A 144,179-nucleotide genomic window follows, 5' to 3' on the forward strand; every position below is an offset into this window, starting at 1 on the left:
TATTTGAAAAATAATCGAAATTTCATCGGATAATGGATGGATAATGCCGACCACTACACTCACGGTCTGGTAAAGTCGAGGAAGGCGGCAGATCCGGAAGAACTACGGAAGGTCGAACTACAGATTTCGAAAGGCCGTAGTGGTTGTTTAAGCTTTCAAATAATTTTCCGCACTGAGAGCAAGGCAATATAACAACTTGCGAAGACATGGCGCGGATACAAGGGAAAAACTAAAAAAACTATGTCTTAACATTTCACGAAAAAAACTTACTAAAAAAAGATTAAACTAAACTAAATAAAGAAACCAGAAAATTTAAAACGCTTAAAATTGAAAACGTAAAAGGCACTAGCAAATTATGAGACCACGCTGCACGATAAAAATTTATAAGATTATTTTAAAATGAACTTATTTGAATATTATATGATGAAAATAATAGTTACTTGTTCAGTTACTTATAAATTAAGAAAATTAATTGCGTACACCAATTTGAACAATTATATTTAATGAAAAAAATTTGTTGATTAGACGCTTCGAAGCCATTACAATTCTGTAGCCATTAGCAAAAATTGCCCAGCTATGCTTACGCTACTTTATCGAGCGCACCCTTAAATTTGGTAATACGTCCACAGCGCTAACTTTATAAAGAGGTAGTATAAGATAGAGGGTGTTGGTCCATTTGATCGAAAAATATGTGATCAACAGTCGATGATTATACGTTGCAATTGATCGAAATTCCATTTGATCGAATAACATTTGTCATTTGTTTCATAAGATTGAACCTTCAAATGATCGAATACTATTTGATCGAATTCAAAAGTATTTATAGTACCAGTTGGTATGTTTTTATTTTACCGAATGTCAATATGAATAATGATGGAATAATTCATGGCTTAAGTGCAGAAGGAATAATGATGGAATAATTCATTGCTTTAACTGTATTAAGCCACAAAGATGAAGAGATTTTTACTTTATACACTATAAGATGGAATTTTTTATGACATCGACGATAACGGCCCGTTGTTTTTGATATATATAAATAGGGTCAGGTTAGGTTAGGTTAGGTTAGGTTGATGTACGTGCGCCGTAGGCGCGTATGCACCGTTGTATACGAGGGGTCTGACAACGTTGCTAAAAATTAGGTACAGAGTTCGTTTTTTTAATAGGTCTTTCTATTAATTATGTCCGAGAGAATATTATGTTTTCTACGTCACTGCGCTCAGGTTTTTTTTTTCTCTGTATTAGAGTCTACTGTATCTCATTCTGACTAGATGTTGCCTTTTCGATTTACTCCCAAAAACTAGTAGTTTTACCCTACAGTAGCTTTCGATCAAATTTCGTTCGATCAAATGCCATTCGATCAAATGGGACCCGTTCGATCATTTGGGAATCGATCAAATAGACTCAAACCAGTGAGATGATATAGCTTATCGTTTATCTACAAAATTGGAAATTAAGTAAAAAATAAAATCAATACCTTAAATGGTACGAAATTAATATTCCAATTTCTTAAAGATCAAAACATTATAATTCTACCGTATAAAGCCTACCCAAACTATCCAAAAAATAGGTCATATTTTCAGTAACAATAGAATAGTGCCAATTTTAAAACCAATAGAAAAAATAAACTAAATTCTAAAAACACGTAAAGATACGATTGATATTTGAGAGAAAATAACTAAATGGTATTTGTAAATTGGTTTACATAGGCCAAGTCAAGTTAGAAGAAACCACCCATGGACTGTGAGAAGGATGATAAAATACGTGAAAAGGTAGATATATGTCCATAATTAAAAGGGATAATACAGCTTAATCCTAAACAAATTTGAAGAAATTAAAAAAAACTTACTAAAAACTCGGATCAAATAGATCTTCGAGCAAAAAACGCGAATCTCGGATCAAATAGATCTTCGAGTAATAAACTACATAAAAACTTAATAAAATAGCCAGAAATTCCAACGGTAGACCGGTTTCGTTCTATTAGGAACTCATCAGTACCGTGCGGGAAATCTGGCTGGTGACTGCCAAATCTAAAGGAGAAACTAAGCCTAAACAATAAAAATTTCAAAATAAGTTGCATATAGCAACGGAAAGCCGAAAAGGGGGGAGAGTGGTGGAAAATAGTATATACGATAAGTCAAGTTAGAAGAAACCACCTATGGACTGTGAGAAGGATGATAAAATACGTGAAAAGGTAGATATGTCCATAATTAAAAGGGATAATACAGCTAAATCCTAAACATATTTGAAGAAATTAAAAAACTTACTAATAACTCGGATCAAATAGATCTTCGAGCAAAAAATGCGAAACTCGGATCAAATAGATCTTCGAGTAATAAATATAGCCAGAAATTCCAACGGTAGACCGGTTTCGTTCTATTGGGAACTCATCAGTACCGTGCGGGAAATCTGGCTGGCGACTGTCAAATCTAAAGGAGAAACTAAGACTAAACATTAAAAATTTCAAAACGCGTTGCATATAGCAACGGAAAGCCGAAAATGGGGGACAGTGGTGGAGAATAGTATATACGATAAGTCTGGCTAAAAATATAAAAGGCGATATTATAAAGTCAGATATGCTTGCTCAACTTGTTAAAATGGGATGACGAAATAGTACAGTTAAAGCCTACGGATGAATTCATAGGCTCCTTGGTGGTAACGCTAATGGAAGCATAGTGGAAGGTGGCCTTTCCCATCAAAACAAGAAGGCCACGTTACTTTATTATATCGCCTATTCCAGACACTCTAGATGGGAGCTATTTCAGAGTGAAATAATACAGAAGAATAAGTTCCGTCAATTGCTAAAACAAAATTCTATACCGAAGGTCAAAGAGATTAGTATATCGAATAGCCCAAAAAATCGCCCAACAGCCCAACGATAAATTTATCGTGAATGACTGTTGAAAAAGGCCAATTGGGCTGGAAAACCGCCCAACTGGCAGCCCTGCTTAGGAAAGAGCTGAAATTTCATATTTGTTAAAAAAGAAGCAGTAGGACTAATGACGCATTTTTAATTATTTTTAATAGTTAGTCTCTTATTCTATCATTTATGTTACTATCTCACCAAGCACGATTTCTTTGTTCCCAACGATGAGTAAAAAGGGTGGGGTTGTCTATACGTGAAGTTTGCGCGGCCGTTAGAAGGTTTTGCAACTGCAAACTCTAATTACCCTTCATCGAACCCTTAACTAGGTAGATATGAAAACCAAATGGCTTCTTATCATGGATTAGACTCACGGGAAAACACAATCATTACATAACACCGTGCGAAATTCTCCATAAATAAAAATGTCGGCCGAAATAGCCAGCAGTAATCTGGTAGCTTTCTTCACTCAAAGTTTCAATATTTATCCACTGTTAGCGAAAACTTCTGGATGTTAATGCGGCTGAAATGTTCCTCGATAAGTTCCACTCCTTTTATCGAAAGCTGGACCGGTTGCCAAAAGTTTTACTTTACATGTACAACTATAATAAAAGAAATCTATGGTGTTAGCTCAGATTATCAAAGCCAACGATAGCGTCTTATAAATCTGCTACTACTGACTTGGATATCAACAATCTCCCGACCAGTTTGGAAGGAAACATTTACACAAGTTGTCGAAAACGATCCAATTTCACAAAGATAAAAACCATCAGAAAATTGTTTATTACTAATCTAATTTTCGAATGCCTTGCGAAGAATAAGAACGGTTTTTAGTCTATCTTTTGTTCAATTGAAAGCACAACTTTTGGCTTTCCAATGTGCTGCCAAATCTGTTACAATGTTTCCACAACATGTCTTTGAAGAGTTTTGCAACAGCACACTATGGGTAAGGAATAAAAAGAATTTTATATCCTAATAAAATTACAAATCCTATTATACTAATTTTTATTAAGACACATAAATAATAGCGATTTTTAAACAATTTCTATTTAAATTTGATTTATGATACATTATAAATTATTATTATTATAAATGTTCTGCGATACGAATAAATAACCTGATTTTACAAAATATGTGATTCAAAGAAGAGACCGTTTGGAGTTATCACAACGCGGTACACAAATATATTGTAGTAGTAAAAACTGCGAGCTGTTCCTAGCAATGTCGTATTGGTGACTAGTCGCGGAACACGCTATGTTCTCCTAGTTTAAAAACTATTCGGTCTTGTTTTAAACAGTTTTAAAATGACAAACGTTCTGCAACACATCTGTAATTCGAGTTTTTGGGTAAGATTGCGTATTTAAACTTTTTATTTTAGTGTCTAAGAAACAACTTAGAATTTTATCAAAATATTTTTATAAATTAACACAGACTACTTTATTCAAACGAAGTATCTCGCGTAAATAAGGATTTTTTTCAAAAATTATTGTTGATATAAATATGTTAGCTTACTTAGATAAAGACTTTAAACTATAGTTGATATTTTACATCGATATTTTAATTTAAACGCTTAAGAAGATATTAAATAATTTCACTACATGCGTTAAGCATTCTTAAACACTGGTATCCGTGTCGTATAAACATCCCACAAACTAGACTAACGTGTTGTTTCTAAAAACCTATTTCCATTAAAATGTAAAGTAAATTTGTTAAGAGAATGTGCAATTTTTTGGCAAGCGCTTTTTAATATTATGTTTGAAATTGGCACAACAGAAGATTATAAAAAGTGCATCCCTAAACTGCTTACTTTGTGAAACGTGGAACTTTGCTTTCTCTGATTTTTCAAATACGTTTTGTAAGAAAAATTTGTGCTAGGTGAAATATATCATAAAGTTGTGTGTTACTTTGACAGTGGGATAAAATGGTTTATTACTCTGCAAATACAACTACGCAGTTTTATCTCTACATTTTCCCCGTACTTCGAAGTAGTAACGCCATGATGACATGTGCACACCCAAGGCTAGGCGGCGCATTCGCTCCCATTGAAACGGGCCCCGTTGATGTCTCAAAGGAAACCTATCCACTAAGAGACACATTTAAATATATATAAAAATAAGAACATTGGCGTAGCCAGGAATTCGTAAAGGGGGGGGGGGTCGAAGTAGGTGAATGTTAAGAGGGGGTGGAAATTTAGTACAGTCAAAGGTAGGCCCAAGGGATGGTTTGGGCACAGAAACCCCCCCTTGTCTACGCTGTTATCGTAATTACTTACATCTATTTGAATTTTCAAAACAAGATAGGTACGAAACGGCAGGATTTTCATTTGCATTATGTTGTGTAATTATCATTACTTGAAACACAGTTTCTTTATTGACCTTGAATATTTTTCTGCCTGAAGTCAATAATAATAATAATACTAATAATCAGCTAGACTAATACCCAAGGCACCACTAAAGGCCTAACTAATCAAGCGAATTTTAAAGCCCTTAATTCAGGTGGCCGGGTTACTATGCGTAGGAGGGTGGTAGCAAGCCTTTCATTCCACTATTACCACTCAACTCAACAAATTTTATGGAAGGGGAAACAGAAGAGCTCCGGGGAAATCCCCTTAAATCAATGGATGGGGAGATAACTTGAAAACTCAACGCGGAAGGAGTTGTTTTGAGTTTTCACCCAGAGCCACAAGCTGGGATCAAACCCGGCTCCTCTTGCTGCGAGGCGAAAGTACTAACCACTCCGCCACCCCACAGAATACATTACGTGAAAACTCACGATAAATCTTAATTTTCAGGATTCCAATTTAACATGGTACACCAACAATCCAGATTTCACGCCGTGTTTTCAAAGCACCGTGTTGGCTTGGGTTCCTTGTTTTTTTCTATGGCTGTTTCTCTTTTTCGAAGTTCTGTCATTCAAGAAGTCAAGTAGAAGGGACATACCTTGGTCCTACCTTAATCTTTCCAAAATGGTAAGCCTAAACGTATTAATCATTTTCAAATATATGTATTAGTATTTTTAGTATTCGACATTGTTTGTTATTCGGAATTGGAATCTCATTTAGCAATTAAAAATTTATAACATGTTTCATTCATCATATAACATATAACATATACATATAATAATTTATAAAGTTAAACTTACGTTAGATATGATTTTGGTTTTACATATAGTGTAGATATTAGAACTGGCAGAAATATTAGTCAAATGCTGTCGCCGTACCAAGCGGCTGATCCTTTTACGCAGTAAGATAACGCGAAGCATTCAGATTACGCCCGAGAAGCGTGTTCGCCGATTGCTCAGTGATCAGCTCTCGTAACCATGTAAATTAAAATAATAGTAACTAATGTATTAATGGACTTAACTATAAAAATCTTCATTAATTTTCCATAAAATGTAAAAAATTGCGTTATCTCATAATAAAACGTGCTAACAAATTATTTTTAAATTAAAATTCAATTCTTTGCTTTGCCAGCTTGAATTCCCAGAAACCATTGCCCAAAACGCTTTTGTATGCAAACGCAAATAGATTCGGAAATGGCTGTTTCGCCCTCAATTTGTTTTTTCTGGCCAAACTGACTTTTTTGGCCAGAAACGTTTGAGTAACATTTTTTTTCTGTTACTTGGTTTATATTAGGTGGAAAATGTAATACTGGGTGTCCACTAAAAAATGAAACAAGGCGAATATCTCAAAATTTGTTTTAGGTACGATTTGGAAATTTTCACGTCATATACAAGATATAGGGGGAAACCTACTGCGAAAATGCTGATGACCTTGAACCATGTCTTCAAGGTCATCCAAAAACTAACTCTAGAACCGTAAGGGTTAGAAATTTGGTTCCAATTAGACACGTGTTCCACGTGACTTTTGAAGTACAAATAGCTTTGACCTGATCAGATTTGACCAATAGGAAGCCGAGAAATGCTTGATGAAAAACAAGAAGGTCGTTAAGTTGATAACGTACGTGTCGAAAGCGAGGTTCGAGAGCTGATAACTCTAACGATACTCGTGTTAGAGTACTGAAATTTGCTACACATCCTCATTAGGATTGAGGGTCTTTAGTTTAGAAATTTCAATGACCTTGAACCATGTCTTCAAGGTCATACAAAAATAACGCGAGAACCGTAAGTGTTAGAAAAATTGCCGCTGCTAAGGGCCTCCCATTTTCATAAAAGAAGCGAACCATTTCGCCCTTTTCTCGAATAGTATACTTTATTATTTCTAAAGAAACAACTAACTTTGTACTTACAAAAATAAACTTCGAATGAATATTAAGCTTAGCGTAAAATAAAATGATATTTGAAAATATTTTTAAATGTTGTTGTCATGACGACCATCATAATGAGTTTCGAGTTATGTGCGTTTTTTTTAAATTTTCATTTTAACGACCTTTGTGATTTTGAAAAACAGTTCATCGACTTCCTATTGGTCAAATTCGATCTAATCATAACTCATTAGACCTACAATGTGACGTGGAACACCTTTCTAATTGGAATCAACTTTCTAACACTTACGGTTCTCGCGTTAGTTTTTGGATGACCTTGAAGACATGGGTCAAGGTCATTGAAATTTCTAAACTTAAGACCCTCAATCCTAATGAGGATGCCGAGGGGCTGATCACTCCGCGTAATCGGTGTACAGAGCCGTACCTTTGACTGTACTAATGGGATTACGCGTAATCTTTGAAGTCCCTGCCTTTGGCAGCGCTAATCTAAGCGTAACCCGGTGTACAGACTTTCTAAGAGTGGTTAGCCCCTTGGAGGATGCGTAGCAAATTTCAGTACTCTAACACGAGTATCTTTAGTGTTATCAGCTCCCGAACCTCGCTTTCGACACGTTATCAACTTAACGACCTTCTTGTTTTTCATCAAGCATTTCTCGGCTTCCTATTGGTCAAATACGATCAGATCAAAGCTATTTGTACTTAAAAAGTCACGTGGAACACGTGTCTAACTGGAACCAAATTTCTAACCCTTACGGTTCTCGAGTTAGATTTTAGATGACCTTGAAGACATGTCTCAAGGTCATCGACATTTTCGCAGTTGGTTTCCCCCTACATCTTGTATACGACTTGAAATCGTACCTAAAACAGATTTTTAAATATTCGCCCTGGTTAATTTTTTAGTGGACACCCTGTATAAGCTTCTGGATTTACGCTTTAAGTGGCAGAGTTTTAGAGGTTATCTATGTATAGCATTTTTAAAACAATAAACCCCTGAGATTGTTTCGGTGATAATTTGGCTTAGATACACCAAAAAATAGGATTGAAATGACTGTAGTACGTAATATCCTTCAGAAACTTGTTACATCTCATTTATTCTCAATTTCTCTCATTGTACTCCGTGACAGTAGAGTAAAATTGGTTCTTGAAACTCTTTGGCACTCTCACCGTTTTAAATTCTCATTTTTATTGTTTTAGGGAATAACAACTGTCCTTATAGCTTTCAGTGTTTTAAAAATAGCGTTCAAGATACGCCTTGAAAAGATATCATCGGAAGTTTTGGCGGAATTAGTTAAATGCCCTACATATGTAAGTACAAATTTAAATTTTATATCGTTGTAATACTTCCATCTAAAATCTTTAATTTTGTTTCTCGTTTGTCGGAAAAACAATTAACTAAAATAATGAAATTCATAAAAGTTTGCAACGCTTAAACTAACAAGGACTTACAAGAAATTTTAAAATTTAAGATATAAATGTAGGGTATAATTTGAATTCATTTTGCCAAGCGTTTGATTTGAAAATAATATGTTTTAAGCTTTCCACTTTGAAAAATGTTCGTTGTATTGGAAATAAATTGTGTTAAATTTTATAAATCTCAGAAAATTGGTGTAATTTTGGTTAAAATCGAATACCTAATGACATTTCAATGAAGAGTCAAGTGAAGTCTCGCCTGTAAAATAAATAGAGAACATAATAGGAAAACACCAGTCTGTGCACAGTTAGTTTAAGGGACTTTCAAGAGAGATGTGAGGGGTCAACTATTATTTTTATCTTCAATAGTCATCTTATAGGTTAAAATTATTTGTGTATCCCTGTTTATTCGACTATCCGCTTAAGCGATAAGATAAATCAGATGAAGAAAAAAATTTGATCAGTCGAGATAATCGTTTTGGTGTGACAGATAGACGTGCAAAAGTAATCAAGGTCAAGACAACCCTTAGCGGTTAACCCGCGACTTGATTTCATTGTTTAACCCTTTTTGGCACTTCTAGATATTTGACCATCTACAGCTATTCCAAAGCAAGTGACAGATCAGTTTGTTCTTGAAAAGTACGAAACAATATGAAAAAGCCAAACTGATACTTCAGCTTCTGAAAATCTCAGAGCTCAATTTTGAATGTGCACCATATATAAATGTTGTGTTTAAAATTGTAATAGCTGTGGTATGAACCAAACCTATTTTGAGTTTCCCTAGTTTTTGAAGTTCTCAAATAATAAGATCAGATTTACTATTTTATTACAAATAAACTTTTAATGTTTAAGAAATAATTTACATTGAATGTTTGAATTTTTTTTAACACATGATATGATTTTGTAGAGAGATAATGATAGGAAACTGTTTAAGTATACTTTTCCAATTATACACGAAAGTGCATTTCATAGCTTTCGTGTACGAATTTTTTTAATTAAGATCAACATTAATAGTGATTGTTTGTACTCCCAAATAAGGCTTTTGAAACAACAAGGTAGAGTTGGAATAAAATAAAGAAATCCCTATGTTTGAAAATAAAGGTTAAAATATTTCCACAACCTCGCGGAAAATTTTAAATATATTGATAAATTTATGAAAAATCCCTGACGAAGAATAATTTCCAAAATATTATTTTAAATTAATTAAATTGTTAATTTAGAATGCATTTTGGAAATTTAAAATATATTGGTGCACCTTCATGTATTTTAATGAAATAAATAAATTTTGTATTTTTAATATTTAAGACTGAAATATTAATATATAATATTTCGTACTTCGTATCACACGTCACACGTCCCACGTCACATTTAATATTTTTGTGGAATTCACCAGATTAATAGCATTTCACAAGACCATTGCTCATTTACAAAAGATATTCATATATGTTTAATTTATGACATAATTTACTAATGGTATTTGATGTTTTATTTTTTATTATTCCCTTCTGTTTTCTAAATACAAATTAGTTAAAAATGCTGAAAATGGCGGCGACGCAAGCGTCTGACAGTTGGGTACTATGATCATATTTCTGTCATGGACTAATGTCATGTTAATTAGTCCCTGTTTATGTTAAGCCAAAACATCCCTCACCTCAGTGCCAATTTTCAGCTTATTAGACAATATGTGGGATTCAAACTTTAAAGTTCCTGACACTAGACCCATAAAGAACTTAAGTACCATTTAAATAAAAGGGTTGGAAAATCAATTTCAATCGCCATGGGAAAACAAAGCACAAACATTGCCCTTTTTAATATTTGATCGTTGTATGAAGCCCTACCATATCTCGGTCGAGCTTCAACAAGCGCGATAAAAGTCACCTTGGAATATCAGTTAAGCGATGATAAGAAAGAATTGAACAGGAACGCGATATAAATGCAAAACGAGGGAGCATGGTGAAACAGCGCACACATTTTGAAACCGTCCATGAGAGTTAAAATTTATAAGTATCCTATTGTTTATATTGGAATCACGATAATTTATAGTTTTGTGAAAATATTTTATTTATAATATTGCTTAAAATTGAAACCTGGACCGTTTTACTAGTAATCGACTCGTTAAAACATGTTTTACTTTTCAGGTTTTGGTGTTGATATTGCATTTTTTGGGAAAGAAATATGGCATTCGACGTTCAGGAATTCAAATTACATTTTGGTGTTTTTCATTAATATCAGTACTCATCACGTTAAGATCTTTCATGATGACACACGACTACGTGGTAAGTAGCGGTACTTGTCCATGTAAATAGTTTTAAACACATTCAGTATTAGACTCATATTTATTGCAATTGTTTTTATTAGGCCATGTGCAGCCTGTGATAAATCTATTAGGTCTTGAACAGTTGTTTAGATTGAAATTGACCATGATCTTTGCTTTCCTGGTATCTGGGTGTACACTCTGTTTAAAAAGTCTTCGACACGTGAAATTTTTGCCATCTTTTTAATTCTGCTAGAAAACTATAATAGATAGATCGATGAAACCAATTGCAACTATTATTTATTTTCCAATATCTTACGTTATTAATCGGTTTCGTCCGCCAAAAATTAATAGATTGGCGGGAACCGTCAAAACTCATTTTTGACAACTTTTTAAATATTGGTTCTACGGCACTGACTCGCGCGTTTTTGAATTCACAGTGGTCGGTTCACAATAAGAAAGCGGAAAAATTATCCTTTTATAACCAACGGTTGAGAAGTTATCGCGTTACCAAACTTTCGTCGAAACTAGGAAACACCTAAAATGCATCAAGCGATTATTTATAACGCAACTTCGACAGCGATCCAACAACATATATTTAATTAAAGGCTGGTTTGAAATTGTGGTAACAATTATTATAAACAATTTATAACGGAAATAGCTTTTTAAAAGCTTTAGCGTATATAAAAAGATATTCTTAAAACCACTTGCCAAGTTGTCCTAGGAATTTGTTTTTTTTAAACCGGCCTTTAATTAAATATATTTTAAAATATAAAATTACAAATATATTTGTATTTAATTAATAATTCAAACTTACCTATCCAGTTGGGTTGGATTTAGTATGTTATCCACGATTGAAGTTGGGAATTTTTTTTCCTTTACAGCCAAATATTACACCAAACATTGAACTTGAAAGTCTACCGATTTTAATTATTTTCCACAAATAACTATCAGACTGATTAACAGTAGCCCTTTCAATATAATCTACAACAGCTTGTATAGTGCGTTGGTTTTGGAAAAATGCCTCCCGCCAAGATTCATCAACCTCTTCATATGTCAAAGCTGTTTAAAGTATGAAAATTATATTCGTACTCTGTCCATGTTCAGGGTTCGTACAAAAATTTCCCTTTCTTTTCACCGATCTTTTTCTACGAGACTAAAGAGAGACTAAGTTCTATACACAAGAACTTATGTTTTTCAATCAGTATTATCCTAAGGTTATCCAGGTCGTGTGCGAACCCTGATGTTAAAAGTATATGCTGTTTTCACTTACAAGGTTTATAAACTAATTTCATAGCTGTAGTCCACATAACATCTGTTTCATTCACTAGAGCATTGTCTTGAATGTCAATAAAAGCTGCGGGTATAGGAGTTGAAATTTCAAGAGTTCCATGACAGCTTTTTTGATGAAATTTTTATCTGGTGAACTATCATCTGGATGTCTCGGATCAAATTTTGCGTAGTCTAGATCATTAGTCTTCGAACATTGTTTTTTTACACTGGATAACTTGGGCTTATTCCAGAAAATTTCTGACAAGGGCTTACAATCAACCTTTCTCAGCTTAGGAGCACTCCACGAGCATGGCATAGACGTGTAAGATATAGCAAAACTATCATTTTCTACATCCGTGTATTTTACCAAAAAAGGAGAAGTGCACCTATACGGGACTACATGTTCCAGATTTGCTGAAAAATTATTTATATTTATATTATAGGATATTTAGTGTTTGGAGCAAGAGATAGATCAACATACCCAATAATATTATAAATATTTTCTTTTATTACCATGGTTGACTAAATTTAATAATTATTTAAAACAAAAGATCTGCTACTTCATGGTTATTTTCATTTAAAATCACTCGGGAGCTTTCGGACCGAGGTCCTTCTTCAGCCGCGTCTTATACCCAATAATACATTCACAAGCTCCTCCACAGATATGTCCATCAACCGAATCAAGAACTATAACAACTTTATAGCTTTCTGATTTCATAGAGGGATAGCAGCTGAATTTTACATATAGAAATTGATCACAGACCTGTGGAAAAAAATTCATAATGGGAAATTTTTGAAACATCCAATCTTACTTACGAGACTAGTCTCAATCCCATTGATTATATACTTAGCGACTAGATGAGCCACATATTTTTTAAAACCCTTAAATTGTTTGTTGCTGACATTGTCAATTAATGACTTCCTCTGTATTAGGTAATAGTATACTTCGATCACGGTTGCTTTGGGAATAGTCTATGGGATTGGACATTTCCTTCAATTGACCACACTGTCAGGCTGTGGAGCATTTTGACCACATATATTTGTAAGGAAACACCATCAAATTTCAAAAAGAAGTGAAATTTATAAACTAAGTTTAAGATAAAACAATTAAACGGAAATAACACACCCTGGAAGAACTTGTCTGTTCCCAAACTAAGAGAAACCTGCCCTTTTTTCTTTTTGTTTTTAGTAGAGATTGGCGTGGAGGTTTTTGGCAATTAATTGTTTTTATAAAGACAGGTACATTCCGAAAAACCGCATGTTATACAGAACGTCTCATGTTTATCAACAGAAAACGTTTTATCTCCATTTGAATCTGCAATTTGTGTATCGAACCAGGCCTTACTTAGTTTCACTTGCTACATTTTCTTAGTGACTGTTTTGCTCTAATTTCTTTTTAATTTCTTCAATTTCTTCAATATATTCTCTTTTCTTACATTTAGTTTTAAAATTTTCGCATAATACTTTTAATTTGGGGATACTTAAACGCTTAAGCAAATCTCCTTGCATTTCGGCTTGCATGTTGAGAGTCGTCTGCTACGTAGAATCCAAACGCGTGGTAGCGTATGCGCGAGTTTTCAATCGATATGGAGTATTACAGCTTAGGCAAAAACGTTCGGTTTGGTGTTGTGAGTCAAATTTTTTCCTTCGCTTAGGCTAAATCGTCAAGCTTTACGCAAATCAAAGTGTATCAGTACCATTCCGTGTCTTCAACAGTTCCCCCAAGACTCGTTTTTCGCTCTCGTATGCAGGGCTGCCGAGAGCGGGTTCGGGCCCCGGTAACATATTAGTTCTGGGTCCCAAAAGAACCGTTTTAATTGGACATTCACCTCGTACAAGTTGCGTATTTACGACTGGTCGGTCATGTTTAACAGTGTCGATTTAACTCGATGCTTTGAAATACTGTACTTTGACATTTATAAACTCCTTGTAGGATTTAGCACAGTTTATTAATGATCTTCTGGCATTTTTTATTGTGTTTATTGCTTCACTGTTAAAATCAAATTAATAATAAATAGAAGCAATAAAATTCAAGGTAGAATACCGAACTCTACATAACTGGCAATTACTTTGTTTTGGGGCCGGGTATTGGTGGGCCCAAAACTCTAAAACAAAGGACTTTTTGACTCATTATCATCCAAAGAACACACCCTTAAATATATGATAAGCTCATACTCATCCGTAACACCCTGTTTAGTTTAAATAAATGCTGTGATATGAGAATTGACCCTCCTCTTCATTTTATTAATACAATTTTATTATTATTATTTTACAATAGATAAATTAAATCGATAAAAATGTTTATTTATCTTAATACATACATGTATTTATTTACACTTACGGAGAATGAGTTTGTTGAGACGATCCATCATGGCTAATTTTCCCACCGACCTGAAAGGGGGAAGGAAACTTAAGCTTTAGGGAACCCAAGAAAAAATGGTCTGATATTTTTAGGATAAAGAAGCCTACTCTTCCAGCATGAATGGGTTTCAATCAACGCTTAAAGTGGACTTCACATTATTCCTGGCTATAAAATATACATTTGTTTAAGAGAAATGAGCTTTAGTTAGAGTAGATTATTTCACTAAAGCTCGTTTTACCCGATGACAAATATTTTATGAAATTTAGTAATTTGAGACGATTTAAATAATAAATCTTAAGATAATTAATATAAAGTTTACCGAACTAGTTTTTTAAATTTATTTTAAGTGAACGATGTTAACTTCTATTTAAAGAGCTTTCTTGCAATTTATTTGAGAAGGGGATCTTTGGGATTAGGTCACTACTTTTGAATAGTTATCAAAAACGCATTTAGACATTTCAACACTATCAAATTATCGTCGCAGGAAGATGAACGAGCACCGCTACAAAGTATATTGATTAGGTCCTGTCGATATCAGTATACGATATTGGACAGACAAACAGATAATCATCTTGTTCGAAAGTAAAATCTTAGCGTTGTTGAGAACGACCGGTGATCTATGTAGAGCGCGTATAGATAAAATATATACGGTCAAGAAGGGGCATATGTTTCAGAGGTTCGGTTTTTAGAATTTAATAAGGAACAGATAAAAAACTAAGTCAGTTTTATAAGGAGAAATATATTTCTCGAAATGTAGTGTAAAAGAAAAATTGTGATTATATTTTGAAATAAGTTTTTAACAATGGAAACTGGTAGCGATAGTCATGTGATTTCAAATGAAATTCCATTCTTTTCTAGGATTTTACGGATGAGCCATTTGATTTAATATTTCACATTGTTCAACTTTCATCTATAGTTCTTCTCTTCTTTTTATCATTACTTAACGATAAAGAAGCCAAGTATTTAAAGCCCATCGAGCAGGATGGAACCTCTCTTCAACCTAAGGTATTGATTTTCTTCAGTCCTAAATGTGAATTCAAATGTTTCAATTAACATGTTTTATATATAAATGTTAAAAGGGGTTTTAAACAAAAACTACTGCGTATTCAGGAACGAAATATGATACTTTGAGTTGCTTGTGCCAGGTGAAATAATGTTTAATAAAGCATTTAAAAAATTTAAATTTAAAACAATTCCTACCATGAAATTTAATGGAAACGAATAAGATGGCAAAAAATTATTGCTTTGTGGCTTAATATTTATTGAATTTATCGCTTTGTAATTAAGATGAACTGGAGAGTTTAGAATAAGGGTCTAGGTAAAACTTTCATCAATTTCCTCTTATCCAAATCTACTTAAAATAATCTTTCTATCCAATAATTAAATTTTTAGCATATTTCAGCAGGGTAGTGTGGACACCAGAATAAAACTCTCCTGAAAAGCAGTTGAAATGTAAAATTTGGGGGTGCACTATACATTTGCCTTAAATTAAACCTCATAGATGATACTTCAGATAGGTGGCTGCCGCAAGCTTAGGCTAGATAAGGTACCGATCGAGATTCGCTGTTTGACTGCATGATGACTTCATGACATATCTAGCTCCAACAGATCCAATAATTAACTGTTGATGAATATTTGTTACTAGAAAAAACACATTCTAAGTAACGATTTTTCACTATAAAAACCACCGAGTGCCTTTACTCCTAACAAAGACGTAAAATCCATTCTGGCCAGAAAAATGATACTTTATTTTCTGTTAGGAATCTTTTATTAATGTTGCACTGTGACAAAATGTGTCATACTTATTTAAATTGTTTTACTCGCGGTGTTGTTAAATAGTACTTTTATTTTTATTTTATTCTCAATTTACAGAATGCACCTTTATTTAAAGACATTCATTTTATGTCACAAATAACCTATACTTGGATAAATAGGTAAATGTATTTTCCTTTTTCTTATATTTAAATTAAATTTTAGTCTATTACGTTTTAATTTCTATATTTTAATGTTTTCAAATTTTATTTTTTTAAAAAGAGTTTATTTTAAAACACGTCGACAAGAGATCTCATAAAAATAATGAATAATTGGCAAAAATGGTGGAAACCATTATTTGGCCGCTGAGGATAGTGAAATAAATATTTTCCAGCAAAATAACTGTACTCCTCAAAGCGTGCGCCCTTGTTTAAATATTAATTAATTAATGCAAATTCTGCTTTAATATAAAACCTTCATTTTAATCACAATACCAAAGTAGTTTTTAATAATCTTTTGTGAAAATATAAAAATGTTTTTATTTGTTTGAATTTGTTAAAGAAAAGTGTTAGAAAAAAAATAAACAACTATTGTTATTTCCTAGAAACAAATATTGTCGCGTAAGCCAAGATATCAGATTAAGACTTTCTAAAAATATTTTCTTTGGAAAAGAATGGTTTGTGAAGAATGAAATATCCAAAAGAAATATCTATGTTCCAATGACCGCTTTATGATTTTATCCGTGATATGGTGAATGCTTCCGTGGTTTGGAGGAAAAATGCCTTTCCTTCAAAACCACCTCCAGCCTGCGAAGATATATATACATTATTTATTTCATTTTTAGTTGCAAATCCAAATATTTTTCAACCGAATGGTAGTTGAAGTAATTATATGAAGAGTAGTTAGGTTTTTTTAATAATCGTTTAAAGTAAAAAAATATGTTTTGCGCTAGTGCCTTAGCGAAAGTTCCACAGGAAATGGTTAATATTTTAGGGTCTGTTTTTGGTTGTTAATTTTGGTAAGCAAAAGTATCTTACAGCCATATTGCACAAAACAGTGAAGTTGTTGATTTTTTGCCTCCTGGTATTTGTGTAAGGTAAATCTTTGTAGCCGTTTTCGACTTCAGCCGTAATGGCGGGCCACTTTGAGTAGTATCGGTCACCTGTAATTTTTCGTGAGTGCCCGAGCGAAATGCTGATATTTTGGGGCCATCCTAGAAATTGCTCATTAGGTTAAAGGCACTTCAATAGATAGGAAATTAACATTTATCCCGATCTTGATGACTGTTTGGGCCCTGGGGTGGGCCGTTAATTAGGGCCCTTAGATTCTCAGAAACCACTGAGGTGACAAATAAGCTACGTTCACACGTTAGCGGTATAAAACGGTTTAAATGGGCTTAAAAGATTGAGCCTGGTTTACACAACTCCTTAGAAACGTTTTGATTTGATTTGAATCGATAACAAAGCAAAGTGTGAACGACGCTATATAAACGATAGAAAAATAAATGATTGAATGAAATTTTTCTTGCTCGCTTAACGTTTTTCGGACCCTAAGTTTCCCTTAAATTTGGCTCCTGACTTCTCAGCAGCGCTTAGGTGACCAGTATAAACGATACGTGGATACACGGGGTAGGAACTTCTTTCTCAAAAGTGATACCCGTTTTAAAATTTCATATCTCGGAAAAAGTAAAGGGAAAAACTATAAACGATCATCAATAAATAGGAAAAGAAAATGATTCGTAGTCGCAATTTCAATTTGTCAAATAGGGACCGAGATATTTGGCCATTGACTACACATACAACGATGCGGAACTAATATTCGGGCTTTTTTGATTTGTTATGTCGTAGATGCACAATTTTCTCGTTAGAGATTTATTCTATATTTCTGATTAAAAATATTTAAAACGCGCACACTGATCTGCAAATAGAACCAGTGCTTCGTGCGCCTGTAACGGAAAATTTGAAAATTATTTTTAGAAAAGCTTTTCTAAGATACGTTTTTAATCTTATCATCCATTTTATATTAAAGCTTTTCATCAGCCGTAAATTGTGTTTTCAAATGAATAACATAAAAATATATATGTATGTATATTCCCAATAGTTTATTGAAGAAGGGATTTAGAAAGCAACTTAGCATTTCTGATTTGACAATTTTGAAAGCGGATCTAAAGGCAGAACGAACCACTTCGCTTCTCGAGAAATATCTCTATCCAACTTCTCTCTCCAGAGAGAATAATAAGTAAGTATATGTTTATTTATTTGAAAAAATTATCTCTTATGATGTTTTCTGAAGTCTACATAGTCAGTTATATTATCATTATAAAAGGTGGCAATTACTCGCTAAAGACTAATTTGAGATTATCAAAACCATTAATCTCAAGGCAAGCGCCACAATTATTCAAACTGATTAATTATTATTTGAAAGGGCTGTAATATAATTTTTTGTTAAATAATGTATTTAAGGGATGAGATAAAGTATAGTTTGATTAGTAGTTTTCACGCCTCACGACAAATACTTTTGGTTAATCGATTCTTGAAACTGTCGATTTAAAATTTGCCATCAGCGATTGTCCCAACAAAGATAGCCCAAGTAGAATATGTTTATGATTTTGTAGAATTCTCACTTGCTGGCCCTTGATAACACAACAGGCTAGTTGATTTTTGGCCCGCTATCATTGTCTCGGCATATTCCTCTAAATGAAGCTGGAATCCGTGGCCAATGGAAATTGCATATTTTTCTGACAAATACAAATGGGCCTTTGGTCTTACTCCTAAACATTGTCGAGCCAACTTCTTATGAAATCTCTTTTCCAACTCAAAAATGATTTCACTTGTTTTTACAAGCAGGCTTCTTTATATAAATAAGTCATCTTGAAAATCTAGCTCTTAGCAATTAAAATTATAATTTTGCCTCTTTTAATTTTCATATTTAAATAGGGAAAATTTAGCTATTAAACTTGATCTTCCCAAAACAGAATAGGTTTATACGTGAAAAATGGTCCTAATGAATTTGTTAATAATATCAATTTAAATAAGATAATATTTTAAAATAACTCATTTTTTATTAGATATATATATGCTACTTAATTAATTACAGTTGACCTTGAATGTTAAACATTTATTGATGATCAATTTTTGCGCACATCTGAAGTGCACAGTGTTCTAAACAGCACAAAAATTAAAAAATAGTCTGTTACAAATAATATTTACATTTTTATATTAAAGAAATAAAGGAGTGTGACGCAGCACCAAACGTTTTTAGATGTGACTCCTAGCGGTGAAGTTACTATCCATAAAGGAGCACAGGGTTTTCGTTGGTGTCATTCGATAGATCTTAGCTAATTGAAAAAGTGGAAAACAATTCACAGTCATAAGTTTTGTCAAACAATAGTTACAACAAAGCGAAAATTTGGCTAGAAATAATTGAAGCAGAATAGCCCTACCGTTGCGCAAATTATTGTTATTTCTTGATAAAGTTCATTTGCAGACATTTCATATAAGAATCAATTTTAACTTTATTTAATCGCTAGAACTCATAAAAATATTTAATTATCAGATACATACCGAGAGGCTGATAACATCCCGAAATAGGTGAATTAGCCTTATCTTTTATTTTATATAACTTTTACTATTTATTTGTATTATTTGTTAACTTTTTGGCGTTGTTTCTTGTGGGGCCTACAAGTCGCTTGATGACAGAGCCCCGTTGTATAATTGTAATTTTCACTGTAAATTTCTGGTTGGCTAAATTAAAGTTGAAATTGAAAATGAAAAAAAAATGTAACGGATTACAGAATTAGCAATGTGTAATCGCAGAAGTAAATGAATCGAAGTTATCGAAATAGCGCTCAGAATCGGAGGGCGCATTCCTTATGAAAATGATGAGAAAATCGAGTCAAATAAAAGATAATTTTTATCTCCGTCTTTAGACGCAATAAATTGCACTTGGAAATTGTGAGTATAGGTCTATGTATAAAAATGGTTATATAAAAACAGAAACGTTTTTGTCGGCCTAGGAGCGCGCCAAATTTCAAATTCGAGGTCAAAATATAACTTCATAAGGAAAACGCCTGATAATTTCGGTCCATTTACTTTTGGTAATCGGTGCATAAAATTTTGGGAAGTGGTTAGCCCCTCCATAAATAATGAATCCAGTTTAAAACGGTGTATAATAGCAACTGTCGAATCTATCATTGCTACCTGTTTATGAAAAGACCCCCTGATATTAGAGATGTCCGTGAATCTATCCGACTTTTTTAATGAGTTTTTATTCGAGAGCGTGGTGCCATAGCTTTATGGCAAAGGAAGCTAAAATTCAAAATAGCCAGATGATAACGTCGTTAGAGAGCCATTGTAGAGAATTATATTTAGACAACTTTTACTTTATTTTGTGGACGAATGTTAAGAATAACTTTATAAGGTTATTGACCAATATACAAACGATCTAACGAATGCGAGGGGTACTTATAAAAAACGCCTTTTGATTTCGACGCAAGCGACAGCCATTGAAAAAATAGTAACTTAAGGTCGAGGCGACACTTACTTTAAAAACTTTCGAAGGAGAACCGATTTATTAAAAGTTTTTCATTAAAAAGATTAAATAAGTTTAAAATATTGAAATCTTTTTCTGAAAAAAGTTACTTTTTTCTTTCGGAAAACTTTTACTTTTTATTTCCATCTGTAAGTTAGTTTAACCCAATGCACTGTTAAAAATAAAGGTCTTATTTTAGACCTCTAAAGTGCTTTAAACATTTTCCAATATTTAAGACCATTCAGGGTTTTGTCATACAACATATTTAAACCTTCTGCTCCCCAAATTCAGTTCTTTCGTGGAGTGTTTCAGTACTTATTTTACACTCTTTTATCCATTTTACTTCATAAACAGTAAGAAGTTAATCCTTTTTAACTTTATTTTCAGTCCTTTATAGGCCCTTATTTAATACTTTTGTTTTTATTATTATTCAATACGACTCAATAGATTAACCATTAACATGGCCAGATTAGGCTGGTTATCGCTAGGGGGAAATAGTCGTTTAACGAACGGAGTTGATCACGAAAAGTACCATTTAATACTTTCAGTTTTAGATAAACACATAGTAAGAATTCTTTGGTGCTGATATTTGGGTTATCATAGTTTGACGCCATAATCAATATCCCCTATATTTAAATCTGTAATCAAATTTTTAAAGACTTAACCTTAGTTAAATATTCCTGGTGATTGGAATTTCTTCGCATTATGTTATTTTAAAGAAACTATTCAAAAATGAAATAACGTGGTATTCAAATACTAGTCTCGAAATTGGTCCATATCATTTTTTCTTCGTTTAAGGGAATTAAATGGGTATTCAAAAGGACTAAATGTTAGAGCATAACTTTTTTATACCTTTACCACCAGGACTGGAAAAGGTTTATTCTTAGGGCTCATTCCCTTTCAATGCCCCAAAAGGTATTGTATTAAACATGAAAGAGTAAAATGGGTCTAAAATAATTGATTAGACCTTTTTCAGTAACCAAATGGTTTGAAATAAATTAAAAGTCCAATTTTGGTCTTTTTATAAACCTTTATTTTTAACAGTGTGTATTAAACATTCCTTTCATTACCGGATAATTTAATTTATAGCCATATTTGGCTGTTTTAGCCTAGCTTTTACATAATATTATCTCAATTTTAAAACTCAACTTTCGCTATAAGTTGCGAGGGGAAATTAAAAAATATATTAAAAGGACTAATTGTTACGTTTACTAATAAACGTTGGAAAATTTTAAGCTCTCCACACGCGTCTCTCGGTATAAATAGTGAGAGCGCATGGTTACAAAATATACCCGAATTGTTCGAAATTGGTATACAGCTTTGAAAATTAATATACACTATACTCTCGACTACCTTAATTTTAATTTTCAAAAAAACCGACTGGAAAAACTTTTATAAGCAAAAAACGACCTTGATGCCGAGGACTCGCGCATCTTAGTTTATATGTGTTTTTAAAATATACTCTCTTAGTTGCACCGCATCTCGGCAACTTTAGGAATAAAAAATGTTAAATCGTGTGTAGCTCGCGTGGTAAAGGTGGTAAAGTTATGAATTTTTTTATGGTAATACGTGTCACAGTGCTACTTAAAACCTGATATGGAACCACATCGAGGTATTTTTTTTACTTGACGTTTTTTAACATTTTTCAATTTTCTCCATAGGGAAAAATGGTAAATCGCGTGTATCTCGGGTGGTAAAGGTGGAAAAGTTATGAAATTTTTTATGGTGATACGTCTTAAAACCTGATATGGAACCACATCGATATATTTTTTTTACTTGACGTTTTTAAAGATTTTGCGTTTTTCTCCATACGGAAAAATGGCATATCAGGTTTTAAGTAGTACTATGACACGTATCACCATAAAAAATTTCATACACGCGATTTAACATTTTCCCCTACGGAGAAAAATGAAAAATGGAAAAAAACGTCCAGTAAAAAATACCTCGATGTGGTTCCATATCAGGTTTTAAGTAGCACTGTGACAAGTATTACCATAAAAAAGTTCATAACTTTACCACCTTTACCACGTGAGCTACACGGGAATTACCATTTTTTAATCCTAAAGTTGCGGAGATTCGGTGCAACGTAGACAATAGGATTTTAAAAGAAATGTAAACTAAGATGCGCGCGTCCTCGGCAAAAAGGGCGTTTTTTGCTTATAAAGGTTTTTCCAGTCGGTTTTTTTGAAAAATAAAATTTAGGTATAGTTCAAGGCACGCGTATATTTATTTTCGGAGCTGTATACCAATTTCGAACAATTTATCACCATGCGCTCTCACTAAAATCGCGTTTTAATATGCTCCAAAATGGCTTTTTCAACTCTTAAACTAGTTGTAACTATTGTTTGAAATAACAAATGACTGTGAATGTTTTTCCACGTTTTAAATCAGCTAAGATCAATCTTATGACACCAACGAAAACCCTGTGCTCCTTCATGTAAAGTAACTTCGCCGCTAGGGGTCACAGCCAAAAACCTTTGGTGCTGTGTCATTCTCCATTATTGCCTTAATATAAAAATGTGCATATTGCCTTAATTTAAAAATGTGCATATTATATGTGGCGGACCATTTTTTAATTTTTGCCAAACACTGTGAAGTTTTCGAAGCTCGGTTTAAATCTCGCAGGTTTAACAGTCTCTAGCTCTATAGAAGTGAAGAGAAGCACATTGTGAAAAACTAAATTAAAAGAGACTTAAAACGGTTTTAAAATTCACAATTTATTTATTTAAAATATCAACGTTTCGGAGGAACTCTTTCTCCTTCTTCAGGGATTTTTACAAGTCTGACAATATAATGGTAAAACTTTGGGACGAAAAAACATTTTTGCACTTTATACATATAGTGGCTACTGTTCTATAGCAGCGAGCGTTTTTTCCCGAAGGCGAGCCGACCGTTGAAGGGTTATAGGAGCAACGGGCTCGATATCTTCGTTCGCGCGCGAGGCTACCATTGTCGGAATGGGGGATTCTCCGAGAGGAGGAATTGGTTTGTGGGAGAGGGTGAGGACCATATAAACATTTAAAAAGTGCAGAGAACGTGGATAAGTTAAAGGGACCATCGTCACGGTTTAAACATTGCGCAGATTTATTTTTTTAAATTTCGATGGATTCGCGTACATTAAAATGGGTTTTATGTAATTTTGGTTGAGCTAGTATGTCTATTGAGTCCCACCTAGCATTATGGCCAAAAACACGAAGGTGTTTGCTAAGGGGATAATTATTGTACCGGTTGTTCTTTAAGCCTTTGATGAAATGGGCGACGGCATTGCCCAATGTAATAATCACCACATTCACAGGAGATTTTATAAATGATGGCCTTATCGAGGAGGGCAGTTGGTTCTTTGTTATTACATAATAAAGCTGACAATTTGGGTGGTGGGAGATAAATAAGATCGAGACCTACTGATTTAAGATTTTTGGCTAGTTTTTGAGAGAAGCTAGGATAAAAGGGGATACATGCTGGGATGAAAGATTTTTTACGTTCTGAAACTACAGGAGCTAGAGTTGTTTGGAAACTGACGGTATTAGAGAATTTTTTGGATATTTTTATTATTATGTGATCTATTTGGGATTCCGAAAAGGAATGATTTTAAGCTGTTGATTTAACTAATTTTAATTCGGAGGAGAGGAAGGAAGAATTTGAAGAAATGGTGAAAGCGCGGTGAATTAATGTTGATAGAGCACTTATTTTTTGGGAAGGATGGTGGCATGATTTCGAGTGTAAATAAGATAAGGCATTGCATGGCTTACGATAAGCTGATGTTTCAAATTTTAGGGTGGCCTGGTTGTTATGTATAGCTCTATAACTATTTTTTATCGAAGCGTACACCTTTGATTTCCCGATTATGTTTCTTAAGCGCAATTGGACTCTCAAATATAGTTGGATAGAATGAAGTTCATAAATGGTCCGACTATATTTTTGACTAGAAATTTACAGGTTTAATAAAATAAATTCGAATTATAATTTCAAAATAAAAGTATTTAACCTTCAGGTTTGAACTTTTAATAACTTTATTCTATTTAAAAGAAAACATAAGAATAAGGCTAAAATCCCAAGATGTCGTAATTGCAAATTGCTCTGTCAATTTTTAAGAGTCGGTTAGTTGAGAGATCTATGTAGCTATTTAAGTACTGTAATTTTCAATTTTGACCTCGAAAATGGAAGACCGACTGACCAGTTAATGAACCTGATGAGTATTCTGACCACTTAAGAATTCGTAGGTAATATCGATTAATAGCTCATGAGGAAATGTATATTATTTCCGTAGTTTATAAAATCTACCCTTCTTTATAATTACTACAATTTTATATAATTTGAAACAAACCTTCCAATAGATTTATTTTAAGTATCACCATTTTATTTATTTTTTAGAAAATTTAAACCAGAAGAGCCAATCAATTTTCTTAAAGAGGCGCCTCAAGGGAAAGTTGATGTACAACCTGCGCTCATAAAGGCTTTTGGGTTGGGGTTGATTTTGCGGCTTATGTCTCAAGCTGTTGCGAGCTTACTAACTTTCGTATCTCCATTCCTTATCAAGTACGTATTTTTGAAGAAATGTATTTGTATAGAAAAAATTATCATACAAATTTGATTTAATTTTAAAAATGTTTAAATTTCAATAAAATTACCCACTAAATAGCCAAAGTATATATTGTAATATAGAGGGATGCGTGAGACCCTATATTTTGTCATGTCATTTACTATTTTAATCGCAACAGTTAATGAGTTATGTCCAATACGTCGCTGTAGTATTTCTGGATCATTTGTAAATTCTACTGCTTGATATACTCGCGTGAGTTTGACAGATTCAAAAAATTTCATTGTTTTAGATAATTTTTAAAAACTTATATTTAAGGATTCTGATTGAGTTTTCATCGAACGATGATCCACTTTGGAAAGGCGTGCTGTATGCTTTCGTTCTCTTTGCCGTTGAGATAATAATAGTGTTAATTCAAGAATATCGATTTATAAGCACACTTAATGCTACCACTCGCCTTCGAACATCACTGTCAACGATTCTTTACAAAAAAGTGCGTATTACATTAATTATAATTTTATATTATAATTAGATTATTTAAATCTCAAATGCCACACTTTCATACAATTAGTAATAATAATAAAAAAATAAGACCAAAAGCACCTCCTTAGGCCTAAGTCATCCAGCTACTTTTAAAGCCCATAATTCAGGTGGCCCGGTTACAATGCGTAGCAGGGGATTGACGTCAGCTAACAGTTCCTACAGTAATTGATTTTGTCTATATTTTTGGATAAATATAAAAAATAATTAATTGAAGGAAATTTAGAAAAGTTTGACTAATATGAAAGATATTGGAATGGCTAAAATTAAAATATCCAATAAAAACTACCTATTGGATTCACTTTAGTATACGATTGAACCGAATCTGGGAAAAACAAAACTCAAGAAGGAGATATTGGAATGGCTAAAATTAAAATATCTTATAAAAACCTCCTATTGGATTCACTTTAGTGTACGATTGGACCGAATCTGGGTAAAACAGAACTCAAGAAGAAGATATTGGAATGGCTAAAATTAAAATATCCCATAAAAACCTCCTATTGGATTCACTTTAGTATACGATTGAACCGAATCTGGGTAAAACAGAACTCACGAAGAATTTTTAATTTTTGGTTAGGCAGTAATACCGCGAAATGGAATAACGCTTTTTTGTGATGTACTTTTAAGAGAACGATTAATTTGAAGTTCTAAGTAAACAAAACACTGGCTTACACTGCTGTCTCACTTTATTTAGCTATAATTTTTTGGTTCGGTGCGTTGCTTAATTCCGAGTGCTTATTACTTAAATTATTTCTTAAAATGAAAATGCAGTTTTTGGCCAATACTTGTTACGATTTTTGAGCTCGTCTTAAAGCAATTCGTCACAAAATTGGAGAGTCTGAGTCGTCAGCTACCGAAATATCTGTGATACTTAATTTTAAAAAAGGTTCTTGCAATTTCTGAACAAATTGTTCACAGGTTGAAAACATGGAAGCCGAAAACAATTATGATAATAAAAATAGTAAATTAAATTAAAGAAAATCTGATTAATAAGTTGTTGTGTGCTGGTGTCTAAGGCCTTGGGTCGACACCGATGTGTGGATATCAATAAAAAAACGTGAGAAGTGAAGACGCGGAAAGTGCTTTGTTCTTTTTATGATGTCGTATTTTTCGGATTTAACATATAAAACTTTGTTTAACAATGAACCAAATAAAAATTACGAATTCAGAATAACTTCAGGTATGTTTTTATATATATTATTATATTTGTTATTTGTATCACTAATTTCTTATTGTTACAGATGAGGATGAATTATTCCATGATATAAGTGACAATGATTTTATAGTTAAAACTTCATCATCTCAAAAACTACTGGAATAGAATTATAATTCGATTTGTAAGTTTTTATTTCTAGAATAATGAACTGGGCTAACTTCATTATTTTCTTTCAGAAATATTCATAAAGCTAGTGTTCCTAGTAAGAATAAAAACCAAAAAGAGTTTCAGTACGTTCCTAAAAATGTTGTTGATGGCAGAAATTGTCGTAAAATATATAAATTATCTCCTATTTCAAAATCCAACTACGATAACTTGTTTGAGATCATCTGGAGAGAGGTAACAGCGTTAGTTGGGAAGTTTATCGAATTTCCTTGTGAGGTGGAAACAAAGATTTTAAAATGGACATCAGAGTTGCAATCCAGTGGAGTAATTTTTGAAGTGTGTAAAACTCAAATGAAGCCGCTATTTACAAAAACTACGGAAGAAAAACTTTACAGAGCATTTAAAGTTATCTTTAAAAAATTTGACTTATCTACATTTAAAATAAGAATTAACCAATTTAAATCCAATTTAAAAAATATATATATTTATTCTTATTATTTATAGGATGATAAACTACCTAAGGATGATACGGCAAAAAGTACAAACTATCTCCTTCGGGAACTTTTAAAATGCAGTAAAATTAAAACCCTCCAAAACCATTTAACGGAAATTTTCAAACCCACAAGGCTTAAAAATGAGCACTTTTATGATTATAAATGGAACCATTAGAAACCCTTTAAAAACTTCCTAGGGTTTGCAACAAACCCCCCCGTGTATTTATAGATTACATTAAAATTAAATAATTTAATTTACGGCTTGATAACCAACTTTGGCGATTGCAACGGGCGCGTTTCGAACCCAAGCCCTCTAGCACGACAGGCGGGCGTTTTACCACAGAACCACTGAAGGATGTATGATTGCAACGGTGTTTAGAGAAACCATTTTGGGGAAAGTCCGTCTTCCTTTACGTTTTACGAAATTTTTGAACGGCTTCATATCAAATTTTGAAAAGGGTTTTAAAAAGTGATAAGTTATTATTTTTTTCTATAGGTTCTGAAATTGGAATCCTAAGGGTTTTCCATTGACCTATAGGGGTTTCCGTTAAACATTTAAACCCTTTTCAAACCATGCAAGTTGCCAAAACAAACCTTAAGGGTTTATAATTTTTTCCTAAACCTTTTTTAAACCCAAAGCAAACCCTGATAAAACCCATGGAAACCATTTTTTCTAACTGTGTGGAGACTGTTGAAAACAAAGACACCTTTTATTATGTAATTGGCTGCGTTTTACATAAATTGGTGTCTCCAAAAAGTTCCGAAGATCAATAGGGTGGGCTTTGATTGAAAAACATTTAGAAAATATTCCTGTAAATCTCAAGAGGTGGACGTCAATTCAAAATAGAGGACTGAAATATCCGAACATGGAAGCATTAAACATTTTCCGAAAATTGCAGACCTATGTTGGTAAATTCTACGGAAAAGTATTTTATGTAAATAAACGTAAACTAGTTGTTGAAGCAGTCGAAGGTGAAATGTATACAGCGAAGTACGTGTGTGCAAAGAAATTGCAGATGAGGTCATGAAAATGTTTTTGGTTAAATATTGCAATACAAATGGAAAGGGTCATACAAACCAATTAAGACACGATTTTAAAACCATCTAATACAAGAAACAAATGGTAACTAAAGATAATTGTCAAGTAAAAAAAGAAAGTAATGGAAGAAGTTAAACAAGAATTTGCTCAAAATAAAATGATAGTTTAATGTTAACTAATGATTATGTCAGTTCTGTGATTTCAAGAGTACAAATTTTAAATTGCAATAAATTTTAGAAAGTGTTACCATTTTTGATTTTCAAATTGATGTTTCTGTCATTTAATCTTTTACGTTTCATGGCATTTCGACAATACTGGTTTAATGTGGGTTGCGATCCAGCCATACACGCTTGCCTTTGCTTACTGAAGAGTTGTTCAAGTGGGTCCTGATTTCGATGGTCGGTTAATATAAATTGAGCCCCTTTATAATGAGATCAGTTCCATAATGCATTTTGATATTGAATAGAGTAAAATAGATATATAATTATATATACACTAGAAATCTATTTAAATTCACCTTTTACTTGTTTGCCTTAACCCCGATAAAGTCTCTTGCGTTAGCATCATCTTTTTCTTATCCGAATTTTTAACAGGTAGATAATTTACATAGTTTTCCCACTCATCAAAATAGGGCAAAAAATCTCTTGAAGCCACTATTAAATATAATACAGCACATTATTAAAAATAATTGAAAATTGATCAAAAATCAACCATTAATCAACAATCATTTTTGGAACGCAACGGATAAAAATTACTGTTACGAGTGTGATGTACAATAATTACTACATAAAACCACTTGTTGAAAATTTCTAGAAATCGAACCATTTTAGGGTATTCATTTGGAAACTGCCTTCAAGGCATTCGATACTGATTGACATAGTACTTGTGTAGCATACCTAAAATAATTAACACTTATCATAATTTATAACTGGTGTGCAAATTAGCATACTGAACTTTCATCTTGTTCTGCAAATTAATATGCTCGGAGGTTAATTTATGTAACTTTTTTAAGGAACTATTAGAATTTTAGCCTTTATTATAAATACATCGAATAACATTTCACTTTAGTCCTCCATTAATTTGCATGCGTCTATATTTGCAATCAGAGGAACTATTATATAAACAATTCCTACCTGTTTTGATGAGATGGAGAGCCTCAAACAGGAAATAGATTGTTCTCTCTACTATACCAGAGTGTGAGTTGTGGAATCTGTATTCACGTTAATACACTTAATTTGTTGTTGCCCCATCCCCTACAAGGTTACAACACACATAATTTTAAAACCACATATTTCTAGTTTTTGAATGGCCTCCCTGAGAAAGCTGTCTAGTGCTTCTGCTGTTAGACTCTTGGTTGGGAAATACGCAAAAGGAAATTTGAATCAAGATGTCATTGATCTTATATTATGACCTGTTTCCGTTCGATATACCAAATCCTCTTCAATTTTAATTTCATCAAGTACCAAACAAAAATACTCTTAATGAACGCACTTTAAGAAAAGGTTCTTAAAGTACGTTCATTAAGAGTATTTTTGTTTAGTCTTTTTTAATTTTTTTTAAACACCTCAGGATGAAATCCCGTTATTTCATCACGTTTGATGAATGGCGCCGTAGAGTTGACCTAGAATGCCATTGAAGAACACCTGACTCCTCTAACACATTGTAGAGAGCGGCAGATTTTTCGTACATGAAGATGCACCACTGCAAAACTACTGGATGCCACCTTTTAGTTTTTATGTTTTCATTTTCAAATTTGTTTACTGCGTTTCTAAAAACAATTTCCCAAAGTTTTCATTATTCATATTACGTGAGTCACCAATATTTTTTTTCCAATTTGTCAAGGAAAAATAATGTGGGTATTTTTCCAAATCATTCGCTTTGCTTGTTATTATCTTCTCAATTTTTCTGTTTAGTCTTCACACCTTCGCTTTTAATTTTAATTCATTGTTCTTTTATTAATTTAATCTTGATATCAGTTTTTTTGGAAAGGTTTTTAAACGGTGTTACACTGTAAGTAGTCTTCTCTTCTTTCTACATACGATACCTTTTAAGCTATCTCTTTACTTTATACAGTTAAAACAATATCCGTGACTTTCTGTGTGTTTGTCTGTGTTACAAACGCGCTACCGGGGCTATGTCGAAAAACCATGTTTGAAGTTTAAAGGTTGGCAAAACCACCGCGTGACGGTGAGCGTTAACGGATAAATTTGCGGTTGGGTTGGGTAGCGTTTGGTATTTTTTCGTTAACGGTTGCAACTCACAAGGAGGTGGTTATCTCCGATTTGGTTCAAACTCGGGTGGTAAGTAGACCTTCATGTAACTTGAAAATCCCTAATAGGGTGGACAAGAATGGACTTTCGTTTGGCCATGGCAACCAAAAATATTTTTCACAACTTAAAAACTGATTTTCTCTATGAAAATTAATATGGCAAAACGAAAGCCCATTCTTGTCCACCCTTTTAGGGATTTTCAAGTTACATGAAGGTCAAAAGTCGCTTGATGACTTAGGCCTAAGGTGGTGCCAAGGGTATTAGCCTAGCTGATTATTATTATATTTATTATTATTATTATTATTACTTACCACCCGAGTTTGAACCAAATCGGAGATAACCACCTCGGGTAGTCTCCTTGTCAGTTTTATTGAAAATTTGTTACTGTTTAGGTGTAGTGTGGGAATGATGAGTTTGTTTTCTGGCGGGTGTTCAGTTGGTTGTGTTTGCCTTTTCTATGTATGAGTATTTTATCTCCAACTTCTTCTTGTTGACTTTTGGGACGGACCGAGTGCTGAGCGTTACGATAAACGTCTCAGCGTCCAAATGGCAAGGTTTCCACCAATTTAGTTAGTTTTAATGTAATTTATTTACGGGTTTCTTATCGACTTAGATTTAGTTGTATTAATGCAGTGGCGTTGTTTTAACCATGAACATTAAATTAAGAGGACAGGTTTTCGATACCATTCAACGGTGCATTTTATATCTCCCCTCGTATCAATCATCTCTAGAGACTCCGAGGGAGTCTTGCAAGTCGTTTGTACCACGTGATCTTAAAATTTCAAAATGACAATCTCATGCGGTTGATATTGTTACGTAATTTTTTGCGCTTTATATTTTAGTAATTTTTAATTTTGGTGTTTTAATTCAATAAAACCTATCAACTGATATTTAGTATATCATATTTAATCTATAAAAATGTGAAAAATTACCTTTTGGCGTAAAAATGTACTTCGTGTTCATCTTTTTTCTTTTTTTCGAACAGTATCGTCCACTCTTAGCGATACTTGTTTTTTTTTCAAATAACCTTGGCTGACTCCCTTAGTGTGATTGGTTTACGGGGGCTAAAAACAGGCTTTTAACCGATCCTCTAAAATCTACTATCCATGGTTTAACGTTTATTGATATACGAGCTGTCGTTTAGTCAAGTGGCTTTCTGTGCTTTATTAATGGTAAGGTTTTTACCTCTCCGAGGGGACAAAGTCCCCTAGGAGGGGTTATACAACGACCGTGTCTGTCTGTGGGTGGGTCTGTGGGTGGGTCTGTGGGTGGGTCTGTGGGTAGGTCTGTGGGTGTGTCTGTCTGTCAGGACTGCGAACGCGTTCGCATTTTCGGTGCAAAGTGTAATCACTGCGTACGCAGTTTCTCAAAGGGTTGGCAAAACCACCGTGTGACGGTGAGCGTTAACGGATGCATTTGCGGTTTGGTTTGGATGGTGTTTTTTCGCTCACCGTCGTGACGGTTTGGTGTATTACGGTTTTTGTAATGTTTATGCGTAGGTTGTGAGTGTTGAATTTGTTGTGTTTGTGTTCTGATGGATGTGCATGTTGTGTTGTGCATGTTGAGTCTGTTGTGTTTATATGGGCGTTTTCTCTCCAACTTCTTCTTAATGACTTTGGGACGGACCGAGTGCTGAGTGTAATGCTACCTCTCAACGTCCAATGGCAGGGTTTCCACCAGTTGTACACGGTATTCGTCTTAGTATCAATTTGCGATCGCATCGGGCGGGATTTGAACCCGAGACCTCCTGATTGACAGGCGGACGTTCTACCACAGAACCACCGACACTTGTTACGCCTTTTTGAAAATTAGACCTTCAGCTTTATCGGAAGCGTATTTAATAGAGTACGAAATTTTGGTTTAATTGAAATAGAATTGAAATTGAAATTATTGCATCGAAGAAATTCTACTTTAGCGTTTCTCTATTGATTAAAAATAAATGCGCCACCCAGGTTTCGAACCCAGACCATTCGGCTTGGCAGTCGAGCGCTCTACCACAGAACCACCGATAGCTCCTTAGATTCACTGAAATTAAGACAGGCATCGTAAGCATAATAGGTAATAAAGTCTTTTTTTATTAATGAATTTATGAAGGCCTAATCTGGTATTTTTTAAAGGTTAAATCTTGTTTTAGCGCAGTCAGCCGAGATTAGAGGGTTAAAGGGTAGACCCTGTGGGTGGTCCACTTTTTTAACGACCTATATATAGTTCTGTTAATTCAAAGGAGATAATTTAACGTTAATTGCTTTAAGAGCTGGCGGTTCGTCAAGTGGCTCTCTGTGCTTTGTTGATGGTAAGGTTTTTGCTTCTTGTAAATACATTTGGTGTGGATATTTGGATATCTACGATTTCTAACGCAGTCAATGATTTCTTGGGTGTGCGAGTCATTATATGATATTGGAAATTGGACGGCATTGGTCTTTTTCATGTGGTATGCGTCACAACGTCAACAGGAAGTGAACGAGTCGTCCACTACCAGATATCTACGGTATCTTCATCAAGGGCGAGTGTTGAAATAAAATGAGCGTTAAAGATGCGGCAAGTATTTCGTAAGCGAGTAATTCCAAAAAGCCTCTGTAGATATTTCATTAAAATTTGCTTCGTATTATATTTAACTGATAAACTTGTTCTGTAAAAGGGTTTAATTCAATTGTGCATTGTTATAGTACGTCTAACTTACTGTTGTAACTACTTAACTTATGATATTCTGAATAAATTAAAATTGGTCGTTTCGTCTCAATTATTTTAATTATAATTAAAATTTTATACCGGGCGGGATAGAAATGGGTTAATATTTTTAACAAATAACTCTAAATTGCGGAGATATATCTTTAAGGGTTATCTCGAGAAATTAATACCACTAGGGACAATTCTTCCGAGGAGAGGTATATTTTGGCTTGCCAACTTGTTTCTTCTTGTTAATACATTTGGTGTGATTGATTTCCTGGGAAATTGGACGGCACTTGTCTTTTTTATTCGGTATGTGTCACAACGTCAACAGGAAGTCTACGAGTCGTCCACTACCAGATGTCAAATATAGCTATTCTACGGTATCTTCATCAAGAGCGAGTGTTAATATAAAAAAATGTAAACGAAAAAAGAATACAAATACCCTCTGTAGATATTTATTTCATTAAAATTTGCTTCGTATTGTATTTAACTGATAAACGTGTACTGTAAATAGGGTTAAATTCAATTGTGCATTGTTTTAGTACGTCTAACTCACTGTTGTAACTACTTAATTTATAATATTCCGAATAAATTAAACTCGGTAGTTTCGTCTAAATTATTTTAATTATAATAAAATTTTTATACCGGGCGGGATTGAACCGGGATTACGTTTTTAGTAAATAACTCAGGATTGTGGAGATATATCTTTAAGGTTCATCTCGAGAAATTAATACCACTAGGGACAACTCTTCCGAGGAGAGGTATATTTTGGCTTGCCAACTTTTCAGTACAGTAATTAGTTGCACGGTGACCCATAGCCAACTTTATCACCTTTACGAATGCGCCCGTACTGTACCGTTCCTAAAACGGAAGTTCTGTGCAAGACCTGGATATAAATTAGTTGAACACACGATCTGAGGAAAAATAAATTAAGAAGTTAGTTCATGGTGGTCGCCCGCTCGATTTAATAACAAAATTACATCTTATTGGAAACAATTTTGAAATACTATTTTGTCTTCATGAAACCACATTAAATGTTATCATCATCATTGAATAGAAACCGTGTAAGGTAATTTAAGAGTCGGCAATTAATATATAAGTTGTGATGCGCACCCTGAAAAAGAAAAGTCTAAAAACAGCAGATCTATTTTTAACACGAAACCTTTACAGACACATAAGGTCGTATTTTAGTCGTGGACATGAAACTAACTTTTTTACAACAGTCCGATCCTTAACCAACTCCCGCGTGCTACAGGGTATACGTGAAAGTAAACCATTTATCAAAAAACCGATATACAGATTGTATAACTACTATTTACTAAAATATATATTGGTAAAGCCAAGCCTAGATGCAACTTAAGTATAAATAACATGGAGCAAATGAGCCAAAAGAGCCTGCGCCTTTGGTTTCGCCGACATGTCTTGGCAATGTGCTGTAGAAACCACGACTCTAGCTAGATTTGTAAAATGGCTATCAAAGGATATTGGTTCAAGTATCCAAGTTGTAATACGATATAGTCACATTTAATTGGGTGATTTAAAAGTAATACATTTTGTTGTTTATAAACTTTGACGCGCAAAATTTGCAGTAATTATATTGAATAGAGGTTGTATGTGCTTAATTGATTATTCACATTAGCACTACTTTTATCAAATGAACGGATTTAATAAAGTTCGATAACCTGAAGTGATGCGATTTTGTTTATTTCTAGATATTTCGACTATCTTTCGCGGGAAAACAGCATCTTTCAACTGGCACAATGCTAAATTGCCTTTCAATCGACGTGCAACAACTTAAAAATTTAATCATAAATTCTTTTACGATCATAACAGCACCTGTGGTGATAGCAATGGGAAGTTATCTTTTGTGGAATTTATTAGGAATATCGGCTTTAATTGGTGTTCTATTAATTACGATTTCACTTCCGCTTAACATCTTTTTAACCAAGATATATAAAAAATACCAGGTGATTTATTTTTTAATGTTTTTCATAAATTTGATGTTCTTTAACGTTCGTGTTAGAAAAGTAGCCGTGTAAACTCATTTTAAATTGTGTTTTTTAGCAAGAACTTATGAAATGGAAGGATACACGCCTGAAAATAATGAACGAAATATTGACTGGAATGAGAGTTCTTAAATTTTACGCGTGGGAAAATTCATATCAGTCTTTAGTGGAAAATCTAAGGAATCAAGAGGCGCTGCTTCTAAAAAAATTGGCATTTATCCAAGCGATCAACTCTTCATTATGGCAAATCATTCCCGCATTGGTAATTTTTATTTAAACTTATATTTTTGATAATTGAGAGGTAAAGTACGGCACTTTAAGGAATTAACTGCGCTTGGCCGATAATGATTTCTCAATATCATTTGGGATATCTGTTTCTTAATATTGCTTTACAAATATTGTTTCAAACAGATTTGTGTAAGAGAATATAAGGAAACACACAAAATAATTGATTTTTTTAAATTCCTGACCAAATATCTTCTTCACAATGCGGGGCTTTTTCAGTTCCCGAGTAATAAGTGGTATTGGTATTAAATTGAATCTTCGATTAATATATAAATCCTAACGAGCTCCGTGGAGGATTAACCATAAGATTACGTAAGCTTCAATAACACAAGCTACTAAAGGGCACGCGGTCTTTACTCAAGCTCAACGTAGCCTATGGGCGTGGTTGGTTGTTAATCTACCAATAAGCGAGTGCTTTGGTAGGAAAAGGGGTTTAATAGCAATTGTAAAAAAAAATAGGTGTTGAGTTTTAAATTAAGCAAAAGCATAGTCTAAGTAGTCGGCTACCTATTAATTAAAATACTGTACCTGAATGTTACTGATTAATTCTAGTTTTGAGCATCCTGTTGACCTTTGGTTTGAGAAAATATTCCAAAAATTTCCAAGCTTGTTGTTTTCAACTACGACAGATCATATGGTAAGAAAACTTAATGCTAAAAGTTTTCTAGAATAGTCAAATATTAAATTATCTTAGCATTTAACCATAAGTCTTCTATAAAGCAAAAACAATTAACGTTTCTAATTTTATTGATGCCGAAAAAGTGTTTTTAGACAGATTTTGAAAACATATTGAAACTCATTTAAACACTTCAGAATAATATATAAATAATTGGTGTTGCACCGATGTTAATTATAATTATATATTCACAAGCTGTTCCGCTTCAGCTAGCTTTTTTGAATTTATTCTGGTCGGATGTTTCAAAAATTATGAAGGAAAATTTATATAGTCTTTCTAACAGGCGAAATGGTCTATACTCGTGCAATATAAAATGTTGGACGACATCAAGAATTTTACGTGTCAAATGTTGTTTGGTATCAAAATAATATTAATAATAATCAGCTAGGCTAATAATACCCAAGGCAGAAATAATATAGAGACGTTTTATGCTCAATTGCGAAGGAGGGTGATGAAAAGCAGCTCATGCCACGCGAGCCAAGTGAAAAGTGTAAACCGAGGAACTGGGGGACAAACCATCAAACCAGTGAGGATAAAACTTGCAAACTCTACACAGGAGTTTTAGAGTTATCACCGCGTAACTCGGTGGAAAATAGAATTAAAATTAAGCGAAACCATTTTGTGGTTTTTCGAATAAGCCCTATTCACTTTTTATTTTAACTATTTTTCTAACATTTCCCGGTGAATACTTGTAAAATACGAATCTAGGTAAAAAAAGACAAGGTTAAAAAGAAGCCAGTGAAAAACGTCACGAAAATTAAAGAAACCAAATAGGAAAAAAAGCCAATTGATGCTATGGCAAGCGATAGAGACCTCTAGTGGCGGAATTTGGAATCACCGAGTGAGGGGGACAACCTGGTAAAAACATCCTTTCCCATCAGTTTTTCCTAGACGTATTTTTCGGCCGGAAATTTCCGTTTTTCGTGGCGGACGTATATTTTCATTGTTTTATTTCCGACCGATTTTTAGGTGCGAAGACGAAAGAAAATTTATCCCGGTAGTAGAATAGAATTGATTAGGGCTAATCTAATTGCGTATTATTTGGCCACAATTATATTTGTGACTAATACGTTAAAGAAAAAACAAAAATATAAGAAAAAGTGCTGGGTTCGAGGAATATTTCAGAAAAGGGAAGAACAAGGATTCTTCAGTAATTTAGTTCGGGAAATGAGGTGTGGAGATAGAGAAAGCTATTTTAAGTAAGCCTTGATTAAAAAAATTAATTTATTTTTTCGTAAATATAATTAAACTATTAATATTTACATCTAGCTTCTTTCGAATGTCACCCGAACAGTTTGACCAAATATTAGAGCCTGTTAGGAATATAATTAAAAAGAAAGAAACTCCAAAGCCATTAGACCAAAAGAGAAGCTTGCTGTTACATTTAGGTAATCCAGTTAAAACATTATCTGTTTAACTAACCTAATCAGCTCAATTAAATTTAAATACAATATAATTTTTCCTTTAGATTTCTAGCAATTGACATAATTTTACGAAGGGCCTTTTTAATATTTTGTTAGCTGTTCTGACTGAAACTACGCGAACGTGGTTGTCTTCTCCTCGATGAAGTTGCGTTATTCTTGCCATTTTCCACTCTCCTTAAGCAGCACTTGTTCATCGACGCGTAGATTTGGTTTAGGTGTAGTTCATTTCGGTCTTTGATGAAGGCGCGACCATTATTCACTTCTCCAACGTTTCCAGAAGTGTTGTAGGATTTGTTGGCTCAACTGCCAACGCGAAAGACGATTGACCTTTTCTGAAGTCAAGTCGGGTTCTGGGATGGCGGTAAGCTCATCTCCGATTAAGAAATGTCCGGGTATTAAACGGCGAAGTCAGTTGGGTCCGAGCTTAACGCCGTCAATGGACGCGAATTTAGGCTTGCTTTTATTTGGCATATAAGAGTTTGCATTTCTTCAAAGTTAAGAATTGTAGTGCCAAGAACTCGTTTCAAGTGATACTTCACTCCTGCTTCCCAAAGACCTCCAAAATGGAGAGCGGTAGGTGGGTTGAAGTGCCAGCTCGTACCTTCGTGAGCGAGCCAGCTTGACACTTGTTCGTTGTTGTTCGAGGAGACGATGAATTTGATGAATGCTTTAATCTCTCGGTCCGATCCAACTAATTTTGTTCCGCAGTCGCTGTTGATATCCGAGCATTTCCCTCGTCGAGCGACAAAGAATTTTAAGGCTGCGAGAAATGATTCGGTTGTCATGTTGCTGAGTTATTCCAAATGAATCACCCGCGTGGTAAAGCAGACGAAGATCGCAATGAAGCACTTAAACCGGAGATTTCTTCGTCCTTTCATGAGTTTAAGGATGAATGGGCATGCGTAGTCAACGCCGCACTTCAAAAAGGCTCATTCTGGATTAACCCTGGCCTGTTGTAGATCGCCCATTAGTGTCGCCGTGATGGCCTGTTGGTGAACGCCCGGAATACATCTTCGAATGTGGAAGCGTATGGCATCTCGAAGTCCAACGATCCAAAAATGCTTTTGCAAGGTAGTTGCTATCAACTGAGCACCTCCGTGAAAATGTTTCTCGTGCTCGTGTTGAATTAGGAGGTGGGTCAATTTGCTGTGTCTTGGTAACAATGCTGGGTGCCTTTGCTCATACGATAGGTTGGAGTGACGCAGTCGGCCACCAACACGTAGAATTCCTTTCCTCTTGAGGTACGGTTGTAATGATACAATTATGCTTTTCGTTGTTTTTTCCTGTTTTGTTTGAGGCGGCGTATCTCTTCACCAAAACTGTTGTTTTGAACGACTCTAACGCATCGAAATAAGGCCTTTTCTTTTTTTTTCGCTTAGTAGAGCACCAGAGATTCGTTTTTCTTTCAATTGCCAACAATTGAAAATGAACCGCAGTATGTAAGCGGTGACGTGAAGGAGTTTGCTTAGCGACGAATATTTTGTTAGTAAGGTTGATTTCATTTGACAATGCGTCACCAACGCAACTACTACGTTTTTCGTCCGACAAGCAGTTCATTGGTTCTTGTTGGTTATCGTTCTGGTCTCTTGTTGTTAGAAGATAATCCAAGTCATCAGGTCCATGTCACCACGACTCATGTTGAGCAAGCTCTTTAGCGGAGATTCCTCGTGAGGCACAGTTAGCTGTGTTTTTATGGTGGTACTATCTTCTTTGAATACCGCGTGATGTGGTAAGTAGTACGGTTGATTTGTGTTTTAATTTTTGACATCGTCTGGAATGAGTTCCATGTGTCCAAGAGCCAGGTATTCTCCAAAGAACTTGTGGTACTCATCATAGAGCCATGTGTTGGGTTGTAAACGTCGTTCTGTTTGTAAGAACTGACGAACGGCCATGTGCCTGGATTCCCCAAGAGTTGGCGGGTTCTTCTTCATTGGCAATCGTACGGTGAAACTTCCTGTCGAGTCACGCGTATGCGATTCTTTGAAATGCTGTTCGCATTGAGTTTCAGTCGGTGTTAACATTCTTCGAGGGTGGATGGCTTCCAGCTCCCAAAGATTCTTCAATTCATCTTCCAATTTGCAATGGTGGACCTTTATCGTCGGACTTGTTCCTTTTATGAGTAGTGGACCGGAAATTGCCCATCCGAAACGGGTGTTAAAGGCACCGGGAATATCTTCTTTGCCCTTGCAAATTCCATCTAGCAAAAGACTTAAGTACACGTCCGCACCTAGTAGAATATCCACGTGTCCGGGGATATGAAACGTCGGGTATGCGAGATTCAGCCCGTTAAATGCTCGCAGGTTATCGGGTCGAACGGACTGTTTGGTAGCTTGTCCGTGACCTTGTTCAGAATGATTGCCTCGACCGTCACATCCGATGTGTTTCTGATGTTTGAGCTGATGTTCAATATGACACTGCCTCGAGAGGTGTTCACTTCGGTTGCACCAATTCCATCAACTGAAGCGTGTTCGTTTCAGCTTTAGTTGCTGCGTGAATTGCTCTTTTATGAAAGTGGCTTGCGATCCTAAGTCCAGCAATAATCGGGCTGGAAATAGTTGATCACCAAAACCCGTGACTTGGACCATTGTCGCTGCCAAAATCGCTTGAGAGGTTCCGTTTAGGTCTCGAGAAGGGCATGAAACTATGCCAGAGATGGCCTTCGTTTTTGGGGGTTCCATCTCTTGTACGTCTGGATGTAAAAACGTATTATGTCTGAATTTACACTTTCTAAAATCGCCAGATTTGCATTCGTTGCTTTGATGGTCAGTTCGTAAGCAGTTGAAACACATGGAATTATTCTTGACCATGTTCCAGCGCTCGGTCTAAGGTGCGTTCAGAAATTTTGTACATCGGTAAGTTGAATGGTTTTCGTTACAAAAGTTGCAAGACTCGCTCAGAGTACCATGATGAGCTTTGTACTCGGCCTCTGATGTATTGGAGCCTTGGATTTGGTGATTGCGATATTCGCAGGTGCTGGCGGAGCTGCTGCCAACGCTCTGGCCCGTTGGTCCAGGAATTTTACGAGTTCCTCGAAATTTGACTTTCCGTTCCCCCTCGGTGATAGTTCCCATTGTCGGCGAGATTCTGAATCGAGTTTTTCTTTTAGAAGGTGTAGTATAGGATGGCGTCTCAATGTTGAACTTGTTCTTGTAGAACCTTGAGTGCTCTTATGCATACGGCTGTGGTGTCGATGAGGGTTCTCAAAGCTGACGATGATTCTTGTGCGACGTTAGGTTGATTGAAAAGTCGTCTTACGTGTGCGTCGATGATTTCTCGTTTGTTGTTAAAACGATTGTGCAAGATATCCCAAGCTTCCAAGTAATTCGCGTCAGTTACCGGGATAAATTGAATGAGGAGTGCTGCTTAGTTTCGTAATGAAGACTTCAAGTATTGAAACTTCTGAGCTCCCGTTAGCGATTCATTGTTGTTTACGGTTTTCGCAAAAGGTCGTGGAACGGTAACCAATCAATGAAACTTCCGCTGAAGGTAGGAAGCTCCAACTTCGGTAATCGAACTTCGCTAACTGGCCTGGCTGGCCTAACTGGTGCATTGACTGCCCTTGTGTTGGCTTCAGGGACCAACAAGACATTTAATTGCTCAACCCGAGCGAAAATGGCGTTGTACTCGGTTTAGTGAGGATCGAAGTCACCTGCTGGATCAATGGTTTTAGCTATGCCTTCGTGAGCTTCGTCCAAATCTCTTGAAAACTTATCCACTCCATCCACGTACAGCTTCAATGTGACATCAGATAAATGGTCCGCTGTTTGACCTACTGCATTCTCAATTCTTGTGACTTGTCCCTTGACAGCTGGTCTTTTTCTCACATGAGCATCCATAATGTTGAAACTCCAAAAAATTCGTTATTCACGTTGTTGGTTTTAGAGTGCTTGAAAGGCGAATCCTCACTATTGCCCACGGAAATGTTTTGCCGATTCGACGATTAGTTAACTAGTTCCAAAAAATGTCGTGAATAGCGAAATAATAGACGCGTACCTTGCCAATAAAACAGCAAACCTTTAATTATAACGGAATTTTATGGATAGTAAAAAATCTACACTTCTTATTTGAAAGAAAAACATTTTGTACATTTTAAAAATTAAAAACACTTTTGCCGAAAATACACGCGATTTCATCATCGCATTTTTAAAACGTCCGTGATATAAATGTAAGATCGCGCGGTGGATAAAAATACGAAAACTTGAGGTTCATGTGTTTGGAGATTTTAAAGTTATATATACAATACTAAACATCAGGCTTCTGAAAAAGGTGTTTCACGTTATTCAATATAAGCCGCGTTCACACATACCCTCTGTAACGTTGCGAGTGCTCCCGCAACGTTTGTATCCCGTCGTGTGAACAGTTACCGTTGCGCGTCCCAGCGTTTCAAATTGTTTCGGCTGAAACGCTTAGTTGACCATTTTGGCAGCTATTCGTGACGTCATCGAGTTGATTTTTGCGAACCATGAGCCTTTTTTTTTTTTTACACAAATCGTCAATCGTGAATTTTATTCAGCTTATAAATTTTGTATGCCTTTTTTAGAAGAAAATGTCTCGCAACTTTTGGTCTATTGGTTTAAAAAATACAACAAATTTCTTCTGGGTGGATTAATTTATAATAAGAATGTTTTGAAACGTCATTCAAATGCGTGAGCAGTTGAACTTCAAATTACATTTCTATACAACACTTGCCCAATTTTGTTTAAAACTCATTGGAAATCAAATGTGTGAACAAAAAGATATCCAAACGCTAAGAACCGCAGCGAGATCGAAACAAGGCAAAACGTTTCGGAGGGTACGTGTGAACCTGGCTATAGTTATTAAATTATGAATATTAGCTATTATCGTTTTGAGATAGACGAGTACTTTATTTTTTAAGAAAAAACCGTGGAAAAATATGACGTTGTTTTTTAATTCGCGGCGAGTCGGGCCATATGGTTTTGGAGTTCCTCGTCAGCTGGTTCTGGTAGCTTACAACCAGACTATGATTATGGACTAATCCACTTTTTTGCGTATCGCACAGTCCATAGTTGGTTTCTTCAAACTTAACTTATCGTATATACTATTCTCCACCACACTACCCCTTTTCGGCTTTCCGTTGCCATGCAACGCGTTTTGAAATTTTTAATGTTTAGGCTTAGTTTCTCTTTTAGATGTATAACAGTCGCCAGCCAGATTTCCCGCACGGTACTGATGAGTTCCATATAGAACGAAACCGGTCTACCGTTGGAATTTCTGGCTATTTTATTAAGCTTTTATGTAGTTTATTACTCGAAGATCTATTTGATCCGAGATTCGCGGCCTTTTTGTTTGCTCGAAGAGCTATTGGTACGAGTTATTAGTAAGGTTTTTAATTTCTTCAAATTTGTTTAGGGTTTAGCTATATTATCCCTTTTAATTATGGAATAATCTCCTTTTTTGCGTATTTCATCAGCTTACAGCTGTATGTAAAGGTAAACAACATATATATTACACGCTTTGATAATACATTCCATTTCTGGAAATGGACAGAGCTCAAGCTTGGCTAGTTTATCTGAAGATAATTCCAATGTTTCGAAGTAAGTGTATCAAATTTATTCTTTTTTACTGGTAAAATATTTACTAATATTTATTGTATATTTTCCGTGTTATCTCAGTCTTCTCAATTGAGAACTCCAGTATCCAGTGAAAATCTCAACATTTCAGAGATAGTTCATCAAAATAAAAATCATATTTTACCGGTAAATAATTTACTTATATTTATATCTTGTCAGCGTTTTGTTTTCTCCGTTAAGTACAGTGTCAGAACTGTCTAGTAAAAATCCAACTACGGATGTTGAAGATAGTATATGAAAGTAAGTAAGAGGTGTTTTGTACTTTTTGAAATGTTTAAAAATACATTGGGATGACTGGATGTTTGTATTAATTATATTAATCTTCTTTAAATTAGATAAGAAAGAAAATTGAAGTAACCTGGTGGGTATTCATTTGTTGTGTCTCGGTTGCACTAATTATTCAACTCGACACACAAACATTAGCTTCAAATGTACCCGAAGGACAATCTACTGTGTAAATTATGGCTGGTTTGAATTAACCGTCAAGGTTCAAAGGGAAAGTACATAATGTGAACTCCATCTCCTTATAGGAAAATTTGTGGAGCACTTTTTAAAAGCAGTTGCGTTAAAACCAAGTCAGACAACGTTCCCAAATACTTTACCTGGCAAACTTACGCAGATGAAACCACAGTAGTTTCAACGGTCTCAACCAAAGGAAAATGATAACATAAGACTGGAGATAAAAAGTATAGATTTGTCACTACATCACTTGCGAAGTTGTATTAAACCTAAATATATTTTTATTAGGAAACTTTGTTTAGTTTTTAAATTGAAAATTATTTCATTCCTGAACGTTGAATAAATATTTAAACCAAAAATGTAAATTTAACAAACTGCGAACATTTTTTAAAATCCGCTAATTTTAAATAAAATTGTAGACACAAATTTTGTATTACAGTAACATTTTTTAGAAATAAAGAAATATATTTGCTTATACAGAAAATATACAATAAATATAAATAAATATTTTACCAGAAAAATACGAATTTTTAATAAACTAAAGGTCTTTTCACACGAGCCAACTTTTCAAATCAAAATGCTGAGTCAGCAAAAATGGATCAGTGATCCATTTTTTTCTGGCGTACTTTTTTGGTGGATCAACTCATCGAGCTTTTATTCACACGAACCAACTAGTTTACTCAACTCAAGTTGACTCATCTAGTTGGATCAAAAAGTTGGCTCGTGTGAAAAGGCCTTTACTCCGAAACATTAGAACTATCTTCAGATGAATTAGCCAAAGCTTGAGCACTCGCCATTTCCACAAATATAATGTTTTATCAAAGCGTACGATATGTATTGTTTACTTTAACATACAGCTGTAAGCTACCAGCTGATGCAGGACGCGAAAAAACTATTCGCCGACTCGCCGAGGCTTAAAAATTAACGTCATAATTTTAAACGGTTTTTCGTAGAAATCAAAGTACTCGTGTATCTCAAAACGATAATAGTTTGTTGCGAACCTTTTTGAAGTTATTTTTAAATCAGTTTCTTTGCTAGCATGAACTTTGTGTTTTATTGTCTACATAAAACCATTCATAGAAAACTTTTGAAGTCCTTTCCGGTAGCTAACATGTTTGGTCTCCATGCTTTTTTAAAATATTATTATTTTCAATCTAGGTGTATAAAACAAGAATAATATCTTTTTTCTTGATAAGATTTTTTTCCCTCCTGTTTGATTTTTTCTTCCGAAGAGAACGTTTTAAATTTTGCATTCGAATTTTCATTTACTTCTTCATATTTCTTTTGTCTTTCTTAGGGTCCTTTCGTATCTTTCACAATTTTTTTGTTCAAGTTCAAGTTCAAGTTCAAGTTTTATTAACAATCTGATATATTTTTTATACATAAGGTATTCTAGGGCCAAGTCAATGAGCGACTTATAGCCCTTTTAATTTAAGGTAACAATCTTCTTTTAATTGTAAAAAACCGACAAAACAAAAAAATAAATAAAAAGGGACTTGTAAAAATAGTTCCCTTTTTTGTATAAAAGAGAAAAAAAAAAATCAACGGACACAAAAAGATTAAGTGTTAGAAAGTTAATTTGCAAACCAATTAAGAATTACTAAGTTAATTAAAGAAATAAAATAAAAAAAAAATAAACATAATACATTTATGCAATAGAGCTATCCAAGATATGCTGTCGTTGAATGATGCAACAGATTTAACCCCAGCAACTACTTTTGTGTCTTTGCAATTATTTGCCACTTTCAATAATACTCTTCGAAACATACCTGATCTTTTCAACGCCGCATTTTTGGTATAAATTAAAAACTTTGTATCTTAAAATTACAAAATTATGTGATTTGATATTTTTCCAGAGTCGAGTTTCTGTCTATAGAATTAATAAGGTTTTAAATGCCGAAGAAAGACGTTCATATATAACACTCGATAATGTTAATTCGAAATCAGGTAAGGATACTCAACGTTTAATAATTAAAGCGTTTATGGTCGTTTTTGTTTTGTTATTTTAAAAATAAAGACAACTCACAAAATACCTTAAAATCAAACTTTGCGAAATATATCCAGGCCTGTTTCTAACTTTGTTTTATTTGTACATACTTTAAAGTTTTTAATAGCGCCAAGCTTAGATTGTGACCTAGCAAGACCTTTTCCAGGGTGTTATGGATTAGTTGGTTAAAAACTAAGGGGTGTTTTCTTATGGTCCTAATGAGTATATAATGTCTAATATAACCTTCAAAATATAAAAATTAATCTTTCAATGCTTTGTTTCAGAGATATAGGCCCCCGAAAAACTTCCCCCAACACCGATAAACAACCTTAAAACGTAAGAACGAAATCCTTCCTTCAACCCAATTGTTTGTAAAAAATAAGAAGTTGTGTTTGGGAGCCCATATCTCCGAAACGAATCACTTAAGGATCCCTGTTAATTTGTCACTTTCTACTCATTAGGTCCCATCAAAGACGCCCCGAGTTTTTAACATGCTATAAAGTTATAATCGATTTAATTCATAAAAGCGTATTGAAACTTTTAGAATGCTCACAAGACGTTCTTCCGGCGGCACAATTGCAACGGAAAGTACGAAATATTGAGATGATTATTGTTTGTAGCTGGTCGGAACGAGTTGGTCTTAGCTTATAACAAGGCTTTCACGGTGGGTAATTCTAATACCGATGTCTCGGTTGGGTTATCATATCACAGAGGTAAAAAAGGTCAGCTTGTAAAATATTCATTAAGCGTTAGCTAGTTCCGTTATCACATGATTTCAACGCGAATTGTTTCATTGTACTCAGAATTCGACGTGCTTTGTAACGTATAAATTTGTATTTGGTCGTTGACTCATTGGTAACCAGGTGGCGCTTATAAACCTTTAAAGTTAACCCCTTAGTTTAAACTAATCAAGTGGGTATGCATTTTTAAGCTTTCGTCTTTGGGAATTCGAATATCAATGTCTTTATTGACCTTTCCTAGAAGTGTTTTTTATTTTTTTGTCGATTGTGACGTGTGGGACAATTCAGTCCTCTCGTCCATTTGATTAATCAGGGCGAGATACGTGGGGACATCAGACTATTGTATTTATATACCCCGTACACCGCCTAAGCATTACGTGGGGACATAAGTATATGTATTTGTACCCCGCTGCTCCGCCTTAAGCACTACAGCGGCCACCTTAAACAACCAGCCCTGGACAAAAGTGCGCTTTGCGAAACAACGTTCGGCCAGTGAGACAGCCATTTTGACCGCCTCACATATAGCAAACAAACGCCCTCATCACGGCCCAACAAAAGGCGACACCATGGGCTGCCCGAGACCCACCCTCGCACAGCTGAGGACTAGAGTGGCTTCCTCTTCCACTGCAAACTACCCTCCTTAGTAGGTCACAGAATGACGAGTGTGGAACACCCATGAGGTTCCAGTGACCCAGCGCCCCGATCACATGACCTTGAGAGCCGGGTATGGAGCCCCCCGCAGGCTCCAGTGACCCCATCACACCACTAGATAGGGGACAGGGGTGAGGACACCCGTGGCGGAAGTATTCCGACCACCCGTTGGGGGATTGGTGGTCTTCCTCAAACGGCCATCCACAAACTCTGCCAGACGCTTGGGATTACAGGAGTACGCCACTACTCCCGGCCTATCCTAGATGTATTTAAATATAAATATTCCCCGGGCTTAGTTTGCCATCTAGAGGTATTTTTTTTAATTTGGGTGAATGCCACTAGATCGCGAACTATAGTGTTGTATCAAGACAATTTATGGATTTTCGAAAGAACTGAAAAGTTTCAAAGCCAGTGTAGACATGCCCAATTAAATCTTTAATTCGTGTACGATCCTAAATGTCTATTGTATTTTATTAATAAGCAAGCATGATTGTGACACTTGTAAGATGTGTATTTTACTTAAGCTACGCTGAAGACTTGTATCAAAGATAAGTTCGGAAATGTTATCATTATAGTTTAATTACAGTGATGGTTAGAAATATTCGTATCAAACGCTGGATAAATGTTTGTTGACTACCTCTTCGGCCAGTGAAAAAAACACAAAAGACAGTGAATCTGACTTTGAAAGATAGTGAAGATAACAAGTTGGCAAGCGGGCCAAAATAAACCTCTCCTCGGAAGAATTTGTCCTTGCGTGTATTAAATACTGGACACGGTACTCTATGATAAGCGTCCTCCAAAAATATTATCCCGGTAGTATCCCAACCAGTAGATATTTTTTCTTTTAAATATAAATATTACAAATGTTATTGTATTAAACAAATTTTGCATTATCAATAGAACAAAAAACCAACTTTAGACCAAAACGTTATTATTAAATTATCAAAGCAATTAAATTATAAATATAAAATACAAAATTTAAAATTATTAGAACGCTCACGAAACGTAAATTATACTTGCAATAAACTATTTCACAGAGAAAAACCAACCCATTGTATTATAGGTCTTAAACAATCAAATTTATATTGAAAAACAAAAGTTAAATCGAAAACCAAAACTGTAAGTGGGAGCACTAATAGAAAAACTGCGTGGGTTCATGACAACCCAACGAAGCCGATAAAAATTAATGCAAATAAAATTCGTAGACATGAATTATCCCCCACATTATAAACAAACAAGAACAATAACCAATAGAAAAATATATAATAATAATTCAACGAAGTAACAAGTTAATTAAAATACTTAGGAACCAACAAAATGTAAATCTAAATACTTACAGTAATAAACATTGTATTAACAGAAATATGCAATAAAATAATTAATAATAACCCAATCAAACAACAAGGTAATTCAAATACTTAGAAATCCAGAAAATGTCAATAAATATACCCACGGTAATAAAAATTGTAATAGAAAAAAACCAAAACACCTTACCGTTAAAAATCCCGGCTTATAACGCACACTAAAAAAAACCTTAACTGAATAGTGAAGGCTAAACAACAGCGCATAACTCAAAATATAAAAGCACCGTAACCACATAAATGAAAATGTATCACACTGTAACGTATTCAGTCACCAGATGGCGACTGAGTCCGTTATCCAAATCTCGCACCCGGTTATTATTTTTAATTTCTCCCGCCAAAATAAAGGCGAGTGCACCAGGTGCCGTGCCCGGCTGGTTCAGAACGATTGGCCCATATTGACAGACTGTTCGTTTTAATTTTTTGTCCCAAAAAAAGGAGGGAAGCAATACATAGAGACAATGTCTAATGAAGGTCTAAATTTTATTGTAAGTTTGTTTATTTTTTTAGCCTAAGAGGGAACAATAAATCTTGTTCTTATTTATTTTACCGTGTCCTGATTCTTATTATTAAGCTTTGCATCTAGCGTTACCCACATTTTAACCGTGACCAACTTAACGTGATTTATCTTGATTGAGATAAGTTAAGTCGAACCGGGAACGGTTATAACACATTTAAAACAGATAAGAAAACACGTAAAATAAATTACGAAGTTACAAGTAAAGTAAGCAAAAGGAAAAAGCGCGTTGTATACCACTTGAAATTGTATTCATAAAGGACTCTTAACGGTTCAAAAGTACTGATAGACAAAAAACTAACTAAGTGGACCACCCACGGGGTCTACCCTTTAACCCTCTTATCTCTGCTGACTGCGCTTAAACAAGATTCAACATTTAAAATTTCATACGTTAAAAAATTTAGACTTTAAAAACTATTAATACACTCATCCGATCTCCAAGCTGGACGGCTTTAACATTATGATGAGAAGCAACGTTGAAATTGTTAGATATTCAATTGGCTATATACCTCCTATAAACGCACCGGCGACTGGCTTAAATTACGCCAATAAAATCCTTGATTGGTTGCTAAAGATAATGTCTCAACTTGGAATATAAAATATTGCGTTTTCGAACAAGCCTTATATACACGCTAAACCGATGGAAATTGCCTGGAAACACCCCGAAAAATTGAACCGAATAGTTTTGCGGATGGGTGAGTTTCACTCAAATTTTGTCCTCCCTTCAACAATTGGTAAGAAGTTTAAAGATTCGGGGCTTCGGGAAATATGTGTTTAATCTGGCATTATGGCTAAAGGAGCTGTTAAAAGTGTTTTCGAAGGACGTCAGTACAACCGAGGTGTCCGTCTTAATAAACTAGTTTTGGAAGCTCTAATATGGCTTGACTAAGAAGAATTTGAATTGTGGCTATTACAAAACCACCCAAGAGAAGCTAAGGCCACAAAACTTTTAACAAATAATTTGGACAACAGTACCAATGACACGAAAGATGAAACACTTCAGTGAACAATCCTGGCCAAAGTTTTAATTTTTTTCTAAGAATATCTTAATCGTATGCGCAATGGGTGCAAAGGTATATTGATATGGTTTAAACTATGTTAGACATTTTGAGAGCTTCGAGAGAAGGTATTTGGAATCTACATTTGCACTCGAGTCGAGCTATGATTCCTTGGGTATTTGGCTAAGATAAAGTGAACTATGCGTGATATTTCTCAGCATATTAGGTTAAATGACTAATCTTGAAGAAACGCATCCCAGCGTATTCGAACGTTTCAAGAATGGTGGAAATACGAACATTAATTTGCTAGATTTTCTTTCTTATTCTCTAAGTCCGGTTCCGTGGGTGTTAGCGACAGCGGATGGTTTTTTTTACGGGTAAACAATAAATCTATACTCTCGCTCAGGCTATTGGGAAGTATGCTGACTCAGTAGAATAATTTTCATCTCCAAGTGCAATAATTATAAATGGAATGAAAATGGTTTAACAAATTAAAGGCGAAGAAGAGACTTGTTTTAAAAGAAGACAAAAACCGCGAACGAATACATTGTCTTTGACGTATATGAAGAGCAAACCCTAAAAACATTGGAATGAATCTTGCGAGGATCCGACGGAGGACCTTAGTTTATTAAAATCGCACCGTCTCACAAAGTAAAACACTGAGGAAAGTTCCTAAAAGTTTCTCATTACAAAATGAGCCTTATTACATTTATGGTCGAAGTGCGGCAAAGGCCGGCATTGAGAACGAAACTGAAGGACCAAATAGTTGTTGTGACGCACTAGGACAAGTAGTATTGGAATTAAAATCAACTCAAGAAGAGGCCGATACGATAATATTCCTCCAAAGTCAGGCTTCGAAACAGGACTATAACTCTATCATTTCATCAGCCGGGGACACTGAAATTCTAGTCATTAGCCAGTCGCTTTGCAGTGACATACCTAGTCAGATGTTTAAGAAGGTAAAAAACAAAGTTCGTCGATATCTCCGTGATATATTTTCAAGCAACACAGTGCTCTCGGTCGAGGGGACAACCACTCTTAGAAAATCTGTACACCGGATTACGCTTAGATTAGCACTGCCAAAGGCAGGGACTTCAAAGATTACGCGTAATCCCATAAGTACAGTCAAATGTACAGCTCTGTACACCGATTACGCGGAGTGATCAGCCCCTCGCTCTCGGTGTAATGTTTATTAAGCTTAAGTCGGTTTGTTCGTCTTTAGCGGTTGCGACGCAGTGAGTGCACTCGCCGGTAAAGGCACTCGAAATTTTAAAAAAATAAATGAAATTTTAAGAAACCTTCACAAGACTTGAATAATCTTGGGAACTCCGCAGAGATTTGTTAACATGTCAGTTATACGCTGCCAAAGAAAGTACCTCTGATATTTATGAATGTCTATATTTGTTATTTTGCGACAAAAAAGAAAAGCCACCATCTGCTTAAATGCCTCCTTCGTCAGCATGCAATATGGTCTATGGGATAGATCCTTTTAAGGTTGCTCTGATCTTACCGATCCAACCGAGCACGGTTGAAAGATTGATAGAGAAGGACATATAGACAATGAATGGATGACTGGATCACAAGCTGTTGCTTCTGTCTTGCAATTTATGTAATATAATTGCATCCGAATTTGCAAAGCAGACACGTGCAACTGCATAGGCAATGTCCTAAATTGTACCAAACTGTAAAAGGTTACAACATGTGATAACCAGGAAAAAGCCACGGACGTTTACGAGCGTGAAGAGTCGGACATAGTGGACGACTAGAAAATATTAAATGTGATACGTATTAAAATGATTCAGTATTCAAAATATGTTGCGTTTATTTCTTCCTTAAAGTAAGACTGTGATTTTTTCATTTTCCAATAAATATATTTTAAAATTTTAAAAGTGTTTTTTAAAAGTTTGAACTATAAGCAGTTAAGTTATTAATTTGACCTCTTGATTTTTGTGATAGGATTAACCAAAGTAATTTAATTAAAGACATTTAGGATCTCACATAAACTAAAGATTTTAAAAAAGTTCAAGATTTTGTGCATGTCTACACTGCCTTTGAAACTTTTCAGTTCGCCCGAAAATCCGTTATTTGCCTTTTTACAGTACTATTGTTCACCACCTAGTGGCATACACCTTAATTAATAAAAACTAATAGCGCTAGATGGCAAACTAATTGGAAATTTTTATAATTAAATACATCTTGGAACACGTGATAGGATAACACAAGAGAGACAGCGATATTCAAATTCCCCAAGACGTAAGCTTTAAAATGCGTACCCAAATGAGTATTTTCAACTAGGTGATCAATTCGTCGACGACCAAAAAAATATATATGTGTTAAAAAGCCCGTCGAATTATGAGTACAATGAAATCGGACGTAAACTGAACGAGCTAAGGCCAAATTAATATTTTAAAATTTTACCTTTTGATCTCTGTGACCTGATCAATCAAGGAAATTCGAGTTCAACAGGTTGAAAGCTTTTAAATGCTTATCCTGTTGACTAGTATTCAACTAAGGGTTCAAGTTTAAATGAACTTTAAGTAATATTTGGCCAACATGCGACACATGGCTACCGGTAAGTCGTCGACCAAAAACAAGATATGCGTTTGAAAGCCCGTCGAATTATAAAGCAATGAAAATACTTTGCGTTACAAAATTTGACTGTTTAATTTTTTGAAAATTACAAAGGGGAGGTCCCATATTAACCTTGATTTTCCCTTGCTTCTTTACGTCCAGATAAATTTTAAACTTGATTTGTGAAAAGAAATTTGGTTGCAATGGCAAAACGAAAGGCAAATTGAAATTTTCCTTTAGCAACTTTTAATGTATATGCAGGGTCATATGGAAAGAAATTGGGGAGAAACACCTCGGGATGTCTCTTTGTAAGAGTTGTGAATAACCTTATGTTTTGAAAGAGTTCGGTCAGAAGCATTGATTGATGTTTGTGGTGTTGTAAATTAATTTTTCGTAAATTATGTTTTCTTTCTAACTGTGTATTTCTTTTTCAGCGGTTGAAATAATTGGAGGTTCGTTCAGTTGGGACACTGAGCTCGATCCGGTTCTTAAAAACATAGATTTAAATTTTCCAAAAGGAGTTTTGGCAGCTGTTATTGGAAGCGTTGGCTCAGGAAAATCTTCCCTTTTATCAACTATTCTGGGAGATATGGTGAAAGTTTCGGGAGAAGTTCTTGTTCAGGTAGCTTATTTATCAAATATCAAAATGCATTCCTTTTCGCAGAATTAATTGATGTTGTTAGTTATGTATCGTAATTAGGGAAACAGAATCGAATCAGCTATAAGATCGGTTCGATTCTTTTGAAAATGTGATGCCCAAATTGACGAATCTACAATTTAAAAACTAAAATTTAATTTATTTAGTATATATACATGCTTATCAGACTATTGTTTGTTACATTTAACATAGCAAAGAAAACACACTCACCACATACCATTTAAGATCATCAAATAATTTCTATCAGCCTTATATGCTTTCTTTTAATTACAGTATTATTTTATCCCACATCTATCTTATTAATAAAGTTATGAAGTTTTATTAGTCCATAAGAAAGCTTGTGGCTGTATATAATCATGTATAATTTTTTGGAAATACGTAAAATCTTGCTAAATGTATGTGAACATTGACATTCTCAATGTTTGATCACGCTGTTCTAGAGGTCGGCGTTTGAATAAGAAATTATACGATTGTTTATATTTATCCATAACCGATAATTATTCAGAAATATTCGAAAAAATGATTAATTTTGCATGTTAAATCAGTGCTTAATCGTATAATTTATTCGTATAAAACATATAATACTAATTTTAATGATTAATTGAAATTTTTGCGGTTAATTTATTTGTTTCGCCGACCTCTACGCTGTTCTTAAAATTTAACATGAAATATTTCTGATAACATATAAAAGTTATGCAAAATTTTTAAGGAGTAGTAGGAGGTGAGTTGAGAAGTATGCTAGTTTTTTCCCCATTTCCCTACGATTTTTTAAAAGAGCGCCAGAGAGCTTCAAAATGTGGTCTACTACCTCCGGGAAGTAGGCTGCAACAAGCACAAATCCAAGCAGCAGGGAAATGCGAACATTAAGGTTTGGGTTCCTGAGATAGGTAAAAAAGGACTTAGTAAAAAAATCGAATTAACCAGCATAGAAAAGTAAACTTAAACAGTATTTAAATCCCTGCTGCTGGGTTTTGTGCTTGTTGCAGCCTACTTCGAGGGGCTAGTAAACAAACACTTTGAGCTCTCGGGCGCTCTTTTAACTCATTGTAGGAAAATGAAAAAAGGGCATACTTCTCAACTCACCCCCTACAACTCCTTAACATTTGTGCATTACCATTTTGAAACACTTTTTATAAATTTAGCCTTCCAGGTTATATATGACCAAATATTTTGCCATTTAAGTTGGTGATTTTCAAATGATTGACTTTTTGAAGATGTCAACAAAGCACTCACAAGGAGACATCCCGAAGTGTAACCCACCGATTTGGTTCAAACTCGGGGGCTTGGTAGACCTTCATGTAACTTATTTATTTAATGGGCATCGGTTTTGTCATGGCAACGAAATATGTTGTTGACCACAAAAAAAGGAAATTTTTACATTGAAAATAACATGGGATTCTAACCGATTCTGAAAATGGAAATATTAGATAAAACTTGACGAAAAAAATCTGTTGATCAATTTAAACAAAATGGGTGAATATAAGCCAAAATGGCTAAAATTGGAAATATGTTAGAGAAATTTTTAAAAAGTACTATCATTGAAAACATATTTCGAAATTGTTTGAGCTAAACAACTTCTTTCAATTTTGAAAAAAATATTTATTTTAATTAATTAGATATTTTGTCAATATGAGCATTTTTATTATTTTTTTAAATTTAAATGTTTTTAAAATTTCGATATATTTTTTCCAATTTTGGTCAAGTTTGTCCAAAATAAATTCATTTTTCAAACAACACCATTTATTTTCTCTTAATTCCTTTCAGTTTTGATCGAAACTACTGATTTTGATCAAATTGGTACAAATTTATTCAATTTTATCAATTTTGAAAGGAAATTTTTTATTTCGAACTTTCATAGTCTTTGGCAAAAATAAGTCATTTTTGATATAATTTATAAATAATAATTTTAACCATTTTAATCGAGTAATTTGAATTTTGATGTTTGTTGATCAAATTGACCTTAATATTTTTCAAATACACCAATCTATCTATATATTATTCCGATATTTCACAAATAATCTATTTAAGTCAATTCCTATCAATTAAAATCGATAATTTTTTTAAATTTATAAAATTTTTTCAATTTTGAAAAGATTTATTCCAAACAATTTCGAAATATTTTTTAAATGTTTTTACTTTTTAAAATTTTCTCTCACATTTTTCCAATTTAAGCCATTATGGTTAATTTTCACCCATTTTGTTCAAATTGATCAAAAGTATTTTTTCTATTTTGATAATTTTCAAAATTTTGAAATTTGGTAATTTTTTTTCAGGGGACCCTCGGAATCGGTCAGAATCCCATGTTATTTTCAATGGGAAAATTTCAATTTTTTGTTGTCAAAAAGATTTTTCATGGCCATGGCAAAACGGTTGCCCATTGACTAAATTCCCTTTAGGATTTTTCAAGTTACAGGTCTAACAAATCCCCGAGTTTGAACCAAATCGGTGGGTTACATTTCGGGATGTCTCCTTGTCAGTGAGGTGGCGTACTTTTAGTAATTAGGAAAAAAATAATTTTTGTTACATAAGTAGAAGGAAAGTGAGGGTGTGGCATCGATCCCGGGTTCGGGTTTGGGTTCGGGATCGAAATCCGGGATTTAAGGGATGAAATGGGGGTAAAATCGTCAAAAAGTCAATGTATTTAGGGTATTTCTCGCGACGATTTGTTTTCCCGTATATCAACATATTGTGTCCAGGCCAACTTGTTCATTTATCTACGCTTATCTCGAAAGATACTTGAACGTATATCTTATCAAGTTTTATCGTACGGAATAAGTTGAAATGATGTAAAAATTGATAACCTAGGCGGCGCGTGCGCAGATTACCCCGGGGGACGCGATTAATTTGAATTTAAGAGTTTTTTGACGTCATGGAATATGGGACGCGGTTAACGTGCGCGGATTGGGGCGCGGTTAATTTGAATTTAAAACATAGATTTGAGTGTTTTGACGTCATGGAATATTCGTTGTTAAAATGACGTAGAATGGAAATATTTTTAAACTTAATTTTAATATCATTGTAGTACTTAAATATGCTTGACACTTGAACCTTTCTCACGAGTATTTCAAACGAATATCTAAAGTTTAAGTATGAGAAACGTATCGTTCTCAAGTATTGTAATTGTACACGTGATTCCGTATGAGGACCGGGTAAATTCCTATATACGTAACGCGATACACTTCAAAATGCGTATACGTAGAATGGAATTAATTTTAAACTCCATTTTAAAAAATAAGATATCGAAGATAAATAATTTCAGAGTATAAAAAGGGAAAACCGTATAATAGTAAGACCATATTTAGAAAGTTCACCATCTGAATTGTATTGGAAGTGACTTCGAGGAACCTTAAAATGTAAGTAGGAATACTCAGTGATAATTCTTAACTTTGTCTTAATGTATTTATTTTATAGGAATTGTTCATTTCCTGTGTCTGCTGACAAAGGGTTAATCGTTTATGCAGATGAAACCATCTACTGCGGTCTATTAGATTTAACAAAGGGTATCAAACTAACAGAAGCGGAACTGCAAGAGCTATGGACAAAGAAAGATGCCATTGAAGCTTATTTCAATAACGAAGCTGAAACTTCGTGGGTTTTCACAGGTTCTGAAACTAAACGGTTTTCGGTTCATAGATTTGCCGAACAAAAGGTTTTAGATGTTAGACAAATGTACCATGGTTATGGAGTAAACTATGGAAAACTGTTACCGACTAAAGAGGGGGTAGCTTTCGCTCAATCTTCTTGGTTGAATTTCCTCGACCAGTACAAGTCTATTCAGAAGTGTTTAAAGAAAATCAAGGAAATAAAGGAGGCGATGACTAACGTTGTAATTAAACAATTACACGAAGCTCTTAAGAAAGCGTGCAATGGCTGTCAAATTGATCATCCATCTCAACTCCAGCATGATTGTATCATGACGGATTATTCTAAGCGCGTAGATTTGCATTTTTATGAAATAATTATGTCGGTAGATTGTGAAAATATTATTGAAATGTTTACTATTCGCTGTGAATTGTCGAAAGAAATTTTAAATAATATAATGTCACTAATAATATGCAATGCTAAAAACTTGTTAAAAAGTTAATAAAATTGATTGCACTAATGTTCCGATTCTCATTTACCATTATGGATTTAAGCTTACAACATCCAATGAATGGGCTTGTAGCCGGGTCCACCCAATGCGGAAAGTCATTCCTGGTGGGACGGTTGATTCAATATAAGAAGACCTGTATATCCCCTCCTCCGGAGAGGATAATATGGTGTTATACCGAGTATCAGCCGAAACTATTTCAATCAATATTAGAACACACACCTTCAGTCGAGTTTCACGAAGGGTTACTCGATGTTAATATATTAAACCCGCAAATTAGGAATTTAGTTATTTTAGACGATTTGTTATGCGAGATATCTAATAATAAAGATGTAACTAATTTATTTATTCGTGGATCTCATCACAGAAACACCTCCGTACTAATTTTAATGCAAAACCTTTATTACCCCGGAAAAGAAATAAGAACTTTAAATTTAAATGCTCATTATCTATTTATTTTTAAATCACCACGAGATAAATCAACAATTTATCATCTCGCGAGGCAGATATCTCCAACCAATAGCAAATACGTTATTGATGCGTTTCAACAAGCTACGTCACGGAAATTTGGGTATTTATTAGTTGACTTGAAACCTCACACCCCAGATCAGTATTTACTACGAACAGGTTTAATACCGGGTGAAGAATCGGCTGTCTTTATTCCAAAATGAAGTGTATTATAGAAGGGAATTTTTTTAGGGTTAATCGAGAGTGGATTATTAAAGAATTAGCTTACGTAGTATTAGAAACTGAAGAATCGGAAGTGTTTACTTTCAAATCTCCATGCCCTTTCAAAGAGCTTTCAAACGAAAATAAAAGACAATGCAGATGGATATCTCATAACATTTGTCATCTTCGATGGGATGACGGCGAACGTCCTTACAGAACGAGACGTGACATTTGCAATCAGATAGCGGAAAAAGCTACTTCGTTTTTCACCAAAGGTTTAGAAAAAGCTGCAGTATTATCGACACTCCTCGGTGTTCCAGTAACTAACATCGAAGATACCGGTTGTCCTAAATTATCAGAACTAGAAGACGTTGAATTAAACTGCCCTTTTCATTCCGAAACTGTTCATTGCGCTTTAAGAAAGGCTAAGAAAATCTCTAAATGGATGTCTCAAAACGAGTAAAGGAAAACCTAGACTTTCTACGTTTCCTGACATCCTGTAATCTAAATCAAAGAAAGACAGCTATTAAATACGCTAGCAAGGAAGCTATACTGGCTCTCGTTGAATGTTGTATAAATGTATTACACGGAACAATTGAACTGTCAGAACGTCATCGTAAGCGGTTAAAGAAACATAGCGCGGTTATACGAAACGTGTCGAAGAAGAATCCTATATCAAAACGACGAAAGATACTGGTACAAAAAGGTGGTTTTCTTCCATTTTTATTAGCGCCACTGCTATCTATCGTTAGCTCAGTCGCCGGAAGTGCAATAAGCCGAGCTATAAACCGATGATGGCTCGAAAAATGCTTCTAGTACCTGAAGATGTAATGGAGAGATTAAAAAACACTCCACCTTCCAAAACAGAAGAAACACCTGAACTTCAAAAAGAGAAGACACTCGATGATGAAATGAAATCTATTCTAGATAATCCAGATTTAAACGAATCAGAGAAATTAGCATTATACAATCAAACTCTCCAACGACGGTTAACTTACGTACGTAAAGAGCAAATCTCTCCCGTTATTGAAAACTCTGAACGGCCTAAAACCTGGTTCGCGCAAATATCTTATTCTCTACCTGCAACTTATGTTAGTGATGCGATTTCATTATACCGAGCGACTACGGAAGATCCGAGATATATTAGATGGACTAACTCAGGAGAGCTTTCTATTCGAGGACAAGTGATTGGAGGATCTAATATAATCGATCTTTTGTATGACGCTGTGAGAAAAACGCCTGGAACAGCGATTGATCCTATAGGAGTTACAGAGTTTTACGAGGGCATTCATAAGTCAAATATTTCAAAACGTTTAATTAAAAATCCTGTAAGATTGACACTGTTAAAAACATTCGCTGTATTTCATACACCACCAAGTAGTTCAATGTTATCATCATCTTCACCTAGTCCTCTAAGATCTTGGATACATACTAAATAAAATATATTAACCTGATAATTTTGTTCTCATTTCATAGTATAAGCCTACAATGGAAGGTTGTACAGAAACGGTCTCTTTAGGACTTTTAGCCTATTTATCACAATCATTTTCAAAATCACCGAAAATTATCACAGCTGTATTAATTATCATAGTTATTATAATATTAGAATTATTTAATTTCCTTTTTTGGCGTTACATGCCATTACATCAAAATATTACCCAATATGGAGAAAGAACTTGAGCAGATCTATACTAACCCCGCAGACCCAGGGTCATTCGCTGGAGTTCAAGCGCTCTATAATTCAGCTCGACATAAAGGTTTAAAGGTTTCATTGGAAAAAGTAAAACAATTTCTAATAAAGCAGGATACATATACGCTGCATAAACCTGCTAGAAGACGATTCAAACGAAATCGAACTATTGTTTATGGAATTGACGAACAGTGGCAAGCGGACTTGGCAGATTTTCAGAAGCTGTCTAAATATAATTCAGGATCTCGCTACGTATTATGTATTATCGACATATTTAGCAAATACGCTATGGCTGTAGCGGTTAAAAATAAGAAAGGTGTAACAATTTTAGAAGCGTTACGTAACGTTTTTGAAAAAGGCCGTCAACCGAAAAGAATTCAAAGTGATCATGGAAACGAATTTGTCTGTCAAGAAGTGCAGAGTGAATTAGAAAGAAGGAACATTAAATTTTTCGCTACCCGATCGGAAATGAAAGCGTCCATTATTGAAAGATTCATTAGAAGTTTTAAATCTCGTTTATATCGCTATTTCACGCAGAATAACACCCTTAAATATATCGACGTTTTAGATGATATTATAAACGCTTATAACAATAGTTATCATAGATCAATTAAATGTAAACCCGCGGAAGTTACTCTAGATAACTCTGCTAAAATATGGAAAAATCTTTACGGTTCGGTAAATTTTTCTCCTCCGTTAACATACGCGTTTGAAATTGGAGATATTTGTAGAATAAGTAGAAATTTATCAATTTTCGATAAGAAATATAACCCGAATTTTACTACAGAATTGTTTAAAATAGCTGAGAGACTACCACGTGACCCACCTGTATATAAGCTGATGGATTTAAATTCTAACCCCATTTTAGGAGTATTCTATCGAGAGGAGGTTCAGATTGTTGGTCGAGATTTAAAAGACTGTTACTTCATAATCGAAAAAGTAATAAAAAAGAGGAAAAAATCGGACGGTCGCGTAGAACTGTATGTCAAGTGGCAAGATTACGACCCTACATTTAATTCTTGGATACAAGAAGTGGATTTAAAATGAGTTTTTACGTAACGCTACCTTCAGATTCCTCGTCATTATATTACCAAGATAATAGCGTTGGTAAATTTCGAACGTATTTAGCTGAACCGTTAAGATTTGAGGAACAGTACGAAGTTGGGTTAGCGGAAATAAGCTATCCTCGGACATGGCATAACGTTCGAAAACCTAATCTATTGGTTATTAAAGACCCTCTCGAATATGATAAAATGACTGATAACCCTCTAGTTAAAGACCCTCTCGAATATGATAAAATAATTGAAGTTCCCGCGGGTTTTTATAAAACTCCGGAAGAACTATTACATGTTATGAACGTCCACAACCAAGAAGAAGAACAAGTTACATTCGCTTATTTAAATTATTCTAATCGAATTAAAGTTAAATTGCAACCGAAAATCAGAGCTGTAATTGGCCCCGATCTATCGATTTTACTAGGTTTTAAGGATAGAAGAGATAATGATTTCACCATTTTAAATTCAATGATAACCCCCTACCCAGTTGATATGAACGCTGGGTTACATTCCTTATTCGTTTATTCCGATCTGGTTGAAAATAGCGTTGTTGGGGATAGTTTAGCACCTCTATTAAGAATCATAAGCGTCGAAGAGAAAGCCGAGTCTAATGGGAAAACAACTACAAAAATATTTTCACAACCTCATTACCTACCAGTCGTGTGTAATAATATTAAGACTATAGAGATTAATATAACAGATGATTTAGGTGAGCCAATACAGTTTCATAGTGGAAAAGCTCACGTTGTATTACATTTTAAACCCCGTAAAATGTGGACTTCACTATAAACCTTTAATCATTCAGGACACACCTTCATTCTAGCTTAAGAGAGCGAACAGTTAACATCATGAGGTCTGAATATTCACCTTCAAGAACTGATTATGAAAGTTACTATTTAAACCAGGTTGGTTTCGGTGGAATACCTGTATATAGAGGTTTAGCCGTGCAAAGAGGACATGGACTAGGAAATATATTATCTTCAGCGTTTAGATTCGCGGTACCTTTACTGAAGAAAGGCGCTACTTACTTGGGAAAAAAACTTTTAAGTACCGGAGCGAAAGTAGCGACCGATGTTGTTAGCGGAGTCCCAATTAAAACAGCGCTTAAATCGCATTCTATTAACGCTGGAAGGGAAACTTTAGCTTCAGCAGCTGATGAAGCCATGAGACTAACATCTTCAGCTACGGATCATATTAAAAGAATGACGGGTTCCGGAAATAAAAGGAAACGAACTCAATCGAAAAGCGCCATTTCAACAGCAGGCAGGATAGCGAAAGGACGGTTCCCTAAACGTTCTGATATATTCTCATAATGTCCCTTTTACACCCGCACTCAGTTGAGTGTATAAATTCCGAGCTAGATTTGTTTCAAGTACCTATGACACAATCTTCGATTATTGGTGGAGAATGGGTTGAGTATAATCCAATATCAAATATAGTTGATAACGCATCAATTACATTTTCTATCAACGGTAACTCTGAAACGTATATAGACCTTTCACAAACTTTGCTGCACGTTCGAGTTAAGGTAACTAAAGATAATGGTCAACTACCGCAACCCGCGGTTCCAGGTGTTGCGGGTGGGGCCGCCGGAACTCCAGCCGACAATATCGCCCCCGAGAATTTGTTTCTTCATTCGCTTTTTAGCGACGTCCACGTATTTCTTAATGAAAGATCAGTAACACCTTCCAGTCAAAATTACGCTTATAAAAGTATGATACAAACTTTATTAACGTTCGGAGATTCTGCGAAAAAAAGTTATTTAACGAGTTCACTTTTCTATCGGGATACGCCTGGAAAGTTCGATTCATTTTTCGATAACGATGGTTTCTCTAAACGAGCGAGTTTAGCGCAAAAAGGGGCGATTGACTTGTTAGGCGTAGTCCATACTGATTTATGTCAACAACCACGCTTTTTATTAAATATGGTTGATTTGAAATTTAAATTCGATAAAAATAGAGCAGCTTTTTGCGTTCATTCCGACGTAAAATGTAAAGTGGAGATTTTATCAGCTTCCCTTTATCTGAGGAAAGTTAAAGTGATACCGGAACTATCGCTCGCTCAAGCCAAGGCGTTACAATATGGAACCGCTAAATATCCTGTAACTCGTTCGGAGTGCACCTCATTTTCTATACCCGCTGGACTTATGGCTAGTGTGCAAGATCATTTATTTACCGGACAAGCACCTAAGAAAGTTGTTATCGGGTTTGTGGAACAAAAAGCGTTTCTAGGAGATTTGAAAAAATCCCCGTACAACTTTCAACATTTCGATTTATCAAGCATTGGATTGTACATTGACGGTAGCAGCGTCCCTCATAAGGCGTTATCTCTAAACTTTGAGGAAAATCTATATATTCAAGCGTATTGCAATCTTTTCATTCAAACTAATCAGTGGAACGTAGATGAAGGGAATCAGATAAGTCGGGAAGATTACCCTAACGGAAATTGTTTATTCGCGTACAATTTAACCTCGGATCTTAATAACAACGCTAATCACTTGCATCTTGTAAAAAACAGTAACCTGAGATTAGAATTAAAATTTGCAAAACCGTTACCGGAGACGATTTCCATTCTAATTTACGCCGAGTTTCAAAATTTGATTGAAATTGATAAAAATCGAACCGTGATTTTCGATTACAGTAATTAATGGATTCGCTACAGATAACTAAAATACTTGAAAAAGATTTAAGTACTAAAAGTATATTTCAAGGCGTGTTCGCGGCTGACAAGCTACCTAAATACGTAAAAATATTCCCTTCTCTATTTATTGTAAATACCGATACGAGTGCTGAACCTGGAGAACACTGGGTTCTAATATATTTTTCTAAACATAAAAATTGTGAATTCATGGATTCCTTTGGAAACCCGCCAGATTATTTTAAATTTAATGACTTTATTGAACGAAACAGTAAAACTGTAACTTTTAATTCTAATCAATTACAGAGTAATTCTAGTAATACGTGTGGAGCATTCTGTATCTATTTTGCTATAAACAGGTGTAAAGGAATAGAAATGTATAACATTGTGTCTAGGTTTAAGAAAGATAAATATGTAAACGATAAAATGATTAAAGAGTTTATGTGCAAAATGTATTCAATAAAATAATTTTTTACAATTTATAGCAATAGCAGTTTTTTTTTTATATATACATAAATACAAGCATTCATTATAATTTTTCAATATCTTTATGACCGTGCGCTAATGTACGAACCCCGCAGGGTAGAATGTATCTCTTATCATCATTTGGTGATAAACAAAGTTTTCTAGTATTTATAGTAAATAGTTCATGCTTGAAACTAGCTATACGCATCATCTCGGCTGACATGGTTTCTTGATTAAAAAGACAACGTTCATAGTCTTCGTGGCGGATGACGTTTCTAATAACGTTCATGGCAACGCCCTTACAAACCTTTTTATGGTTTAAAATTGACTCTAAAGATTTCCCCAATCGCAACTCCTTTTCTATCTCTTCAGCGGTCTTAGACTCCCCGTACAATTTAATAGAATAAAGCTTTGGACGAAGTCCTACAAAGCTTTGAATTAACTGCGAATTTGTCTCGTCTTTAAAATAACCGAGAGCTTTTTTATTCTGATTAGAATGAAGGAAATGCGAAGGTGGATAATCAGAGAAGTCAAAGCGGTTTTTATGAACTTCAAAGTCTTTATAAACATCATCCGTCTTAATGTTGTACGTTAAACTGTCTGTAAATATTTTATATATTAGTACTATTTAAATAAAAAATGCATATTAAATTAAATTACCAGTGTCTGTAAATAATAGTGATGCTTTGTCCCCGTACGTATTTTTTATGAATCCATAATGGAACCGATACATGAGCTCCTTGGATAAATCTAGAATGGTGAATCCGGTAAATATAGGCCGGTTAAGAACAATTTTAGCTCTCTTCTTATGAGCGCCGGCTAACTCTTCATTAAAGATGGTAAAGTGTTCAAACTGCGGGGAACTTGTAACTTTTAACATTCTTTCTGGTTTATGAATCAACTCGAAATTTATATGCTTCCGTAAATTTTCCATTGTTTTTCTAAAGAATTAAATGAAGTAAGGGAAAAAACAGCAATAAATTATTTAAATTGATTTACCCGAAAACAGAGTTAACCATTAGTTTCCAGAAATTCTTTTCAAATGAACTCTTGGATAATTTCCTCTGTTCAGTGTTGAATCTAACATATTTTTCTAACCATTTTCCTTGAGTGAAGGTTAGAGCTCGATGAACCTTGGTTATTTTCAAACCTAATTCTACATAATATTTTAAATTGCGGTAATGTACTATGTATTTCTCTTTATTATTTAAATTAGGAAGAAGTTTTGGTAGACTTTGATTCTCCTTAATATTTAATTTTCCTAAGAGATCTTTGGAGTATGGAGATAGCATATCATGTGTAATAACTTTAGATTCCGCCGCTACTGGGAGATCGTTATGTAAGTCATGCAACTCTGGAGGATATTCAAGATCCACCTGCAAAGGAAACAATTCTTTAAAAATATAATTCAATAATTATAACACTTGTTATTTACCTCTAAAATGTATCCGTTTTCAACGTTATTGGGAATACTCAGAATATTTTCACTGAGTGTTTGCAAATCATCCTCCTGAACCCACTGGAAGTCGCCTAGCGGTAGTGGTTCACACATAACAGCACCGTACAAATTATTAGCATCTTCAATTAAGTTAAATTAAGTTAATTAATATAATTAAAATTAAAATAATAAAAATAAAAAAATAAAAATAAAAAAAATTATTTATTTTTTTAAAAATGTAAATTACCTAAATAGCATATATAACTGCTCTCTTTAGACGAATCATATGTGTCGGCCATATATTTGTTATTCGCTTCAGAATAACGAGTTGAGATCATTGAAACACCGCCTCGAATCCCTAAAAATTCAATGTAAATACAATAATATTTAAAATATCACAAAAGCGTTACCCTTTTCAATAAATAAGTGTTGATCTATATCAAGTATGAGATCGAGGCGAACATCGGTCATCTTCAAAGCTGCTTGCCAGGCTAAACCTGGTGCGGTGTAAGCGTGAGCGGGATCTAATTTATAATGGGTTATAGATAATGTTCTAAAATTTTCAAAAACGTCGGCTAAGAGCAACGCATCGCTTTTCACATAGAAGTCGGTGTATTCCCCTACGAAAACCGAGGTTAAGAGATTTGAAATATTTATACTATAGTAATTTTACCTAATGTTTGAATATTAAACGCTGTCCAAACATTTTGGGCGTGTAAATAATCAGATTCTAAAATATTTTGATTTTTCAATGAACTGAAAAACGCTTCTCTAGGTGGCAGCATCGTCTCGTCAAATTTCTTTTCATCGTCCATATACTCGTATGGGTAGACCCCCTTCCGCAAAAGCAGTTGAACTTTCTCACTTTCAAAATATTTCTTAACAATCTGGAATTTACTGGCTCCTTCCAAAACGAGATTAGATACTAGAGCATCGAGGCTATCACTTAGAAATCGATAAGAGTCTAAAAACCGAAATCTCCCTAAAAAACAATAAAATTAATGTTAAGGTTAAATTCATAATTAAATATATTTTACCTAGTTTCAGCGAAATATAATTTTCGCTAGTGGAAGGAATACAGTCAAGTGTCTGTTCCTTAAAATGACCAATCTCCTGACATATAAGATGTAAATCGTATCTATGAAGATTTATTATTATTAGGTTTATTTCCTGGTTAATTAACTTAATAAATTCACCTGCTAAGGTTATGAAGGAAAATAGGGATAAATTCTGGAACTTTCTTTTGAAGATTACAGACGTTATGCGCTGGCCCCCTATATTTGCCGCTGAAATGGCAATGATCTCGAACAGCGGGCATATTTCCCTGATTTAGCTGCTTCTGACAAATGTAGCAATGCGTAGCAGCTTGAAACTGTTCCTCCTCCTCCGGGGTAATAATCATTGGTACATTTGTCTCAATGAGTTCCATCAACTCCTTCTCTAATTCCAGAATAGACTCCAGAAATCTTCGAGTTGCATCTTGTCCTCGATAGCAATCGGTTCGAACAGGTACACCTATAAGTATCCTATTGTAATATATCTAAAAGGGAATTTTGTCAAATAACTTACCGTCAGGTCCAACAAACACCCACGAATACGCGCAGCTGATGTGCATGTTTACTTTGCTGGTATTTATATCGGGATCTAGATCACATCCTTGAACTCTCGGTAGGATTGCTTCAAAATCGGCGTAAAATACATACTGCACCTAATAATTTCATTTCATTAAGAGTTAAATTAAATAATTTTTATTTTTACCTTTTCTGTCCACTCATATTTATCAAAATAAACCGTCTTCTTCTTAGTAGGGAAAACTGTTTTTTGGACGCCGTGAGTGGCGCATTCTTCGATATGCGCATCACGTCGCTGTTCAGCGTTGCTTCCACTGAATCGGTGAAGACACATTCTAATACAGAAAATAATTAGTATATTTCAAACTAATATATTGGAAACTAAATTACCTGCAATAATAACTTGTATTTCTGTGTTTTGTTAGATGCTGTAGCAGTTTTCCTAGGTCTCGTATAAGACAGTAATGTCTATTCCCATCGTCAATATCTTTAGTTTCGTCGGTGATGTATAGCAAATCAACCTCCCTTTCCTTACAACACTTGTTAGCGCTTACGTAAAGGGGGAATATGTCTCCCGAAAAGCCGAACACAGATATTGATAAATTATTCATTAATTCAAATTTTTTAAGTTCCGTAGCGTTTAATTTGAAAGGAAAAGATATATCACTGGTATCAAGTTCATTTTCATAAGGTGTATATTTGGAAACACGATTAGCGTTTTGAGTCCGAGGAACTGGGTGAAGTTTAGCGAGAATTGACCAGAGAAAACATTTCTCGTCATTTTCGTTTCTAATATTAAGAATCGCGTGACGTCGAGATAGTTTTTCAGGTAGTTCCATATACGATGACCCTCGCAACGGTTGGTAAGATGCTACATTTAATTCTACATACAGAACACGGTCAATTACCCAACCCGATCCTATCAAAAATATAATGTTTTAGTTCAAAATATAACTTATAAATTTTAGTACATACCTGTCGCTTCAAAGTTTTCCGCTGCTGACTGTATTGTTTCAAGACATTCATTCAGCTGGCTTTCAATGACATCGGGCGTTAATGTTGTTTGCATAGTGCTCCGGAAATAGGGTCGTACTTCCGCTCTTTGTTCCTCACCCCCTAAAGGTCTCATATAAACAGATCTTACGAGTAGGAACCATTTAATTCCACGTTTACTGGTGAGTCTTTCCATTAGAAATTTACTGAAAGCGGCTCGGTAACGTCCGATAAACATCCCCGCATCAATATCATAGTCTTCAGCATTGTAACGGATAGATGCTAACGTATCATTCAAGGCCTGGACCATACTTGGAGATGCTGGTGGTGTTTCATCAAGTATTGATGAGGCGGGAACAGGTGATGGCGTTGGGTTGTTGGGTAAATCCGCTGTAGATGGTTGGATAGATTCCAGTTGAATTTCTTGAAGCAGACTAGGTGAAGGTGGACGGTATGGCGATGGTGGACGGAAAGATGCTAGCGAACGTTGCATTGGTGACGGTGTGCGAGACAGGTCCATGGGTTCGGAAGGGCCGGGTGCGTTCAAGTCATGAGTTCGTTGATGGCTCTTGAAATGTTCCAATCTAGCAACATTCTTACCACATACTTCACAGACAAACGTATGTCTATCACCGTGTACTTCTCTAACATGCCGATTTAAGGAGGACTTGGTAGTGAAACTTTTCGCGCACGTAGGGCAAATATGTTGGGCTTTAGGCATCTTGAATATAGCTACCGCAGTTAACCGTGGAATGACCTCCTACAACGCTATACAACCTCTTTTATAGTATATTCAAGTATCATTTGAGAACAATACGTTTCTCATACTTAAAATATTCGTTTGAAATACTCGTGAGATAGGTTCAAGTGTTAAGCATATTTAAGTACTACTTACGCGTTAATGCTATTAAAATGAAGTTTAAAAATATTTCCATTCTACTTTAACAACAAATATTCCATGACGTCAAAACACTTCAATTCAAATTAACCGCGCCTCCCGGGGAATCTGCGCACGCGCCGCCTAGGTTATCAATTTTTACATCATTTCAACTTATTCCGTACGATAAAACTTGATAAGATATACGTTCAAGTATCTTTCGAGATAAGCGTAGATAAATGAACAAGTTGGCCTGGACACAATATGTTGATATACGGGAAAACAAATCGTCGCGAGAAATACCCTAAATACATTGACTTTTCGATGATTTTACCCCCATTTCATCCCTTAAATCCCGGATTTCGATCCCGAACCCAAACCCGAACCCGGGATCGATGCCACACCCTCACTTTCCTTCTACTTACATATTTTCTATTTTATCAAGCTAATGGGTGAATAGTTTCGTTGTTTGCTAGTAAATAATATATTTCCACGTATTGCTCTTATTAAAGTTGAATCTGTAATTTTTATTACATCCCGATTCCACCTCACAACGGCGAGCTCATAAAGAACAATTCGGCCAAATCCGTAATAATAGTTCCACATCGATGTAATAAACCTTTAAGTTTTCCATAAGTCCTGTCACGTGTTAAAAGGGTTAAGCATAGCGTCAGACTTCAGCCTCTATATATGTATTCTAAGTATCTCAAATTTCATAGAAAATGATCTATTAATAACGCATTCTCCGGGAAATGTTTTGGGAACTTCCTTACTCTGCGTGAGGCAAAAACTAACATTAGCGGTAATGTGTATAAGGCTAGGCGCCCACTGGCTCTCCGCTTCGTATCCGTCCTGCCTTCCACAAGGCATTGTCTCCGTTACGAAGCAAAGGCTTGTGAAAGCTAGGACGGAGACGTTACGAAGAGCAGTGGGTGCCTGGCCTTACGCGTCGTCCAACGGCCCCTTATTATTCTAGGGCACCGAAACCTGGCACGCCATTAGAGGTAACGTAAATACGTATTTTATTAAAGAAATTAAACTTTTAAGTCTCTCAGTTGGGTAATAACAAGAGTGCATAAATCAACGCCATAATTGGAAATGGGGGAAATTGCACCCCCTATTTATCTGACAGAGCTGAAACGCGCGCACAGTGTAGAGGTTAAGCAGTAATATAGATTAAAAATGAAACGGAATTGGGTTGAGGAAACTTGGTTTGGAGGGTAGAGGAAACTTGGTTTGGAGGGTAGGGGAAACTTGGTTTGGCGGGTAGAGGAAACATGGTTTGGCGGGTAGAGGAAACTTGGTTTGGCGGGTAGAGGAAACTTGGTTTGGCGGGTAGAGGAAACTTGGTTTGGCGGGTAGAGGAAACTTGGTTTGGCGGATAGAGGAAACTTGGTTTGGCGGGTAGAGGAAACTTGGTTTGGCGGGTAGAGGAAACTTGGTTTGGAGGGTAGAGGAAACTTGGTTTGGAGGGTAGAGGAAACTTGGTTTGGAGGGTAGAGGAAACTTGGTTTGGAGGGTAGAGGAAACCCTACTCACGCACTGTTGGGGAAATTTCTCACGAAGATACTAACTAAAGAATAGAGGCAGGTAATATGTCAGGTAAAAATTTCATTTGTACAAGATTCCACTTTGTCTTATTGCCATACCAGATTTAAATTTAGTTAGTAAAATATTTCCATGTAAGATTTTGTTCTTTGTTTAAAACGATTCTTCTCTTTAGGGTTCCGTAGCTTATGTCCCTCAACAAGCGTGGATCCAAAATCAAACACTAAAAAAAAACGTTATTTTTCATGACCACTGTGAGCCTCACAAATACGAAAGAATCATCGAAGCTTGCGCGTTAAAGGACGACATCGACACATTGCCAGCCTTCGACGAAACTGAAATTGGGGAGAAAGTAAATCTTTAAAATTTAAAAATTTCAGTTTTTTTTTGGGTTTATTCGGGTGGGGTGGTGGAGTAGTTAGCACTTTCGCCTCACAGCGAGAGGAGCCGGGTTCGAACCCAGCTTGTGGCACTGGGTGGAAACTCGGAACAACTCCTTCTGAGTTTAGTTTGCAAGTTCTCTCCCCAATGGTTTAAGGGATCTTCCCCCGAGTTCTTCGGTTTCCGCTTCTATAAAAACTTGTGGAGGTTAACGGTAATTTTTAGTGTAGAGAGCTGTTCGCTCGCGTGGCGTGAAGGGCTTGCTACCACCCTCCTACACATTGTTACCCAGCCACCTGAATTAATGGCTTTAAAAGTTGCTTGATGACTTAGGCCTAAGGTGGTGCCTTGGGTATTAGCCTAGCTGATTATTATTATTATTATTAAATACAGTGGGGCTAATTTCTAGAAGACTTATATTTGTTTGGAGGATAAATTTAAACTTCTGTAAATAACACCTTTTCTATTAACTGATTGTTTACGCTTCTGAAGGGCATCAACTTAAGTGGTGGTCAGAAGCAGAGAGTGAGCTTAGCCAGGGCGCTCTACTTGGACAGAGACATTTACCTGTTGGACGACCCTCTCGGCGCTGTGGACTCCCACACGGCAAAGCACATCTTCGCGAATGTGATCGGACCGAACGGATTACTAAAAGATAAGGTAAATTTCAATTGTCAACGAGACCTAAAATATTTTTGATGAAATAAACAAAATGAAGATAAGATAAAATCATATTCAGAAAGAAAACCAGTATTTTTAATCTTAATATCTTGTTCGGGATTACAAGAAACGTTTTCTTTAATTTGATGTGCCCAAACATTAATACATAAAAGTAAAACCGATTTGTTTTGTAAATACATATTTTATCGCTTCTCTTTAATAAGCTAGAATAATTTCACCAAATCAAATTAAAGTTTTTTCATAATTGGATATTCATATAAAAAATTAAAGCACTTTTTTATTCATTTTAATCCTCAATTTACAACCTATTTTTATTTATTCATTGATGAATAAAGCCTTGGTATGTGTTTTAAAAATACTGCTGGATTAAATCGCATAAAATACGTAATCATCTGAAATTCCTTGAAAATATTATTACCTGATCCTATTGTAGGAGTAATTTTATAAAATAAAGAGAAAAATTATAATTTGTATACAATTTTTTCCTCTGATTTTCTTTTAAATTTATCTAAAATAAATCTAAAATTTTATTTATTTAATAAAAAAATAAATCCTTTAAATTTAAATTATGTTGCAAGGAATATTTTTGGCCGTTTAAAATGTGTTTTTCTTTAACATATAATTCTAAATCCAATAAATAATCATTCCGTGCGAATCAATTTAAAAACGTTAATAGCTTTAAAAATATCGTATAACCTTTTTGATAAGCCCTTTTACTTATCTAATATCTTAGCTTTACAGTCGTAGCAACGTTAAATGTTTCTAGCAAAGTGGATACGTCGATACATGATTTTTGGGGTTAATGCATAAAATTGGTATTGTTCTGATATGAGATAGAAAAATTTAGATAACGGACCAATATATTTCCTTGGTCTAGTTCACTTTAGTTTTTTTTGGTTATTGTAATACTTTAATTTAAAAATACAGGAATTAAGTTACAACTGAATACTAACATGCTCAACTATTGGTCAGGTGGTTATACCTACCATTGATTTCTGACCTTTCTATTTTTCGATAAAATAAATTATATCAACAGTGCATCAGATTGCAATTTAGTTATTATTGTTCCCCTTGTTGGTTCTGACCAATTTTTGACACAATCTGTATCAAAAACAAGAGCACAAACCAGATATGTTAAGTTTATACCAATACGTCTAATTACAAATATGATTTACGCAAATAGGTTGTATTTACGTGATACAAAACTTTCATTAGCTTCAAAGATAAAACGATCAGTTCATTTTGAGCTTTCCGTCCCACTGATAAAATATTTGGCGCATTTGACAGAAACGTATGCGGGGCGAGTCATGCATGCCCTTTAACATTCATGTTTTATTAAGAAACATTTGATATTTATTTCACAGACGAGGGTGTTAGTCACTCACAACTTGGAAATTTTACCCTATGTCGATGTAGTTTACGTCATAGAGAATGGAACTGTAGTTGGAAATGGCCCGTCGGAAGTTATATCCAGAAATGAACTGAGCTACACACCTTTGACGGAAAATTGTTCACAATCATCACATGAAAACATTGTTACAACGAATAGTGGAAGATCGGTCAGCAATATTACTGAAGGGTTCGTTTTTGTAATGTTCACTTCACAATCAATAGATTATTTAACTTATTATTTATCGATTATCCGCTTTACTACCGTATATTATTATCATTTTAGTTGAAACGAAAATGTCAAAATTATCTCTATTCACGTTCCTTAAAAGAGCAGATGAGTCGAAGATTGAATAAATATTTAATTTTGGAAAGGTTCGCCAACGAAACACACTTCTATGAAAAAAGCAGTGTTTTTATTCAGAAGTTATTAACAAATGTTATAATGGTGATAATAGTTACAAACATCCCCTTAATAAACGGTGAAACTAGAACATTAAACCCAGTTTAAGTCCGTTTGAATAAATTTTTTCACTCATGAAATTGAAAGAAGCTGACCACGAAACCCAGATTCACGCGATAGTGCGAACGCGGCTTAAAAGACGTGGTAATTCGAGCCTGTAAGGTGACTTAACCTGACCTGGTCTAATCAATATCACCTAATGTACGCGATGAAATTAACCTTTTTAAATACATGCCTTTATAAAGGTTTCAAATTTAAGAGAAGGGATGAGATAGGGAACTTGCGCCTGCGCAGTACACAGAAATGATTCAAACGCTCACCACGATAGATTTCGATGAAGTATTACAAGTCAAAACAGCAAAGCACTACGTCAAACGAAATGATTAAGACGAAGTCAACTTTTAAGTTTAATATATTTTAATTTAAGAACAATATCAAAAAGTTGTAACAGCAATGATTAGAACTGCATACTGAACCAATGGTACTTTTTGGATAAACGTTTTATACCCAAAAAGATTTAATAAAAAAACATAGCACAACGGAAAAAATATACAATTAAAAAATATTACGTCATAAAACATTTTAATCTTTATAGCGTGTTTCAAAAGGTTATGGAAAAATATTAAGGAGTTGTAGGGGGTAAGTGGAAAAATATGCCTGTTTGTTTCCCATTTTCCTACGAAGGGTTAAAAGAGCGCCGGAGAACTTCAAAGTGTGGCCTTCTAGCCCCTGGGAGTAGGCTGCAACAAGCACAAAACAAAATGCGATATCAGGAGTACGATGAATTTGCGAATGCGTGGGAATTGAGATAAATAACAAAAACAAATTAGTAAATAAGTTATGTGCAATGAGTTTAATTAATTATTAAAGAACAAAGTAGGGAAATGTAAATTTTGTAAAAACTAAAAAGGGTAAAAAACGGCTCGGTGCCCCTAAAGCGCCGAACATAGTTCCCCCGATCGCGAATCGCCCTAGGGTCAATTGACCAAAAAGGTTCGGGCCGTGAAAATATTTCACTAAAACTCTAAACTAAAACAAATGTGAATAACTCGAAAATAATAAAACATAAATATAAATGCATCCATATTAGTATTATCCAAATAAAAATATGGCTTTCCTGGGTCTTATAGTTGCAAGCGAAACTCTGAATTCGTATTTAAAAGCTAAAGCTTTCAAATATGAATGTTTTAGCCACATTCTATAACAATTCAATAATGAATACTTCACCTCTCAATTGTGAACGAAAATTCAACTTTCAATTGGGAACGCCAAAAATATATTGAAATTTGAATGATAAAGCATGGTGCCACAGTGTCGGCCACGTGAACACTAAAGCATTCATTTTGAGTGTAATGTTTTTAGAGTGCACAATCATCTATATTTTTATCGCATTACTGGAAATGGGCTTTGTTCAAATAACAATTTCGCGACCTTTGATTGAGGATCAATTTGTATTAGAGCTTTAAAAATCATTTCACTTTTTTGGGATCGTATAACTTATCATTGGGATGTCTAAGGGCAAAAGCGTTTCATTCATCCTTTCGACGTTTATCAACCGGTGATATCTAAGAGTAAAGTTTGAGTCTATTCGGTGAAATTTCCCCCAATGGATTTGATTCAAAATTCCTTTTGCTATCTCAAATATCACCAGGGGTTTTTTCCTTATATCTTCCCTGAAAGAGTATAACAATGCAATTACATGGCTGCATGTATCAGATTTTCTAACATGATTTAAATCATTAATGTTGTATACTATTTTATTTGAAAACATAATTGCCTACGCAACTGCACATTCGCATCCTCCTTCACATACATTACAGTCTCAATTATCAATGACTGCGAAGACTCTGTAGCAATCGGATCTCACAGAGACTTAATATACAGAAACTGTCCAATTGCCGCATCATGAGCTACGAGGCAGTTTCTGGTGTTGTCGAGGTTATACTTCCTTAGGACACAATAATAAATATTAACTAAGGAAATTTTTTGAATAGCTGACGGATTAGGATTTGTGGTCTCATTTTAAATACTATTTAGCTCAGGTCCATCTTTAAAACTGGTATCTGAAACACATTGATTTATTAACAAAATTATTTTAATTTAAATGAAAGCAATAATCTTATTTCTGAAAATATCTGGCCAGTCACTATTCAGTAATAGCTGCCCCTTTATTTTACTAGGATTAACTGGAGTTGATGTACAAATTTGCTCGTTTTCAACACTACACCTAAATGTTTTATAGCTTTCTATTACGTTTACAATTACTTTGGAATTAAATCTTCCTTAAGGCTTAAAGCGTTGTTATCTACTACGGGCTGATTAAAGCTTAATCACGAATTGCTTTTTTGATAGTTACGATAAAATTTTTCTAACGCCATTTACCTAAGAGCTTATATAAAGTTTAACTTAAGTTTTTAAACTTAGTAATGTTTAGCTTCACTAAATTATCTTTATTTATTTCCAATTTTCTTTTCACACCAAAAAACCTTCAATAAATCTGCTCTGAATCTGCGCACACGCCAAAGCTATATCGAATAGACTTACTGATCGGTGTTACTGCGATGAAACCAAGAAATACATTTTATAACATTATTTCCAATGGACTGTCTTTTATTTAATTTTTTGTTTGTATGGAATTGACTAAAACGGTTATCACTTGCGAATTGTTTTATACACTCTTTAGATTCATCTTATTATTTTAAAATGAACCACAAATAAGTTTGATACAATAGTAAAATGGTAAAGATAAACTTAACTTAATTTTGTTTATGTATTCTTTAGGAAAAGCGACATAAAATCTTTTGAAAGTAGAAATATTTCGGTTGGCAGAAATCTAATTGAAAGTGAAAAAACAAGTCAACGTATTGTAAGTACATAAGAACCCAAATTCTGACGTTGTGAAAATGCAAAAGATAAACCGAAAGCTTCTTTGAACGGAGTTACATTATCCACACTAATAAATAATGAATTTTTAAAGCCTTACTTCCTATTAAGTTACAGAATTGATGTCACTTTCAATAAAATCTGTGTTTCTAGATTGGTACTTGAAATCTGCAGAGATGGGCAGCTCTCGTGAGCAGCTTAGTTATTTGGAGCGGAGATGAGCGGTTAAATGTCTTTTTTACATCAGCGCTCAAATACCGCTCAAAAATGCACATGTATGGAAATCTGAGATAAATCCGTTATTAAATAATGTAAATAATAAATGTAACATTACTTCTTAATGGTTAGCTAGCCTTTGTTGACGTATATAACACGTGACTAGAAACATGAATTGTTTTTATAATATTTTAAAAGATACGGTTCCTTCTACGAAATTTATAGTACTGTTTTATAAGTTTAGGGTTTAAATATTTAAACAACCATAACTGAAGCTAGAAAAAGTGAGCTACTGAGATTATCATTTTGCGTCCGAGGCATTTGGTATATTATTTTTGCAGTATTCAAAAGTTCAAAGGATTTTTTACTAACATAAAATGGCTCAAATCGAGTGATATTTCTTGTTCGAATATAAAGATGAAACAATAGATGGTCGCGTATAGAAATGATATGAATGGTTATGAAAAGCGTAACTTTGAAAAAAGATGTTAAATTAGCCCAATCTAAAGAAATTGAACTGACATTACAAATACCAAATCTCTAAATTAAAATTTTATCGTTTTAATATTACTACCAGGGGGGCGACCCGAGGTGATGCTAACTGATTTTGTTCAAACTCACAAGTCAGTGTTCTAGTAGACCTTTAAGTAATTTTGAAAGGGTAAATGTAGGAAAATTTTAGAAAACGCAATTATATTTTGGTAAATGCGAACAAAATTGAGTAAATGCAAATAAATTGGCTAAGTGCGAATTCTTTTGGGTAAATATAGGAAATTTATATTTAAATAAAAATGGGCTTATTGAAATTAAATTGGTAAATGTAGGTAAAGTTATGTAAATCCAGGGAAATTTTTAGAAAATGCAAATACCTTTAGGTAAATGCGAACAAATTGGTTATATGTGGACACATTTGATAAATGCGAATAAGTTTGGGTAAGTACAAGGAATTTTTCAAAAATGCAAATAAATTGGGAAAATACAATTAGATTTTGGTAAAAGCGAAAAAAACTATAGAAATGCGAATATATTGGGTTAATTCAAAATAGTTCGGTTGATTCGAAAAAGTTGAGATTAGATTTGTTAAAAATAGGGAAATTTGTTTAAATTGTTTAAAATTTGGCTAAATATACAAAAATTTCACGGAATATGGGAAAACTTTGGTAAATATAGGGAAATGTGGGTAATTGCGAATAGTTATGGGGAAAATGAAGATTAATCTGTGTAAGAAAAGGGAAATTTCAGAAAATGCGAATTAATTATAATATTAATCATCAGTTAGGCTAATACCCAATGTACGACCTTAGGCCTAAGTCATCAAGCAACTTTTAAAGCCTTTAATTACGGTGGCTGGGTTGCTATGCGTAGGAGGGTGGTGGCAAGCCTTCATGCCATGCGAGCCAACAGCTTCCTACACTAACTATTAATAAAATGATAATACATTTTGGTGAGTACGAAGAAAACCAGGAATAGTTGATCATAGATTTCAAAATGGGTGCAAAACATTGGTTTTGAAGTAGTGTGCGTATTTAAGGGTCTTTAAAAGTTATAACCCCTGAACCTAATAAGGTCTAAATACATTTCATAAAGGTCGTGAAATCAAATTATGAGCAAAGTTCTTACAGCCCATAAATGTCATGAAATCAAACTATGAGCAACGTTCTTACAGCCCATAAAAGTCATGAAATTAAACTATGATCAAGGCTCTTACAGCCCATAAAAGTCATGAAATAAAACTATGAGCAAGGTTCTTACAGCCCATAAAAGTCATGAAATAAAACTATGAGCAAGGTTCTTACAGCCCCTAAAAGTCATGAAATTAAACTATGAGCAAGGTTCTTACAGCCCATAAAAACCGTAAAATCAAACTATGAGCAAGTTTCTTACAGCCCTTAAAAGTCGCGAAATCATATTATGAGCAAGGTTCTTACAAGTCATAAAAGTCGGGAAATCAAACTATATATAATATAGGACATGTTGTTTTGTTTAAAGGAACAACTTTTTGTTTATAACAATATAAGCAAAGCTATAAATATGGAACCGCGAAACCAAGCTTAGCAGACGAACTAAGGGGATTTAAGGTTTTCCCCCCGAGTTATTCGGTTTTCCCTTCCATAAAAACTTGTTAAGGTTAACGGTAATATCTTGTGTAGGTAGCTGTTGGCTCACGTGGCATGAAGAGCTTGCCACCAACCTATTACGCTTTGTAACCCGGCCACCAGAATAAATGTCTTTAAAAGTCGCTTGATGAATTAGGCTTAAGTTGGTGCCTTAGGAGAAGATAGCATTGCAGACGAACTTTCTTTATTTTTAGTAGACAAAATTTCTTCATTTTCGTCTGCTAACTTGTTTTCCTTTGGTAACGCAAAGTCAAGCTTAACAGACGAACTTTGGAGAAGATGGAAGAACGGATTTACGTTCTGTATAGTATTGATCACTCCTTGGCGTCATTACTGACTATCTTAACTGTAAATTTTTCGCCGTAGCTAAAGAGCTATAACAGATTTGGAAAGCCACAATGGGAGCCAAAATTTAAAATGTGTACCCTATTTTATTTAAATCGGTTCATTTGATTTGATGTGGAGTGGGGTGGTGGATTGGTTAGCACTTTCGCCTAGCAGCAAAAGGAACTGGATTCGATCCCTGCTAGTGGCACGGGGTAAAAACTCAGAACCACGCCTTCCGCGTTAAGTTTGCAAGTTTCTCCCTATTTTTATAACGGGTTTTCCCCGATCTCTTCGGTTTCCCTTTCCATAAAAACTTGTTGAGGTAAACGGTTATAGTGTAGCATGGAACTAATCAACGCTAGGGACGTTTTGCAGGCAGGAAAATCCGAAAAAGTTCATTGACAATGCTCCCTAGCGGATCTTTGCAGAGCGCCGGAAAGGTTATACAGTTTTTTTGGAGGGAGGCACGTCACTCAGAGGGAAAAGCAAATTGTTGCCTGCTAGACTTAGATGATTGGGTTAAGGATTTAGAATGAACTGTTGCGAACTTGTGATAAACCCTTTCATATGTATAATATATTATATTTATATTCAATATATTATAATAGTTTTTAAAATGGCTTAGCCGTGATTATGTTTAATGCAAATACGTATAAAACGTTAGTTATTTCTGAAGTAGACCTAGCGAATATTAAAAAAAGAGCACCTTGTTTTGATGAAGGAATTATTTTTCACGTATGTTGATATTATTCCTTGGCCTAAGACCTTGGCCATTAGGATATTGAAGTTAGTTAAAATATTTTTAACAGATGACAGCGATGACAATCTAGTGAGATTTTGATAATTTAAGTCATTGGAATGATAAACAGGGTGTCCACTCAAACATGGACCAGGACGAATATCTGAAAAACAGTTTTACGTATGAATATGAAATTCTTAGGTCGCATAGTGTGTGTAGGGGGAAACCTACTTTGAAAATTTCGATGACCTTGAACCATGACTTAAAGGTCAAACAGAAACTATCTCTAGAGCCGTAAGGGTTAGAAAGTTGGTTCCAAGTTCAGAGTTCTTGCACAGTACTGATGAGCCCCAAAAGGGCGAAACCGGTAAACTTCCGGCTTATATACTTACCCAAATTTATTCACAATAAAAAAGGTATCCGCATTTACCCAATTTGTTCTCATTCAGCTTAATTTAATTGCATTTTCTCCAATTTTCTCGGTTTTACCCAATTTACCCAATTTCATTTCAAAAGGCCAAATTATTTAATTATACCATAATTTCCAAATATTTGAAATATTTACCTTACTTTTTTGGCATACATCACATTTATCAAACTTTTGCGAAATAGATTCTTTTAACAAAATGTTAATCGCATTTACGCAAAATGATCCGAATTCGACCTAATTTCATAATTTTGTATATTTGAGTTTTTTTATAGATACCAATTTTTTAAATTATTAACACTTTTAAAAGAAAGCCATGTTAAATACCGTTAAGAAAATTTTAAACTTAATTGTCAAAAACAATTTCGGAAGCCATGGGCCCAGGGCAAAACGGAAGCCCATTTTTCCTTTGGGAAATTTTCAAATTACACGAATGTCTACTAGATCCCCGAGTTTGAACAAAATTGGTGAGAATTACCTCGGGTCGTCTCCTTGTTAAATCCTTCTTCAACTTTTGATATTTATAATACCGTAGATTAATTATTTTATTTCAATTACTGATATTTTAAAGACAAAATAATACATACGTGTTTTACTCGGTTTATTCATTTTGCTCTTTCATATTTGATCACACAGTTCAAATTTACCAAAACAAGCCAAATTCTTATCGATAACTTTTTTAACAGGCTACACTTTCAGTTTTAAAACAATTTTTCAAACTGATTGGAATCAAATGGTGCTTCGTCATAATAATTGGTGTGGCAATTGCGCAGTATCTCGCAATCGCTTCGAAGTATTGGTTGGCGGGCTGGACTGATAGCCTAAATTCAGTTGCCATTGAAGCTGGAAATATCACCAAAAACGAACTAACATCTAGTCAACCAGGATATTTAATTTTTGGAATTTTTACACTCGGGCAGTGCGTGTTAATACCCGCAATGTCATTTGTTTTGTTGCTCTCTTTCTTAAGAGGCTCGTTTAAAATGCACCACAAATTGCTCAAATCCGTTTTAAGAGCGCCCTTACTCTTCTTCGATACCACACCAGTTGGGCGAATTCTGAATAGATTTTCCAGCGACGTACAAGACGCTGACCAGACCATTCCTACGGAAGCCGATTTTGTTTGCTCCGCTGCGATTCTTTTGCTCGGATATGTTATAGCAATCGTTTGTGAAATTCCATTTTACGTCTTGGGATTTTTCCTCTGTTTTATACCTTTTCTATTTGTACAGGTACAGATTTTTATTATAACGGTATTTTTACAAAATATTTTTATTTTCTCAGTAAGGTCCGCAACGATCAGATATTTTGAATTTATAATTCTTCTTTATTTTTATCTTAATGTGACTTAAGAATAAAATGGGAATATAAATTGCTAGCGGTGTGCCAACACCATTTTTGTATTAAATCGAATATGAAGTATTGTTAAGGCCAATTACGATTTTGGGATTTGTGCAATTGCATATTCTACTCCCAGCAGAGGTTACAAGATATGCCCCTGCTGGTTGTAGGGGTTTTGCCGGAATTCTTCGGTTTCCCCTTACCAAAACAACTAGATGAGGATAATGGTAATATTTAGAGTAGGGAGCGCTGCGGGCTAGCGTGGAATTAATGGCTGCCTACTCAGTGTAACACGACCACTTGGTTTCAAGGCATTTGCAAGTCACTAGCTAACGGGGGCATCACGCGTGACCTTGGGTATAAGCCTAGCTTAATGATTGTTATCATAAAGTTTTCTTCGTAACTTTTGTCTTGGGATTTTTTTTAATAACTCGACTTTAAACTAGAAAACGCCGAAAGAACCTACTTTAGTTTGGTTTTAAAAGTTTACCTAAATTTTATTATCTTCAAAACAAACACCCTTGACATAATTGAGACCAATTAAAATCCAGCAATAAAACAAACAAAAAATAATTGTAAAATAATTTAAGATATTACATTTAGTTAACAGTGGGGCGTAAAACTTTGCTCATCTATGTTCATAGAACGTCTTTTGACTAGTTTGACATAAAGACTTAACCTTTCTATTCTTTGAATATCTTATACTTTAAATAGTTATGAAAGCGAGTTTAGCCTTACATACCGACTTCCATATGAAGTTCTTTCTACATCATTCCTACCTAATCAATCAATAACTATTTGACTAACGAACACGTTTAAGTAACATTATAATAGACTTTTTAAATTAAAACCGGGCCCTTCTTTTGCAGAGATATTTTATGATATCCAACGGCAAATTGAAGAGGCTGCTGTCTTCGGCCAACTCGCCCCTTTATTCGCACTTCTCCGATTCGTTGGCTGGCGTCGGAATCATCAGGTCACTTGACGCAATGGTCTTATTCACGACAAAAGCCATGTCGCTTATCAACGAAAAAGAGACAATAAATTACAGTGTAGAGTCCGCTCAAAGGTGCGTATTATTTACTTAGCTAGGTCAAGGCGCAAAATGTGTTGCATTGAGGCCCGCAAGTGGGCCAAAACTGTCATGGCGTAAGTAAAAAAGGGTACCCATTTTCCCGTTTCGCGGTTGGGCGAATCTTTCTATCCGTAAAAATGGAACGTGTTAATGTTTTTAGAAATTGAAGATAAGTTTTTTTTTCAGGTGGTTGAGTGTGCGAATAAGATTTTTAGCAAGCTGTTTGCTGTTTTTTGCCACTTTAAGTAGCGTTTTAGCAAAGCGAAGCCTTTCAGCTGGAACGATTGGATATATTTTAAACAATGCAAATTTAGTAAGAATTATAATACGATACTAATTAAACAATTCAGAAAGCCAGATAAATTGAAAATGTGGTGTGTGTAAATATGCAACTCTTTATAGATAAACAGCGTGATTTTTATCACTGTACTTCGAGCGAGTAATTTAGAAACAAGCTTTGTGTCAATCGAGAGAATTATCGAATATTTATCTTTGACTCCCGAGGTAAATTTAAACAAAAGCATTATCGGAGTTTATTCAGGGTGTGTTTTAAAACATTTTTCACATGTTGAAAAATTTAATTTTTGCCGGGATGGGGCTGACAAAAAATTCCCATGACAGTTTTAAAATAGGTTTTTGCATGCGATTTATAAAAATCTAAAACATCTCAGGCATACTTTTAAAACCTTTTCTGTTGCTTTTGAAAAAGGTTGGTTGTCAGGTACTATTTATAGTGAATTTTTCAGTTTTTAATCATTCTCTAACATTTATTGAGTCTAATCAACAACTTTGCTACTTATTCTCGTGAGCCGGGCGCATTTAAGGTCGAAATATTTTACGGGGATGCCAATCGATAGTATTCGCTATCCTGACAAAAACCAGGCCATAAGAATGATCGTGGAATTGTTTGATACTTTGACAAATACGGATAGGTCAATCGCAGGTTCCGTTGACAAGGTCAACAAAAACCTCAACATCGTTCTAGCCTACTTGGCTGCTTTCACTCAAGCAAGTATAAGAGGTGCAAGCGACGAGTTAAGGTTATCAAGGAACTACATCTGGAGATCTCTTCACAATCACCACTTTCTTCCGAAACGAGGTATCGCCTACCAAGCTCTGCACTAATGAGATATGGAACGACGAAATGATTTCTCCAACTGGCTAGTAAACATGTCGGACAATGACCCAAATTTCATAACTGATCTTTTGGTGACCGACGAGTGTTCCTTCGGAAGAGATGGACCTTTCAACCAACAAAACAACCTTACCATCATCAACAACAATTGCGACCGAATGTTTGGGCGGGTTTGATCGGAGATGAGAGATGTCGGCCCATTTTTCCTTCCCAATCATCTTAATAAATCAAATTACTTGGCACTCCTGTAGAACAAAGAAGCAGACGCGTTAGAGGACATTCCGCTGGACACTGAGAGACAACTATGGTACCAACATGACAGTTCTGTTGTGGAACATCCCTCAGCATTGGTAGAAACGGTCCCGTTCGTGGGCTTCCGAGGTATCCAGACCTAACGCCGATGGACTTTCCTTTATGGGATTTTATCAAAGAAAGAGTTTACGAGACGTCCGTTGCGAGCATTGATGATTTACGACAATGAATTGTTGCAGCTTTCGAACTTCTCACTCCTGATATGATCTCCGGCTCGTTTTGAGAGATGCTACATCGCGCCGAAACACGCATCGTGACCAACTGAGATATCATTGAAACTTACATGTAAATGTTTTGATATTATTGTACGAATTTACTTTAAAATGAAACTAATTAAAGACTTTTTTAAATTGTGCACGAAACTAGCTTTTGCCCCATATGGACAACTTGTTTATTCATCACGTCGGATCTTCGTCAAATATTTTTCTTTTTACATTATCGACAGTACTCTACAGTTTTCTCATTGGAATTGTTTGTCTAGCTCCTTCCTACCATAAATATTTTCAAAAATGTGAAAAAGGTTCCAAGTTTTCTTTAACTTTGGATTTTACGCGTTCCGTACTAGACATAATAAAATTTAAATTTTCGCAACTAAAACTCTTGTAGTTTGTGAGAAACATTCTCAGTTAAAGCAAAAACAGACACCCTGTATAGAAAATTATCTCAGCTATAAACAACTATTAAATAAATAATTATTTATGTTCTACAAAATTACATTTTCAATAATAGGCTGCTTGGAAAACAACGGAAAGAAAATTGTCCCAGTCTTGGCCTCACGAAGGAAAAATTGTTTTTTGGAATTACTCGACAAGATATCGGGAAGGGCTAGATTTGGTTTTAAACGATATTTCATTTGTTATAGAACCAAAACAAAAGGTGAGTTATTATTGTCCAACGTCGTCTGTTGTAAATCTCATTAAATTGTTATAGACAAAAAGTACAACAAACGAGAAATCAGTAAGACCAAACACCGCCTCATTTCGTTTAATAGCTGCAAATTTTATCTGAATTTTAAATTCATATATTCATATTTAGAAACTAGTCCAGGGAAGTTTGATTTGCCGGACCTGTAGAATTTTATAAAAATGTAAAAGAGAAATGAGTTTTAAAGTGAAATCCAATAAAGTAAACGGCTTATGAATTATTTATTAAAGTAGTTACGATATTGATGAGCTTTGTCACAATTTGAAATATTTAAATAAAAACAAATCGTGGTCATATATTGAATTCACATTTCACAAAACGCTCCATAGTAATTATCTCATCTTTTTTTTTAACTTTCCGCCCTAAATAGAGAGTAAAGCCAATACTTACTTTTCGCCATGAACACACGCTGAGGATGAACGAACTCTCCCAATCAGTAGAGTATCCTACTGTCGATGACTAGGTTCTCTTGTTGGACACGCAATTACTCAAACGCTTATAGGCGCAAAGGGGGCCATATATCTGACTGTAGATTGAAAGAAGCGGGCTGTTGTGCGTATTTTATTTGTTTCGTTGGCAGTGTTTCCAATGTTCGAAAGTCTTAATTCTCATTGCTGGATAGTAAATTTCCCACAAATTCCTACAACCTTATTAAGCCCCGCCCCTAACGAAAACTCAAAGGAAAAATGCCATAATTTTCAAAATGTTTGGAAAATGAACTTTTTAAAATACATTTTATTGAAATTACAATTTTTAAACACTTTTGCATTGATTAATTCTAGTACTAGGAAACGCCTCCTTTATATTATTTAGAAAATCCCAAGATTCAGGAATATACACTTTGAGCTACACAATTTTGAATCATAAAATGGAAGATAATGTAAAATTTAAGAAATTTCAAGATATTTTCTTAACGGGTAGTTTGTAACGTGGAATAAAAAAGATTTTCATGCAGCCTTCCGCTGTCGTGCCGATTCTCCGCTCGGCCGTGGCATATTTCCATCTATAGTTTTGGCTTTCACGAATTAAATTTTATCTCCCTTTAGCCCACCTTCGCAATTTAGTTTTACTGTAAATTAGTGTTGTTAATTTTCCGGAAAAATAAAATGCGGAAAATTTTCCGCAAATCTGAAAAATAAACATACTACGCAACATTAATTGTGTTACATTGTTAACCAGTTTAAACTAGTCTAGAGGTTTAGTTTTACTTTTAGATCAGAAAAAATGAGGCGAAAATGCCGCTTTTTTTAAATTTGCATCCAATTTATTAGACTTATCTAAGACCATTTACACCTGGACTACAATGCCAACGCTATACTTCCGATTTCCGAATGTCCACTACAAAACACCACCAAGTGGAAAAAATCAGCAATATTAACCCCCAAAAACCCCTTTTTTACCCCCTCCTTTAGGAACACAAAGCTTCGCGCTCTTTCTCGGCAAAAGCGCGAAGCGAACCAGTTTTTTTCGCACGAATTTTCCGCTAAATGACGATGGTTGGGGTTGTCGCGAAACTAGCCTAACAACACTGCCTATCTTCATTCCCGTTCAGGTGTAAATGGTCTTAGGACTCATCATGGAATTAATTTTTTTTCGTAAAAATACGGAAAATTTTCCGGAAAAAAGACCTCATTCATATTCGGGAAATTTTTCGGGCGGGAAATTTTCCGACTTACGATACTACTGTAAATAAAAGTTTGCCAATGTTTTCAGTTTTATTTGTATTTTATCTATTGTTCGACCCTTTTGCAATTTGAAAGCTGTCTTTCCCCAAGGGTCAGTCCACATCGAATCAACACACTGATTCAGACGCGTGTTATTTTATTTTGATGAAAATTGGTTAACTAAGGGAGATTATCTAGCTATGAATGAAATTCATAACAAAAATTTAATTTTTCACTTTTTAAAAAAATATTAATTTTTTTTAATAAAATGTAGAACATAATTGCGTTGATCTAGATTTAGCTACCCTTTTTCTCATGAACCAGTTGTGTTTGATGAATGCACAATACCTCATTTTAAAGCTAATTTTATGGACGTAGATTCTCTTAATTTTTTTCTAAGTTCATTTAACGCCAAACATTCCACGTATTTCGTTATTTGTTTCGTATTAAAATTACCGTTTGTCGTCATTTAACGATAGTAATTGGGTTTTTGCGTTTCAAAATACGCGGTAGATTAAACCGAGATTTAAGACTGGGCAAGCGTTACCGCCTTAAAATTTTCGTCTACTACTTTAAAGATACATTGTGAACGAACCAATGGATGAAAAATTATGAAACTAGCTTCTAATTAAACCTTGAAACTTATTTTAAGTCATATTTATAATTCACTGCTGACAAGATTCGCGAACATTATTAATATCGTTTAGAATTATAACCTACTTTCTAAAATCTCACTTTGCTTTCTATTACGCTCGTTGACAACGCAATCTTTACCTAGACGGGCAGCAGTTCGATTATCTACATGGCGCGTTAAAAATATTATTTTTGAATGTTATAAAGCGATAAACAATTTTTCAAGACGATTTTATTTTACATTTAAGTTCATATAAACGGGAAAAAATGTTAGTGGCATATTTCTTATATCATTTGGTAGGTTAATTAACGTTTAATTTTCGCCAACTTAACATTAATTTCCATGGGGGCGGGGAAAAACGTTTTACCAAAGTTACGCGCGAGCTCGCCACGAGACGCGCTGCGTGTCATTTTCGTTGGAAACCGACAAAGCCTATGTAATTGTTTAAAAACAAACAAAAGGAAACTATATTCCCAACGGAACTCTAGTCAGCACGTCTCGCCTAACGAGAGTGCGTTTTAGTTTCAATTTAAATATTTAGTTCAACCCGCTGAACGGGTTTAATACATGTATATGTTTTAGTTTTTAGTAGTAAACTGTAGTTAATTATCTAGGTGCACCATAATTTGGGCTTAGTTTTGTAGGTTATTTTACAAGTGTCATAAAATCAAACACTTTCATTGGCAACCTTTTAACCCTTCTAATATCTAATCATACCCCTAGACAAAGTGTTAATTAAGATTTAAAGTTTAACGTTGGCACCAATAGTGAAAGTCATACGTGTACCCTGATTTATCTTAGATTGTAGCGTGGGATCATTCCTTCGTGTCCGGATAGGACTTTCCAGAATAAAATTAATTTTGGGTTTCTCTATTAGCTCATAGCGTAAGTTACAATTTTTATTAATAATATTTCGTATTAACGCAGCATCGAAACAAGTTTAACAAAAATAATCATATTTTGGAATGAAACGAATACCTAGAGATTTTGATTGATTTGGTTAAATACTAGTTGCAGAATTGAAAAAGGATAAGAGTTTTTTGGATGGGTTAAAGGTCAATAATTTTATGGAAATTGTTAGGATGGCCAATATCAGATTTATAATTCGACTTCTCTCGCTTTCTACTAACAATTTGAAATGCACTTATAGGTTGGTGTTGTCGGAAGAACCGGAGCTGGCAAATCGACTCTGACGCTGGCTCTGTTCCGCATGGTCGAAGCAGTTAGCGGCGAAATCCTCATCGACGGAGTTAACATCAGTCAGATTGGGCTTCACGACCTCCGATCGCGAATAGCCATCATTCCGCAAGATCCGGTTCTGTTTTCTGGGACGCTGCGAATGAATCTGGACCCCTTCGAAAGATACAGCGACGACGAAGTGTGGAAAGCCCTCGAGTTGGCCAACCTCAAGCGCTACGTTCAGGTTTCTGGCAAGAGCTTATTGTACGAAATTAACGAAGGAGGATCGAACATGAGGTGAAACAAATTTGACTATTGTATCAAATCAAACTTCTCTCTAAAATTTGATTAACATTTTAATTAAACACGTGGAATTTGAAAGATACTCGAAGACCTTACGTTAAAAGCCTGGACATGAACAACAATTGGGCAAAAGTTGGGCTCTTGACGGCATACGGCAAAATTACCACAGAGGAAGAGACAGACAAAGAAACGTCTGTAAAAATATATTAGATGGCGGGTTGGTTGGGTTACTGCGGGTCTGAACTCCCCAGGTTTCTTAAATTTGACTTTAATAAACGTAACCCATAACTCTACTTTGTCGTGCTTTTATTTTTACATGAACGAGTAAGAAATCAGCGACGTTATAGTTTGTCCTCTCGATTCAAACTATCTAGAAAGTGTGCCCCTAACATTATTAGCGGACATTTGATTTTAATTAAAAATATTAGGAATTAAATTCTTATTAGATTTTTTTAAGAAACCAATGCCAACTAGTGTTAAACTAACAGTCTATTATTTGTATCGCACTTATAACATTACACGAGCCTGTCGCGAGCGATTTACTGGTTGCCTAAAATTGATTAGACAAAATTGCCTTTTCTAAATAGTCTGGGTCAGCGTCAACTGGTTTGTTTGGCGAGGGCCCTTCTGAGGAAACCCAGAATTTTGGTATTGGACGAAGCCACAGCCTCTGTGGACCCACAAACTGACGAAATTCGGAAAGAATTCCAGCTTTGCACAGTCATCACTATCGCCCACAGAATCAATACCATCATGGATTACGACAAGTAATATTAAATTATTTACTATTATAATCTAACCTAACTTCGTTTCAGCTATTACGTTAAAGGTGCACTAAACATTTCACAAGTGTGACGTGCTCTATGACGCGTATTTAAGTTTCTTATCTCCGAGTTTTTAATCCGTAAATTTTTAGGGAAAACATTTTCCAAAAAGAATAAAATATTTGGAATTTGTTCATAAAATTCAAATGTGTAGGTTGCGCCATATTTGAGAGAAATGGAACAAACGAGAATTTTGAAACACCCAATATTTGGAACAAAATGGGCAAATTATATTTAATACTTACTGATCCTTGATTTGTCGAATTACAATTATTAACTTAGGTGATCATAATACATGAACCTATTTCAGATCAGCTAAAAAATTACTATTACAAATAATTATTGAAAATTCTAGCTGTTTTGCTATATCAGTATTTTATAAAGCTTGTATTATTCTTAAATCGCGGGAATTACAATATTATCTTCAAAGGGTCAAATAACATTTTCTTAGTTAAAAATTTAACGGAAAGCCACAAAGTGCCATACCGTTTAAAGATGTAATTTTGATCTAACCAAGATTGTGTAACCGGCAATATAACGTCTGTGGTCAAAATACCCGAAAGATTTATCAGTCTAGAAGGAGAGAAAGCTTGTGATCAATGACAAGAAAGATTTAACATGAGGGAATTCGGAGGGCTGGAGTTTCTTTCAAGAAAAAGCTGCTCGCATATTATCTCCTCACCTGAATACTTTCTAACATTAAAAATTGATGAATGTAAATGAAAAAATATCTAAAATTGTTTTTGCTCAGCCGTTCTTCTTTCAGTTGCCCTTCGTTTTCCAGAACTTTCTCGCAGGAACTCGCCACACCGACAATACTGTTTGATTTACAATAAAATGAGATGTTCATGGAATTACTTTACAATATAGACGGAACTTCATGTAGCACACTTTTTTGAAATTTATTTTTAGGATAAAGTAAAAGCATGCCAATCAAATTTATAAAAGGTGATACAAACTCGACAGTCTGTGGTTGACCTGCAATATTATAAATTTTTGAAAACGTGTTTATTTCCGAATTATAACATTGCTAAATAAAAAATGTTCGCAAATATTCCTTTTATTCAGTTCCAATTTTGAAATATTCGAAAAGGGCTCTATAAAATATATGCTATTTTAAATAACTCCTAAAAAAGGTCATAGTTTTAAGGTCATTAAAATAGAAGGTGATATTGTCTATGTGGCGTGTTTAAGATTTTCCTATAAAAAGTATGAGTACAATGAAACTGCAAAAATAATTTATTTAATTTTTTCGGTATTAAAAATTCGTTGTTCATTGTATTTTAATTAAGCAAATTTCTAAAATTAATTTAGTAAGGGTCAATTTATTTTAATCGGGAGATGGTTGTTTATTTAATTTTACATTTTTATCACAATTAAGAAATTAATCATAAACAATATTATTCTAGAGTGTTGGTTTTGGACCAAGGATCAGTCATCGAATATGATCAGCCTAATCTTCTTCTACAAAACCTTAACTCAGTGTTCCGTAAAATTTGCATCGATGCTGGACTCATTGAGCAGTAAACGATTTACGAATTGGATAGTCAAAACTAAATATGTAATTAAATAAAAGAAAAATTGCTGATTTTTAATTTGTAGCTGTTATTCTTAGTAACTTTGTAGCTGTTATTCTTAGTAACTTTGAAGCTGTTATTCTTAGTATTTGTGTAGCAAAGTGTAATCATTGCGTACGCATTATTTCAGAACCCGCGTGCGCAATTGCTTGGAATTAGGGAACGAAGTCGAAAGATTGGCAAACCACCGTGTGACGGTGAGCGTTAGCGGATAATTTTGCGATTGCGTTGGGTTTGATTGTTGCTTTTCGTTAACGCTCACCGTCGCGGCAGTTTTAACTCAGTTTGATTGGATATCTTTTTGTAATGTTAATGTGTTGAGTTTGTGTTATGACGGTTGTGTTTGTTGTAATTGTGGTTTGTATGTTTGCGCGGTTTTTCTCCAACTTCTTCTTATTCTTGACTTTTGGGATGGATCGAGTGCTGACACCATTTGTTCACGATATTCATCTTAGTGTCAATTTGCGATCGTATCGAGCGGGATCTGAACCCAAATCCTCCTGTATAACAGGCGGACGTTCTACCACAGAACCATCGATACTTATTACGATTCTTCGGAAATTAGACTTTCAGATTTATCGGAAGTGTATATTACTAATTAATAGAGAATTAAATTTCTGTGTTTATTTATATAGAACAAAATTTCGTGTTCGATTTAAATTTTTGCATCGAAGATATTTTAATGTAGCGTCTTCTCTGTTGATTAAAAACGAATGCGCCGCACAGGTTTCGAACCCGGGCCGTTCTGCTTGCAAAGAAAATGCTTTACCACAGAACATTTCCATTATGTTATTAACATTTATTCAATAACAGCTTTATCAAAAGTCTTTTAAGCAGTTTTAAAGTTGTCAATTTATCCTGTACATTTTTTTTTAGATATGTATAAAATTATAAAATGTGAAAATAAATTAATTTGAAGTTAAATTCGATCGCCGTCAGGAATCGAACCCGGGCCAAAATGTTAAGACGTGGACGTTTTCCCGATGAGCCATTGACATCTACTTGAGTTACCAGTAAAACCGAGATAAAAATAAATGTAATATTTGTTTGGGTGGGAAGATTATAAACACCCTACGAAGATGTTTATTTTGTTTTTTTCGGAAGCGTATTTAATAGAGTACGAAATTTTGGTTTAATTGAAATAGAATTGAAATTTAAATTATAGCATCGAAGAAATTCTAATTTAGCGTTTTCTCTATTGATTAAAAACAAATGCGCCACCCAGGTTTCGAACCCAGGCCATTCGGCTTGGCAGTCGAGCGCTCTATCACTGAAAATAAGACACTCATCGTAAGCATAATAGGTAATAAAGTCCTGAATTTTTTATTAATGAATTTATGAAGGCCTAATCTGTTTTTTTTTACGAATGAAATTATTTTGATTTAATCTTGTTAAAGTCTTCATTTTTACGTATGAAATTTTAAAGTCCAAATCTTGTTTTAAAATATAAAAAGTATCTGGGTTTCAGGCAAAGTAAGGGTTTTATGTTATTTTTACTGATCGAGAAAACGTTGTTTTTTTGTCTATTCTTGGGTATTGTTGGATTTTAAGCTTATTTTTCAAAATCGTTCAGTTTTAGTGGAACCTTTAAAGTGGTTACATCGTGGCTTAAAGCTAATCCGGTTTCATTATAATAACGTCGAAAATTCGTATTTGTGAATGGTAAGGTGTTGCGCTTCTTGATTTTCTATTTTCTATTGCTTGGTTTTGAATTAATTTATTACTCGACTGCGTAATAATATTTTTCTATGAGCTATTTTGATCCTGAAGCCTGATAATTTGGGATATTATGAAATATTTTTCTATTCGTTATTTTTGCTCTTAGCCTGATCGATTGGGTTGTTAATATATATTTTTCTATTGGTCGTTTTGGCTCCAAAATTTGGTCGATTGGGTTTTTGTATTTTAATTTTTTGATTGTGTTGAGCTTTTGGGCGGTATTGTTGGCTTTTAATTATCATTTTTTCGTGTGAAGTGGTTTAAAGAAGGTTTTTTTGTGTTGTTATTTCGTAAGCGAGAAAAATACAAATACCATCTGTAGATATTTCTTTCATTAAAATTTGCTTCGTATTACATTTAACTGATACACTTGTTCGGTAAATAGGGTTAAATTCAATTGTGCGTTGTTCTAGTTCGTCTAACTCACTGTTGTAACTACCTAATTTATAATATTTTGAATAAATTAAACTCGATTGTTTCGTCTCAATTATTTTAATTATAATTAAATTGTATACCGGGCGGGATTGAGCCGGGATTATGTTTTAAGTAGATAACTCGGAATTGCGGAAATATATGTTTAAGGGTTATCTCGAGAGATTAATACCACTAGCGACAATTCTTCCGAGGAAAAGTATATTTTGCCTTGCCAACTTGTTTAATGTGCCTTTTGCAGAGGTAGGAAGACAATATGTTTGATCAAAGTCAATTTTGACTCGTTACCTTTATAAAGTATTCATCTTCACTCTCACTGAATGGTGGACCTATAGCATATGTAACATAATTACTCATAAGTATGCCACTGAACCTTTGTTTCATTCAAAAATCTTCACTAACGGTTTGTTTCACCACCAACCAGTAAAAAGGTGGACTATGTTAGATTTTAATCTTTTTATTCATTTTAGTAATTTTGGGAGTCACTCTATTGGCTACTAACATATATATTTAAGCCAATGTAAAGCCTCTAAATTGAGAAGAATTTTTTGCGTCGGAGTTTTAGTCAGCCCAATGTAGCGTTATTGCAATTTATAAACTCGCTCGGCTTATGTGGATTAAGATAAAAGTAATGAGTAGTTTAGACAAAAACAGGTTGGGGAAAATGACCAATACGGTTCAGGAATCGCTTTCCGAAAATGGAAAAAATCGTCAAAGTGGGATATTACACCAGCGTTTTAAAAACCTATTCCAAGCCCAGAAGAGTTACGCCTAGGTTCGAAAGAACCTGCAAAGACAGTAAAGACTCCAACATTTATGGTAGTTGCCTCAACATGCCTATCAAACATTCAAACACAATGCCCCATTCAGGTAGTAGAGATATGGTTTTTATTTGTTTTAATCTTTATTATAAGTTTTTTAATCAAATTTTGAAATTAGATAAATATCACTGTGCAAAAAAGTATTTCAGAACAAAACGTAGTGGTGGATGATCATTTGTCAAACAACGCTAAATATGTAATCAGATTTATTTTTATTCGATAAATTTTCATGTTTTGAAGTAAGTTTGGTTTCTCTAAAATAAGTTAATGGTAGACACAGCTTTAGAAAGAAACTGTTATGGAAAATGATCAATACAGCTCCGTAATCAGTTTCCGAAAATGGAACAAGTCATCAAAGTGGGTTATCCCACCGGCATTATCAGAACCCATACAAAGCTTAGAAGAATCTATAAAGACATCTATTTTAGTTGCCTCAACATGCCCATCAAACATTCAAACGCAATATCCCATTCAGGTAAAAGAATTACTCCTAAGTAGGCTGCTTTAGGGGGGGGGGGGTTGAAAGCTCTGAATGACCCTGATTATATATATTGTTTTCCAAGACGTTTTTGGGTACCAGTAGTCCAAATTGATTTCTTTGTAGGTAATTGGACAAAGTGTTATATTTGAAGAGGATAAAATTTGGGATGATCCTAATCATCTGAAGTCACCTTTAAACCAGAATAGAATTAATTTAGAGCAAGATCTTCAGGTACCTCAGTCTATTTAAAAAATAATTTTTAAATAACTACAGATTTGGTCATTCATGACAAATTAAGACTCAGTTCTCGGAAATATGGCAACTGAAAAATTTCCTAAGTATCTTGGGCATTTATTTATTTATTTATATAATAAAGAAACGGTCACTAAGCTAGTGTTAGCTTATATGTGGCCGTACAGTATATCAAAATAGTTACAGGTTATTGGTTATTGATTAAACAACAAAAACTTACAAAATACAAATAAAAGAGGTGCATACGGTACAACGAGTTAAAAGGGTCATTTGAGACTAGAGTAAAACAGAAGTCACAGATAATAGTATAAATGGTATAGTTGGAGAAAACGTAAAAGGGGAGTAAAATAAAAGTTAAACTAGTTGGTCAAGTTTAGGACGCACAATCTCGCGAACAGAGCGTCGGAGAGCAGAACGAGTGCCACAAGAGAGAACATCAGCTGGTAGAGAGTTCCATAGATCGATTGTTCGGTGGGAGAAATGCCATTGGCGCAGGGATGTTCTAGTCCTAGGTTTAAAGATTTTTGCGTCGTGTCCCCGGGTTCGATGTAGAGAGTCAAATCGGAACAATGAGTTTGGGTCGATTGCTGAGTCCCACAGACTCCAAAGTTGGACAATATCGTTCACGACATGTCGGAGTTTCGGGGAGTCGAGATGGAGTGCAGCGTCCAGGTCATCAGGTGATAAATGTTCTAGGCCACGAGTCAGTTTGGTAAATCGATTGTGCGCTTTCCTAAGGCTATCTTGGTCACCAAGTAGAGAGGGCTTCCACACTTCTGAGGCGAAGTTTATATGGGGAAGAACCAGCGATGTATATATAGTGCGAATAAGTCGTGGGGACCGAAAGAAAAAGTTTAGTCTGGTGAGGCCCGTGAGGGAATTGATCTTTTTTACAACCTTGGAAGTATGATGGCTATAGTTCAGGCTGCGGTCCATCCAGATCATAATATAACAAAATTATGTAATGATTTTAGATCATTGGAACTTACCCTAAAAACAAACTCCAAAGAATGAGGTTTCTATACTAATTAAATTGAACACATTTTATGATATCCTAATAACAGTTAGTTATAGTTCATTTTGGAAGTAACTAGAAAAGGATCGTATGAAATTTCTTGCGGAAGTGAATCTTTTAAATATATTATAGGAAGTAAAGGCACATTGACAGTATTCGTCTTATTTAAAGGAATAATTTCAGAAACACCCATGTTTCAAAATAATGTGTTCTTGGAGAAGGATGTGAGGGAAAAACGTTCTAAATTAGAAAATCAAAACTTTGTGTTCTGTAATGGGCTTAATGAGGATTCCAGAAATATATCGTTACATCTCGCTAATTTCCCCAAAAGACTGAAGAAATTCGACTTTCCTTGCCAACATCTTGCGTCTATTAAATGCGAAGGGTGGTTTCTGAAACCTGAAAATGAGATAATGACTGTAGATAGCAATATCTGCCATAAATGTCGATATGTCCAGCGATACTTAAGAGTTTGTATGAGAAGAAGAAGCGAACATATGTCATCACCAGCTCTTAGGAACAGATCCAGCCTTCATACAGCTGTCCAACAATGTATTTATCCCCACGAAGTGTGACAAAGAAGAGAAAATTAACTTTCTACAGTATCACAATTTAAAATTGAAAGCGGCTTAGCTTGAAGTTAAATTGAAAGAATTGCAACTTCCCCTTAATCTAAAACAACATAATGAGATGAAATATGTTACGACTTTGATAAACACTAAGTTTGGCTCAGAAGTGGATCAACTCTTTAGCTACCCGGAGGATGAAGTATCTGAAAATGACGTAGAAATCCGAAAGAGACTGAGAGATGTTTGGAATAAAGATTGTGATGCCTATCTTGAAAACGAATAGCAAGATTTAATGAGAGATCAGAGCAACAATGGTAAAAAATAAATAAATTTGCAACCCTGTATAAATCTTTAATGTTATTTTTATATTTTTAGTCAATGGATCTCTAGGAAATAGATGGAATGCTAAAACATATCGCATTGGTAAATTTTAGGGGTGTGCAAGTGCAATTGTTTTGTGTTTTGGAGTCTAGTTCTGAGTCATGGAAAATCCCACTAATTTTACTAAACTATCATTAATATAGACCTGCTCACGTTCCAAGTGGTAATCGCTGTCTGTTAGAAGCAACAAACAAGCGAAGGAGAATGCAGCTGACCTTTTAACACATGAAAGTTCCTAGTGTATACAAATTTCATTAGCTGCCCTTATTTGCCCAGGTTTTCCACAGAGGGAGGATAGCCATCTCTTAGATGATGGGGGCAGGTGACAAAGACGACAACCAATGAAACATGTACACACATCAAGTTGTGCTCTCCGTGCGGATGTTGTTTGTGAGTCCAAGCTGAAAGTGGAAGGGAAGATGATGGAATAGACAAAGTTATAACTTAGGGGAAGTAAGCTATCACTATCGTTGTCAGATTGCCAAAGCCAATTTATCACCCCAAAGACTGAAAATTATAGGTTATAAGTTCAAATTACAGTACACAAAAGTCTGCAAGTGCCAACGCGGGGCGATACAATTTGTGGAATAGGAAACCATGTGTTCTTGCATAAAGTTGACTTATGTAATGAGATGGCAGCCTGCTACTTCAGATAGTACAAAAAGTTTCACCCACTGATTTAATGGGAGTACAAACTAAATTGAAAAATAGTTGGCTAACATGCTCGGCATCTTTGTTTTTAGTGTAACTAGTGCCTATGGCTTCCAGCTTCTGATAAACCTGGTGGCAAAAAGTTAAATTCATTGATCCGCCATAAGTATGACACTATACTCCCTTTAAGGAATCTCCTTATTTAACAAATGGGGTTTTTGTTATTTCTTAGACTAGAAATTTCCTACTAAACTCGGATTACCAATTTTTTATACTTACACACCTATAGGAAATTTACTGCAACAATTTGTCTAACACTGGATTCTATCATATTTCCCTAAGCTTTAGCTGTAGCGTGTAGAAGCAGAGCTGCTTATGAAGCACTCTTAAGCTAAAATTCTTAATTTGCCATCTTGGAGATCTATTCAGCGGCAGACATCCAAAAACCTTGATGAACTTGGTATTAATCACAAGTATATAAGGGAACAAAAAGAAACGTACGACATATTTGTAGAAGAACAATCGTCTCTGGGTCTTCCTAAACCACAGGGCAATGAGGTTACAGTTGCAGGAAAGCTTGTTTGGAATATCAAAAATCATAAACTCATTGGATTGGCCATGGCTCCTGAAGACTATGCTTATATAGATGATTTGTATAAGGAAGTTAGTGAGGATAAAGAAATATGTAAAGCCAATTACCAGTTACAGTTTCTTTGGCGTGATCTCACATCAAACTACGATATAATTAGACCGTATACCGAATTGCCTTCAACTGCTGATTGGTCTACAAGGAGCATTTTGTTTCTAAGAGACTGATGAACAATTTGACATAAAAGTTGATCCCATTTTTCCAAATCCATTTCAAATAGGAAGATTCATTCATTTTATCATTTGTCCATCACATCAGGTATAACATGGACATTGAAGTATTTGACTTTTATATAGATAGATAGTTATATACAAGGTGTCCATTAAAAATGAACCAGGGCGAATATCACAAAATCTCTTTTAGGTAAGAATTTAAAATTTTCAGGCTGCATAGTGTGTAGGGGGAACACCTATTATGAAAATGTCGATGACCTTGAATTATGTCTTTAAGGTCACCCTAAAATTAACTCAAGAACCATAAGTGTTAGAAAGTTGGTTCCAAATTGAAAAGTATTTTAGGTATTATGAGCTTTTACCAGATCAGATTTGACCAATAGGAAGTCAAGAAAGTTTTACCGAAATCACAAAGGTCGTAAAAGGGAAAACAAATTGTGTTACATAATCAAAATTTACTAGACAAATTCTTTAAAGTTTGTAAAATTGGATGATCTTGAATGTTCAAGGTTGTTGTTATGATAAATAATTATAGATGGCGCTTCATCCTCGTGATTATACTATGACTGTATATACCTACATGAATGGAAGGAGAGAGGCGACTCCACGAGTGTCTGGAAGCACGGACAGTTTAAAATGCTAACCTTATATTAATGTTATTGTAAATAAGATTAAATAAAGTATTCGAAATAGTTACAACTTGAGTATTATTTAATTAGCCCAACAATACACAACAAATGGCGACGGAGATACAGTACCAAGTTGGACGATTTTGTGGATGATTCACAATTCCACGTGCTGAAGACGCCAAGACTTATATTTCTGCAACCAATTTTCATAACTTGCCCAGGAATTTTGTCTGTTCTCCAGGAATATATTATATACATACACAGTTCAAGGCTTAAAAGGAGGTAGGAGTACTCGTTAACAATAAGACAATGGCGCAAAATATTACAGTTACGGGTTTGAGTAACCATGGAAATTGTGAGCCTTAGTACAGTGAACAGGAGTCATGGATCCTTTATTCTGAGCGATTAGAGCAACATTTCTTTGCCAATGATATCACAGACCGAGATAAGAAAAGGGCCATTTTAATAACATGCATTGGTAAGACAACTTATGGGTTACTGAGAGACTTAATTTCACCAGCTAAACCAACTGACAAGACGTATGATGAACTTGTTGATGCTTTGTCTACATATTTTAACCCTAAGCCATCCACTATTGTGAAGAGATTTCATTTTAATAAAAGAGATCAGCTACCTAACGAATCGATTGCAGCATACGTCGCTCAACTACGCAAGATGACTGAGCACTGCAATTTTACAGTAGCAGAATTGGATGACAGATTAAGGGACCGATTAGTCTGTGGTGTACGAGACTCTACTATCCAATGTGCTTTATTGGCTGATCTGAATCTAACTTTACAGAAAGCGTTACAAACTGCTCTAAGCATGGAAACTGCGACTAAAAATGTTCAGGATATTAACAAAAAGAAAACTGATAAAGAAAATCAAAACGTTAATAGGATCTCCTCAGTTCAACATTCCAGTAATGGTGGTAACTCTGGTAATTCGAAGACTAAATTTAAACCTTAAAAGCATTCTAAAGTTCAGCCTAATATGAAGTCAAAGGAAAAAAAGGCTTTAAATCCAAATAAACCATGTTTAAGATGCCAAGAGAAAGGTCATCATTCCGATGATTGCCCATTTATCATAGCAGTGTGTTTCTCGTGTGATAACCCAGCAAACACAAACACGTCCAATGGACATCCGATAGACGTCACACTCGGATCTTGCCTTCGTCCGTAGGACATCCCAAAATCCGGGGTTGACGTCGGTTGGAGGTTAAAGGACGTCCAAATGTCCGGTTTGTCTATAGCCGTAGTACGTCCCGGGGACGAGTTTTCGGACATCCAACGGCGATTACGGCGGTCGTCCCCTGGATGTCTTTCTATAAAACCTAGAGATGTCTTTAGGCCTTTAATTTGGTTCAATCATGGCTCAATAGGGATGAAACTAGGACGTTCATTGGATATCGTATTCTGAACAAATAATTTAAAAAGCCAAACTTGATATTAAAATTTTATTCAAAACATTAAAATACAAGATAATGGAAAAAATCCAGCAACAAGTGTGCAATTTGAATGTAATAACACGAACTCTGCAAGTATTAGCAGTTAACATATAAATTACATAACTTATATAGTTATTTAATTTTTATATAACAAAATAAATTTCGAACTAAACAATTAAAAAATTAAATAACCTTTCTTATACAAATGTAAAAAAAACAATAAAATTAATTTTTAAATCAGAAGCAAAATAAAACTAAGCCATTTAATACTATTCCTTAAAAAAAAATTAAGACTATCGGATGAAAAATGTACTCTAGAAATTACTGTTTCTCGAAGCTTAATTTTAATATTTATCCAAATCTTACTTTTGGAATTACAATTTAACTATATAAATTATCACAGTATAAAATAAAGCTTTAGGTGAACCGTTCAGTGAGAGTAATGAATAATAAACTTAAAAAGTTAAATTGAAACATGTACAGGTCCAAAATGAACTTTAAAAACAACGAACCTTCCCTAACATTCGGAGAATTACACGCAAATCTTACTTTTGGAATTCCAAATTCAATATACAAAATATAACAAAATGAAATAAAGCTTTAGGCGAACCTTTCAGTGAGAGTAATGAATAATAAACTTAAAAAGTTAAATTGAAACATGTGCAGGTCCAAAATGTATAGACTTTGATCAAACATATTTTCTTCCTACCTCTGTAAAAGACATTAAAAAAATCGAGTTAAAATCATTAAAAAAATCAAACAGTTTTTTAATAAAATACTTACTCTTATGATATATTATCAGCAATACTAGAGATTACTATGTTATAATCCTTAACGTTTGTGTAAAACGCATTATGTACTTTATGGTGACCGATTCCAAACTATCGAGTAATGGCGTCGTACAAAAGAAACTACAAACTGGGCTACCAGATATTTTAAAAGGATCAGCTTTTTCGCAGTAATTGGCTGTGATTGTAGAAATAATTCATCAAATGAAAATAATGGAAATAAAAATTAAGAAAATAATAATATAAAAAATATAAAAATTAAGAACAGAAAAAATTAATTAAATAATTAAGTAGTTTTGATTTAACACGTAATTTCATTAATTCATGTTAAATAAACTCGTAAATTTAAATAATAATATTCTTAATAAAATTAATATTTTGTGGTTCATTAATCATTATCAGCTCAAATACAAATACAGGTGAAAAAAATTAAAATTAATTGCTGATAAACGCACCTCTAGATAGCATTGATGGACGAAACATTTCGGACGAATAGTGGAGATCCATGCGACGTCGATTGGGCTGAATATCGGATGTCACGAAATTGGTTCTACGATGACTAAAATGGGACGTCCGTTATTCGTCCCGTAGGACGAATTTTGGACGGGACCAAGCTGGGCTCTAAGGACCATGCTGGGACGTCCCAGGGACGATTTGTGTTTGCTGGGAAGGTTGGACACATTAAGAAAGCATGTTTCAAGAAGAATATTTCAAACAAAGTAAATACAGCAAAGACTCACCATTTGGAATCTCAAGGAATTCATGTAGGTAAAGAAGAATACAACCTATTTCATATAACAGAATCTAACTACACGCAAAAGAACTGTGATATAAATACAAGTGAAATACCACGACCAGTTTATTTAGATTGTTTTATTAATCCTAAATTATTTACTTTGGAGATTGATACCGGATCTGCCTTTTCTATTATAAACGAGACTTCATACAATTCTATACCCGATGTTGAAAAATTGGAACCAATTACAGCGTTCAATTTAAATTCTTACACTGGACACAAAGTGGATCTACTGGGTCAAGTACCAGTTTCTGTATCATTTGCTGGGAAAACAGAATTGTTACCTTTAATAGTTTGCAAAGATCGGAGAAATGTATGTGGGAGATCATGGCTCTTCTCATCTTTGCAAATTATAGAAGTTCCTACAATTCATAACTTGTCGACAACCTCATTGTCTTTACAAGGTGCTACTCTGGGTAAATGTAAAGTATTTTCAAGGTTGGATTTAAGGGATGCATTCTACCAATTAGAATTGGATGAAGAATCTAAGAAGCTGGTTGTTCTTAACACAACAAGAGGGCTATTTCAGTATAATAGATTGCCACAGGGTATTTCTTCATCTTCGGCTGTTTTTCAACGCCATCTTGAGACTTTACTGCAAAATAAATTGGGGACGACCCCTTTCCAGGATGACATTTTAATTGGTGGTCCAGACACAGAAAGCCATTTACAGCGTTTCGATGACGTTTTTCAAGTTATGGAAAATGCGGGTCTTAAACTTAATAAAGAAAAAAGCGATTTCTTACAAGATCAAGTTGAGTTTCTAGGATATCGTTTGGACTCAAAGGGAATACATCCGCTAGAGTCTAAAATTTCAGCGATAATGGATGCTCCTGCACCGACTAATTTAGAAGAGCTTCGTTCGTTTCTTGGCCTCGTAAATTACTACTGTAAATTCGTACCAAACAGTTCAACGCTTCTTGCGCCTCTATACGAGTTGATGAGGAAAGAATAGAAATGGATCTGGAACAAAGAAAAACAGAATACATTTGACGCGACGAAGCAAGCGCTGAAAAACTCAAACTTTCTTCTGCACTTTGACCCCTCTAAAGAGATATATTTGGCGTGTGATGGCTCTCCTGTGGGTATTGGCGCTGTAATTTCACACAGAATCGACAACGTCGAATATCCGATCGCTTTTGCTTCACGCACACTCACTTCAGCTGAGAAAAATTACCCCAGATAGAAAGGGAAGCGCTCTCGCTGATATTTGGCGTCACCAAATTCCGAGATTACCTTTTGGGACGTAAATTTGTGCTTTTAACTGATCACCAGCCTTTGGTATCGATATTCAATGAAGCAAAGCCTATCCCACCGATGGCAGCAGCGCGATTGCAGCGTTGGGCGATAGCTCTTTCGGCGTATCAGTACACCATACAACATAAAAAGGCAGCCATCATAACAACGCCGACGCTTTAAGCCGACTTCCATTGGCAACTAACGACACGTTTACACCTCCTCCTACGGAATATGTTTTAGCTTTGTCAGCTTTGGATAAAGGACCAGTAAGTCAAGAGGATATGAAGAAGGCTACCTTAGCGGATACAACTCTGCAAGAAGTTAAAAAGAACTTGATTGAAGGCTGGTCTTATAAGTGAAATATACCTACACATTTGACAAGCTACGCAACACGTCAAACTGAAATGTCATGTTTAAACGATATACTGCTTTTGGGACAACGAGTAATTGTAGCGAAGTCATTACAGCTAGACACACTAAAAGAATTACATAGTACACATCAAGGAATCGTGCATATGAAGTCTGTGGCCAGATCAAAAGTATGGTGGCCAGGCATGGATAAAGCCATAGACGAATATATTAAAGCGTGTACCATTTGTCAACAACATTCTTCGATGCCACCGAAACAATTTCGCAATTGGGTTCCAAGTCTTAAACCATGGCAGCGAGTTCACATGGACTTCGCTGGCCCTCTGAATAATAAGTACTTACTTATTTTGGTGGATGCCTACTCTAAGTGGATCGAGATTGAAATAACTACGACAGTAGGATGTGCTACCATCTTTGCCAGTTTTCCATGTAGAGGTACACGGGGAGGGGTCGGCACCGGAAGTCCCCACTTCCTTTCCCCTTCCGACAGGTGGCGGGGGGGGTTGACATTTTCCTCCCCCTCGGGGTCATTGACCTCCGCAGAGTGGCGCGTGTACTGCGCGCTGATTGGCTGGCGCGGGGACCACGTGGGAACTACGCGGCGCGTGTACTGCGCGCTAATTGGCTGACTCGAAATTATTCAAAATGGCGCTGATTGGTTGGTGTTTTGGCGCGAAAAGGTGTCAGTACTCCTTTAAAGGAATTCCCAGACTCGCTATACGCGGTCCCCGTTTTCCATTGTTAAAGTGGTGACAGGTTTGATTGATTGAGCAGGTGTAGAATGTACGGGGAATGCACCGTTACTAGGTTTACTCCGCTCGCTGTTAGAGTATCAACAAATAAAATATCTTTAGCGACAATACCGAGAGAATCACCTATTAATTATGTCATCGAATTATTACGTCAAATTGAGGTCGCGCATTCGCTGGAAAAATGGCCGCGTTAGTGAACAATCCTTTTTTAGCGACGTAGAAACCGGTTCATTCCGCTTTCGTTAAGTAATTAATCATTTTGACAAATTGAACACACCTGTTAATAGGACTGTCACGCGATTATATTGTTCTTTCCCCCCTTACCTTGCCAGTATATAAGAAATCGCGCAACGGAAAATTTCACAGAAGCGACGAACACCGCCCTCACTCTCCCAACGACTCAAGAAAATCAGCAAGATGGTAATTATGTTTTTGAAATTTTTTAAGCGAGATTAATTTTTAATCTCTATATGTCTTAGGCAGCCCGAGACGACATTAAGCTCGATTATGACACTCCCCCAACAGCACCAGTGAAGTTGCCCGAAGTATACGCTAGAAAATCAAAAGTCGGCGAAGTGATTAAAAAAATTAAACCTCGACAATCACTGAATGAAAAATGCGAAGCTGGGAAAGGGGCTAAACAAGACCAAGAAAAATTAACAAAGAATACCACTTGGCACGATATTGTATTAGAATTCTCCGAGCTCGGAGATTTGGGCGTTAAAATAGCGACCTTTGACCAAAAAATATATATAGATATAAGGCGTTACGCCACGCACGTAGCACCCAGTCTTCCGCAACCGACTAAACAGGGTGTATGCGTTAAACTAGAATCAGGACCCCAGCTTAAAGCAGCCTTAGAAGACGTCAGGGACCAAGACGTCGTTTACCTAATTGAGGGCGATAAATTAGAAATTCGCCTTAGCCAGGCCACCGGTCACACTTGCTTGACCAAAAATTCTGGTTCCTCATTTGAAAAATCGCTGACCCTATACGGAAGAAGAGCCATTCACGACGTCCTGCGGTTATTGAGGGAAGTGACTCAACGCTACGACGAAATTCGTAAATTACAATGACTCAAGAAGCCCCTCTCGATTTAAGCACCAGGTTTCGACCTGAGAACTATTATTCGGTTACTAAAATTATCTCTCGGACTTCCAAAAAATACAAATGTAAAACTTTAGAATTTAAGTGCGAGTTCAAAAACTTGGACGATCTCAACCACGCGCGAATAGAAATCCAATTAAACGAAATTTTCCAATCCTTATTAAACGAAATTAGCGATGAAAATCAGGGTTATAGTCGTATCAGAATAACGGTCAGTTCGGACGAACTCGAAGAGCCCATTAATTTCCAATTTATGAACCTAAACGAGTTAACGGCCGATAGAATTTTAAGCGGTATCGAGCAGGTAGCCCAGTCCCATAAGAATTTATACTTTGAAGCCCCCCTAAAATTCGACATAATTCTTCTGCAAGACACCAATATGAGTGGTAGTCGAAAAAGTATTCGTAACAGGACTATTGAGTGCTTAGAAAATTACATTGAACATTATCCCGATTCGCAATTCTGATAATCTGTGTTTTGCGAGGGCTGTCGCGGTAGGACAATGCCTCGCTGACTATCAAGAATTAAAAAATAAAGGCCAATCCAAAAATTTTAATAGCTATGATCTAAAGTACATTCGTAATGTCAACCATCCAAAACAAAAAAACGGCCTTGGCATTACACAGATTGTCAAAAGTTCCCCCAGGTCCTGTTGAAATAAAAGACATTCCTAAATTCCAAATTGTCTTGCCAGATTATCCAATTATCTTACTCGATTCCGATTCCAATTTTGACCCAATTTATTTAGGCCACTTTCAACCCAAAAAAGTCTTTCTCCTTAAATTAGGAAACCACGTCCACGTAGTGAGGTCTTACGCCGCCATGTTCGGGGGAATAGGGTACTGTCCATTTTGTTTGAAAGTTTTTACGAATAACAAAGTAAAAAAGCAGCATAATTGCCAGTGCCCCGTTAATTGTAAGCGTTGTCTCGACACGAATATTTCTCATACCGAAGCTAGTCAACGATGCGCCAGCTGCTTTAGATATTTTTCGGGGAATACGTGCTTCCAAAAGCATATAGAATTCAGCACGTGTGACTAAATCAAACGTTGCCTAACTTGCGGGAAAGAGTTTGAAGGGGACCACGTATTCGATTATGTCGCTACTGCAAAATTGAGCACCCGAAAAATGCGTGTTATGTTCATCCTATCATGTTACCAGAAAATTCAACCAGAATCCTTTACTTTGATTTTGAAACTTTAGTCGACAATGACGAGATTAAACCAGTTCTGCTAATTACCGCTATGCAAGACAGTTCGTACTCTGAAACGTACGATTACCGTACCTTTACGTTTTTCGATTATTTATTGGAGAGTCAGGTCGTTGCAAAAAAGGGTAAGACCAAATATTCAAAGGTCGAACCACTTTTTAAAAACATTACGTGCATTTCGCATTTTGGATCTGGATTTGATAGTTTACTCGTATTAAAAGGAGTTCTGACCCGGTCAATAATCCCCGAAGTTATTTTTAAAGGCTGCAAACTTCTCGCGATGTTTCTTTCCAAATACAATATAAGATTTATAGATAGCTTTTCTTATTTTCCAGCCCCTCTCAGAAGCTTCTCCAAAACCTTTAATTTAAGCGAAAGCACGGGATTTTTCCCGTATTCTTTCTTAAAAAAAGACACCTTAGACTATATCGGCGTCGTACCGGAAAAATCCTTTTTCGAAGTAGATAAATTCACCCCCGACCAATTGGCAAATTTCAAAACTTGGTACGACGCCCAAAAATTTACCGTTTTTGATTTAAAAGAAGTGTTGACAAAGTACGCCATTGATGACGTCAAGCTATTACAGAGGGGTTTTGACCGGTTCAGAAATCTTTGGCGGGAAAAAGCGTGACTCTACCGGGAGCTTTAACCGATTTATTTTTGAGCCGGTATCTGAAACCAAATACCATAGCTATTATCCCGCCAGCAGGGTACAGGGGTAAGCATTCCGTTAAAGCTCTCAGATGGGCGGCTTACTTGGAGTAAAAAATGCACGTAAATTTTCAAACGGCGCGATCTTTGGAGGGAGAAAAGTATTTAGCTCCCTACCACCCCGACATTTACAGCGCTGACCCTTTAATAATTGGGGAATTTTTCGGGTGTTTCTGGCACGGGTGTCCCAATCACACTGACCATAATGGGTACAATTACGAACTTAAAGAATCTAATATCAATAATTACTTAAAAACTCTCGACAAAATTGAATTTTATCGTCAAAATTACCCCAACGCGCGTTTAATTACCATATGGGAATGTGAATGGGACACTTTTTTAAAAGAAAACCCCGAAATAAATTCTTTTTGCGACGAACTGGCTTTCTCCGATCCGATCAATTCGCGAAGCGCTCTGAGGGGCGGGCGCGTTGAAAACTTTTTACTGTATATAGAATCCACCCCCGAGATGCCTATTAAATTTTACGACTTTAACAGTATGTAACCCTCTGTCTCCATGTCCAAAAATTACCGCTACCCCAAAGGGCTCCCCGAAATCTTAACTAGCAACTTTAATTACGAACCCGATTTCTATTTCGGGCTGATTAAAGTGACTCTTGTCCCACCCCAAGATCTATATCTCCCCGTCTTGGGCTCCCTGATTGGCGATAAATTAATGTTTACGCTATGCAGAACGTGCGCCCTCTATAATCTAGCCGACTGTCGTCATACCGACGCGGAACGCGCGATTACGGATACGTATACTACCCCCGAGTTTTATTTATCCCTTCAATATAATTATAAAGTTTTACAAATTCACGAAGTGCAGCATTATCGCGAAACTTTCGACTCCGAATCCCCCCTATTTGACGATTACGTCAGAGATTTTTATAAAATGAAAACCCAATACGCTGGTTTTCCTAAAAACGTTGACTCCTTAAAAGAAAAACAAAAATATTTAAACGACTTTTGGGAACAGGACAGGATAAAAATAGGCCTAGAAGAGGTTAGCTCTAACCCAGCTCTCAAAGCGCTTGGCAAGCTTTCCCTTAACGAGCTTTGGGGGCGTCACCTAATTCAATTACGTCAAAATAATAGTTCTTTTATAAATTCCTATGCCGACTTGGTTAAAATTTTAACTGATCAAACGAAAGAGCTGACCGATTTAAAACTCCTAGAAAACGGAATGGCTCTCGTGACTACCAAAGATCACGAAGACCACGTCCCGGCTTATCGTAAAGGTTCCCCAACTGTGGGCATTTTCGTCGCCTAATATGGGCGTATTAAATTATATAATCTTATGGCTAAAATAGGGCCTAATTTGGCCTATGGCGATACGGACAGTTGTATTCTGATACACGATAAGAAATTAGATTTAACTTTATCAAGCAGCTTGGGCGGACTTACGGATGAATATGCTTATGACCCCATTAAAGCTTTTACCACGATAGCCCCCAAGGGTTACTCTATCTTGTTCGAATCGGGCAAAATGTTAACCAAGATAAAAGGCGTCACTCTTACTAAAAAAAATCAGACCATCTTAAACTTTGACACGATAAAGCAGTTGGCGCTCGAGAACCGCGAATTAAAATACCGAGTCGAGATTCCCTTTAACGTGAAAAGACAAAAAACCGGGCACTTGTATCTCAGACAAGCCGAAAAACTCGTGGGATTTACGTCGACGAAACGTATATTTTTCAAAGACGGTACTTCTATTCCCTACGGATATTCATGTCTCTCACTCGCCTAAAATTTCAAACCCCCTGTACCGTTCTTTTGGCAGGCCCCAGTAAGTCGGGAAAAAGTCACTGGACGTTTAATCTCCAGAAAAATAAAAATTTAATGTTCGACAATCCACCCCAAAAAATTTTATATTGCTACAATCTTTGGAACGATAAATTTGACGAATTAAAAACCCTCGTCCCCGAAATTGAATTTCATAAAGGGCTCTTTAGCGAAAAACCCGAAGATTTGTTTGACAAAAGACAAAACAACCTTTTGGTGCTAGACGACCTTTCGAGCGAGTGCTTAGACAACGCACTGGTATCTGAACTTTTTCGCGTGTGTTCGCATCATCTGAATCTGAGTATTGTATTCTTATGCCAGAACGTCTTTGGTCAGGGCAGATTTTCTCGCGACATTTCGCTTAACGCCTCATTTATAGTCCTGTTCCGAAGTCCCCGTGATCCATCACAAATAAAACATTTAAGTCGACAGATTTTTCCGCATAACCCTAATTTTCTGAGCAACGTTTATAATTACGTAACGTCGGATACGCCCTATTCTAACGTGGTTGTTGACCTACAACAAAAAACTCCCGAATTTCTAAAAGTTAGAACGCAATGCCTCATGGAAGAAGGACCGATGCTAGTATTTACCGAAAATTAGCTTTTTGTATTACGTATTTATCATTTTAGGTAGAGGAAAATGTACATTATTGTAATAATCAGAATATATAACAAAGTGTTTATTCGAATTTTACGTCATTCTGTAAAATGACTTGACCCAGGTCAATTATAGAAAGCCGCCCGTATCTAACTTTATTGAAAAAGGCTTCCCCAAATCAAAGACGATTTTTACTGAAGAACGCCACGCGAGATCAGGTTGGCTCAATCGCGAATATCTGTCATAATATTTGCCGCGGAGCTTTACCCGTTGGCGAGAATAAACGACGGCAATTACAACGATATAAAAAATCTATTAGAAAACTAGGTCAAAGAGATCTCAGTGATCGTTATCGACGAAGAATTCTAGTCTCGCAAACGGGCGAATTTTCGGGAGCGATTATCGATTCGCTCATCCCGCCAATCTTGGGTCGTATAATTAATCCGGCGCGATGAAGAAATTTGTCTTGCTACCCGCTGATAGCTATTTATCCGATACCGAAAAATTGCTAAATTTAATACAAGAACACATGAAAAGTATTCTTAACAAATCCGTTCGAGACGGTAGTGAAGAAGAAAATCTACAAGAATATCTGGCAATGTTGGCGCGGTATCTCAGAATTAAAGACTACGACGGCGCTCCAGCCGTTCAAATAAACCGACCCCTTTACCTCCTTCTTCGAGTACGTTAGCGCCGATACAGTTAGCACACGGTGCGATCTACCAGCCTCCCGCTGTGCCTAACGTTTCATTCGGTAACCCGCCGCTCGCCTCGCCAAGTTTTTTTTCTCCTCCCCAAACGCCAAATCAGTTCCATCAACTGTTCGCCGCGCCGCCCGTACAACAGGTGCAAAGAGCCGTACAGCAACCTCTACGCCAACTGGAAATGGCTATTAACAGCCCCCTCCCAGCATCACCGATAAATCCTGGAATTTCTACACCATGGCAGAGTGTCTCTGGAATTTTGGGGTTGGACGAATCTAAATCGCCCGATTACGCCCATAAAACTTTAATTGCAGCCCCACCGCATCTCGTGACGTCACGAAATATTCCATTCAAGCCTGACTTTGCGAGTACTCCAGGCTACCAAAAGGGGAAATGGAAGAACGGCGCTAGCAACGTTTTCACTTCGCCCGCTCGAGCTGAGCTACGTAAATCTCGAAGCGAAACGAGTCTCGATTAATATAGCACAGTAGTAGGAAACTAAATATGAACATGTAAAATCCAAGATGGCCGCCAAGATGGCCGACAAAACAACCCCCCACTCCCAAAAATATTTTTCAAAAACAAAATTTTTGTCCTTGGAAAAATCAACATAATATTTTGTTTTCAATCTCAAATTTCACCTTGAAGATGATCTTTGACCTCGACGTTCGAGCACTGTCTACCACTCCTAAGCCTTGGTCTATACTCCCAACAAGTTTGGTCACGATCGGACAAGGTCAAACCGAGATATCGGCGGTAATATGTAACCCCACCAAATACTTCCACTTATTTACTTTTGTTGTAACTTTTTTATTTTTTTCGTTTTTTAGCGGTTTAAAATACTAATTAGTTATTTGCGAGATGGGGAAACCTTCGCTTTATAGCCTTGGCAACTTTTGGCCACACCCAATCACGTGATATCCAACTTACCCCTGTTGAAAATTAAACTTTATTTACTTTTTGGAAATAAATAAATATACAATCAATACATAGTTTGCATCCCTACGTCATCAATGACGCAGTTCCAAGTATAGATATAAGAACCAAGAATAAATATTTAATTTGAGCTAGAATGAACGATTCTATGCCGCCATTTTGCCGGTGTAGATTTCTTAGTAAAACGGGAGGGTTAACAGTTTCAATCGTCTGTTTGCGGATTTTAATTATTTTCAAATGATTAACCATTATTAACGTGAAATTAATTTCTTATCTGCCTGGTTAAAAATTGTTCGAGTAGTTCAATTACCAAGGGAGAGCGAAAATTGTTTATTTTATTCGATAGCGAAGGTAATTGTAAAAAGGATGACTGCAAAGGCCTAACTTTGATAAGCTTTGTCAACTTCTTTTCGTAGATATTTCTGTCGTAATTTGATATTTTATTTAAATAACCCGGCCTTAGAATCTTATCTGACTTTGTTTAGGGCCCATTTAAAATTTGAAAGCATAAATCTAATTAGTTTTGTAGCTTTGACGAGATTACCAACAAAATGGCTACCTATTTAGTAGCTACGCGCGAAATGGTTTGAATTTTTGATCGCCCTCCCAGTTTCCTTGGAGACCATAGGCCCCTCCCTTCGGTGCAAACTATGTATACACATTTTAAAACAAATAACAATGGGGCTGGTCAATATCCGCCCGAGATATAGCCCCTTATGTATAACTCCGGTCGAAATAAAATACAATTTAACTTACCCCTGTCGAAATAAAATACATATTTTAAAACACAACAAATTGCAATAGGCCTGATCGGTCAATATCCGACCAATAACTTATGTTTTACCCCTGTTGAAATGAAACGAACGGGTATTTATTGGTGGCTAAATTAAAACAAAATTAAGTTTAATAATTTGAATTATTTTCAAAATTAAACATTACTTACATTGATTTATAATTTTTTAACTTTCTGTTGATCAGCATTACCAGAAGCAAGCTCTATGAAACTCTGCCGCATTGTGAACTATAAAAAATATCTATATATCTTTAAATTCATAAATTAAAAAATTACCTCTAGGATAGAACAGGTTCAATTGCATTAGCCTTGTAAAACTGATTTGATACCCACCCTTAATTATCGTCACGTGTAAACGTTATCAACTACAGTTACAGCCTTGTAAAACTAGTTTGGATTTTTCAACAATTGACTAATTATATCAATTAAACGCAAAAATGTTTATTAACATCTGGCATCATTGATCCTACTCTATTTTTCCCAACTTTCGCATCTCCGCGCCAGATTGAATTAATCAATAAAATTATAAACGCAGATCACGTTTTGCCAGGAGACATTCCACAGAGCCCCGTTATAAAGAGAAAAAAAACTGGTTGCTCTAATATATTTAATGTGAATTAAAAAACGGTTTTTTTTTTCAAAAAATTCAATTTTATTTTGTATTTCTCTGTTGTTTATGTAACTTTTCTCTATATAATACAAGAAATATTTATAAAAAAAAAGATTTATTTCATTTTATACACAGTGTTTTTTTTAGATCGAGGATAAATACATACCGAACTATATTCAGATTCTATACAATCTGTATCTCTCGAACGTCTTCTATTTCCTCTTACACCACATATTATACAAATTAAATGTTGAGGAAAGATTAATAATGCGTCCGATGGAATTCTCATTGATAAACAATTGCCTTGTCTAAACACAACAGGTTGGTAGTAAAATCGACATTGTTTATTCCAACAATAATATAGGAGTCCACCATAGGTTTCTAACGACTCAGTATATCCAAAACAATAAGGACAACAAATAAAACCATCTTTTTGTACTTTAACAGAACCTCTTTCTAACAAATTTTTGCAAGAACTCTCGTCCACTATATAAAATGAAGAAATAATTAAAAAAATATAATTAAAGAATATTAAAATTACTAAATAACATACTTTTATCTCCAAAATTGAAGAAAAACTGTATTTCTTAATATTCAACTCTCTCGTTTACACGGCGAATATATTTCTAATGATTAAAGGTAAAATTCAGGTTTTTATACAAATGTTGTATGTGTAGATATTAGTATTATCATAAATTAAAAAACCCGAAGATTTTAAGTTATATAAAAATAAGACAAGGTAAAATCTTTTTTCATAATATAGTATATTTAAAATCACCTTTAGAAATAATTAATCAAATAATTATGTTTCAAAAATAATTTATATTTTGTAATTATTTTCAACCTTATTAAACGATAATTATAATACAAATTTATCGTAAATACATGTACTTTTTATATATTAAAAAGGGTGTTCGTATCGTTGGAATGTGCTTTCCCCCATCAATACACAAACCTGCTAACTTTGAGGAATTTAATATTTTTCAAAATATAAGTTATTTGTTGAGTTGTATAATATCACTGTAAAACCTAATTGCGAGTAAATTTTTTTATTATATCACAGTTGAAATGGGAAAACGCAAAATGTCTCAAAAATCGCCCTCTTTAAAAGTTAAAAAAATGAAGTTATTTATGGGGAAACCAGAATTTAAATGCGATTCACTCGTTGATAATTCGTGTTATTTTGACATGCCATGTCTAAAACCCGCGTTTAAAAGTATGGAGGGATTTACCTTTAAGGAAAAAATGTTAGATTTGTCAGGATCTATTTCTAGACAGGAGAATTTTTAAGCAACATTTAATGAACCATTTAACATGTAGTTTTTCGAATAAAACACTCACTAATAAAAGAGTGTGTGATTGTTTAAATTCAAAACACCAGAAATACACACTCGAAGATGAACTATTAGACGATCAAATTATTGATTATTTGAACGAGTTTAACGTAAAAAATCAAGAATGGTACGATGATTTAGTAATCGACGGTAAGATTCAACCTTCGAACTCAAATGTTGAACCAACTAGTAAAGAAGAAAGTATAGATTCGAATATTCTTAACATGGCTGAAGAAACGTTGAATTCTTTAATGGAGTCTAACCCTGTGCTTACAATCGATTTGAAAATGCCGAGCGATAATCAGCTGGAAGCACTTATTTATTTTGAAGAATATTGTAAAAATAATCAAATTTTAATCCCCAACAATGCGGAAACTTCTATTGAAGTATTGCAAAATCTTGAAAAAACTTGTAAAATGATTTAAAACATGTAAATAAATCTTTTTTCTATAAAATCCACTGTTATTATTTTCCTACGTAAGATTTCTTTCAAACAAAATTCAATAACAATTTACTTTTGAAGATACAGTTTTTTATAATATTTAATAATATTTATTTTGCCAAAGACAAAATTTGTAGGCGACCACAGAAAGTCTATAGGTAACGAATACCATCCTAGTACAAACCACTCAATAAGATTAAAATAAATAAAATTTTACTCGAATAAAATCATTTTTGCGAAGAATTACAAAATAAATTATACAATTTATAAAGATTTTAATAATAAATCAATTCCAAAAATCTGTACAAAATAAACCATCCAATAAAGATATTATTAGGAATATGAAAAAAATAATGGTTGTAAAAAACTAGAAATATTATAACGATATAATTAAAAATAATTATAATTACATTATTTCGTAGAAGTTTTTCTTCTTAACTAAAAAATGAGGTAATATATCTATTTACTTATAACTGTTTTAACCAAAAATATCTTGCTATTAACTAATTGAAGATAAATTCTCAAGTTTTTATTTATTTTGTGAGATAAATATAAATATATAAATTAGTAAAGAATTTAAATTAGAATGCTGAGAGTTAAAAATATTGATCAAATTTGTGTCAAGGTACAGTTTTTTAATACTGTCACATATTTAAAAAACATTTCTAGAAATGATTAATCAAATAACTATGTCTCAAAAAAAATTAATTTCTTATAATTATAAATAATAGGTGTAACCTTCTAACTTAATATTAAACGTAAATTATAATACATCATTCTCGTAAATACATATCCTTTAAACATATTAAAAGGGTGATTTCAAATTTAAAACAAAAACGAACTATACTTATTTTTAAAATTATAAACCTAACCTTGGATATATTATACATTAAGTATAGTTAAATGTTAATTATCTTTTTTAGACATGCGTATTCTTTTGTATAAAAATAGGGCGTTGTCAGATTAAAAAAATTACGGTTAATAGTATTACACATACAGTAACATTCTGTATAAAAAGGTGACATTTCCATGGTAGGAAAGCACACTGACTGACAAATTTGTTTATTTCCGGGGACGTAGTTCAAATAAGACAAGTGTTTGAACATTTTTCTTACATAAAAGTGAACTAGATTTAAATGGAAATAAAATTTGTAAAAATATCAAAGAATGCTTTCGATCCAGTTCGCGCAACCAAATTTTCAGCAGGCTTAGATTTAAAATCTGCATATGATTATATATTGGTTTCTGGAGCCAGATTGTTAATAGAAACAGATTTAAAAATTTTACTTCCCGAAAACACCTATGGTCGTATTGGTAAAATTTTTCATAATGTTGTAAAAATTTAAGAAATCAGTTCTTAATTTACCATGTTTAAAAAGCTCCTCGCAGTGTTTGGCTCTTCATTACGGAATTGATGTTTTAGCCGGAGTTATTGACATAGACTATACTGGACCAATTGGTATTGTTTTAATCAATCATGGGAAAGTTGATTATAAAATTTTAAGAGGTGATAAAATAGCGCAATTGATTTGTGAGAGAATATTTTATCCATCAGTAGTAGAGTGTGAAGTATGTTTAACCAAGACTTTACCTAAAGTTTTGACATAATATACTATTTCTTGTTATTAAACAGAAATTTAAAGAAACGGAAAGAGGATGTCATGGGTTCGGTTCAACCAACTAACACAACTTAATGTTTATAATTTAATTTATGTAAAATAATTAAATAAATATTTAACCAACAGTTAAAAAATGTTGGTATATATGCTTATATATAGAATTTGTTAAAATAGAGTTAATATAATTTTATTACAAGAAAACAACAATGTATAAATACAATTCCGATTAAAACATTAACCAATTCTTTCTAAATCAGATCATCCCTTCTATGATTGTTTGATGAATATAATTATTGATAAAATAAGTCTCTCCAAGTTTAGTAATAAAAACTCAATAACGCATAATTTTTTTATTAACAATTGATAGCATCGACCTCAAACTAAATTTATATTGCCACACAAAATTATTTAAAAGCTTTTAAAATTATAAATGTGAAGCATGAAATATTTCACTGAAATTGTAAAAAACTGGGATCAGTTTGAATTTTCTGAAATAAGTTGACAACAAAGATAAATCTAAGCGTAAATTAAACTTAAAATTAGGTAAATGAATATTGTAAGGTACCAGAATTTACGTACGTCTTATTATCTGGAATTTTTAGGCATCTTAACTAGTATAAGCGTATTAAAACTTAATTTCATGTATTTGCCCGCGTGAAAAAATTTGCATTCGTGAACGTTTCTCTTCGTGTATTGAATAAACGTAACAAATTAAGAATAAATCGTTCTTATCGTATCTTAGTCTGTTTATTGTATTTGTACGTTTTCTGGTTCAATAGGCTACAATAAGTTTTCAAGATGACATATGTAGTTATTTATCTCCCGTCTTTTAAAGTAAACAACCTATATTATGTGTAAACTATGAAATACATTTATAATTACATTTATTATTACCACTATTATAATTTCTAGAGGGCTGTATTTTTAATTTGAATGGTTTCTTTATTAAGCGTACAGTCAATGGTTTTTATTGTCGGTTGCTTATGCTTCATTTTAATTATATTTATAATTAATTTAATTGGGTACAAATATTAAATAATGGAAAATTTCGTTACAAAAATGTATGTATGTATATTGCATTTTTAATACATACAGCCATCTATTATTATTTTAAATTTTAGCGTATACGTCACAAGATTGATTTAAAGACTTGGTTATTGGCAACAGCAAATATAATATATATAACTTAGATTAGTCAAATTATCATTTTCAGAAGCTAGTTGGTATTTTATAACGACAAAACGATCGTTAGGTTTCATGGAAAACGAAATTATCGAAAGCACGTGCCAGTTCTATTATTCCCGCCCATTATTTCGTTTTCCATGAAACCTAACGATCGTTTTGTCGTTATAAAATACCAACTAGCTTGTGAAAATGATAATTTGACTAATCTAAGTTATATATATTATATTTGCTGTTGCCAATAACCAAGTCTTTAAATCAATCTTGTGACGTATACGCTAAAATTTAAAATAATAATAGATGGCTGTATGTATTAAAAATGCAATATACATACATACATTTTTGTAACGAAATTTTCCATTATTTAATATTTGTACCCAATTAAATTAATTATAAATATAATTAAAATGAAGCATAAGCAAGCGACAATAAAAACCATTGACTGTACGCTTAATAAAGAAACCATTCAAATTAAAAATACAGCCCTCTAGAAATTATAATAGTGGTAATAATAAATGTAATTATAAATGTATTTCATAGTTTACACATAATATAGGTTGTTTACATTAAAAGACGGGAGATAAATAACTACATATGCCATCTTGAAAACTTATTGTAGCCTATTGAACCAGAAAACGTACAAATACAATAAACAGACTAAGATACGATAAGAACGATTTATTCTTAATTTGTTACGTTTATTCAATACACGAAGAGAAACGTTCACGAATGCAAATTTTTTCACACGGGCAAATACATGAAATTAAGTTTTAATACGCTTATACTAGTTAAGATGCCTTAAAATTCCAGATAATAAGACGTACGTAAATTCTGGTACCTTACAATATTCATTTACCTAATTTTAAGTTTAATTTACGCTTAGATTTATCTTTGTTGTCAACTTATTTCAGAAAATTCAAACTGATCCCAGTTTTTTACAAACTCAGTGAAATATTTCATGCTTCACATTTATAATTTTTAAAGCTTTTAAATAATTTTGTGTGGCAATATAAATTTAGTTTGAGGTCGATGCTATCAATTGTTAATAAAAAATTATGCGTTATTGAGTTTTTATTACTAAACTTGGAGAGACTTATTTTATCAATAATTATATTCATCAAACAATCATAGAAGGGATGATCTGATTTAGAAAGAATTGGTCATATATACTCAGTTAATGTTTTAATCGGAATTGTATTTATACATTGTTGTTTTCTTGTAATAAAATTATATTAACTCTATTTTCACAAATCTATATATAAGCATATATACCAACATTTTTTAACTGTTGGTTAAATATTTATTTAATTATTTTACATAAATTAAATTATAAACATTAAGTTGTGTTAGTTGGTTGAACCGAACCCATGAAATCCTCTTTCCGTTTCTTTAAATTTCTGTTTAATAACAAGAAATAGTATATTATGTCAAAACTTTAGGTAAAGTCTTGGTTAAACATACTTCACACTCTACTACTGATGGATAAAATATTCTCTCACAAATCAATTGCGCTATTTTATCACCTCTTAAAATTTTATAATCAACTTTCCCATGATTGATTAAAACAATACCAATTGGTCCAGTATAGTCTATGTCAATAACTCCGGCTAAAACATCAATTCCGTAATGAAGGGCCAAACCACTGCGAGGAGCTTTTTAAACATGGTAAATTAAGAACTGATTTCTTAAATTTTTACAACATTATGAAATTTTTTACCAATACGACCATAGGTGTTTTCGGGAAGTAAAATTTTTAAATCTGTTTCTATTAACAATCTGGCTCCAGAAACCAATATATAATCATATGCAGATTTTAAATCTAAGCCTGCTGAAAATTTGGTTGCGCGAACTGGATCGAAAGCATTCTTTGATATTTTTACAAATTTTATTTCCATTTAAATCTAGTTCACTTTTATGTAAGAAAAATGTTCAAACACTTGTCTTATTTGAACTACGTCCCCGGAAAGAAACAAATTTGTCAGTCAGTGTGCTTTCCTACCATGGAAATGTCACCTTTTTATACAGAATGTTACTGTATGTGTAATACTATTAACCGTAATTTTTTTAATCTGACAACGCCCTATTTTTATACAAAAGAATACGCATGTCTAAAAAAGATAATTAACATTTAACTATACTTAATGTATAATATATCCAAGGTTAGGTTTATAATTTTAAAAATAAGTATAGTTCGTTTTTGTTTTAAATTTGAAATCACCCTTTTAATATGTTTAAAGGATATGTATTTACGAGAATGATGTATTATAATTTACGTTTGATATTAAGTTAGAAGGTTACACCTATTATTTATAATTATAAGAAATTAATTTTTTTTGAGACATAGTTATTTGATTAATCATTTCTAGAAATGTTTTTTAAATATGTGACAGTATTAAAAAACTGTACCTTGACACAAATTTGATCAATATTTTTAACTCTCAGCATTCTAATTTAAATTCTTTACTAATTTATATATTTATATTTATCTCACAAAATAAATAAAAACTTGAGAATTTATCTTCAATTAGTTAATAGCAAGATATTTTTGGTTAAAACAGTTATAAGTAAATAGATATATTACCTCATTTTTTAGTTAAGAAGAAAAACTTCTACGAAATAATGTAATTATAATTATTTTTAATTATATCGTTATAATATTTCTAGTTTTTTACAACCATTATTTTTTTCATATTCCTAATAATATCTTTATTGGATGGTTTATTTTGTACAGATTTTTGGAATTGATTTATTATTAAAATCTTTATAAATTGTATAATTTATTTTGTAATTCTTCGCAAAAATGATTTTATTCGAGTAAAATTTTATTTATTTTAATCTTATTGAGTGGTTTGTACTAGGATGGTATTCGTTACCTATAGACTTTCTGTGGTCGCCTACAAATTTTGTCTTTGGCAAAATAAATATTATTAAATATTATAAAAAACTGTATCTTCAAAAGTAAATTGTTATTGAATTTTGTTTGAAAGAAATCTTACGTAGGAAAATAATAACAGTGGATTTTATAGAAAAAAGATTTATTTACATGTTTTAAATCATTTTACAAGTTTTTTCAAGATTTTGCAATACTTCAATAGAAGTTTCCGCATTGTTGGGGATTAAAATTTGATTATTTTTACAATATTCTTCAAAATAAATAAGTGCTTCCAGCTGATTATCGCTCGGCATTTTCAAATCGTTTGTAAGCACAGGGTTAGACTCCATTAAAGAATTCAACGTTTCTTCAGCCATGTTAAGAATATTCGAATCTATACTTTCTTCTTTACTAGTTGGTTCAACATTTGAGTTCGAAGGTTGAATCTTACCGTCGATTACTAAATCATCGTACCATTCTTGATTTTTTACGTTAAACTCGTTCAAATAATCAATAATTTGATCGTCTAATAGTTCATCTTCGAGTGTGTATTTCTGGTGTTTTGAATTTAAACAATCACACACTCTTTTATTAGTGAGTGTTTTATTCGAAAAACTACATGTTAAATGGTTCATTAAATGTTGCTTAAAAATTCTCCTGTCTAGAAATAGATCCTGACAAATCTAACATTTTTTCCTTAAAGGTAAATCCCTCCATACTTTTAAACGCGGGTTTTAGACATGGCATGTCAAAATAACACGAATTATCAACGAGTGAATCGCATTTAAATTCTGGTTTCCCCATAAATAACTTCATTTTTTTAACTTTTAAAGAGGGCGATTTTTGAGACATTTTGCGTTTTCCCATTTCAACTGTGATATAATAAAAAAATTTACTCGCAATTAGGTTTTACAGTGATATTATACAACTCAACAAATAACTTATATTTTGAAAAATATTAAATTCCTCAAAGTTAGCAGGTTTGTGTATTGATGGGGGAAAGCACATTCCAACGATACGAACACCCTTTTTAATATATAAAAAGTACATGTATTTACGATAAATTTGTATTATAATTATCGTTTAATAAGGTTGAAAATAATTACAAAATATAAATTATTTTTGAAACATAATTATTTGATTAATTATTTCTAAAGGTGATTTTAAATATACTATATTATGAAAAAAGATTTTACCTTGTCTTATTTTTATATAACTTAAAATCTTCGGGTTTTTTAATTTATGATAATACTAATATCTACACATACAACATTTGTATAAAAACTTGAATTTTACCTTTAATCATTAGAAATATATTCGCCGTGTAAACGAGAGAGTTGAATATTAAGAAATACAGTTTTTCTTCAATTTTGGAGATAAAAGTATGTTATTTAGTAATTTTAATATTCTTTAATTATATTTTTTTAATTATTTCTTCATTTTATATAGTGGACGAGAGTTCTTGCAAAAATTTGTTAGAAAGAGGTTCTGTTAAAGTACAAAAAGATGGTTTTATTTGTTGTCCTTATTGTTTTGGATATACTGAGTCGTTAGAAACCTATGGTGGACTCCTATATTATTGTTGGAATAAACAATGTCGATTTTACTACCAACCTGTTGTGTTTAGACAAGGCAATTGTTTATCAATGAGAATTCCATCGGATGCATTATTAATCTTTCCTCAACATTTAATTTGTATAATATGTGGTGTAAGAGGAAATAGAAGACGTTCGAGAGATACAGATTGTATAGAATCTGAATATAGTTCGGTATGTATTTATCCTCGATCTAAAAAAAACACTGTGTATAAAATGAAATAAATCTTTTTTTATAAATATTTCTTGTATTATATAGAGAAAAGTTACATAAACAACAGAGCAATACAAAATAAAATTGAATTTTTTGAAAAAAAAAAACCGTTTTTTAATTCACATTAAATATATACAACGTTTGTTAGAGCAACCAGTTTTTTTTCTCTTTATAACGGGGCTCTGTGGAATGTCTCCTGGCAAAACGTGATCTGCGTTTATAATTTTATTGATTAATTCAATCTGGCGCGGAGATGCGAAAGTTGGGAAAAATAGAGTAGGATCAATGATGCCAGATGTTAATAAACATTTTTGCGTTTAATTGATGTAATTAGTCAATTGTTGAAAAATCCAAACTAGTTTTACAAGGCTGTAACTGTAGTTGATAACGTTTACACGTGACGATAATTAAGGGTGAGTATCAAATCAGTTTTACAAGGCTAATGCAATTGAACCTGTTCTATCCTAGAGGTAATTTTTTAATTTATGAATTTAAAGATATATAAATATTTTTTATAGTTCACAATGCGGCAGAGTTTCATAGAGCTTGCTTCTGGTAATGCTGATCAACAGAAAGTTAAAAAATTATAAATCAATGTAAGTAATGTTTAATTTTGAAAATAATTCAAATTATTAAACTTAATTTTGTTTTAATTTAGCCACCAATAAATACCCGTTCGTTTACTGTGTATAGTCAGAGAAAATTATATTTACAATGTTGCTATTTTTAATTTAAAAAAGTTAATTATTTTTTATTTATTTTAAATAAATGGTTTTGGAATTCTTATTGATTATGTAATTTAAAAATGTTTTTTTTTCCAACTTTAGAATATATTATTTTACTATTAAAAATTAACCAGCCATCCATTTGTGTAAAATTATAGTCTTTCGAGTTGCAAAAGTTAGTGTTCGGCAGTCGATTACTTTTTTTCCATGAATAAAATACGCTCGGCTATATTTCAATATTTATTTAAATAACTAATAGTTTAATAAAAATTGCAAAATGTTTAAATAATTGAAAGTGAATAAGCCTATTATTTAAATAAAACAAACAATTACTTAAATAAATAACGCTTTTATTCATTGTAATTTGTTGTGTTTTTTAAAATATGTATTGATTGTTTATTATGTCGTTATTGTATTATTTATTTATCTCCAAAAGTAAATAAAGTTTCATTTCAACAGGGGTAAAACATAAGTTATTGGTCGGATATTGACCGATCAGGCCTATTGCAATTTGTTGTGTTTTAAAATATGTATTTTATTTCGACAGGGGTAAGTTAAATTGTATTTTATTTCGACCGGGGTTATACATAAGGGGCTATATCTCGGGCGGATATTGACCAGACCCATTGTAATTTGTTTTAAAATGTGTATACATAGTTTGCACCGAAGGGAGGGGCCTATGGTCTCCAAGGAAACTGGGAGGGCGATCAAAAATTCAAACCATTTCGCGCGTAGCTACTAAATAGGTAGCCATTTTGTTGGTAATCTCGTCAAAGCTACAAATCTAATTAGATTTATGCTTTCAAATTTTAAATGGGCCCTAAACAAAGTCAGATAAGATTCTAAGGCCGGGTTATTTAAATAAAATATCAAATTACGACAGAAATATCTACGAAAAGAAGTTGACAAAGCCTATCAAAGTTAGGCCTTTGCAGTCATCCTTTTTACAATTACCTTCGCTATCGAATAAAATAAACAATTTTCGCTCTCCCTTGGTAATTGAACTACTCGAACAATTTTTAACCAGGCAGATAAGAAATTAATTTCACGTTAACAATGGTTAATCATTTGAAAATAATTAAAATCCGCAAACAGACGATTGAAACTGTTAACCCTCCCGTTTTACTAAGAAATCTACACCGGCAAAATGGCGGCATAGAATCGTTCATTCTAGCTCAAATTAAATATTTATTCTTGGTTCTTATATCTATACTTGGAACTGCGTCATTGATGACGTAGGGATGCAAACTATGTATTGATTGTATATTTATTTATTTCCAAAAAGTAAATAAAGTTTAATTTTCAACAGGGGTAAGTTGGATATCACGTGATTGGGTGTGGCCAAAAGTTGCCAAGTCTATAAAGCGAAGGTTTCCCCATCTCGCAAATAACTAATTAGTATTTTAAACCGCTAAAAAACGAAAAAAATTAAAAAAGTACCACCAAAAGTAAATAAGTAGAAGTATTTGGTGGGGTTACATATTTCCGCCGATATCTCGGTTCGACCTTGTCCGATCGTGACCAAACTTGTTGGGAGTATAGACCGAGGCTTAGAAATGCTAGACAGTGCTCGAACGTCGAGGTCAAAGATCATCTTCAAGGTGAAATTTGAGATTGAAAACAAAATATTATGTTGATTTTTTTCCAAGGACAAAAATTTTGTTTTTGAAAAATATTTTTGGGGGTGGGGGGTTGTTTTGTCGGCCATCTTGGCGGCCATCTTGGATTTTACATGTTCATATTTAGTTTCCTACTACTTAGCACGCCAACTTTCAAAGACAGCAGCTATAAGCCTTCGTAATCCACCCTTCGTAATACGACCGAACCTGTTTCCTTGCCTTTCGTAGGACCGCTCTTGACAAGAAAGGAATTGCCAACCCGCCAAGGTCGCAAAGAAAGACGCCGGGCGTATTTTAAAGATCGTGAAATTAATGAATGGGAAAATTAATGTTTTTTGTAAAACCATGTTTATTAAACACTATTGATTACAAAATCTGTTTTCGTGATTAAATAAATGTACACACAATGCCAATAGCGAAATTACTTTGTTCATATATATTTCATTATTATACATTTTTAAAATTTTCTTAATGCTTAATCCAGCAGACCTATTTAACAGAAACGAAGCAACGTGCAAACCACAAGTTTCTTGGTTCATATCTTGAATTATATTTTTATTATAAAACCATTTCTGAGCTAAATGATCCAATTTAAAACCGTAGACATCAAAATGTTGACCGAAAGAACAACAAAAATCTCCCACGCGTTGTCCTTTCTTATTTTTAGCACTGACGAAGATTCCTATCCAATGGCTTCCCGGCATGGATGAGTCTTGTACATTGGCCACCAAACAAAAGGGCTTTTTTTCGGACAATCTCGAGGTAAAGTATCTTTGAAAAATGTGCCCAGAAAAAAAGGTTTGGTTCTCGGGTCGCATTTTAAAAAGGCGTCCAATTGAAAAGTATTAATGTCAAAACCCTTTGAATTTCTTCGGGATAAAATGACCCCAATATTTTCTCGTTATTCTTGTCCTTGATATGGTAGAGTGGGCGGGGTTTATTTATCACCTTCGATATAGTAAAAACCTCTTTAGCCCAATATCCTCTAAATCCCTTACGAAATACTATGCTGGTTTTTGACAGGCGCACGTGATCGCCAATCTTGAATTTCGGTTCCTCTCTTTTCACTTTCTTTCCAAATAATTTTTGCCAAACAAGATGCTCATTGGCTAAGGTTACTTCGCTAGGTCTAAACCCGGTCGTGCGATGAACGCTGTCGTTATAGGACTTTACAATTTTTGGTTGTTCTTTTATAAATTTTTTTCCTTTACTTTTGGTAAGAAATCTGTAAATTTTATTTTTAAGCGTCCTATTCACTCTCTCGCATACGCTGCTTTTTTATCGCCGTAACAAACGAAATGCTTAATCCCCTGGTCCTTGAAATAGCGTTGCACTTTACGATTTAAAAATTCAGAACCTTGATCAGTATTAATTTTCAAAGGCTTACGTTGTTTGTGGATTTTTTTGAAAGCAGCTAAGATATCGCTCGCTCTCTTGTTTTTCACGGGAAAAGCGAATAAATATCGGGACAGAATATCGATATTAGTAAGAATATAATTAAATTTATTAATATTTTTTAATTCGTTTAACTCGATTAAATCAGCCTGGTGTTCTTCGTTCAAGCACGTGACATAAGTCCTATTTCTAGGAAAATTAAATTTTCCATCTTTGTGCTACGTATAGGCGTCTTGGGTCAGCGCCCAATCTTTAATTTTTTTTCTTGGAAATAGAGTGTAATTGTTCGGATAAACGTTTTAGTCCTCCCAGACTTCCGGGATTTTCTGGGTCAAAATAAATAGATTCTATATTCATGTCTTGACAGTTCAAAGTGTGCTACATTATTAAATGAAAGACCAGCAAAGTTAACATTTTTATACATTTTAATGGAAAATTTTAATACATCAGCTCTGATAAAATTTCAGATTCATTTTGCATGATATTATGATATAAATTTTCTACCCCCAGTTTATAGTCGGGAAAGTTGACGTAAAATGCCTTAATTACGTTGTCATAGTTCATAAGGGGTATCGCCATCTTGACAATTTTTTCGAGTCTTTCGCAGAAATGTGACGCGATCGGTTTGCAGCTAATGTGATGGGCCAATTGATTATGGCAGGGCAGGTTTGGGCACGCCTCGGTTAACGTAAATAATACACTTTTTAATTCGTCTAAAATAGACATTTTCATTCCTTCAAAAGCGTCTTTTCGGTCAGTTATTTCTTTGTCGAGACTCGTACGGATAATCTTCAAACGGTCCCAGGCTTCTTTATCTAGGGCGACCCCGTTGGCGGAGGAATACACAATGTCGTAATTTGAATTAGACCCGCGAATATAGCCGCGAATATCAATAATTCTTCCACGCTGACAGAAGAATCCTTCCAATTTGACATTATCCGACAACCAGCTGTGAAAACGTATAGCTTCGGTAGTGGTATTGAAAAATCTTTCAATTTCTTGTTCATAGTTCCAAAGATTCTTCCACACTTTTACGCTAAAATTGACATATTTTCTATGTCCTTGACGGTTAATTAAAATTTCAGGCTCCGCGAGATTCGCCGATAAAGAAATGTCGAGTTGGTTGGAGAGAAAATGGGGGCGTGTCATTCTCAAACAAAAGCTCGCGTCAAACTAATCGAATATAAAACAGGGTGGCTCATTTTATTCGATACTATATATCACCTTTCTGTCCCGGGTAATTAAAATCTCGTTATCAAATTCAAAGTACATTATACACACGACATTAGTCGGTAGGGGGTCTTTCAATTGAACTTCTAAACGTAGAGACCCCTGTCGAGGAATACTCGTATGATCAGCCGAGGCATTCTGGTCCGCCGACATATCGAAACTAAAGACCGTGTACTCCTCCTTAAAATTCGCGAAATTTAGATAATTTCCCCTATCTTCGGAAGCTATGCCCATTGACTCGAATAAAGCCTGATAAGGTAAACAGTAATTTGAATATGCATAATCCATTTGAAAGCCGTCAGGAGGGTATCTATCCGGTCCGATTGACAAAGATAAGTCAGTGATATTTAAATGTTCAAATTGCAAGCTATTTGTGGTCAATGACCCGTTGAAAGCTTCTTCTTTGACAAAAACTACAACGGCCCTTTTTGGTATTCTCCCGAGTATTACGATATCGCGATTTATGTTTTTCAGACCCTGAGCGATAGAAAAACTTTTCATAATTGTTTGCGTTATGGGATAAATCGCTGGTATTCCGCTTTCTAACATCCTAGCGTGGGCTAAACTTATCTGCGGAGCCACCTTGACTTTAGTAACGTATAAATACGCCTGTTCTAAAATTAGCTTATAATCTTTTCCCTGCTCTAAAGCTATTATACAAGTTAAACGAGGGCTTCTTACTAAGCGGAATCTTACGGGTAGTCGAGAAGTTGATTGACAATAAACTTATTCATGTGGCAAATATCGAGGGGTAAATGGCCCATTAACTCAAACGTGGTCGATTCTTTCGTTCGCGCGCATCTCTACAGCATTCCGTTACGATCGTTAAAAGCAGGTTCCCACATGTCTTGCGGGTTACAGGTCAAGTTCATATACTACATTACATTCTCCAGTTGCGTTTTCTTAGCGTCTTCACAAAAATTCAGCAATTTCGCCAAGTACGCGTTATACGCCGAAAGATTATTTGTAGATTGTACAGACGTGTCGCCCAGATAAGCGTCGATTTGCGAAAAAAGAGTTCCAATAAGATTATTCGTGACCCCGACTTTCACTTCAGTGGCTGGTACGTCTGTACCGTCGAAATGCACGAGTTTCATTTTTAGTTTGAGCATAGTTTTGGATAAATCAATGTATAAGTCATCAGATGCCGGAATAAAAAATTCGAGAGGTCCATTGCCGGTTAAGTTATTCGTGGGTAGATATCGTATTTTGGTTGTAGCTAATATGTTGGTATTTAACACGGATCGTTCGAACAAGTCTAACGAACTTAGCATGCCTTCTCGAAGCGCCATTGTTTCTTATCCCAAAAATTCGTCTTTCGTCCTTGATTTTTTCGTTTTCTTTTTCCGTTGTCTAGGAGGCGCGCGTCTCTTACGAGTTCCACTGCCTGACTGGGGCTTACTCATTCTGTCAGCGGCTTTATGTAACAAATTGCTTCTGGCTAATCGTAAATTGTTGCGAATAGCCAATTGTGGATCTACACCGGATTCCAAATCACCGAACATACGCTTTCCGAGACCTAGCGCTTCGCTGCGTAAAGGTATTATCATCGGTGTAATATATCTCATTAATTTCTTAAATATTCCACCCAAACCACGCCCTCTCTGGTAAACGGGGCCGGCAAACATTCGTCCCCCATATTGAGACTTATAGTAACGGAAATAACTGTCACTCTCTGACATATTTCTTGAAATGAAGTCGAACGACCGTCTTCCCCGCGTTAAATATCAAATTTTCTCCAAAATCAGTTTTTAAGTCTATCTCGATCAATTCTAACTCTCTAGATTTAACCGAGTAATAGTCTATTTTGTCGTATATAATAGAATTTTTACGAGGCTGATCATTGCTCGCTAACGGTATAATTTTCATGAGAGGAGCGAAAGTATCTCCGGTATACTGGGGTATATTAAATTCGAATATAGATAAAGCGTACTGGCTCCTCGTACTGTCATGACCAACCAGGTCAAAATCGAAATCCGTAAATCCTATTAATTCGCCTAAGCCTTTCTTACTCGATTTGAAGAAAATAGTCACAGCCCCGTGATCAGCTCCTACATGGATGGTGCCATTGGGGTTTATACCGAAATGAACAAGGTTTCTCACGTGATTAGGGATAGTGTTTGACATGGCGTCTAATATTGCTTGAATACTTAAATAAGTTCCAATCGGAATATTACAGTCAACTTCTACGTTGCGTGTAAAAGTCATATCGCGTAGATGATTTTCTTTGATTTCAATATAATAGGTGATTATGAAAAAGAATTGCGCGCAGAGGCTCACGGGAGTTGGTTATTTTTTGACAAAGCGTCGGCTGCTTAAATTCGTCTGCACCTACCGAGGCCCGCGGCCGTCCGCGTTTAGTAAAAAGCACCAACCATGGATTGATTTTTGGAAAGTTAGTATTTTTTTTAAATTATTTAAAATACATAAAGTTAACAAATTTATTATATATTTTTTTATTTCTTATAGTTCTAGACCAAGTATTGATAAAGAAACAAGCCCAATTTTAATAGAAGACACAAGGTTATATTTACATACATGTTTCCATTATTCCTGAAAATGAATTAAAATCAATTTGGATAGAATTTAAAAATATTTCATTTAATAAATCAATTACCTTAATTTAACGACTTTGCAAACTTCTCTCAAAACGAAAAATTGAATAATGAAATAATAGAAATCTCGCTAAAACTCTTGCCCAACTAGCCAGACGAATTTACAAAAAGGGCCAATTTTGATACTTTCAACTTGGTAGTACTTAACCAAATCACGTGACCACCGATATTTTTCATAATCACCTATTTAGATGATTTAAAATTATGCTCCTCATATAGGGGGTAACCGGTTTTGACGGCTGATATACCCCCGATTGATATCCCGTGTCACCCTTGCTCTCGAAACATAACAGTTCTTTCAAAGGTCCGTCAGGAATAAATAACTCGAAATTGGTCTTCTTCTTGGACGGGTCAGCCGGGTTATGTATTGTCGGCAGTGTCTTTTTCGGCTTCCAATTTAGCAACTTTTAATAAGATTTTATAAATGTAGGGTCGTTTTTTTATAATAGTCAGCGGCTACCGTTTTTAATTGAAAATTATTAGTTTTATCCGTGATATTTTCCCAGTTGGGAGGCAAAATTACTTCCGACACGCCAACAACAAATTTGTCCGGTAGTGTTATAGAACGACCCAAGTTTACTTTAAAGTTTGACTGAGTATTCGCCGGATAGAGGTCGCTAGAGGCGTTACTCGGTAGAGTTACGTAAAAGTCGTCCATTTTTATAAAAAGAATGACGTCCTACCAAGTAAGCTACCGTCATCCCTACGCGACATTCGTTTCGTTTCCTACAGATTCTCCTTTCATGAAAGGGCAAAGCGGTATCTTTTCCAAGTGTCGAATGAAGACTACGCTTTTCCAATCGGTTATGACTAGCGAACAGAAGGCGCACTTGACCGATACGCTGTCTGGTAACGAATAAAACCCTTGCGCGGCCAAGTCTGATTTATGTACACCTGGTACCTTCCAATTAACGAAACTCATTAATCGTTTTTTTTTCCGAAAGAAATTTTAAATTAATATCGTGGCTATTTAACGCAGCCATTTTTCTTTCGAAATTTACGTGTACAACGAAATCGTCCCGAATAAAAATCTAGAGTTTCCTCTAACAGCGTACTGGTTAACCTAGCAACGGCGCATTCCTCGATAAACACCTGCTCAATCAATCAAACCTGTCACCACTTAAACAATGGAAAACGGGGACCGAGTATAGCGAGCCTGGGAATTCCTTTAAAGGAGTACTGACCCCTTTTCGCGCCAAAACACCACCCAATCAGCGCCATTTTGAATAATTTCGAGTCAGCCAATTAGCGCGTACACGCGTAGTACCACGTGGTCCCCGCGCCAGCCAATCAGCGCCATTTTGAACAATTTTGCCCCAACCAATTAGCGCGCAGTACACGCGTCGCGTAGTAAGCGCGCGCGCCAATAAGCTCGCCACTCTGCGAAGGTCAATGACCCCGAGGGGGAGGGAAATGTCGACCCCCCGCGCCACCTGCCGGAAGGGGGAAGGAAGCGGGGACTTCCGGTGCCGACCCCCACGTGTACCTCTACATGGAAAACTGGCAAAGATGGTAGCACATCCTACTTACGACAACGTCCTCGGAGGCAGTAATCAAATTCATAAGGCAATTATTAGCGCGGTTTGGTATCATGCCTACCCTCGTGACCGATAATGGGACTTGTTTTACGAGTCAAGCGTTTGAAGCTTTCGTGCGAGATAATGGTATACACCATATTCATACTGCACCTTTTCATCCCCAGTCAAATGGCTTGGCCGAACGCAATGTCAGGACAGTCAAATCGACTTTGAAGAAATTACACGGTGGTTCCTTTTATTTAATTGACACGGTTGGGCAAGGATTAGAAATCTACAAAGAAGGCTCGTTAGAAACACGTATTGCCAGATTTCTTTTGAATAACCGTCGTACACCCACTGTTAATAGGAAGTCTCCCGCTGAACTCATAACGTTTAGATATTTTTAACCCAATTACTGGCAATTTTTCGGAGGGAGGAAATGCTACAAGCAATGAAGATACCACACCTAAACCAGCTACCCAACCCAATAAGACATCCAACGAAAAAGTAAAGTCTTTCAAAATAAATGAACCTATATTTGCCAGAAACTTTGGGAAAGGTCAAAAGTGGTTTCCCGGATACATAAATAAACTTAAAGGGAAGGTAATGTATGAAATACAAACCAAGGAAGGGACTCTGAGACGACACTTCAATCAAATTAGAAGTCGCTCCACTACAGAATGTCAAACTCAACAAATGAAACACCAAAAGACAACCGAGTGGTTTTGGCATAACCCAACCAAGAATGGAAATCCACCGACACAACCGGTAACACCAAAACAGGAAGGAAGTAATGAAAATTCAGAGATAGCAATTCGATCTCCTGTTTCTTCAGTAGCTTCACCATCCAATGCTAATCCAGGATTTTTAAGATCACTTCAGCAGAGAGCTAACGAACCACTTCGACGTTCTCAAAGGATTAGAAAGAAGAAGATCATTGTTTCAATTTGAACTTTTCATAATTCGAGAACTTTAGCTTTCAGAAGTGAAATTATTTAAAATAGAAACTTTCAGTCTTTAATAAAATAAATTTAAAATAAAGTTATGTTTAAAATAAGTAAATTTAAACAGTAAGGTCAGTTAAAAGAAAATAGGTTTAAACTAATTTAAATGAGAGGTGATGTTATGATAAATAATTATAGATGGCGCTTCATCCTCGTGATTATACTAGGACTGTATATACCTACATGGATGGAAGGAGAGAGGCGACTCCACGAGTGTCTGGAAGCACGGACAGTTTAACAATGCTAACCTTATATTAATGTTATTGTAAATAAGATTAAATAAAGTATTCGAAATAGTTACAACTTGAGTATTATTTAATTAGCCCAACAATACACAACAGTTGTGAAAAACATTATCTCTGGATCCATTGGGTTTAGAAACTAGGTTTCAATTAGAAACGTGTGTATCAACACATTCTCGTCCAAGTAGCGTTGAACCATGTCTTCAAGGACATTCGAGAATGATTTTGAGGAATAACTTGAAACTGAATGAATCTTTATTTAAATAAAATAAAAGATTGAACCTTCAATTTTACGATCGACTTGTCGCCCTACACGCTCTTTATGTAAATATATAATATTTTTACAGCTAAAGAACTTAATCAACCAATTATATGCCTCTTTTACTGAACGGGCTAAGACTTTCGAATACCATGGAGTGGTTTTTGGTTGGAAACAAATCATTGAACTGAAGAAAAGGGATGATGAACTCAGCAACCAAAAGATTCCGAGGCTTGTGGCAAAACTACTGCATAGCTTTATCAAAAGGGATGAATGGACTAAATTAAATGTAAAACTGGCACGAATATTGCAGATAAAGTCACTTTAAATTGGTAGTATAAAATTAAGGTCTTACAAGAGAAATAACCGTAAAACTAGCAGAATCGTAATGTCATAAGTGACATAAGAACTATACGTTTGACACTTAGCAACATTTATAACCGAACTGATTTTCAGCGCTATTGCGCAAAATATCTGGTTTCCAATAGAAACACATTTATTTGAATTATGTTACTTGTGGCTAAATACTTATTTAAAGCAAATAATATTAGTGATCCATGAAGTCGGATACGTCTCTACTTTTTAGCCTCTTCCTCTAGTCTAGAGAAAAAAGGCTGTTGTTTTCGCACCTGATGTATGCGGTGATGGTGAAGTTGAATAATACAGTGGGAGGTATAGGTCTGTTTAATTAATGTGAATTGACAAATTCTCTTAAATGGCACCAAATATAAATTTAATTTAAGCATCATCCGATTGGTATTAGTTATCTCTATCTACCTATGCGAGTGCTGAGTTGCGGTTTTTAATCAGAGGCTACTATTTTGGCTGTGCCATCTTTTGTAGAGTTATGATACGTATATATTTTTCTATATTAGCAAAATGACGTTTTGTCAGCTCTCTATGAATATGCAAATCCTAACTTGAAAAATTGGGCTGATGATGTCTATCCAGAAACTGCGAAAGAACAATCCAGAAATGATTGCACAGTTAATTTTCAAGATTTGTCTAAAACCGTGAACATTCCACCAAAAATGTGATGAGAACCTATGAATACTTAAAAGCATGTCAAAACCTTTTTGAGTATGGAATGTTCTCAAAGTGTTAAGTTAAATCTCTTTCTAGTACAGCTCTAACTAACCTTGAGAAAGGTCTTGAATATTTCATCAACTCGCTGAAAAATATCAGGGGTAATTATTAGACAGTTTTAACAAACCATTTCTGTGTCAGCGAAAGAATTTTACTAGAAACATACATCTATTTTAATTAAATTTAATTATGCCTCCAGGGTTCAGCCAAACTATGGCTGAATAGCACTAAATTAAAAAATATATATTGGTGTTAGCTTACGATCTGATTGCTACTTTCTTTAATAACTGATAAATGATTGTTCTAGTGGGGCTTGTAAATACTCAAGGGCTTTTCCATTATATGTGTATATTAAGAAATATTTGATCAATTTCTTTTTACAGTAATTTAATATTATTCATAATTTAGTAAAACTTAAAAGGAAAAAATTCTATAAGAGATTTAATAATCTGACCATTTCATCCAAACCAAATTCACTCTTACCACCATTCATGAAACATCCTGTAAAATGGTATCTTAAAATAATTTTTTTATCCAGAAACATACGAAGACTTTTCACCTAGTAGTCCAACACCAAATAAATTCATATCCTGGCAGGTTTGTCTAAAACAAATGACTTTCAAGGACCAATGTCAACTCCGGGTTTAGTGGAAGTTTCAGATAAATTAAATTCAGATAATTCTTGAGTGGGACACAAACCCTGACACTTCCCCCTGGCTTGCGTTGTTTCAGTTTTATAATTTTTTTAATGAATGATTTTACCCTACAGACTTGGGCTCTATTAAGAGTAATGGTTTTTGGAATGAAAAATCTTGCAAATGAGTTCTTTACAACATACAATAGTGGACAGCATTATTTATGTCCAATACGAATAAATGGCAGTGCTGTAGAAAAATTATTTTCCCAGTATAAACATGGCGCCGATGGAAAATTGACAAGTCAAAATTTCAATTATGTAAGAACTAACTAAAAGGGATGTGAAAGGCCACCACAATGGTAAAGGATACCGAGATGTGCCACTTTATGTCAGAGATGCGTTTCCTAAAATATTTGCGGCAAATAAAAACTAACATTAAAGACTTTATATTCTATTTTAAATCATAGGGGATGCGATACATTATTAGGGCTCAAAATCAAACTTTATAAACAACCTAATGTTTAATTTGGTATATTGCTGTTTACAAACAATAAGATAGAATCCATGTTTTGTGTTGCAGAAAAGAAGTTAAAATTTATAAAATTTCTATTAATCATATAGTATAATAAATAACATTTAATAATAGATTTTTTATTATAAATAAAAAAGTTATAGTAAAAATGAGTTTAAAATTGTTAATTTGTTTGTTTACCCTTAGAACTCTTTTCTTCATTGGTAGCTATTATTTAATTTGGTCATTAGTGAAAAATGTGTAAATGAAATGTCTAGTCCATGTCAGATAGTTTTTAAAATTTAGAATTTTGTTCAAGCTTGCCTAGCTTTATTATTATGGGTTCGCTTTTTCTTAAGTTTAACCTAGATTTTTTTGGTGAATGAGCTGGTTTTGATTTAGAATCATCTGCAGTTAAATTGCATGACTAGTGGGAACTTTTGGTAAAGGGTCATTTGTAAAATCTTGGTAAACACCTCTGGAAGAATTATTTTGGGCACTAAAATATTTTGTTTTTACACCAGTTTTTTTACTTTTTTTACATTTTCGCCTCTTTTTGAAATGACATAAAGTTCATCCCTCAAGCCATTAGCTCCTTTAGTATTCTCATCTCGTGCTGTTAAAAATTCATTAGTTAAAGCGTGTGTAAATTTTCTTTGCAGTTTTTTAAACAATTTTGTAGCTTCTTCTACACCAAGTAAATCCTTGGTGCACCTTAAGAAAGTCTCTTTCAATGCAATTTCATTTACAGTAACATACTGAGTAACTGCCTCTAATATTTTGTGCCCATATTTCTTTACTCCATCTTCACATAAAATGTTTCTACAAATTCTATTGAGCAAAATAAAATAGTCGTTTAATTGAGCTTTGGGTTAAAACAGTCCCCCCTTGTCTCGAATTCTAATTCCAGAGAAAGTAATTTGTGCTTTTTCTTCAGAGGTTTGCCTAATTTTTAGAGCTGCATCGTAGAGAATTTTAGCCTATCTCTTCTGTCCATTTGAAATGTTTTTAGCCTTCCAGCTTGTATGGCGGTTTGTTTTACGCCATACTTCGCCGATGCAACCACCAGTAATTGTTAAAAAAGAGCGAGCATAGGCTTCTTCTTCCTTCTTCCATCACCTAATATTTAAACATGAGATTCATATTAAAATTAATTAAAACCAGTAGAAGTAAATAATAAACTTTAAAAGTAATTTAGCATGTGAAAATAGACAGTTTAAACTACATCAGCACTTCCACAGGTTTCTTAGGCTAATGGGCCTACTCCCTAAAAATAAGGGGCACCCAAAGGTTTTGTAATAATAAAAATAAAAAGCTTTTTTTATTGAGATAACCTTTTCAGTACATAAGGGTCTCCGATTCTAAATTAAACACCTAACACAAATTCAAGCATTACTAGAATACCAATATTTTAAAACACAATTTTTAATCTTATTTGTGATAGTTTTCCATAAATTTATTCCATTTTCTTTCACACTCTTGCTATTTAAAGTGTTCTTAGAATTTTGAACGATTGGATAAAAGTTATATAGACTACTACGAGTGTTGTGATTATGCACCTTGTTTCTCTGAGAATAAGTCCATAATGTACATTGGTTGCATCAATTTATGAACCTTAAACATGAATTGTAACAAAGTTAATGAATGTAATTTTTCCAGTGCCAACCATTCCAACGCCTCCAGCACCTCCTTTAATGAAGAAGTGGGGTGGCGGAGTGGTTAGCACTTTCGCCTCGCAGCAAGAGGAGCCGGGTTCGATCCCAGCTTGTGGCACTGGGTGAAAACTCGGAACAACTCCTTCTGCGTTGAGTTTGCAAGTTCTCTCCCCACTGGTTTAAGGGTTTTTCCCCCGAGTTCTTCGGTTTCCCCTTCCATAAAAACTTGTCTAGGTTAACGGTAATAGTTAGTGTAGGGAGCTGTTGGCTCGATATCGTGGCATGCAGGGCTTCCCACCACCCTCCTACGCATTGTTACCTGGCCACCTAAATTAAGGGCTTCAAAAGTCGCATGATGACTTAGGCCTAAGGTGGTGCCTTGGGTATTAGCCTAGCTGATTATTATTATTGATTATTACTTCGATACCTTTTTAACTAGAGAAGCTCCCGTATGAGAACTCTTCTTCAATTTCTTTATATTTTTCGAGTTTGCAGAAAAGAAGAAAATGATTCCAAACGATAAAGTTGGAAGAATTAAGGCTTTGTACACTATGTTTAAAGTTGAACAGCTAAGAAACCGTTGTAGAGGACGTATGAGGTATTACCAAATTTGCACATTATTTGATATATAATCGATCTGTTCCGTGAATGGTAACTTCTCGTCAATTCAAACACCAAGATACTTAAAGGATCGTACTTTTTCGATGGCCATCTTTGGTAGACTAGTTATGTACGGGTGAATATGTTTCAGGATAGTAACATGAACTTGGTTTCCATATGGTTTAATAGAAGCTTGTGTATGTTAAGTTTGGTTTTAAGATCTGAGATGTCGTCTTCAGTGGTTGAAATTAAATGGTTTACGGTAATCAAAGAATTAAGTAGGGCATTGTCATCGGCGTATTCATGGGCAATACATGTATTTTAACTTGTATGAATATCAGCTGTGTAGATATTAAAGAAGCAGTCCTAGTACGATACCCTTTGGAATTCCACTGGTGATTGGTAGAGCTGGTGATATATGCCAATTCAGAGCTACACATTGACTTCTATTCGTTAGATAAGACTTGAACCATTCTTGGGTAGATCCAGTATACGGTATTTTTGTAAGATGGAAATTAGAGTACGAAAAACGGGCCAAAATAGTCTTCACCGCGCGGCCAAGACTATTTTGGCCTGTTTCTCAAATCGGGTGAAAGTGTGCGACCGAGTTACCACTATTTTGGCCTGTTTTTCGCGGCAACGAATTTTAAGGCTTATTTAGTTCTTATAGAGTTAAATCACTATTTTGGCCCTGGAAAAACGGCGAAAAACAACAACAGGCTAAAATAGGGCTCGCCGCGCAGCCGTAACTATTTTACCTCCGCTACTTTTTTTATTCATAACTGTTTTTTAGTTGCGGGTTTTCTACAAATAACGTCAAACATCTGGTTAAACAACCTAACCTATAGAGCGTGGGTGGTCCTATCACGAGCTGCTAATTTTCCGACAGGTTCGAACCGCCTATGTGGTGAAGTCGTTAATCTTTTTACCTCTCCGAGGGGACAAAGTCCCCTAGGAGGGGTTATACAACGACCGTGTCTGTCTGTGGGTGGGTCTGTGGGTGGGTGGGTCTGTGGGTGGGTCTGTGGGTGGGTCTGTGGGTGGGTCTGTGGGTGTGTCTGTCTGTCAGGACTGCGAACGCGTTCGCATTTTCGGTGCAAAGTGTAATCACTGCGTACGCAGTTTCTCAAAGGGTTGGCAAAACCACCGTGCGACGGTGAGCGTTAACGGATGCATTTGCGGTTTGGTTTGGATGGTGTTTTTTCGCTCACCGTCGTGACGGTTTGGTGTATTACGTTTTTGTAATGTTTATGCGTAGGTTGTGAGTGTTGAATTTGTTGTGTTTGTGTTCTGATGGATGTGCATGTTGAGTCTGTTGTGTTTATATGGGCGTTTTCTCTCCAACTTCTTCTTAATGACTTTGGGACGGACCGAGTGCTGAGTGTAATGCTACCTCTCAACGTTCAATGGCAGGGTTTCCACCAGTTGTACACGGTATTCGTCTTAGTATCAATTTGCGATCGCATCGGGCGGGATTTGAACCCGTGACCTCCTGATTGACAGGCGGACGTTCTACCACAGAACCACCGACACTTGTTACGCCTTATTGAAAATTAGACCTTCAGCTTTATCGGAAGCGTATTTAATAGAGTACGAAATTTTGGTTTAATTGAAATAGAATTGAAATTGAAATTATTGCATCGAAGAAATTCTACTTTAGCGTTTCTCTATTGATTAAAAATAAATGCGCCACCCAGGTTTCGAACCCAGACCATTCGGCTTGGCAGTCGAGCGCTCTACCACAGAACCACCGATAGCTCCTTAGATTCACTGAAATTAAGACAGGCATCGTAAGCATAATAGGTAATAAAGTCTTTTTTTATTAATGAATTTATGAAGGCCTAATCTGGTATTTTTTAAAGGTTAAATCTTGTTTTAGCGCAGTCAGCCGAGATTAGAGGGTTAAAGGGTAGACCCTGTGGGTGGTCCACTTTTTTAACGACCTATATATAGTTCTGTTAATTCAAAGGAGATAATTTAACGTTAATTGCTTTAAGAGCTGGCGGTTCGTCAAGTGGCTCTCTGTGCTTTGTTGATGGTAAGGTTTTTGCTTCTTGTAAATACATTTGGTGTGGATATTTGGATATCTACGATTTCTAACGCAGTCAATGATTTCTTGGGTGTGCGAGTCATTATATGATATTGGAAATTGGACGGCATTGGTCTTTTTCATGTGGTATGCGTCACAACGTCAACAGGAAGTGAACGAGTCGTCCACTACCAGATATCTACGGTATCTTCATCAAGGGCGAGTGTTGAAATAAAATGAGCGTTAAAGATGCGGCAAGTATTTCGTAAGAGAGTAATTCCAAAAAGCCTCTGTAGATATTTCTTTCATTAAAATTTGCTTCGTATTATATTTAACTGATAAACTTGTTCTGTAAAAGGGTTTAATTCAATTGTGCATTGTTATAGTACGTCTAACTTACTGTTGTAACTACTTAACTTATGATATTCTGAATAAATTAAAATTGGTCGTTTCGTCTCAATTATTTTAATTATAATTAAAATTTTATACCGGGCGGCATAGAAATGGGTTAATATTTTTAACAAATAACTCTAAATTGCGGAGATATATCTTTAAGGGTTATCTCGAGAAATTAATACCACTAGGGACAATTCTTCCGAGGAGAGGTATATTTTGGCTTGCCAACTTGTTTCTTAGCTAATTTATCTAATTTTTAGTTCCACATCGATATACATCGAAGTGGGACTATTGCTATGGACGCAGAGATGTGCAAAAAATCATTTGGCGAACAACTAATAAATTACTAAATAACAAAATATCTGATCATATTTATTCGTCGATTGAAAGGGCTAAATATTTTAGGTATAGTTATTTGGCAATTAAACAAATATTTTGCCGTGGTCTTATTTGATAAATAATTTAACACATAATATTTTCGACTATTATCTGGAAAATAATATTTTACGAATATTTCATGAACATTCATTTGTTAAATTGTTTTTTTACAAAAATATTTTCAGTCATTTATTTTGCGAAATAAAAAATGGAAATATTTTCTTTAATTTAAATAACCAATAAGGATTTTAGTTAATCGAGTAAACGCAAGGTTAAAAAAATGCTTATCGCACTATAAGGAGTAAACTGTTGCGGGATATTTGACTTCTTGATTATAGCAACGATTAACGCTAATGCCACCGACAAAGCACCTCCAGTTAGAAGCTTTGGACGCCGTGGCGTAATGAAAAATTCGAGCCCCCCGCAGGATATCAAAAGGCCCCTTTATAAAAAAAATGTATGTGTTATAAAGTATTAGTAGTGTCGTAGTAAAAGGAATGCAAAGTTCATTGGGTTCGCTCTTAATTAAAAATAAACCGGATAAAAAATTTGATGAAATGACTGGAATTGTATATGAGATCGGTTGCAAATGCGGAAAAAAATATATAGGTGAATCGAAACGGTATTTAAATGTAAGGATTAAAGAGCGTAAGAATTGTGTAAAAGAGGGCAATAGGAAGAACGGGATAGCCGAACACATGTGGAGTTCTGGCGGCGACGGACACGCCATCAAGTGGGAAGAAGCGAGAGTGTTAGAAAAAGAAAAAAATTGGTTTAGACGGACCTTCAAAGAAAGCATTTTTATTGCTGACAGAGAGGGTATGAACCTAAACGGGGGAAAGGTGAAAGTGAGTAATTGGGGCAGTTTTAAAAGGTTTTTAGGCCATAAAACGGAAGAGCGCGTTCAACAAAAAGAACTGTACGCTGATTTTGCTATCTGTTTGTATTTGGATTTTTCGCCATTTCTATCTGGGTTGAAAAGGAGCGAGTGGGCTCGAAAAGCTTCCCCAATATTCTTTTTAATAAAAGTTTATTTTAAACCATAAAGTATCTGTCTCTAAAGTACATTACTTACTATTTACTAGTTTAAACAAACCATGGTTAAATTTTGCATTTATGAAAAGGAATGCAATATATAATATATCTATTTAAATTAAAAACCGCGAATTTCATTTATTAAAATTTGACAATTAAAATATTATATTCAAAAGCTACCTTTAGATATTTTTTTACGATTTCTACCGTAGGATATTGAGTGAGATTGAATTTCAGTACTGTTTAAAGCCTGTCTTTTGTTCGTCCCGTAACCCATTTTTCTCCATTTTTACAAGTTTTTCTTGTAAAAATACTTAAAACGAGAGGGCCCCCTAGTTTGTGAAAATGAAAAGCCATTCCCGCGGGGTCTGCATGTCCTTAGTTACGCCACTGTTTTAAAGATGCTACGGAAATTATGGGGTCGGCGGTATTAGATTAATGTTTTTATTCATTTACTGCACTTCCGTACTTTTTGCCTTGGGTAAATGATACCCCGAGCTACCCTGGCACCCGCTACGGTCAGTCCTCCCCCTTATTCCGCCACTGCTACAATCCTTTTCTCGTGATATACGAATTTAAATCTTGGAATGTTATATTATCGCGTAAAAATCCAATTCACGTATCTTCGTAAGGTTTGTGTATATAGTAAAGGTAAATGATGCTTTCAAGTAAAAATTAGTAGCATGAATTAAATAATTAATTAATAGCTACAGTGGCGTAGCTATAGGGCCGGCGCTAGAACAGGCCAGCGAGGCGAGCGTCTAGGGCCTCGCACTTAGCGACCCGTTTTGTGGTCCCCACACCTAAGGGCACTTTTAGGGGTCCCCTTACTTAGCGGCACTTATTCGGGCCTCTCATTTATTCCTTCGCAAAACATGTGTGTTGTGAGAAGGGGCCTCGCTTTTATTAAAAAATATTTTCCTACATTTATTTAAAATATTTTTCTCTAAATAAATTAATTGTAACGTTATTTATAAAAAACAACGGACAAGAAAAAATTTATTCGTTATTCGCCAAATGATTTTTTGCCCATCTCTGTATGGACAGAATGTCGTTAATTAGAGCCACATAGATATACAGGGTGTCCACTAAAAAATTAACCAGGGCGAATATTTAAAAATCTGTTTTAGGTATGATTTTGAAATTTTCAACTCATATACAAGATGTAGGGGAAACCTACTGCGAAAATGTCGATGACATTGAACCATGTATTCAAGGTCATCCAAAAACTAACTCGAGAACCGTAAGGGTTAGAAATTTGATTCCAATTAGGCACGTGACTTTTTAAGTACAAATAGCTTTGCCCTGATCGGATTTGACCAATAGGAAGCCGAGAAAAGCTAGATGAAAAACAAGAAGGTCGTTAAGTTGATAACGTGTCGAAAGCGAGGTTCGGGAGCTGATTACTCTAAAGATACTCGTGTTAGAGTACTGAAATTTGCTACACATTCTCACCGAGATTGAGGGTCTGTAGTTTAAAAATTTCAATGACCTTGAACCATGTTTTCAAGGTCATCCAAAAACTAACGCGAGAACCGTAAGTGATAGAAAGTTGATTCCAAATAGAAAGGTGTTCCACGTCACATTGTACGTCTAATTAGTTTCGATTCGATCGAATTTGACCAATAGGAAGTCGCGGAACTGTTTTTCAAAATCACAAAGGTCGTTAAAATGAAAATTGAAAGAAAACGCTCATAACTCGAAACCAATTCGTGTTACATCGAAATTTACTAGACAAACTACGCCAACCCGAAAATTCTAATGACAAAATATTTCAGTCTTCTTTATTTGCAAAATACATTTATTTCAAATGATTTAATAAAACAGATATTTTGACCTTTTTATTTATAAACTTATTTTATTAAAAAATATTTTCCTACATTTATTTAAAATATTTTTCTCTAAATAAATTAATTGTAACGTTATTTATAAAAAACAACGGACAAGAAAAAATTTATTCGTTATTCGCCAAATGATTTTTTGCCCATCTCTGTATGGACAGAATGTCGTTAATTAGATCCACATAGATATACAGGGTGTCCACTAAAAAATTAACCAGGGCGAATATTTAAAAATCTGTTTTAGGTATGATTTTGAAATTTTCAACTCATATACAAGATGTAGGGGAAACCTACTGCGAAAATGTCGATGACATTGAACCATGTATTCAAGGTCATCCAAAAACTAACTCGAGAACCGTAAGGGTTAGAAATTTGATTCCAATTAGGCACGTGACTTTTTAAATACAAATAGCTTTGCCCTGATCGGATTTGACCAATAGGAAGCCGAGAAAAGCTAGATGAAAAACAAGAAGGTCGTTAAGTTGATAACGTGTCGAAAGCGAGGTTCGGGAGCTGATTACTCTAAAGATACTCGTGTTAGAGTACTGAAATTTGCTACACATTCTCACCGGGATTGAGGGTCTGTAGTTTAAAAATTTCAATGACCTTGAACCATGTTTTCAAGGTCATCCAAAAACTAACGCGAGAACCGTAAGTGATAGAAAGTTGATTCCAAATAGAAAGGTGTTCCACGTCACATTGTACGTCTAATTAGTTTCGATTCGATCGAATTTGACCAATAGGAAGTCGCGGAACTGTTTTTCAAAATCACAAAGGTCGTTAAAATGAAAATTGAAAGAAAACGCACATAACTCGAAACCAATTCGTGTTACATCGAAATTTACTAGACAAACTACGCCAACCCGAAAATTCTAATGACAAAATATTTCAGTCTTCTTTATTTGCAAAATACATTTATTTCAAATGATTTAATAAAACAGATAGTTTGACCTTTTTATTTATAAACTTATTTTATTAAAAAATATTTTCCTACATTTATTTAAAATATTTTTCTCTAAATAAATTAATTGTAACGTTATTTATAAAAAACAACGGACAAGAAAAAATTTATTCGTTATTCGCCAAATGATTTTTTGCCCATCTCTGTATGGACAGAATGTCGTTAATTAGATCCACATAGATATACAGGGTGTCCACTAAAAAATTAACCAGGGCGAATATTTAAAAATCTGTTTTAGGTATGATTTTGAAATTTTCAACTCATATACAAGATGTAGGGGAAACCTACTGCGAAAATGTCGATGACATTGAACCATGTATTCAAGGTCATCCAAAAACTAACTCGAGAACCGTAAGGGTTAGAAATTTGATTCCAATTAGGCACGTGACTTTTTAAGTACAAATAGCTTTGCCCTGATCGGATTTGACCAATAGGAAGCCGAGAAAAGCTAGATGAAAAACAAGAAGGTCGTTAAGTTGATAACGT

The 144,179-nt window shown here is 34.6% G+C and overlaps 4 protein-coding genes and 1 long non-coding RNA gene across 5 annotated transcripts; 4 read left to right on the plus strand and 1 right to left on the minus strand.

Annotated features, from left to right (window-relative positions):
* The first annotated feature begins 3,674 nt into the window (after positions 1-3,674).
* Positions 3,675-88,679, plus strand: LOC149949807 (ATP-binding cassette sub-family C member 1-like). Its single transcript, XM_090169507.1, has 19 exons — positions 3,675-3,806; positions 5,652-5,828; positions 8,278-8,388; positions 10,632-10,769; positions 15,240-15,386; positions 16,254-16,315; positions 18,234-18,371; positions 25,035-25,199; positions 25,519-25,693; positions 35,247-35,501; positions 35,599-35,802; positions 45,273-45,325; positions 45,635-45,770; positions 45,832-45,922; positions 53,235-53,422; positions 70,667-70,843; positions 71,365-71,532; positions 72,918-73,112; positions 88,350-88,679. The coding sequence occupies exons 1-19, from the start codon at positions 3,759-3,761 to the stop codon at positions 88,677-88,679; spliced, it is 2,958 nt and encodes a 985-aa protein (XP_090025633.1). The 5' UTR covers positions 3,675-3,758.
* LOC149949808 (uncharacterized) lies at positions 56,801-57,489 on the plus strand. Its single transcript, XM_090169064.1, has 3 exons — positions 56,801-56,811; positions 56,870-57,425; positions 57,481-57,489. Coding segments are annotated over exons 1-3 (567 nt in total). The 5' UTR covers positions 56,801-56,809.
* Positions 65,133-69,327, minus strand: LOC149949809 (uncharacterized). Its single transcript, XM_090169065.1, has 12 exons — positions 68,049-69,327; positions 67,464-67,992; positions 67,261-67,408; positions 67,072-67,210; positions 66,699-67,017; positions 66,540-66,640; positions 66,176-66,484; positions 65,913-66,122; positions 65,750-65,860; positions 65,500-65,642; positions 65,198-65,440; positions 65,133-65,144 (listed from the first exon to the last, which is right to left on the minus strand). Exons 1-12 carry the CDS (start codon positions 68,785-68,787, stop codon positions 65,133-65,135), a joined length of 3,003 nt encoding a protein of 1,000 aa, XP_090025191.1. The 5' UTR covers positions 68,788-69,327.
* A 5,104-nt stretch (positions 88,680-93,783) lies between the features above and the next one.
* Positions 93,784-94,250, plus strand: LOC149949810 (uncharacterized). Its single transcript, XR_016480072.1, has 2 exons — positions 93,784-94,103; positions 94,173-94,250. It is a non-coding gene; the product is annotated as an uncharacterized LOC149949810 (long non-coding RNA).
* A 4,067-nt stretch (positions 94,251-98,317) lies between these two features.
* LOC149949811 (uncharacterized) lies at positions 98,318-103,483 on the plus strand. The gene is made up of 4 exons (XM_090169508.1): positions 98,318-98,329; positions 99,221-99,794; positions 101,891-102,775; positions 103,275-103,483. Exons 1-4 carry the CDS (start codon positions 98,318-98,320, stop codon positions 103,481-103,483), a joined length of 1,680 nt encoding a protein of 559 aa, XP_090025634.1.
* The last annotated feature ends 40,696 nt before the right edge of the window (positions 103,484-144,179 follow it).

Source organism: Leiobunum rupestre, chromosome 3 (assembly GCF_980474605.1).
Source record: "Leiobunum rupestre chromosome 3, qqLeiRupe1.1.hap1, whole genome shotgun sequence".
Lineage (NCBI taxonomy): Eukaryota > Metazoa > Arthropoda > Arachnida > Opiliones > Sclerosomatidae > Leiobunum > Leiobunum rupestre.

Bases quoted from the DNA above. Each gene is read 5' to 3' on its own strand.
- LOC149949807 (XM_090169507.1), top strand. From the start codon at position 3,759: ATGTTTCCACAACATGTCTTTGAAGAGTTTTGCAACAGCACACTATGG. The intron at 53,423-70,666 runs GTAGCTTATTTA...TCTTCTCTTTAG, and splicing joins CGGGAGAAGTTCTTGTTCAG to GGTTCCGTAGCTTATGTCCC. The intron at 71,533-72,917 runs GTAAATTTCAAT...TTTATTTCACAG, and splicing joins ACGGATTACTAAAAGATAAG to ACGAGGGTGTTAGTCACTCA.
- LOC149949809 (XM_090169065.1), bottom strand. From the start codon at position 68,787: ATGCCTAAAGCCCAACATATTTGCCCTACGTGCGCGAAAAGTTTCACT. The intron at 66,485-66,539 runs GTAAAATATATT...ATTGTTTTTTAG, and splicing joins TTATATTTCGCTGAAACTAG to GGAGATTTCGGTTTTTAGAC. The intron at 65,861-65,912 runs GTAACGCTTTTG...TTGAATTTTTAG, and splicing joins ACACTTATTTATTGAAAAGG to GGATTCGAGGCGGTGTTTCA.
- LOC149949811 (XM_090169508.1), top strand. The intron at 99,795-101,890 runs GTAATTCGAAGA...TTCATATAACAG, and splicing joins CAGTAATGGTGGTAACTCTG to AATCTAACTACACGCAAAAG. The intron at 102,776-103,274 runs GTAAATTCGTAC...CAACATAAAAAG, and splicing joins TGGCCTCGTAAATTACTACT to GCAGCCATCATAACAACGCC.